The sequence below is a fragment of the Polypterus senegalus genome, chromosome 7 (genome assembly GCF_016835505.1).
Source record: "Polypterus senegalus isolate Bchr_013 chromosome 7, ASM1683550v1, whole genome shotgun sequence".
NCBI lineage: Eukaryota > Metazoa > Chordata > Cladistia > Polypteriformes > Polypteridae > Polypterus > Polypterus senegalus.
This window is the reverse complement of record NC_053160.1, coordinates 71121168-71265346: the sequence shown is the minus strand read 5'-3', so window position 1 is coordinate 71265346 and position 144179 is coordinate 71121168. Positions and strand designations below refer to the sequence as shown.

At 37.0% G+C, this 144179-nt stretch overlaps 3 protein-coding genes across 12 annotated transcripts in view; 2 read left to right on the top strand and 1 right to left on the bottom strand.

Moving 5' to 3' along the window:
• Positions 1-12122, bottom strand: part of fbxl17 (F-box and leucine-rich repeat protein 17) — a 970397-nt gene extending 958275 nt beyond the window's left edge. The window contains exons 1-2 of one of the 2 annotated variants that reach the window (XM_039758877.1): positions 11907-12122; positions 5873-6533 (exon numbers count right to left, since the gene is read on the bottom strand). In XM_039758877.1, coding sequence (XP_039614811.1) covers positions 5873-6523 — 651 coding nt within the window. In that variant the 5' untranslated portion in view covers positions 6524-6533; positions 11907-12122. The remainder of the gene's footprint in view (positions 1-5872; positions 6534-11906) is intronic. The other variant, XM_039758878.1, reaches the window with a different exon arrangement.
• Positions 12123-29534: 17412 nt separating this feature from the next.
• Positions 29535-49244, top strand: prxl2c (peroxiredoxin like 2C). Of its 2 annotated transcripts, XM_039758874.1 has the most exons (6): positions 29535-29916; positions 33038-33106; positions 36760-36813; positions 42498-42603; positions 43896-44030; positions 48823-49244. In XM_039758874.1, exons 1-6 carry the CDS (start codon positions 29737-29739, stop codon positions 48945-48947), a joined length of 669 nt encoding a protein of 222 aa, XP_039614808.1. In that variant the 5' UTR covers positions 29535-29736; the 3' UTR covers positions 48948-49244. The 2 variants fall into 2 exon arrangements, with proteins under 2 accessions (XP_039614808.1, XP_039614810.1); XM_039758876.1 differs by lacking the exon at positions 33038-33106 and having other exon boundaries at positions 29538-29916.
• Positions 49245-54657: 5413 nt separating this feature from the next.
• On the top strand, positions 54658-138483 carry cdc14b (cell division cycle 14B). Of its 8 annotated transcripts, XM_039758869.1 has the most exons (18): positions 67418-67544; positions 67953-68016; positions 68576-68666; positions 73557-73632; positions 78992-79084; positions 80817-80893; positions 81994-82060; positions 84333-84395; positions 85114-85201; positions 88385-88615; positions 88722-88860; positions 92517-92682; positions 98556-98653; positions 112536-112583; positions 115003-115086; positions 119073-119298; positions 132717-132782; positions 137668-138483. In XM_039758869.1, the coding sequence occupies exons 2-18, from the start codon at positions 67971-67973 to the stop codon at positions 137680-137682; spliced, it is 1674 nt and encodes a 557-aa protein (XP_039614803.1). In that variant the 5' UTR covers positions 67418-67544; positions 67953-67970; the 3' UTR covers positions 137683-138483. The 8 variants fall into 8 exon arrangements, 7 of the variants coding, with proteins under 7 accessions (XP_039614807.1, XP_039614806.1, XP_039614805.1 ...); XM_039758867.1 differs by lacking the exons at positions 67418-67544; positions 67953-68016 and adding an exon at positions 54671-54950; XM_039758868.1 differs by lacking the exon at positions 67418-67544 and having other exon boundaries at positions 67558-68016.
• Positions 138484-144179: the final 5696 nt, after the last annotated feature.

Below are 144179 nucleotides of genomic sequence, written 5' to 3'. Positions count from 1 at the left end.
AATAGACTGACTTGAACAAGTACTCTCTAAAAATGGTCATATCAGATATCTTTTTTTTTCTATGACATGATAAAGAATCATGGCGGAAACATTTTAATTACACTGCCCATCTATTAAACTCATGACAAGTTTTTGGATCTTACATTTTTTCAAGAAAAAAAAAATTAGAAGCCAATGGCAAATTTAACTGAAATCAAAAAATGGGTCAATACCGATACAATGAAAATGAGTTTTGCACAGCTTCTAGAAAGTGTGCAGCTTGTTACTGAGCATGCTATCAAAGGAGTTCAACTAAGTATTGGTAAGCCGTTATTTCAACTACACATTTTACTACAAACAAGCAATTCTCAGTAACTAAAGAAAAAGACAAAAAGAGAGAGAGCAGTTGCTAACAAGTACAGCACACAAGATACATGTACAAAATTAAGAAGAGGTTTAATTCAAATAAAATAACACATTTTTGACCAATTTCTTCAGATCTTCTAAAGACAGAAACATTACATGCAGGACCTAATAAAATACACAAATTTCCAGATGAATGCCCAATAAAATTCTATTAAAAAGATATATCCAATCAATTAAGTCCATAAATACTAGCTATGTTCAGGAAAGCTAAAGCGTTCCACCTAAACATTAAGGCAGGTTTCAATCACAGTCTTTTCAAAGAAAAATGCAAAAAGCATTGGAATGCACATCCTGCAGACCAATTTCATTACTCAACTACAATGTTAACATTTTGGACATAGAAAAATTAATGGAAAATCTACTTCAATGTATAATTTCACAAAAATCAAATTGGATTTGTGAAAGAAGAAGCAAATATAATCAAATGTTTGATGAACGTTCAATGGGATATACTCTTCCACAGCCATTTAACTTCCTGAGGATGCACTCATTACCCATTTACACAGAAAAAGCATTTGATAGAGTTGTATATGAATATATGTTTACTGCGCTACAAAAAAGTGGCTTTGTGACATAACAATGTATATTTATACTCTAGAGCAGAAGCATGTTAGTCGTGCTGGGTATGTTACTTTAGAACACAGAAATGACTACTTCCTTTTGTCAACAAAAATATTTGCTATTGTTCCACTCATCACTTGTAATCATAAGCAAACAGATACATAAGGGATATTGAGCAGACAGTATTCTTTTGTGGAGATGACGTATTACATTTTTAATGGTAAAAATATATCTGTATTAGGTAAATTGAAGGAATTCCACAGAATGGGATTAAGATTAATTTGAATAAGGCAGTATTATTTCCCTCTGGTTTGCATTTGATACGTTTTCACTAATATATTTAAATCATAACTGAAAAAAATGAATATAAAATATAATTTCAGACATCCACTGTATTAGGCAGTCACTTTGTCACATTAATTAGCAAGGAGAAATATTGTTATAATGAACATCCTTCTAAACGTTTTTATAACTTTTCTTAATGTATTCTCATAGTACGGTACATTCATTTTGAACTCAAAGAAGTCACAGACATCAGACATATCTTGGACCATGCAAATAAAAAAGAGGTACATTTGTTTGATGTATTGTGTTTTTCATATCACTAAAACTAAAATAAAAGGGCTGACTTTGTTCCTGAACTTGTTATATCTGAAAAGCCCCATTTACAGTCACTGGTACTGTCAGGAAGAATATTAACTTTAAGTTAGAACGTAGCAAGTTCATGACACTTTGGAACTTTGTACTTTTGTAAAAAATTGTGCAATCCATCATTCTCAGTGATTTCTTGTCAGTTAACCAAATACTTGAAGGCAAAAAGATCCAGCATCCCCTCAGACTGAAAGTCATGTAATATGCTTCCACCTTACCACTTACTTTCAAAACGTTCCTCCTGAGATGTTTTAAGGCAGTGTTGGAAAAAGGATTTATAATCAGAATCTCGGGTAAAGAATGTAAATCAGCCATTGACAAGATTAAGTCCTCATTAATGTGTGCAAAGCATGGTGTGACTCAAGTACAAATTGTACATCCCAAGCACTTATCTTGACAACCACACTCAATTATTCAATTTCACAGCTCTCCTAATGGATTGGAAAAATGTGTGGAAAATAAATATGTTTAAAATAAGTTCTAAAGGATTTACATCACTTGCTTTCAAAACATTTTTTACAACGGGCTCAATTGCATTTTTTGCAGCTACAAGATTTTATTTAGGGGAACAATCAGCCATTGTTACCAGCACAACCCCTAAAGTAATCAGCCACAGTATCTTTCCTTCAAAAATTGAGTTGATCATTAGCTTAATGTAATTTTATTATAACAAATACTGTATTTCAATGGCTTCATTTATTAAAGTTTATTCCTTAAAAGCTTAACAGCTAAGTCCAGTTCTCAGAAATACAGTATATAAAACCTATTTTTTAGTGTGAATATGTGCTTAGATTATAAAGACTAAAGCAGTGGTCTTTACGTGCTTTTTCAGAAGTTCCAACTACATAAATAAATACATAAATATTTTCTTCACCTGCTATTTACCAGATAAAAGTTCAAGGGCAACAGTGCTTACAGTTCTTGTAATGCCACAACTAAACTGAACATTGCCCATCTTTGTATGCTCTTCAACAGTAACACACATAAAATACTGCAAACTGGGCATTAGGCAATGCACTGATCAGGAACATGATACATGGACAAAGATTGCTGACTGTGTACAAACAACTCCAGAGGAATGTTTGGTATTGTAAAAACAAGCAAAAGTTAGAAGATACATTTTAACATGTCCTACTTTGAAACTTTAATAAAAGTATTTTTCATCAACTTGAAGTTTTATAATTTCACTTAATTGAAAAGCATATATCAACATTGATTAAATTTAACTCACATGGTATACTGTGGTGCGAACACAAAAGAGCAAAAAGATATTCCACATTTAGCCCTATATTTTCTGAACTTCGGCCAGGAATTTTCATTTTGGTGCATCAAAAGTTAGCATCTGTGTTATCATAATGGAAAAAAAACACAGGATCTCCCAGGCTTGCAAGATGTACACAGATAAGATCCACCTTCACATTATAGTGGATCTAGCTCAGATGCTAACAAATCAAAAAAGATTATGCGTATAATATAGCCTTGCATGTATCCATGCTGATGCCTTTGCAAACACACTAATGCAGACATACCACACTCAAGTCTGTCCTTCAGAAGAACTTCAAAACAAAACATGAAATGGATATATTCTAAGTAAAAAAAACCTAAGCTGGCTTAGCTTGTTCATATTAATATCTGATTTTTGTCCCATATGTGCTATAAATTCCCACTGGAACAGGACATAATCCCAACCATTTTTTATGCATATAGTAATTCTGTAGGTTTCATCACAATGCAGAGCTAAAAGATGCATGTCACTTTCTTTTGAATAAATGTGCCATCGAGGCATAAAAAAAAGCATGATCTGTGACAAAGAGGTTTTAATTGATTTCAGATGTACATGACAGATAATTATTTTATTTCAGTAAATTTGGAGCATTTTATAATAAAAAAAATTATATTATACAGTCCCCTCACCATAATTCATGTTAACATTTATGTCTGCTATTGAAATGATTTTCAAAAAAGTAAAATGCTTGTCAAAATTACATTTTCGAAAATAAATGATGAAAAAATAACTTGTCATCTACTAGGTTAAAATGAAGAGAGAATGTTTTACAATACAGAAAAAAAAAAAAACATAATGCATTAAGGACAGTAATACTGAATGATATGCTGTTTAATGGCACATGACCTTACTCATTGCACTCTGAGTACTCTGAAATGCTTATTACCAATACAGTACTTGACATAATTAACATACAATACACTTGGTGCATTTACACATTCACTCATTATTGCCCAAAAATGCCAGCTACTGCTACATACATCCATCCCATCCATTATTCCAACCCGCTATATCCGAACTACAGGGTCACGGGGGTCTGCTAGAGCCAATCCCAGCCAACACAGGGCGCAAGGCAGGAAACAAACCCCGGACAGGGCGCCACCCCACCGCAGACTGCTACATACAGAATCTAATAATAGAGACAGTAAAAATAAAACTTGCAAAAGGCTACTTGTCTGCTTTGGCAGAATAGACATAATAAGTCTATAAATGACCAAAGGAAAAGTATTACATTTATCAGTGTAATAATATTTGAAAAGTGTTTTCATTTTTCGTATATATTTCCCATGACACTCACAAAACCCTTGAATACTTAACATTGTTTGCCTCAGTTCTACTGTAGGTCTATATAATTTAATACTGCAAGAGATTTACATAAAAGACATTGGGACAAGTGGAAGCATACAACTGCTGTATTTAAAAATAATTTGACTGAAGCATAGTGCTTAATTTACATGCCAAATAAGCATTTTCATATTAGCTAATGCCAGTTAGAGTGGAATTTGCAATACAGCTGAATGAACGTACACAAAGCTCCTATAAGTGCATGTAGAAAGAACACTTGTGTACACACAGTCTATGTCATTTTCCATGGATATTTGTGAGTGAATTGTCCATTTTTCTCACCATTTAAAGGGATAGATTTATTACGTGATTTATATAAAAAGCAAACCTAAATATATCTGCTGTAATATAATAAACAATAGGACATACTGTATTATGTCACAGATACTGCTCCTAAAAATCAGATTTCAAAATGAAACCTAATACAACCAGCAGTACTGCTAGGTCAGTATTAACAGTAAAAGGTACATTCAAAGCTTATCATACCTAATGCATGAATTAAAATGCATTCATCATCGTTACCTCTGTTTGTGTCAACTTTACCGGTGTTAAACCGTTTTTTCAGAAGCCAAAAACAGGTTGTTTGGCTCCGTCATGTCAGCAGACAGAATTCAGGGCCAAACAATCATTGTTTGGTAGATATACAGCAGAGCCTCCACAGTATATTTTCTATCTGAATGTACTGTCAACAAAACTTCCTGTGAGTACAGATATAGTACAAGATGGTACATCTCGTATATAGGCCATTTCTCGACTCTGCATATTAAATTACAATAGGAAAGAGTCATCCATAAATACTTGTACAAGAAAAAGGAAAAATACAAAGGTTCTGTATAAGTAACTGACAACATACATGTATAATTTATCATATAACTGACAAGGTACAGTACAGGCCAAAAGTTTGGACACATCTCATTCAATGTGTTTTCTTTATTTACATGACCATTTACATTGGTAGATTTCCACTGAAGGCATCAAAACTATGAATGAACACATGTGGAGTTATGTACTTAACAAAAAAAGGTGAAATAACTGAAAACATGTTTTATATTCTAGTTTCTTCAAAATAGCCACCCTTTGCTCTGATTACTGCTTTGCACACTCTTGGCATTCTCTCGATGAGCTTCAACAGGTAGTCACCTGAAATGGTTTTCACTTCACAGGTGTGCCTTATCAGGGTTATTTAGTGGAATTTCTTGCTTTATCAATGGGGTTGGGACCAGCAGTTGTGTTGTGCAGAAGTCAGGTTAGTTGGACAATCATTTATTTTTCAACAGGACAATGACCCCAAACACACCTCCAGGCTGTGTAAGGGCTATTTGACCAAGTAGTTTTGATGCCTTCAGTGAGAATCTACCAATGTAAATGGTCATGAAAATAAAGAAAACACATTGAATGAGGAGGTGTGTCCAAACTTTTGGCCTGTACTGTATATACTGTAGAAGCAACAGGGTAGACTAATGTTGGTCAGACATGCAAGCAAGAATTTTCCTGTACTCTGTACAATGCTACTTTTATTCTCCTGTTTAGTTTTATTTTTTAAATTTAGGTTTATATTGTTTGCTAAGTAACATTAGTGAATACATACATTTAAGACAAAAATGTAAAAATTCAAGTCTTACTAACCTTTAGCAGAATGGAAGAAGGAAGCTGATTTATATTTGGAGGGTCAGTTTCACATACTTTAAGCTCTCGTCTGTTCTCCTGAGAGACAATTTCACTAATCAAAGAAGAGCTCTGACACTGGGCAGATTCAGGGCCCTCCCCCAAGTCTACCTGCAGCCCAATACTGGAACATTCAGAGGATGAAGAAGGTAAAGGACAAAGATGAATGCGGCACTGTGGCTCCGGATCACCAGAAATGTTGCCCTCTGTCACCTCCTGGAAAGTGCAACGTGGCTGTTTACAAGGAGTGCATTTCTGCACACCTGTGCACTTGCGTTTGCAGACCATCTCGGAGTATTCACTCGAGACAGTCCGGAAAAGCTGTGGTCCAATTAACTTGGCAGGAACACTTGAGAGCAAGCTTTTGCCTTGTTCCTCCCAGATGGCTAGCTCCTTCGGAGACAAGAGAAACTTTGCACAATCTTCCGGAGAGCTGAGGGTAGCGTAACGCTCTGCAAGTTTTGAAGCACTCTCAAGACAGTCCTCGTCTATGCTGCTGGTGTTGTGGACAATAAAACATAACATGCAGGGCCCGTGTAAGAAGCAGTTCTTCCTCAGTTTTCGTTTTCTCTTCTTCACACGATTACCATTTTTCGAAAGAAGATGGCCCATATAGATGCCTCTATACAAAATAAAGACACTAGAGTTAGCTATGAAAAATAAAAATGTACAGAAAGAACATTATGAAACATATTCAAAAACCAAATAAAATAGTAATAAATGTAATAAATTTGAAGAAGCTCAAAAAATTAATGATTTTCCACATTCCAACAATAAGTCAAGCAATCAACTTACTAGAAGCAACTTTTTAACCTGTTAAAGAAAAATAACAGATAAAATACCTTGTTTGACAGAACAACATAAAGACAGATGACAGACTCTCTTGCAATCTTTTTTCTTTATATACATGCTACTGCCCTTCAGATGATTAAAGGTTGTGCAAGAAATATATATTTTTCTAAGAGGAAAAAAGTACAAACATTTTTCTGACTTCCCAGCAGGGTAAATGAGAAAGAATCATTAAATGTCTCTGCTTGGAGAGGCACTAATTAATAGCATTACTGTATATCACAGGAGTGAACATTAGTCTTTCACATCAGCCAATTTCTTAGTCAAAAACCAATTCAGGCGGTTACCCAATTCCAAGGTTAACTAGTGCTCTAATTCTGAATCATCAGAATTAGCAATATTTCTGATTTTTCACTTTCAAAAAAATGTACAGTAATCCCTCGCTACTTCGCGGTTCACTTTTCGCGGATTCACGACTTCGCGGGTTTTTAAATATAGTAGTAGTATTTCCTAGTCTAAGAACAACAAAAGAAGTTCGGTGACTAAGTACGTTGTAACATGGGCTGTGTTTGGTAAATGGGAGGGAGACGACAAATCACAGCTTCCCGCTGTCTAATCGAGCCCGTGATTGGTGCTTTGACTGATGCCCAGATCCCACAGCATTTCCCCTTGTCTCTCTGTCACGGCCATTTCGCTTCAAGCTTTCTCGCCGAAGCGTTTACTTTACACTGTACTGTGTGTGATTTTTCTGTGGTTTCTTTGTGTTGAACGTCGCTTCAATTTTCACCCCCTGCAATGGCTCCCAAACGTGCTCTTTTTCCAAGGCTGGTGCTGAGCCTAAACACCAACGAAGAATGATGACAATCGCTGAGAAGGTGAAACTTCTGGATATGTTGAAGGAAGGGAGATCGTTCGCGGCTGTGGCGATCGGTCCAATTTTGCAACAAGGTCGACAACGTCATGACCGCCTACAGGCTGCTCTTCGACCGGAAAAAGAAGCAGCGGCAGCAACTGCCGATCACAATGTTTTTGCAGCCTTGCAAAAAAGAGCCAGTTCCTACTACTACTACGGATACACCTTCGGAAACCATGGAAGAGGTGCCCCAGGAAATGTTAGGTAGGTCACTGTTATTAATAGAGTAAAGGGTGGGTTGTAAACAGTACAGGGAGGGTTTAAAAATGTCCAAATACACATTGAATACTTAAATAAATATGGTGTCCCTACTTCACGGAAATTCAGTTATTGCGGCCAGCCTTGGAACCTATCTCCTGTGATAAACGAGGGATTACTGTATCACAATGTTTTATGAACTAGAGCAGTTCTTCACTTTTAGTATTGTGTTTCTTTCTAAATATGTTATTGAAGCAGGTACTTTGTGCTGACAACACACATGTATGAATTGGACCAAGTTGCTGTGGTTCACCTTGCTAACTGTACTGGTTAAGAAAACAGGGGTAACTGATGTCTCTCAATAGAGCTGATAATAAAAGAATCAAAATGAACTGAAACTTAATAATCTAATGAACTAATGTTTACCTAAAAATATATGTATACACTACTAATTACTAATTGGGCTGGAATGAAGGTGCATAAATTCCAAGGAGCTTGATACCCCTGCTGAATGCAATATTCTTAAAATATTATATTTAACAGCAAAATACAAAATGATCAATTATCTGTTATTAATAATGGAAAAGAGAGGAGTCAAATTGGTCACAAAAACATTAGCAATTTAACGAAACTTTTACAGGTGAAACTCCAAGGCCAGTGTGGAGAAGTAGCTTCTGTTATGTACTAAATTGCACAATTAAAACGATGGCCATAACTTAAACTTGACCAAAATAAACAGGCAGAAAATCTGTAACCGCCACTTCCCTATTTAGTCTCATACTTTATTATCAAGGCATACTGGGTGTTGTCCAGCTTTATACTTGGATCACAAAATTGATTACTCCTATCAAATCAGCTGTTAATTTATAAATTTCAAAATATACACATTTTAAAAATGTATAAAACTTGACAATACGTAGAATCTTTTATTGAACACATAACCTGAAAAACATAAAACATAACCTACATTATAAAATACATAAAAAACAATTCAAAAGGTAGACCAGAGTAACGGATGAACTGGTTTGAAAAATTATTTTTTTCCATGGACTTAGAAAATATGTTGTCGTGTTCTGGTCTGGGAATGAAAAATAAAAGTCATCAATGCATCAGGTATTAGTGCAGATAACAGCAAGTGAAAAATACAAGGCTGTGTATTGCTTTTCAAAATGTTTTACAAAACTATAACATAATTCACAAATTTCTATTTTACCTCAAAACACAACTGAAATATCCACCTCCTTTCACAACCTACTATTAATTCATAGCAAGGTTACAATCAGCTGAGGCAATTCCACACAGCAGGAAGGCCTGAAACATCATCTACCACCTGCCAATACAAGTGTTTTGTACTTTTCTGTCTTTTCTTTTTAACAGATATTAAGGATTAATGATATAGTAAACTACAGCACTTCTAAACAAAAAATATGGTTAGTTCATACACAGTACAAGAGACTGTAACTTTATAATTTAGAACTTTATTACATCGCAAAATGTATTATTGTAAGTTAAGAGAAGCATAAAGTAGTTTGATTAAACACCAATGTAATAGGCAAAGGATAAGATTTTTGCACCTAAAACAAAAAGCTTCATTTGTTTTGATAGAACCACCACCCAAGTAAAACAGCAATAGTCATAAAAATGAAGGACGGAATAAACATAATAAATCTGTTCAGCTGTGTAAGAGATGCAGGTGTGAAAGGATTGACTTGCATATTCTGGTCACTATGGCAAATGTTTCTTATGTTTTACTGCATTTTAAGAACAAGTGTCCACATTAAAAATGACATTCTCTAGTGAAGAGAAGTAAAACATGAAATGTGCATATGCCAGAAATGCATGGATTAGATCATTAAAAAAAGACATTTTCCATTTTTTAATAAAACAGATTATATAACTGACAGTGTCATACACATTTTATTTTTCTGTCAAATTACATTAAAAGAAAAAATAGGCTGATCACTAAGGCTACTCAGCAGTTGTTTATAACTTACTCACACAGTATATATATATATATATATATATATATATATATATATATATAGAGAGAGAGAGAGAGAGAGAGAGAGAGAGAGAGAGAGAGAGAGAGAGAGAGAGAGAGAGATAGATAGTATTTTCTATCTATCTATTACTAGATACCTGTATTTCAAATAAATACAAATTGAGTTCTACTATCTTCATCCAGTAGCACTGTACAACTCAAGGTTCACAATATCAGCCACAGTTTGAAAAAAGACTGAATGACCAAAAAAATGCTGCTGTTACGTTACACACAATAATTACAACAGTAGTAAAACTCCCGTTACCTGCATATAGTTTAATCATTGACCTGATCATTTAATCTAATTATTAAAAGGCAAACACAGCTAGAAGTCAGTTGAACTAAAAAAAAAGACTTCAACTTGACTTGCCCTAATGACTGTATGCCTGAGAGGCGCATACCACCTGCACTTCAGAATAGGTAATCCATCTGAAGTTAAGCATGTTTGTACCTGGCCAGTACTTGGGTTGCTGCTAAAAGAGGTGTTGGTGAGGCCATCACTGGATGTTTATCCTCTGTGGTCTGTATATGAATCCCAGTTCCCCAGTGCAGTGACTGGGGCTCTATCCCTAAAAATGGCACCATCTTTGAGATGAGACGTAAAACCAAGGTCCTGGCTCCCTATGCTCAGAAAAATCCCATGACATCTTTTGAAAAGATTAGGGTGTTTCCCTGTTGTGCTGGGTAATTTTCCCACCTTAGCCTTGTCTATTCTGGCCCCCTAATTATCCTCTGTCCTATACTAGCTAACTATCTCCCTTACCCTTTTACCACCTAGTAGCTAATGTGTGGTGAGCACACTTGCTCAAGAACAGCTGGCATTGCATCAACCAGGCGGATGCTACACATTGGTGATGGTAGTGGTGGTGGTGGTTAATGTGTATCCCCACAGTCTATGTAGAGCACTTTGAGCAGGTTAGAAAGGGCTACATTATTATAACTAGCTTTTGTGTTATACTTTCATAGGGGGATTATTACTTACTCAGTTTTAGTATTACTTGCTTTTTTTTTTTTAGTTTAATCCCACATTCTAAAGACATTCAATGTTAAAATAATTGATAGTAAACGATGAAAATAATGTTAATAAAATCTCTTAGCAGGTATGGTGTGAGTGAGTGTACTATATGACAGACTTGCATCTCTTCCAGAGTTGCTTCCTACAACTCTCAGCTGTAGCGGCCATAATCAGAGAATTAAAGACTGAATGAATAATTTTTAAAAAAGACTCCACCTAAATCTGTATTTGCAATACTATACAACTAGGGAGAAACGTAATTCTTCAGCTGCTAAATAAATATTAGCCACAGCCAACCCAATTGCTTGGTTCTCTCTCTCTCTGATTAAAAATGAATCATTATCATCAACTGTCCAAGCCTAAATGGTTAAGGAAATACATGTGTGGTATTCTACAGCTGAAATCGTAACGCTAGTGCGAATATCTTGATAGATCGAATTCCAAATAGCCCGAGGAGGAAATCAGGGGAAAAAGGTACCTGACTGTAACAAACTGTAGGACAACAGAGAAGAGACACCGCTTCTGTGGTTATCAGAGGAGGGCGCCAATAGAAAGTTAGCCAAATTCTAAGGCTCTTTTCAGTAGCTCTACAGCGGTGAAATCCCTGGGATACAGTTGGGTACTTGGAACTGCAGCAGGTAGGTTAAAGACAGGCTGGAGTTGCCAAGAAGCGCAGCTCCTAATCCAGCGGACATTTGTGTCTTTAAACAGCCATATAAGGATCGCGAGGCTATTCTTGAATGGACAAAAAGACGGAGCAAGACCTACAGGAGCATGCAATATAGTCCATTAGGTTTGCACGTATTAAAGATGTTTTTGGATCGGGCCTCAAGTCTGTAATACTCAGAAGTTAGGCATTACCTCCCTGAACCACACTCGTTAAAGGGATGCTGCAACCCTATTGACCATTAGTCTTGCAGAATGGGATCAACTCATTTAAAGCAGACCTACATTAAAAAGACGTGAAGTGCTAAGCAACAAGAGCTCAACTTTCCCGCAGCCCTGTTAGCTTGCTACAAAGTGTTCAGGCTTCACTTACAGGCGGGGTTTGCTCACCAGTTCACGCCAGTCCTGAACTCCACCCGGCAGCGGCCCGCTCTCATAATCCACGTCTAAAAAAAGGTCAACACGTCTGCAAGTTTCAAAATGTATTCTATAAGCACCATTGAGAACTGTACTCTTTTAAGTCATAATATCCACATTATGTTGTTCAAGGTGCGCAGCTAGTGTTCCGGAATAAGAAATGGACCGGAAGTCCCGCCCATTGTATTACCAGTGATTGTCTACATCTTGAGCCCATCGAACGAAGAGTCCGTCTATTCTGCTTTTTCATTGCTTAATTCGTGTGTCCGTCAACGTGATGATTCCGCAAGCTGAAAATGGGCATTCGGCATTTAACCTGTCTCTGTCATAGCAACAAGGTTCGGCATCGCAGTAGGCAAGGACTTCAGGAATTCTGGGCTAAGGCATGTTATAGAGAAACTATGCAGTTTATAAATGTTTACTTATACTGTATTATTATTTAGTTGTGCTTCCTAAAATTGTATATGTGTACTCGCGTCTGTACAAAAGTTAACAGAAGCAACATATGTGTTCGCAAGTAACTCAATGTGACATAATGAGTTAAAAATATTCCCTAACAGGAAGAAAGTGAGATAGTATTTTACAAAACGTAGCAAAATTATTGATTAGTTATTTTGTTTAATGTTTTGGTAGTAAAATAATCCAAACCCCTCTCTATCCATTTCGAATGTTCGCAAGTAAGCCGTCCTGGAAAAAAAAAACGTCGCTGTCCAGTGTACATAGTCATTGCGCACCCTCGTACAAAACCAAGTTAGAATGGCTAATTAACCCAACCACGGAGTCTTAGGAGATGTTGAGGGAAAGAACACTGTGGAGAATAAAGAGCATGCAACATCTGCACAGTCTGTGTTCCTCACATTTTTCCATCCATCAAATAATCCTAATAATAATTACATTTTATATAGAGTTAGTAGGTTTAAATCTTGCTACTGATACTGTGTGAATATGAGCAAGTCACATGACTTATTTGTGCTACACTTGGAAAAAAAAATGACTGCAACCAACTGCATCATTCATGTTGTAAATAGCCTTGCATTAAGGATCAATGATCTATTATTGTCATTCCAACATCCATATGCAGAAATGAAATTCAGTACTCTGGTCCCGGTAATTAAATAGTGAACACGATAACCCCATAAAAACTTTATAATAAAGTACTCTTGATAAAACTTCTTGATAAAGGTATCACAGATAACACAGAACAAAATAAAATTAATACATAAAGTAAGACAACTATAGCTAAAAAACATTTTTTGCAGTATGCCCCATTAGCAAGTAAAAAACGTTAGCAGCAGATAGTTTACTTCATGAGAAGTTTAGTTCAAGTGTACTATAAGTCACACAGAATGTACAGTCAGATTTAGTGATGTTTTATTCATTAGTCTAATAGCATCCAAGAAGAAACTGTTCCTTAACCTGGAAGTGCTAGCCCATATGCTGCACAATCTCCTGCCTGACTGGAGGAGGGCAAACAGTCCATGTCTAGGATGAGTGACACCTTCCATAATGGAAGAGGCTTTACACATGCTGGTGTAAATGTCCTCAGTGGAGGGTAGGCCACAGCTGATGATCTGCTGAGCAGACTTAACCACCCCCTACAGTGCTCATCTGTGGTTGAGCAACTGCTCTACCACACTGTAACATGGGAGGCAAGGATGCTGTCTACCACACACCTGTAAACGGAGGTCAGAACAGAGGGACGTAGATCAGCCTGTTTCAGCCTCTTCAAGAAGTAGATGCATTGGCCATCAGTTAAATAAAAACTAATAATAAACAAATTCTAGAAAATAATAATAACACTTTTCTAGCTTTCTCAGAGCACTTTACATTGATAGAGTGGGGAACCACTTCAATCACCATCGATGTGGTTAAATAATCCTAGATGTGCTGTGCAATAAATAACAGAACATAAGGTCTGGAATCAGAGCCCTGGTGCTGGATTCATGGTTATCCCAGAGTTTAGTATTAAACATAACACAAAATTCTAGTGCATTAATAATCTCTCTATTATAAAAAAAAATCTTAGAAGGACACGAAACGTGATTTTCTCGAAGAAACACTTACACGTCCCGCGAGACAAGTCCTTGTGCCAAGAGATTTAACTATGTTCAGGGCTGGAAATAAAAGACAAAGTAGATGACAAAGTAGAACGTCGTAAAGAATCCAAAAACTTTGGCGCGGTACATATGCAGAGCAGGTTAGAGATAATAGAAGTATGAAAATTTGAATGTCTCAAGAAATGGATAGTAAAGATCGCATTAGTGCAAACAAATGGAAATTATTAATCTGTGAAATAACGAAACAGCGAAAAGAGATCGAGTATATTGTTTGGATTTAAACTTTAAGTCAGAAACTTGTACATCGTCTAATTCATGTTGTCATCAGGGAAAAAATGTTGTGTTTCTTCCCAATGAAGAGGCGTATCCGTGAGAATTAAAAGATTTGTTGTTTGGTGAAAGTGAAATCCCACGAGAGAAAATTTCTAACCCCGCGAGACAAGAGCTTATGCAAAGAGATTTGAAGAAGTCCTGCCCACATAACCAAGCACACGGTTCAATCATTATTTGTGTGAATGATATTGTCAGACACATTTCCTGTAAAGAGAAAGAAATGATATTCACTCACGGGTAGTTATACGTTGCCTTGTCACGATGTGATTACAAACACGGAATCAAAATTCAATGCAATATTGATGAAAACGTATAAACGAAAAGAGATTGAATATATGGACATAGGTGATATGACAGAAGTATGTAGATATTGTTTGGCTTTAAACTTTAAGTCGGAGATTTGTAGATCATCAAATTCATGTTGCCATCAGGGAAAAATACTGTTTCTTCCCAATGAAGAGGCCTATCCGCGAGAATTAAAAGTTTTGTTGTTTGGTTAAAGTGAAGTCCACATACACAAGCGACAGAGACACAAATTTTCTGGCACAAAGTGCAGGATTAGGGGGGTTTGTTGGTGTTTTGATGAGCAAAGTGAGCAGGGTGCAAAGCCTCCTAGTCTATTATATAATAAATGGCGGAGTAGTGGCTCTGAGGCTAGGGATCTGTGCCAGCAATCAGAAGGTTGCTGATTCATATCCCATAGATGCCAGAACGGACTCTACTCCATTGGGACCTTGAGCAAGGCCCTTAATCTGCAATTGCTTCGTACTGGGTAAGACGCAAATATTCATCCTGCCCTTCAAGCAGGTCCTCCAACTTGCAAGGAAAATTGTTCCAGTGTGGTGCTGAGGTGTTATCTGCTGCATTCAGTTCCCAATCCAAGTGGTTTGTTGTATGGTGGGTGCGGCAACATGCTATCAGCACATGTTCCCAACCCCTCTCTATATATAATAAAAAGCTAAGGTCTGTATGTATCAGGTACTCATAGCAATCTGATTGGTCAGTTCTGTCCATGTCTGTGTGAGTTTTCTCCCATGATTGGTTCTGCCCTTGTCTGTGTGGGTTTTCTCCCAGGTACTCTAGTTTCATTCCACAGTCAGAAGATATGTTAGGTGCATTGGCAATACAAAATTGGTCATAGTGTGTGGTTGTGGTGGGTGTGTGTTTGTATGTGTGTTCACACTGGTGCCCTGTCTGGGGTTTGTTTCTGCATTGTGCCGTGTGCTAGCTGGGATGGACTCCAGCAAATCCTTTCAAACTTTTTTAGGACAAAACAGGTTAGACAATGACTGACTCACTGACTGATTGTTCAGTTTGACTATGGTACCATGATCAAAAGAGGAAGTGTGAGTGTGAGCACATGAGAAGGAGTAAAGGAATAGAAGGTCAAGTATATATGTATGCAGCTCACAGCCTCCACTCTGGAGCACCAAGTTGGTGGAGTTGGCTCCCATGGGCATCAATGGATTCTCCGTGAGATCTCCAGAATTCGGACAGGTTACACTGCGGTTAAGATTAGGATTGTGGGAGGCTGATTTGACTCAAATAATAGCAAGTACTATTAAGTAGGTCAAACCACCTACTTGGAGTGCCAGGATGCAGGCTTCAGACTGCAAACATACTAGCCTCTAGGAGGCACACTGAGAGTCATATTCAAACACAGGAAGTATAATACTGGACTGAAAGCATGCAAAGTGGTGCAAGATGACAAGAGTCTGAGAAGCAATCTTAATGGAAATGTGCTGGTCAAAAAGAGGTTTAGACACACAAGGATACAGAGGAAATGTACTGATGGTACACATAGGGTAAGAGATATAAAAAATATTTTAAAATTTATTCTGTTACCTGTCTTTGAACAGGTTGTTTGATATATGTCTGTAAAACCAATATACTGATATCATATCCTAGCAGGAATGCTTGAGCTTGCAATATTAGGGACAGGAGCAGACAGAGTCAAATTAAGGTTGGAAAATTTGTGGAAGGATGTGTGACTTGTAGAATACAGAGGAATTTCTGAGGACATTCTTGTGCAATACAATATACAATACAATTTATTTTTGTATAGCCCAAAATCACACAAGAAGTGCCGCAATTGGCTTTAACAGGCCCTGCCTCTTGACAGCCCCCCAGCCTCAACTCTGTAAGAAGACAAGGAAAAACCCCCAAAAAAAAAAAAACCCTAGTAGTGAAAAAAAATGGAAGAAACATTGGGAAAGGCAGTTCAAAGGGAGACCCTTTTCCAGGCAGATTGGGTGTGCAGTGGATGTCAAAGAGAAGGGGCTCAATACATAGAGTAATCCTCAATACAGTATAACAGTAAAATAGAAATATTCTTGTAGGTATACATGGAAAGTTAATTTGGCACACACAACAGACAGAGAAGATGCACTAGGCATAATTTAATTGGGGTGGCAAAATGCTGTTCATCACTATACCTACTACAGTATTTCTATGTTCTTATTTAGTGTTGCGGTCACTATCATCCAGTTGTAGAGCCACAGCACCAGCCACAGCCACAGGTCTAGGCCAGCAACTTTAGTACGGAAATTAAGGTTAGAGGTTAGTGTGATTAAAATTTGCTATACATAATTTGAGGTTAGGGGTTATTGTGGTTAGCTTTTATTGAGCTTGCCTGTAAACTTTTGTCCTGAAGCTGTTTGCCTACAACTACTGGTCTAGGCCTGTGGTGACATGTGCTGCTGTGGCTCTTCAAATAGATGCATCTTGTCATGGTGAGCCTGTGCTTGGAGCAAAATTCAATATTGTATGATTATTATAACATGAAAATGTGTATGTTAATAAATAATTCATACTTTCTACACTTTTAAACTTTTGTGTAAAATAGAATGCACGTTCACCCACCTCCTTTTTGCTGAAGACATTTAACTCATCAGGTCTCATTGCATTTTTACATCTCAGCTAGGCAACCTTCTCCAGTTCTCAAGTTTATTTCTGCATGCTTTTTAATAAGTTTCATATAGGTAGGTTAATGCATGGTTTCCTCCAGACACGTCACTTACCTTGGCTGCATCAGACAAGAGAATCTTGTTTCTTTATGCCTTTTTGCAAACACCAAGGGGGCAGCCATATGTTCTTTACTCAGGAGATTCTTCTATCAAGCCAATCTGTCATAAACCTCAGACGGTGGAGTGTTTTGGTGATGATTGTCCATCAGGAAGTTTCTCCCATCTCCACATAGGTTCTCTGAGGCTCCACCAGAGTGAGTATCAAGTAACCTGCTCCTTCTCGCCCTATTGCTCAGTTTGGCCAGGTGGCCAACTCTAGGAAGGCCCAGAACTGTTCCCCACTTATTCCATTTAAGAATTATAAAGGCAACTGTGCTCTTTAGAACCTCCAAAGCTGCAGGAATTTGTTTTAGCATTCCCCAGGTCTGTGATCGACACAATCCTGTCTCTAACCTCTGCAGGCAATTCCTTTGACAACATGAGTTGGTTTTTGTTCCAATACACATTGTCATCTGTGGGATCATATATAGACAGGTGTGTGATTTCCTAATAATGTTTAGTAAACTGAGTTGAATCCAGATAAGGTGTAGAAAGATCACAGTGATTTCCCTTGGGATTAATAATGTTTTTCTGATTCTGATGATGATCTAATGAAATGGGATGCAAAGGAGCCACATTTTAAGCATCATACCAAAGGGTCTGAATATTTGTATCAATGTGGTATTTCAGTTTATTTTATTTTTAAGTTTGCAAAAAATTTTAAAATCCCATTTTCACAGTCATTCTGGGGTACTAAGACACGTCCCCAAATCTGATGTAATTTTCGCTGTGTGGCCTTCACACTCCACATAGAGGTGTCAGGTATACTGTAGGCTTGGGGCCGGATTAAGACCTTTAGAGGCCCTAAACAATTAAAAGATTTTGATGACCCTGATCCTCTGTTATTACTATTTATTATTATTTTTATTATTGTGTATATATGTATGTCATTTTTTCATTTAATGTGGGAGCCCATTTTTGGGGAACCTGGTTCAGCTGCATCATTTTCAATGGTAAATCCAGCAATGGAAAATTTCTGTGGTGCCCCCCTTCCCTTGATGCCCTGAGCATGTGCTTATTTTGCTTTTGGTTAATCCAGCCCTGACTAGATGTAAGTTTAGTCCTCTGCATCTTGCCTGCTCCTGTAGCCTTCTGCTTCGATATATATATTTTTGATACTTAAGTGCAAAAGTTGTGAAGTCAGTACCCATCTATGATTTATTTAAGTCAAGGTACCAAGATTCGATTTGTGTTTCACAAAAAGAGATACTGAATGGACTAAATGTTTTATTTTAATGATCTTTATGTGTAACCTGCTCATTATATTTTTTATTTGACAATTTCATTAACAGCAAAACTGTGCTATTAAGCAAAACAAAAAACAACAAAAGGAACTTAGGTTATAGTTAAAAAAACAACGTATGGAAAATAGATCAAGTGTGATAAATTTGTAGAGCCAGCACCAGTTCAATGGTTAAAGGATAACATGAAAAATTAAACTGAAAGAGATTGTTCCCCTCTTTATAGCTGCAGCAAAAATACAACACCTGTAACTTTAATACTTATTTTTCATTTCGTCTTTGTTTTAGGAAATTTGTGTCAAGCCGGCAACCTCTAAAAGACGTATGTTGGTTGAAGTAGCTTTTCTAACACTAAAATGTTTATTAAAGTGTCACTTTTAAAGCTGTTATAATAATAAATGGAAAATCAGAATTACAGCAGTTATTTCCCATTATGTTCAATGAGAATAGAAAGCCAGATTTTGTTTTTACAATGAATGCTTAACGGTTTAATATAAAGCAAAAGAAAATCATAGATCTCAGCTTCCAGAGTAACGTGGAAGTGGATCATGGGCAAAATGTATTTACTTGTGGAGACCTGTTTAAAATCTGTTGTTAGTACACCTGTTAACCAAAAAGCAGTGCAGTAGAAAAATCTGTCCGTTTTACAAATTTCAATGCAAACTAACAATTAAGAATGCTAAAAATGTTGAACGTGGAAGAGGGAAATACAAAACTATTGCAGCATAGCATCTTTGGAGTATATGATTTCAAGATTAGTGTGAGGTAAAATAAAAAAATGTTATTTTACTAGAGAATGTCAGCACTTGCCTTCAAATAAGATTTTTCATATAATGACAGCCTATTAGTTATTGGAAATCTGTCTAGGAAAAGCTACAGAGAATAAACAAAGATTGCTAATCATAACAAATGCTGATCTTGATTTAATCTGATCCCTTGCTTAACAGGCTTTACGTAGTAGGAGCTCGGGAGCACAGAGGGCACAGAAAGAAACATAAAGGACTTGTGCTATGCTATTATGATTTTGTTTGTTGTAGTTATGAGTGCATATATATACACTGTGTGCACAATTATTAGGCAAGTTGTATTTTTGAGGATTAATTTTAATATGGAACAAACACAGTGCTATCAGTCAATCCAAAATGTTAATAAACCTGAAACCTGAATGTTTCACAACGGAAATGTAAGTGTGAACATCATCAGGGGAATACATATGTGCGCACAATTATTAGGCAACTATTAGTGTGCAGATTTATTATGCAACTAAAGGAAAAATGAAAATTTTCCCATCTCACTTGTTTATTTTCATCTGTTATAGTGAGAATAATAAACAAACACCTCAAAATTTACAAATAAACATCTCTGACATTTCAAAAAAAATAAATCAATCAATCAATGACCAATATAGCCACCCTTCTTTCCAATAACAGTCATAAGCCTTTCCATTCATGGAGTCTGTCAGTTTCTTGATCTGTTGACGATCAGCTTTTTGTGGAGCAGTGACTACAGCCTCCCAGACACTCTTCAGAGAGGTGTATTGTTTTTCTCCCCCGTAAATCTAGCGTTTAAGAAGTGCCCACAAGTTCTCGATAGGGTTTAGGTCAGATGAGGAAGGGGGGCCATGTCATTATTCCTTCATCTTTAAGGCCTTTACTGGCTGGCCACGCAGTGGAGAACTTCGATGCAAGTGATGGAGCATTGGCCTGCATAAAATCATGGTCTTCTTCCTGTATCACTGTTTGAAGAAAGTGTCTTCGAAAACTGGCAGTAGGTTTGGGAGTTGATTTTGAGTTCATCTTCAATGCAAAAGGTCCAACTAGCTCATCTTTAAAAATACCAGCTCATACCAGTACCCCACCTCCACGTTGGAGTGGAGCTCTGTGCCCATTACTGATCCACAGGTCCATCCATCTGGTCCATCAAGAGTCACTCTCATCTCATCGGTCCATAAAACCTTTGAAAAAATCTGTCTTCAGATATTTCTTGGCCCAGTTTTGACGCTTCAACTTATGTTTCTTGTTCAGTGGTGGTTGGGGTTTCAGCCCTCCTTACCTTGGCCATGTCTTTGAGCACTGAACACCTTGTACTTCTGGGCACTCCAGGTAGGTTGCAGCTCTGGAATATGAAAGTACTGGAGGATAATGGGTTCCTGGTAGCTTCACGCTTGATTCTTCTCAAATCTTTGGCAGCTAATTTGCGTCTTTTGTTCTCAACACGTTTCTTGCACCCTGTTGACTATTTGCAACAAAATGTTTGATGGTTCTGTGATCACACACCAATATCTTAGCAATTCCAAAAGTGCTGCATCCCTTTGAAAGACTTTTACAATTTTTGACTTTTCAGAGTCAGTTAAATCTCTTTTTTGGCCCATTTTGCCAGAGGAAAACTAGCTGCCTAATAATTCTGCACACCTTGATATAGGGTGTTGATCTCCTTAGGCCACACCCTCCCTCATTACACAAATACACATCACCTGACGTGCTTAAATCCAATAAGCATTCAAGTTAATACAGCTTGGAGTTGGAATATACGCATAAAATGATGATATGGTCAAAATACTCACTTGCCTAATAATTGTGCACACAGTGTATGTATATATATATATATATATATATATATATATATATACTGTATATATATATATATATATACATATACAGTGGTACCTTGGTATACGTCCGCTTTGGAATAAATCCAACTTGGTATACATCCTGTTTGGACGTGAAAAATTTTGCGTGGTATACAACCTTTGTTTGGAATACGACTCGCACGCTAGAACACCACGCGCTACCTTTGTTTACCTCTCGAGACAAAGCCACGCCTGCCCACGAATGTCAGTACGCCAGTTGGTAGCATTCAGTGAACAACCCGCACACTACCCTTATTTAACTCTCTCGAGACAAAGCCACGACTGCCCACGAGCGTCAATATGCCAGTTGCTAGCATCCAGTGAACAACCCACGCTATAACTCTCTGTGAATTTTCAAGTGATTTTGTGTTTTTTCGTGTAAATTTGAATTGATTGTTGAAAAGTATGAAGGTGGCATGCGTATCCGGGACATGGCTGCTACATATATATGCCGAGAACAACGGTATTGTGAAAAATAAAGACGTTATTAAAAAGTAAAGTGAGGTTACATTTTCATTTATTTCATCTAATTGCTGTTTTATTTATGTATTTTAGTATTAAGCAGTGTTTAAATTACTTTATACAATCCCATCAATGTATAATATGCCAATAACAATAGGATTTTTTTCATTGGAACGGATTAATCATTTTCCCTTTATTTCTTATGGGAAAAATTCATTTGGTATACGTCCTGTTTGGTATAAGTCAAAGGATCTGGAATGGATTATGGATGTATACCGAGGTACCACTGTATATATATATATATATATATATATATATATATATATATCTATACTAATAAAAGGCAAAGCCCTCACACTGACTCACTCACTCACTCACTCACTCACTCACTCACTGACTCATCACTAATTCTCCAACTTCCCGTGTAGGTAGAAGGCTGAAATTTGGCAGGCTCATTCCTTACAGCTTACTTACAAAAGTTGGGCAGGTTGCATTTCGAAATTCTACGCGTAATGGTCATAACTGGAAACTATTTTTTCGTCCATATACTATAATAGACTTGTGCTCAATGCCCGTGGGAGGCGTAATTTAGTGTCTGCCCATATAAGGCCGTCCGTCAGCGGCAATCCAATAGAAACACTGCCGCTAAATATTCATGGGTGAAGGACTGTGCTTATGCAGAGGAAGATGAGATGGTCAGGGTGGTATTTGGCACAAACTCGGCAAAACTGCCAGAGAAACAGTGCCGGGTATTAGCTAACATTAAATACAGCCACGGACATAGCACCAGATGGCACCAGCATAGCTGGGAACCTTCGATGCATGTACACCGAGCGGCTCACATGAAATGACGTGGTGCTTAGACATAAAGCAACAGTTTCAAAGAGTGCTGAACAAAAACTGAATTACACAATTGAGAAGGCAGCAAAAAAATATGAAGTGTGCGATACATACAAGCATATTCATAAGTGCAGCTACTGTGGAAACAAAGCACACGGTGGAAAAAGTCAATGTCCCACTAAAGGAAGACAGTGTAAAAAAAACCCCGTGCATGCAGTGTGTCACGTCTCAGATAATTGATGTATTGTGATGATTATTCTTCTTCAAAAGAATGTTACACAACACAAAACAAAGTTTTGGGGACCGTCCCCATATATTGTCGTCCAGACAATTAAAGAAAAAAATGATTCAAAGTCTCAAAACAAAACAATGAACAGTTTTCTTGAGTCAAAATGGCGACTTTATACAGGAAAGGATTGTGGGACAGGAAATGGTTGGCAAGAAGTGACGTTGAAAACAGGAACCGGAAACAACGTCATCATGATGGGACGGAAGTGAGGCGGATTGATGGAGCCGGAAGTGACGACATCATGGTGGGCCGGAAGTGACGTTGTCGCGGCCATTTTGGAATCCGGAAGTGGAGGAATTATTTTTCTTCAAGTTTTCTGTTGAGCAAAAGAGATTCAGATAAGTACCACGTGACAACCCTCTATCTCGCGATGTTTCACTCACCTTTAGGCTCTTTGACGGCCTTCTAATCGCACATGTGTGACAGTATATATATACTCCGATCTACATACTCTCAAATAGACAAACCACACGCCGTGGCGCAATGGTAGAGGCTTCGCCTCTATCGCCGAGGTTCGATTCCCGAGAGGGGGTGCACTGAGTATGTACACGCGCTTCCCGATTCATTTTACCCTCGCATCCCCTTAGTTTGAGACGTATGAAAACATATGCGGTTAACGCAGAAAGACAGATCACCAATTGAAGCTTTATGAATAATAGATACTTTAATCGCCATCAATGATTGTTTTGGTAAAGCCATACTCAGTGTATTCATTAGATGAACGGTAAAAAATTAAGAGCGAGGGGAGGGTGACTTATTGAGGCACGCAGGCGAAACCACAATAGCATGCGGGCTTGATGCGTCGGTGCGCGTCAACTCGATCTGAATTGCGAGATCACATTAGAAAAAATATATCTTTTCAAGTTCTATTTAGTGGACACAAATATCTTTGGTTGGAATGTAAGGCGAATTTACTGTTAACATTTGTATGGTCAAGAAAAATTTATGCAATGATGCCTACATTTAACTTACATTCCTACCAAAGATATTTCTGTCGACTAAATAAAAATTCCTTCTATTTAAAATTTAAATAGAACTTGAACAGATACGATAGTTCATAATATCCATGCAGACTTGCACATAAGAGCGGGAGTCATCCGTTTTAACAAACAGCATATTGCACTGATACGAAATAGCCTGCCCATTTAATTATTTAGGAATGGATAAATAAATTAAGATTTTGTACAAATAATGTTTTTCATTTTTCTTCCTTGATGGATTCTGGCACCCCCAGCAACAGTTGCTCGCACCCCAAAGAGTCTATATATATATATATATATATATGTATATATGTAGATATGTATGTACATGTATATATATGTTTATATATGTGTGTGTATGTATATATGTATTTGTGTGTATATATGTGTGTGTATGTATGTGTGTATGTATATGTATGTGTGTATATGTAGATATGTATATATATGTATATATGTGGATGTATGTGTATATATGTTGTGGACTCTGGCCCGGACACAGACAGACGGACATCATTGGCTCCACCACACACTGTTTATTTACAACTATTATTTACAAACCAGTCACGTGCACAAACCCCAGTGCCTCCAGCACCGATTCCCCCAATGTCCAGGCCACACAGTCCTGTGCCTCTTTTCCTCCTGGCCGCCTCCAGTCCTCACTCCAGCCCTGTCCTCTTCCATCCGACTTCCACTAATGACTGGAGGGAGGTGGCCCCTTTTATAGGAACCCAGATGGGCTCCAGCTGCTTCCTGGCAATCAGTCCTAGCCACATCCCAGTCTGGCGGAAGTGCCGGCTGCGCACCCGGAAGCTGTCCGGGTGTCCCCTGTCGTCTTCCCCACCGGCCCCTACAGGGTTGTTCTTCCAAGCCCTCTACCCGTGGCCCCCAGCATAACCAGGACGGACGCCCCCTCACGGTCTGGAGGAGGCACAAGCCCTCCTCTGGTCCTCCTGTATATACAGTATATATGTATATATGTGTGTGTGCATATATATATGTGTATATGTATATATGTATGGATATGTATATATATATATGTTTATATGTGTGTGTATATATATATCGTATATACTGTATATATATATATATATATATGACAGCAACACTCATCACTCACAACAGTGACAAAACAATTACATTGACAATCATGTTACGTTATTTTCAAAATGTTTCCTTTTCTTTTTCATTACTTCTTTATCACACTACTTCTCCGCTGTGAAGCGCGGGTATTTTGCTAGTATATATATATATATATATATATATATGTATACTGGGAGGGTTCCCCCTTGCTCGCTTTGCCTGCCAACTCCCCTGCCTGCGCTTCGCACCAGCAAAATCGCCTCTCTGTCGCTTGTGTATGTGGATTTTACTTTCACCAAACAACAAAACTTTTAGTTCTCACAGACAGGCCTCTTCATTGGGAAGAAACACTACCTTTCCCTGATGACAAGACAAATTTCACCTGTGTCCATATATTCAATCTCTTTTCGCTTTTATCTTTTCATCAATATCGCATTAAATTTTGATTTCATGTTTGGAATTACATAGCGACAACGCAACGTATATCAGCCAATGAGTGAATATTGTTTCTTTCTCTCTCTTCAAGAAATTTGCCTCACAATAGCATTCACACAAATAATGATTGAACCGTGTGCTTGGTTATATGGGCAGGACTTCTTCAAATCTCTTTGCAAAAGTTCTTATCTCACGGGGCTTGAAATTTTGTCTTGTGTGATTTCACTTTCACCAAACAGCAAATCTTTTCATTCTCACTGAAGAAACACTACATTTTTTCCCAGAAGGCAACACGACTAAGGCGATCTACAAGTTCCCGACTTAAAGTTTAGATCCAAACAATATATTCAATCTCTTCTCGCTGTTCCATTATTTCACCGAATAATAATTTCCGTTTCTTTTTGTTAATGCGATCTTACTATCCATTTTTGAGACATTCGAATTTTCGTACTTACATTATCTCTAACCTGCTCTGCATGTGTAGGCCTACCGCGCCAACGTTTTTGTAATCTTTTAATTCTCGCAGATACGCCTTTTCATTGTGAAGAAACAGTACTTTTTTTCCCCCTGATGGCAACACGAATTAGACAATCTACAAGTCTCCAACTTAAAGTTTAAATCCGAACAATATATTCGATCCCTTTTTGCTATTCCGTTATTTCTCCAATTAATAATTTCCGTTTGTTTGTGCTAATGCAATCTTTACTATCCTTTATTGAGACTTTCAAATTTTCGTATTTCCATTATCTCTAACCTACTCTGCATGTGTACAGCTCCAACATTTTTTAATTCTTTACGACGTTCTACTTTGTCATCTACTTTGTCTTTTATTTCCGGCCCCGGGCATGGTTAAATCTCTTGGCACAAAGACTTGTCTCACGGGACGACTAAGTGTCTCTCCGAGAAAATCACATCTTATCTCCTTCCAAGTTTTTTTTTATAATAGATAGATAGATAGATAGATAGATAGATAGATAGATAGATAGATAGATAGATAGATAGATAGATAGATAGATAGATAGATAGATAGATAGATGTGCTCTATGAAACATTTAACTCTGATGTCAGTTATTATTTATGTGGTTCAGAAAATGGATTTTAGTTATCTGATAAAGGACTTTGTTGCAAAAAATGTGGAAAAGTACTGTACAGTTCTGAAAAGCACATATTTGTCGGTTTTAATATACAAAACAGTCCATACAATATTTGATATTCCTGGTTTTGTTGACATCTGCAGTAGTTGACATTGCAAACTTTGGTTTGTGATGGTTACTTGGATACTTGTCACCCATACAAGCAATGATTAATTAAACATTTAAGCTTTGTTACAGCATACTTTATCTCTCACAATTTCAGAGAGTAAACCCATATTTTTTTACATTTTCAGATTTTTGCCATTCATTTTCAAGTTATTACTTTGTAGTAGTCATTTACTTTGCTGTGTGTGTCTCTGAGACATTAAGTTGATATAAAATCATGGTATTTTGTGTAGGTAGGACCCCAAAAATGTCTCTAGCAATAGGGTCTCCCCATTCCTTAATTTGGCCCTGCATTTCTAGTAAAGAAGGGTTCTACAGAGGTGTCACCTGTCATGGGAGCTAAATCAGTCCTCATTTAGAGGAGTCTTAAATAATATTAATTTCTTCCATCCATCCATTTTCTAACCCGCTGAATCCGAATACAGGGTCACGGGGGTCTGCTGGAGCCAATCCCAGCCAACACAGGGCACAAGGCAGGAACCAATCCTGGGCAGGGTGCCAACCCACCGCAGGACACACACAAACACCAAGCACACACTAGGACCAATTTAGAATCGCCAATCCACCTAACCTGCATGTTTTTGGATTGTGGGAGGAAACCCACGCAGACACGGGGAGAACATGCAAACTCCACACAGGGAGGACCCGGGAAGCGAACCTGGGTCTCCTAACTGCGAGATAGCAGCGCTACCACTGCGCCACTGTGCCGCCCCTAATTTCTTTTAAATATTAATTTATTAATGTGTGTAATTATTTTATTCTGAGGTCTCAGCATTCAGTTATTTAACCTCTGTTATGCTTATTTTTCATAATTTTTTTTCTTTCTTTCTCACTTTATGTCATGTCTCATGCCAGTTATTACCCTTTTTCTTTCTGTACTTATAACACACCAGGTAGCTGTGACACGAAATATTAACGTGTGTGGCTGAAGTTAGCTACTTATTCACAACTACTTATTTGAATGGGTACATATTCACTCCCTGCTACTTATTTGAAAAAAATCAGTGTTCTAGATTTTAAGCCTGCAGAGGTACAAATGAGTTACATGATGTTGGGTCACCTTCATTTTCACAGTTTTTATGACAAGATATGTGCCTTTGTTAAGATGCAGTTGGGTTTTTACCTGTCTAATGCAGGTACCTGACTCAAGAAGAATGGCAAAGTTGGCATACTCCAATATCTAATGAATGGGATTTATTCTGAAGTTTAATGGGTAATTTTAAGAATAAATGGCATTAGGCCACCCAAATTATTAGTTTTCAGAAAATATATATGTCTTTGTTAAATTGCAGTAGAGGTTTGCCTGGCCCAATATGGATATCTGGGACAAACTGACTGTTAAAGTTGGCACATTCACATATCTAATTAATGGGTTTTACTGTGATATTTAATGGACAATGTATAGGTTCAAATGGTGTTATGCCACCCTCATTTTCACATTTTTGTAACAAGACAGACACCTTTGTTAAGATGCAGTTGAGTTTTGTCTGGCCCGTCATGGGTGTGTGGGTCAGATTGATGGAAAAGTCAGTATACTCCTATATCTAATGAATGGAATTTACTGTAAAGATAATTTTTCAATTTACGGGTTTAAATGGCATTGGGTCATTCTACTTTTCAGTATTGAAAAAATACACATACCTCTGTTAAATTGCAGTTGAGGTATGACAGGCCCAATGTGGACACCTGGGTGAAATTGACTGGTAAAGTTGGCCAGCAGAGTGTAATTGCAGACCGCAGTGCCAATGAGCTTAGTCCAGTAATGCCCTAACATCATGAAACGCCCATTGCATTACACTATGGTTAAGATTAGGGTTGTAGGAGGGTTATCTGACTCAAAGGGCATTTCATGACTGCCGTTGTGAACATTACCAGACCTGCCTCATAATTTCAATTTGGCACACTCCTTATTTAATAAATAGTATTAACTATGGTTTTTAAAGTGCACTATACAGGGTCAAATAGCGTTAGTCCACCCTAATTTTCAATTTTGAGAAAATACAAATGCCTATGTTAAATTCAGTTGAGTTTTGCCAGGCACAAAACATGTACCTAGCTGAACTAGACTGGAAAAGTTGGCATCCTCCCATGTTTAATGAACCATTTTTCTTAAATGTGTTACTTTCACCATTTTTCTTGTACCTCTCTCATTTGACCGTCTCATATGCTTTGTGAGAATTTCTTTCACTGGAGTGCAAATTTGACTTTTGTTGCTCCCTACGTGTTTTGTATGTGTTTTGTTTTGCCTAATATACAGTGTATCAGTCTTCGTATCCTCTCATGTTTATTGCAAGACGTAGTAAACTTAGAATTTAGGGTGAAAACATTTGCTTTGCAGTATTTGATGAGATGATGACACTATATGTCCATGAAAATGAACATATAGTAATTTATTTAATTTAATACGCGTCTTGCTCTAGTCTTGTAGTCCCCAACCTATTTGTGACTGGACCACCTTCTCACAGTCCTGCGCACCTTGGTATTAAGTGCCGACCCAATCACGCTGTACACTTTGTTCAGATACTCTGCACGAGCACCGGATTGTTTCGGGTGGCCGCCTCAATTAAGTCAAGTATTAGGTTTATCGACCGATCTGAATTTTAATGCGCGGAAATCTGTGATGGTGTGTTCTGGGAATACCTTGCCTTGTCCATAATGCGGAAGAAAAATAGACCAGCTCCTGTGACCCAGCAATAGAAAATAGATGGATGGACCTGTCACTCTTTAAATGACTTCCCGCATCTTATACCATAAGATTAATGCATACAATGTTTTTTTATCTGTCGGGTCTACATAATTGCGCCAAAGTTATGAATCCGTTTTTGTTAATTAGGTTAATGTTTATTAAACTATATAAATAAAACGTCGGTGAATTCTCTGCGGCAGGATCTTTGGTATGGTTTTTTTTAGTAAGCGCTCCTGTGGGTAACGCAGCATTTCAATGGATATGAGCTGCTTATCCCACGTTATCGCTGATTTCGTCTGACCAGTTTGAGACTAGAATGCAGTCGTTGATGTAGGTGTGGTTCATACTCGTTACACTCCGTCACCTCCCCCAAACTCCTAAAAGCCGCCTGCTTAGGACAACGACGTTTCTCCAGCTCCGATAGAGAGCTATGGCTGTGAGCCCTCCTGTCACGCAGCAGATAACCAGAACCTCCCATGAGAGGCCGAACAAGTCGGCCGAAGTGGACATTTTAGCGCTGCGTGACTGCATAGTGTTCGATCGACACGGCGAGAAGATCCACTTCAGGAGCTTGTATGAGAACAAGAAGGCGATCTTTATTTTTGTCAGGGTGAGTGTTAACAACCAACCAAAACTACTATGTTTAGTGAAAATCATATCAGGCTGTCCTACGGCCGCAGATACCAGGAAAGCGCTTCTTGTCTCGCTGCGGCGTCTTAATCGGTGGGTCAGACCCGAAAGTCAGAGATTTGGCAGTTAAACGGTGTGTCGCCGTGTCACATGCGCAGTTCATAGACAGAAAATCAAGCACAGCAGTCCGCGATTCCTCTTGCTTACAGTGTGATGTATTTAGTAAAATTCCCATGTGCTTTTTAAAACGCCTGAGAGTTAGTGTGTCCATTTAGGATGTCGGATTAAACACGAAATGACTAATTGACTAATTTAAATTTTTAATGTTTCATGGGATGCACATTTTACCATTCAGGCATTCGCTGGGGGGACAAAGTTAATATTAATATAGTGCCTTCATAACTAACAAACATTCCTGTAAACGGTAACACGTACAATGAAATGGTTTGGTTTTCAATGCAAAACTAATATAAAGTTGCCAGATTCGATTGTGAAGCTATCTTGTTTCCACAGCAACTAAAGCAAACTGTTTACTTAATAGCCGTTGTCTAATGACCAAAGCAACCCCTGTAGTGGAGACACCTGATCATCAAAAAGTGCGCAAACTATATAAAAAAGTGATATTTTAATTGAACCAAAAACACAAAGTGTCACATATGGAAAACAAACAGCAAATCTGATCTGTCCCATTGAACCTCAATTTCAAAGCACAATATGTTTTAATTTTGATAGGTTTTACCATCTGTACTAATCCCGATTCAATTGTATTATCCTCTTAAAGTACATCGCTAAACTTCTTACTTCTATTATTATTTCATTTTTCACCATGTACACTTTTTTCAATTTGATTCCCAGTGACATCACATTTTTGTGTCTCTTTTTTGTTTACATTATAAAGTACATTGTAATGGTGTACACTACCATCTACCTTCCACCTCTAGTTCCGCTTCTAATACCTTCCACCTTCCTACCAGCAAGTGTTTGCCACTCTGATTCTAGTAAGTGATGGCAGGGATGGGGTATTTGGTTGCCACCGTCGGCTATGCAAGTCTTGTTATTGTGGTAGTACATGTGACGACTCTTGATCTTTTTTGCCCTTGACAAATTCACTTCCAGAGTACCCTCTGTATTACTCACTGACACTCTTTTTATCCACAATAATTTTACATGTCAGATGACTTATAACATGCCTTCTATCTTTTTATTTCAATCTATGTTCCATTCTGGTCCTGTCAATTCCTTTGCAGACAGGTAACATATTACACTCACTTTATATCTTTGAAAAAAATTGACATGTTTGATCTTTATAAATAACTCATATAGTATTGAAAGTTTTATTTTGGTTTAAAAAGGAAGACACACATTTTGACTTGTAAACATACTTTTTAATCCATCTATTTATTCATCCAATCTTCTAAAACCACTAAATCAAATTGGATAATAATGATACTAATTTATAGCATTTACACTTTAATGTTAAATGTTCAGATTTAAGCAGTACAGTGCCATGTTGGTCTCAACAGTGTCCCATGCCTATGGGGGCATTTTTTTGATTTCTGTCTTGGTCACTATCTGTTTGGAGTTGGCATATGAGTTTGTTTTGGCCGGACACTGTGATTTTCCTCCAGCATTCCAGAGAGATGTATATTAAGTTAAATATTAACTTAAAAACTCAGTATTGTCCCAGTGTATGTACCCTGAGATGAATTAGTAACCCATTGAAGAGTGCTCATTGGTTTCAATCCATGGTGGTTTCTGGTTCCCCACAAACATGCAGTGGAGTTGACAATATTTTATTAATTGGCAACTGTATTGGAAGTTGGCCTGATGTGAGTGTGACCTATTAGGACTAGTAAACCATCCAGAACTGATTAGTGCCTTGCACTTGATTCATTATGATGCTAGTAATTGTGTCACATTGGCACCCACTAAAATATTAGCCATCCATCCTCTTCTGCTTCTAAAATAATAGCTTTATACATATATATTTTTCTGTGCCATACGTGGCTCTAAGGCATAGTTTTAAAAGATTTTTGCTTTGAATCAAAATGCACATTGTTGCTTGTCTTGTCACAGATATTTTAATTTGCAAATGAGTTTATTCTATTATTAATTTAGTAATTTTAACAGGTCACATATTTCAGTGAGTCACAGGTTGGCCAGAGGCAATCATGTTAATGTTGGGCACAATTCAAGAACCAACCCTGGATGAGATGACAGTTTACTTGGTTATTTTTGGTATCAATCCAAACTACACATCTTTTGCGATATAGATGTAAATCCAAGTATACCCTGTATGTAGAAAAATCTTTATGGTAATTACTGCAAACTCCATGCAGACAGAGATGCTCATGATTTGATCACTGGACATCAAATATAGTATTAGAGCTGTACAGCAGCAGAGCAACCCATTGCAAGACTGCATTTGTTCATCAAAATGATTATTTGAATTCTGCTCAGAATGCCAATGTTGTTGCAGTCATTAGTATATTTTACCATCCATCCATTATCCAACCCGTTATATCCCAACCACAGGGTCACAGGGGTCTGCTGGAGCCAATCCCAGTCAACACAGGGCTCAAGGCAGGAAACATACCCCAGGCAGGGCCAGCCAGTGGCGTAGTGTAGCCCCGGGCGGCACTTTTAGGGGGCGGCAAAGAATTACTGTATATTTTAGTCTTTTAAATTGAAATACCTGAATAAGGGGGTGGCGAAATTTTTCTCCACCCCGGGCGGCTGACACCCACGCTATGCCACTGGCGCCAGCCCACCACAGCTCTGCTCTTTTTGCTTTAAAGAAATTTTTTTATACCTAACAAAAATAAGATGTAATGAAATTCAAAGACCCACAATTAACATTATTTTTAATGGCCTCAGAGACACATTAAAAAAGTTACTTTTTTAAAAACCTCACGTTTTTATTTGTTGCCATAGCAATGTCCTTTTTTGTCTGTCACACTGTTGCCTGACTGGAGTAAGCAGGTTTCATGATGGATAGATAGATGGACATTCTTGCAGCTGTCTCTTCTGTTTTGCCCTTAGCTTGTTGGTTACCAAATGCCTCAGTATTAGCTGTAACTGACAGTTTGCTTATGTTTCAGCATTTCTTGTGCTACACCTGCAAAGAGTATGTTGAGGATCTGGCTAAAATACCAAAGTGCTTTCTTTCGGTAAGTAAAAGAGGACATAATTATCATCTTTGTAAAAAACTGGGAATGGATTCTACACTAGTCTCCCAGATTTCTGAAACAGCAGCACTAACCACTATGCAAACCCAACACACTTTCTTGTTATAGCAAATACACTTTTCATCCAATGCTCTTGTCCAAAGCCGTGGTTCATGTGCTTAGCCTGTTCAGGACTGCATCCAGTCTTGCACACTTTGTTACTAGGGTAAGCTCTGCCTCCCTGCAACCCTAAAAGAGACTTGATTATACGATTCAATAAATGCGTGGATGATTGCAAGTACACTTTTCACAGTTCTATAGTTGACACTCTGGAAGGTTAAGTAATTGAATCTGGATCACACCAGCAGTTGTGATTGAAACTGCCACCTTTGTGTTTTATAGATTTTAGGCCGAAGGCATTATGCCTCATGAATTTTACTAAAACATTGTAATGTTGATCTTTTTCAGATATTATTGTATAATTTTAGAGTAGGTTTAATGTGAATTTGTGCTGTCCAGTAGGATAAATATCTTAAAAGGTTTATCCTAATTCACAGGTCCATTTGGATATCTCAGAGTAAGCCTTTCATCTTTAATGAATTTGTCTTTATTTCATTCAGTGGCATTCATGTACCTTGTTTTCACTAAAACCAGGCAGCATATGCACCTTTCACCAGATTGCTTTTCCATTACAAGAAGGCACACTAAAGGAGGTATTAATTATAAATAAATGACTCCAAACATAAGAGACCATACACAATCTATGTGGTGATAATTGTTTCTTTTTTGTTGTTTTTTTAAATGCTTTTGAATTTCTTTTCAATGCTTTTGAATTTCTTTTTTCAACATTGTTTTGATATAATGCATATTTCTACTTCTTCTGTCTTCTTTGGTTGCATTAAACACTGTTATAAGTACTTGTAACTCATATGTGGTCATGAGCGCTTATGACTCCTTTTTTCATAAAGTTTTTTAAAAGATGGAATATGGTAAAGAACATTTCAAGTACAGTCTTGAGCAGCCTTGTAGGAGGCATTCAAACTGACATAAATTCCACATAAAAAGCAGGAAAAAATCTTGCATTACTTATGTCAAATAACCCACATGTCACATCATCTGATTGGACACCCACAGCATGCAAAATTCTTGTACGGTATTTTTGGCTAAAATACTGTTTAATAAATAACTCTGGAAATGAAAGTAGACCACAAACAGAAAGCCTGTTCACATGGGCACAAGCTTTTGCATTGAAGACCTGCCTCTCCACCTCATTCACTGGTCAAAAGTCCTGTCTTCAATTCAAAAACATGTGTCTATGTAAAGGGGTTTCCAGTTTATTGACTACAGTATTTTCAGTTTCTGAAGTAATTTATTTTACAATATTTTAGCAAAAAATACATGGGTTTTTAGTGGAAAGATAAAAAGAGAACTATTAGGAGCAAAACTTACACTTTTCTTTTCACAAATGTGAAATAGGTTTGATCTCTTTACAGAAATGTGAAATGCAAAAGAAAAAGAAGAAAGCACGCCAATACAACTGAATTAAAATGTTTTTCCTCTACTGTCACACCACAAATGCATATTTGTCTGAGAGAGTCAGTAGATTCAGAAGAGATTATTCCATTCAAAGCATCTTTTGGCAATTTGCAAAAGTCTGGCATGGTAAAGGATTTCAAGTCAACATGTACTGGTATTCATGTTTGTTTATTGGGTTGCATCTGTCTGATTTATTCATTTTTATTAATTTTCCAGATTCAGGATAGAGATCAATACACATTCTTATTAAATATGAATCACTTGCAAAGCAGAATTTAAGCAGTTTTAGATGTAGTATTCTATAGAGTCAAATGCAGCTGGTATGGATTGTTTGAGTCATTTTAACCATTACCTCTTTTAAGGTTTTTACTTACCTTTTTTGTATTGTTATTTCATAATTTAAAAAAAAAAGTTACATGAAATTCCGTCTGAGATGATTACCTTGTCGACTTGTGTCAAGCACAGGCCCAGGTTGCAACTAATTGGCTATACATCCATGTTCATCTGTTAAAGTTAAGCTGTTTGTTAATGTCATACAGTATTTTGGTCAATTTTCCAACTCCACAATTACTTTTTAGCTTGGTCCTGTACTGCTTATATTCAGATACACCAGTTGACTTACATTTAATGCTTTTCTACAAGGCAGTGCATAAATAAAAACTGATGCTTTGACCTGAACACCTGTTTTTATGGTGTTAATTTTTTTACCTTTAGTTTTTGTTTTTGTAATAATTTGACCTCATTTCTCCTATTTATTGTTCCCATCCCTTCCCGTCTATGTGAGAGCTGTGGAAAGATTCAATGCTTAATAATTGAATGCTGACATTCATTTTTTCTTGTTACATGCTTACTTTAAACCTGTGCCCTCGTCTTAGGAAGAAATTTGCATATGAGTTCACAAATTTCAGCAGGCATAGTGGCATGGAGAGCATCAGGTCTTTTAAAACGACAGACTAAGCCTCTCTTTTTGGGTAGCATGCCTTTGGTGAATATTCGAGTAAGGTGGAATCTTAATGACTCCTGCATAACATCATACAGGAAGGCAGACAGCTGTGTTCTTTGTAAGATGTGGCCAACCTCACCTACTGAGTTCCTAAATTAAGGAGTTTAGAGACAGTAACCAAAATAATGCTGAACCCTCTAGTTATTAATACTCCCTGATGGTGTACCATTGTACATGTGCATTTCCAAAGGCTACAAATAAAGATCCAGCTCTTCTGGTAATGAAAGGGAGATCTTCCCACGAGCTGACTTTTGGTGGCTAAGTTGTACATATAGAGTGTGTGGTGTATGGCCGGCCGTTTATCCCGGCCAATACCCCCAAGCCGCCAGGTGGAGCCCTCCCTGCAGTATGGAGGTCCCCCGAAGACCAGCAGAGCATCATGGACATTGCAATTTTTATACACAGCCCTGCTGGATGCCATGGGGGCCACTAGGAGACGCTGCAGTGGGGAACAACGGTTATTTACCCTATGCCCCGGAAGTACGTCCGAGTCACATGGACAAGGGGAATGACGTGCTTCCGGGGTGAAAAAAAGGACTTTTTACCTGACCTGAAAGTGATACAAGATCACATGGACTGGGGATTGGGAACACTTCCAGGTCAGGGAATATAAAAGGATTGTGGGAGCTCCCAGATGGCAAGCTGAGCTGGGTGGAAGGGTGGCAATGCGTCTGGGAGTTGAAGGATTGGATTATTGTGTTTATTATTGTTTTTGTATGAGTATATTGAAGGAGAGGGTGCTTTGTGCACTGTGGAGATTTAATAAAGTCGATTATTGGACTTTTACCTGGTATCTGGAGTCGTGGACAGGGGTTCAAGGGAGCGATAGCGCCCTCGATCTGTCACAAGTGGATAAGAGATGTGCCTTCAATTTACACACCTTTCATTTGACCTGATGTCAAGTACTGCAATTATGTAACTGGTGATCTTTTCCAAAGGTTCCAGGCTTTAGTATGTACTGTGCCACCAGCAAGGAGGGTGAACACATGGTAGTAGAAAAATGGGCAAAAAAAATGACTGAAAAGTATGTCATTTGTCAAGATATTAGTGATTTTGCTACCTCTGTATATTTGTCTACCTGTTTTTAAAACATAATACTGTTTTCTTTGACAAATAGGATGCTGATGTCAGACTTATAGTAATTGGACAATCATCATACAAGCACATTGAGGTAAGTATGACCATAATGCCATTATGATAAAATCAAATACATAAAAGTGGAATTTAGCGTATCTCTCATCAGGGTTGTAATCCACATTCTTCTGACCAAATATTTACTGATGTTTAGGCAGAAAAGATATAAGATTTGCAGAGATTAATGTTCAGTAATAAAGCCCTAACTGTCAACAACAGAAAGGTAAAAGGAAACAAGGAAAAGTAATTTATGCATATTGTAGAAGTCCTTTTCTAGATTATGGATTGACCCAAATAGGTGACATGCAATATCAACAGAATAAATTCTGGTCAGTTACTTTGTTTTGTTTTTTTGTGTATTCTATGTATCATTTATGAATCAGTGTTGTTTTTCATTTTGTATGATTTTTCATACATTTTTGTGAATATTTTTGTGTTTTTGGATGTGAAGATTTTGTTTTCGGATGCAAGATTAACATTTTGGAAATTATTTTGTGGCATGTCTGATGCCATTTTGTTTTGATTATGGAAGCCACCATTTTGTGTTCCCATGATTAGAGCCTGGTTGCTAGGGGGTCACAGGGGTTATAACCTCAGTGTCAATTACGGGAAAGTGTTTAAAGGTGACCACCGGCAGCATTTTCTATCCAAATTTGCAAATAATGCTCCAAAAGATTTTCTCACAGTTTGGTTATTTCATAAAACTTTTTGAGTGACGACTTTTTAGCTTAGGCATTTTGACTTGATCTTTACGCATCTTAAAGCTATGTCACATTAGATGTTTTTTCTAGCTATTTCACTTGTAGGCTTCAATTATGTAATCTCAGTGAGTTAAAGGCATACGACAGTATTCTCTGGGGAAGGCTGTGAGGAATGGTTCGTGGTGAAGTGCTGATTTTTAATGAAAAAGTGCGCTCCGCAAAGTGCTGGTGTTAATTGGGCACTGGTGAGTGTATGAACGCACTTTGCTCCAGAAACAGTAGTGAGGGGGTAGAAAAAATTCAACAGAGGAAGAAAATAGACAGGGAGAGAGAGTAGCATCAGGTAGAGAGAAGAGACAAACCAGGTAGCTATTGGGGAAAAGGCAGTGTTATCTTGGGCCTCAAAAAAGGAGCGATGGAGTGGCGTTCCAGGGGCTGGTTCACACCACTGAATAACTGTGTGGAGTGAATGTAAGCATGGAGGAGTCCTCCCCAGGGATACAACTGCGGGAGCATGAAGGATGACGGGAGGAGGTCTGACCTCAGACAGTTTGGCCGGAGCCATGTGGGCAGCTAAGACAGGGGTCGTGTGATGAAGACCGCAGCTGTTAATGTCTCTGCTGGCTAAGCAAGCAATGGGTGAGCAGGGGAGACGAAGATGGAGTTGTGCTCGGCTCATCTGATTGTGCAGTAAGAGCATGATTGCTTTGTTGTTTTACATCCCTCGTTTTGAAGGTGGATTTTAACTCATGGATTTCCCCCTTTTTTGTATTTATTTATTGAAGACATTTGGGAACTGCACTTGGGGACTCTGCTTTGATTTTTTTTTTTTGTAATAAAAGCACTGTTGCGGTTTTATACCTACCTCTTCCAATGTGTGTCCTCATTTGTCTGGCTCATCCTGGGTGTGATGATTGTGGGATCCAGAGATTGCTGCATGCAGCAGGGAGTGTGGAGTCAACCCACACTGTCACAAAGGCCAATCGCGTAATGTGATACACAACATTCCCAGCAACTCATTCCAGCTAGTTCACAATTTTTCTGACAAAATCAAATGGTGTTTAGTCGTAGAGTCAGGCTTTTGTGCATGAGCACTGACAACCAATGAGTGCTCATCTGGAAGTACAATACATATAATGCAATAATGAAGAATAAGAAACATGGGTGTTTTGGACCTCACAAAGAGAAGCCCATCTGTCTGATATCTTGTTTTAATGTGCCATGACAGAATGAAGAAAGAAGAAATAATTCAGAAATGAGCTTCACTAGGCTTTGTGCCCTAGGAACCAAGTTACCAAAAACTATTCTATAACATTTCAATAATTATTTACCAGTCTGATGCGATCTTTTTGATCATTAAATAGATCATTACAATAGCAATTGATGAGAAGAATTCTTAAGTAATTGCTGGATTGCAGTATCTGAGTGTTCCTCTAGAGTGCCTCTTTCTCTTTCATGATTTGGTTTAAAAACTAATCAGCACATCGTCATCTCATAACAGGCTTAAGTTTCAGGTTTGGTATTTTTCTATCCAGCTGTTTTAGCTGTAGACTGGCCTCAAACTGTGACACACAGACACACACTCCCATCTTCAAGATATCAATGTTTTCGGTTTCAGGGGATCCCAAAACTCGAGATCCGTCAAAAACCTTTCACTCCTCATTCATAGACAATGGGGGGCAAAGCAAAAAGGAGCAAGGTTGTGGCCGAACTCCCCATACCTGTTACCCCTTCGTACAGCATGTTCTATCAGGGAGCTCGTTATTGGCTGTCTAAAAAAAAATGCAAACACAACTGTACAGGAAGATTTGCATGCAGTCACAAAATTGTATATGCCCAGTGATTTTCAGTTGTGTAAATTGACATGGTCTGGCGACAAGATCAACTGCAGTTGGAAAGTCTGATACTCCACAATTTGAAATCGTGGAATGTGACATCCACTTTAGTTTACATCTTGTTTCCTAGTCCATCTTACAAAAAACTATTTCCTCCTTTTGAGCACAGTATCTAACTAACTGTTTGAAATCAGCCTTTTCTCCGGTTTGTTTCATGATTGTTTCATAGTTTGTTTCAAACTATACTTTGTTTTTCTAAACATGGTCATGTAGTATCATTCATTTGTTATAAAGTAAGTGTGGCAGAATAAAATGCAACTGACAAAATAAGAGAATACTAGCCAACCCGCGGTGTAGCATACACCGCATAATCAGGCAGCTTTTTAAATGATTTTTAAGCACAGAGGAAAAAAATAAAGATTTGAAAAATCCGTAATTTAATAAACCACCAAGAAAAGTAACATTGCAACAATGCACGCTACGAACCAACATACAGTTGTCCGTGACTGAAAACCGGAGGAGCGCCGTCGCGCTTTCTCCTTCCAAAGCGAAGGACGGGGTTGAACGGCGCTTATTCAGTACGCACTGCCCGCTTATGTGCCTGCCCCCAACTCCCTACCTGAGTCGCTTTCGTCTGTGTACAGTCCACACGCACCTGTGAGTCACATTGACTGTTAATTTTCCAAATACTGCCTCAGTCGGTTTCCACATTGATTTTTCATTGTTCTTTGCGGTTCCGGCTGCTTTTTTTTATATATAATCCACCTAGTCACCCGACCATGGGGAGCTTTACAAAGGGCAGAGACGTAATCAGTGCGAACGTATGACCCGCACGTACTGGGAATTTCTCGTTCGTGGGGAACAATTGGAAGCCACGGTCTCCATCACGAATGGGGTTCAACGGCTTACCCACGCCGTGTAGACACACGTTGATCCATTCAGTGTAGCGCGCGTGCAGTACCGGACATACAAGTGCATCACAGACCTGTTAATGCTCAATCTCACGTGGCTGAAAGCCACTTGTCCCTCTAAGAATTTGGACGCCGCCGCTGTTGGGTCGTGTAACTATTTAGCAGGTGGGAGTCTCGTTCGTTTTCGGAAATAACCAGCCAAATCGCTCCACCAACTAAGAACTGCCATGCACCACTACCCACAGAATCGAGAAAGAGCTATCACTCTGTCAGTCCTGTCCGTGTCCGGGTGAGGTTTCCTGTGTTGAGTCAAATGAAGCGAAAGGCTCCACACCTGGTGGTGCCCTTCCGTCAATTCCTTTAAGTTTCAGCTTTGTAACCATACTCCCCCCTGAACCCAAAGACTTTGGTTACCTGGTTGGATCGCCTGTTGCGGGGCCTGCATTGGTGAAGCAGGTGAGACGGTAATGAAACAGAGGCACAGGGCTTATTGGTTTTTAAAGACTGCTTCCTTCATTGGGTTTTAACCAATGCACGGAACGAACCAACACACAATCGTCCGTGCGGCGCTCAGGGTGGAACGGGAGGAGAGGAGAAGGACATCCACTCCGCTCCCTCCGTCATGCTAGTCTGCTGATTTCTCGTTCAGTATACACTGCCTGCTCATGTGTCGTCTTTGTACAGTCCAGATGCACCTGTGACTCACGTAGACTTTTCATTGCTCTTTGCGGTTTTGGCTGCCTTTCTATATATAATCCATCAAGACACCCGACCACGGTGGGAGGGGGGTGTGTACAAAGTGCAGGAGTATCTAAGAAGACGCATGTTTGTCGCGGTTGCGAATTGCTGTATGTAGCGTGTAAAACAGTTTGCTATAGTGCACGCGGTCGTGCGTCGTAACCGAAAACTAGTTTTTTAAAGACTGCTCACTTCATTGTGTTTTAACCTCAGTTGTAAAGGAACGTTTTAAGGATCCCATGGGATACCCCTCGCAAACAGTTTTACGCCGCATATGGCGATTCACCTCCGAGAAACATGCCTCTATTAACAGTCAACGTGGGTCGGAGCTGCATGTGACCTCTACGACAGACGAATATAAATGACGCCGGTTTTTTTGTGCCGTTGCGTCCGAGTTGGTGGGCGTGGCTCTGTGAGTTGTCGTCGTACCCAATGGTCTTGGAGTTGGTGGGCGTGGCTCCTTCCTGCGTGCGCCATAGGTGTCTCACTTGTCGGCGGCTTAGTGAATCCACGCTCCTTCCGGCGTGCTTTCCATGGTTGTCTTGCCTTAATAAATTATATATATAGATTCTGTCAGTTTACCAGTTCTAAAGTGTCTGATCAGGGAATTCCATGTAAAGTAATTTTATGTTTTGGAAATTCAGAAGATGTATTACTACACTGAACCAAACACCTGATGTTCTATATGTTGTATTTTGGGTTATACCTAATGGCACATAAAATTTGTTCATGCTATAGGATGTACAATTTTCAGACTGGCACCATCTAGAGTGACATCCTGCCATGTGTCCACTGACTCTGCCACTCCCTAACAAAGCTTAAAAATGCAGACACATAAGTAATGTTTCATTCTTTCAGTAAAACTTCAATTGCCTTTGCTAAAAGTTAGGAAAACACAATACAGGGAGTCTTCGGGTTACAACGTCTCAACATACAACGTTTCGAGTTTACAACGCTCAAAAAATTGAGACATGAGTGTTTCGGCGTTAGCATTTTACTTATAGAGTACATGGGTAAACTAGTTTGGTTGTGCGGCAGCGGAAGAATATGCAGTAGCGCAGCGTATGAGTGAGGGAGTTGGCGAAGTGTTCCGTTTGTGTGGCTTTGTTTGGCAACTTTGTGGCCCTTATCATGGCTCCTAAACGAAAGTCAGAGTCTTCAGATGGTAGTGCTTCAAAGAAGAGAAAGCCATCATGATGGAAGTGAAATTAGACACTGTAAAGAGATCAGAAGGAATAAAGGTAAGGAATTCTTTTTACACTCATTTTTTGTAATTTATTCTGTTACTACAGTACAGTGTACAGTACAGTATATTTATGTCCTTTTCCTTTTTCTGTGGGTTACTTGTGTTTTTATGTTCTAGATTATGATTTTGCAAATGTGTTAGGATAGGTAAGTGACTTAGTCTAGGGTGTGTTTCAACTTCCACCAAAATTCGGGTTACATCACTGTTGTAGGAACGGAATTGTGTCGTACCCTGAGGACCCCCTGTACAGTGGCCCAGTTGTTAATTATTGTGTCTGTAATTTTTTTAAGGCATTTTGCTCCATAACTGGATATCAGCACTACATTTATGTTGATCCAGACAAGGAGATCTATAAAAGACTTGGGATGAAAAAGGAGGAAACTTTTACCCGGGAAGGTAACTGTACCATCAGAATACTCTTACTTTTAAAGTATACAAAGCCAATTTATTGGAGTTGCTAAACATTTTTTCCGTGTTCTATCAAGCTTAATCATTTTGGTTCATAAAGTATATGAAAGATTTTGTAAGATTTTCATATTAAAAATGTTTAAAAGTGTTTATTTAACACAATCAAAATTATATCAAACTATAAAGTGATCCCTCGCTATATCGCGCTTCGACTTTCGTGGCTTCACTCCATCACGGATTTTAAATGTAAGCATATCTAAATATATATCACGGATTTTTCGCTGGTTCGCAGATTTCTGCGGACAATGGGTCTTTTAATTTATGCTACATGCTTCCTCAGTTTGTTTGCCCAGTTGATTTCATACAAGGGACGCCATTGGCGGATGGCTTAAAAGCTACCCAATCAGAGCACGTATTACGTATTAACTAAAACTCCTCAATGATATACGATATGCTTCCCGCTCGGTGCTTGATTGTTTGCTTGTCTCTGTCTCTTTCACTCTCTCTGATTTTCCCTGCGCCTGACGGAGGGGATGTGAGCAGAGGGGCTGTTTGCCTAAAGGATACTGAAGCTCCTCTAAAAAATGCAGCTTTATCACGGTGCTTCGGCATAGTTAAAAGCCCAAAAGCACGTATTGATTTTTTGATTGTTTGCTTTTCTCTCGCCTCTCTCTCTCTCTCTGACATTCTCTGCTCCTGACACGCATTCCTTTGAAGAGAAGATGTGTTTGCATTCTTTTAATTGTGAGAAAGAACTGTCATCTCTGTCTTGTCATGGAGCACAGTTTATACCTTTGACTAAAGTGTGTTATTTCATGTCTAGAGGTCTCTAATAATTTTAACAGTGTGGGAGAGTTTATGAGGGCTTAAAATATATAAAAATAACCATACAAACATATGGTTTCTACTTCGCGGATTTTCATCTATCGCGGGGGGTTCTGGAACGCAACCCCCGCGATCAAGGAGGGATTACTGTATATGCAAAGGTTTTTTCCTGTTTATGAATGAAAAAATGGGGAGGGTTAGGTCAGGAAAGGCATCTGGTGTAAAATTTTGCCAAATCAATATGCAGACAAAAAAGATGATCCACTGTGGCAACTCCTAATGGGAGCAGCCGAAAGAAGAAGAAGATTGTTGTAGGTATTTTCATTTTTCAAGTTCAATCTAAATTTGAGCAGTTAATTTTATCTGCAATTACACTCAGTGGGGCTTGTGCTGCTGTTGCTGTGTATGTTTAAATGTTAATGAAAATATAATGTGTCCTATGTTCACTCTCTTAGGATCTCAAAGCCCTCATGTAAAGTCAAATAGATTTTCTGGAAGCATTAAAAGTATATGGCGTGCAATGAGTAGCCCAGCCTTTGATTTTCAAGGAGATCCAAAACAACAAGGAGGTGCTTTGATACTTGGACCAGGTACACCAAAACAGATTATCTGAATTTTTATCTTAAATTTTTTTTCAATGATTTCACAAAATATGTCCGATATGTTAGTAGCTTGTTAAATGTTCACATGCTGTAACATGGGAATAGAGTAAATGCTTAGCAAAAAGGGGCAGCACGGTGGCGCAGTTGTAGCACTGCTGCCTCGCAGTAAGGAGACCTGGGTTCGCTTCCCAGGTCCTCCCTGTGTGGAGTTTGCATCTTCTCCCCGTGTCTGCGTGGGTTTCCTCTGGTTGCTCTGGTTTCTTCCGACAGTCCAAAGACATGCAGGTTAAGTGTGTGCTTGGTGTGTGGGTGTGTGTCCTGCGGTGGGCTGGCGCCCTGCCCTGGATTTGTTCTTGCCTTGCGCCCTGTGTTGGCTGGGATTGGCTTCTGCAGACCCCATGACCCTGTGTTAGGATATAGCGGGTTGGTGAATGACTGACTGACTGACTTAGCAAAAAGAAAGCACAACTAAATTTTACTTGGATACACTGTATATTAATCAGTCTTCATTAAGAAGAAGGTTAGCCAATGCAGTTTGATCCCTAGAATGAATTAAAAACAAGTGGTGTTTTAATGACAGTGGATTGCAGTGCTAAGAATAAAAATTGTAGCAAATGTTGTGACGAAAATGGGCTCCTCATTTCCTACTATCCTCATCATTCCAAAATGTATTCAAGGTGCTATTTTCAACTCTACTTGCTTTGAATCAGAGTAGGTTTAATTTTTCTTGGCAGAATGTTATGAATTCTCTTAATTTTTTACCCTTTTTGGATTTTGGTACATAAGAATAAAATTATTTAGTTGTTTTATGGGAATAGGGACATTTTAAAGGTCTTAAAAATATTTCATGTGCTGCTGCATAGCCATTTTGTTCTTAAAATGGAAAAGGCGAAAATAATGTTGATAACTTTGTTGCTACTATAGTGCAACTGGAAGTCGTTGGGCATGACATGTTGCCACAGTATAAAGGTCAGCATTACTTGCTTTCTGGTTGTCCAAGATTCTGGATAACAAAATTTCACTCTGTTTTGAGGTGTGGCTTAATGTTTTAGGATTAAATATTATAGCATTCTGTTTGTGGCTATCATTTATAATTACATTCTGGGTTTTGGTTACTAATTTTGTTGTTGTGTTGTTTCTAGTTTTGACCTGTTTTGACCAGTTTGACCTGGTCTATTTCTTGGCTTTGATTTTTGTTTATTTCAAATCCTTGTCATGTGAACATTTTCTTTACCTGCCAAATTGTAGATAGGCAGAACAAAATCTTGGACTGATTCATTTAGAAACCAATATGGAGATTTGAATTCAAGGAAATTGAATGTTTACATGGTGAACAGTGCAATATTAAGAAAAGGTTAGAATAACTAAATTCAGCCATATTATTTAATATAAAAAAATGCTATGTTAGCAAAAGTAGAAGAAGATATCTGTGGCTGGTCCCTCAGAGTAAAAAAAGTTAAACTCTGCTGAACGTAATAGACATGTAAAAGAGAGGTGTTGTTTTTATTGTGGTGATTCAGGTCACGTTTGCATTTTCTCTACAAAACTGGCAATAGAGACATTCCCAATCAATTACCACCAAGCAAGTTTTATGTTCTGGAACAGCTTAGAAGGGAAATCCTCGTATGGGCACACAAAATGTTTGGACATTCTGGCATAACACAAATAAATAAATTTAGATGTTAGGAATTTTTTATTAACATTTGAGGAATGTAGAGCAAAGTCAACTCAGGGCTTTTCAACTGGTATACCGGAGTCGATTTCTGCTAGTAGCAGACCATGGCTAGCAATTGCTGTGGATTTCTAGTAATAGACCAAAGAAGAAATTCTTTTGGATTTCATCACTGACCTATATCATTCTAGAAGATACACTACTATTCTGTTACAGACTCAAACAGAGATCCTCAGTTTCTGTCTCATTTTTGGATATTTTTATGTTCAAAGTTATAGTCGGGTGAATTTAACCTCCAGAAATAAACCCAAATATATACTGCTCAAAAGAATTAAAGGAACACTTTTTAATCAGAGAATAGCATAAAGTCAATGAAACTTATGGGATATTAATCTGGTCAGTTAAGTAGCAGAGGGGGTTGTTAATCAGTTTCAGCTGCTGTGGTGTTAATGAAATTAACAACAGATGCACTAGAGGGGCAACAATGAGATGACCCCCAAAACAGGAATGGTTTAACAGGTGGAGGCCACTGACATTTTTCCCTCCTCATCTTTTCTGACTGTTTCTTCACTAGTTTTGCATTTGGCTACAGTCAGTGTCACTACTGGTAGCATGAGGCGATACCTGGACCCTACAGAGGTTGCACAGGTAGTCCAACTTCTCCAGGATGGCACATCAATACGTGTCATTGCCAGAAGGTTTGCTGTGTCTCCCTGCACAGTCTCAAGGGCATGGAGGAGATTCTAGGAGACAAGCAGTTACTCTAGGAGAGCTGGAGAGGGCCATAGAAGGTCCATAACCCATCAGCAGGACCAGTATTTGCTCCTTTGGTCAAGGAGGAACAGGATGAGCACTGCCAGAGCCCTACAAAATGACCTCCAGCAGGCCACTGGTGTGAATGTCTGACCAAACAACCAGAAAGACTTCATGAGGGTGACCCAAGGGCCCAATGTCCTCTAATGGGCCCTGAGCTCACTGCCCAGCAGCATGCAGCTCGATTGGCATTCGCCATAGAATACCAGAATTGGCAGATGTACCACTGGTGCCCTGTGCTTTTTACAGATGAGAGCAGGTTCACCCTGAGCACGTGACAGAAGTGAAAGGGTCTGGAGAAGCCATGGAGAACATTACGCTGCCTGTAACATCATTCAGCATGAGCAGTTTGGTGGTGGGTTAATGATTGTCTGGGGAGGCATATCCATGGAGGGTCACACAGACCGCTACAGGCTTGACAAAGGCACCTTGGCTGCCATTAGGTATCAGGATGAAATCCTTGGTCCCATTGTCAGACCCTATGCTGGTACAGTGGCTCCTGGTGCACGACAATTCCTGGCCTCATGTGGTGAGAGTAAGCAGGCAGTTCCTGGAGGATGAAGGAATTGATACCATTGACTGGCCACCACACTTTCCTGACCTAAATTCAATAGAACACCTCTGGGACATTATGTTTTGGTCCATCCAATGCCACCAGGTTGCACCTCAGACTGTCCAGGAGCTCAGTGATGCCCTGGTCCAGATCTGGGAGGAGATCCCCCACAACACCATCTGTCATCTCATTAGAAGCATGCACCAATGTTGTCAGGCATGTATACAAGAACACAGGGGCCATACAAAGTGCTGCGTACAATTTGGAGTTGCTGCAATTAAATTTTGGCAAAATGGACTAGCCTGCCACATAATTTTTTCACTCTGATGTTTGGGGCGTCTTTGAATTCAGGGCTCTGTAGGTTGATCATTTTCATTTCCATCAAACGATGTGGCATCCTTTCGTTCCTAACACATTACCCAGTCTATATCAGTATAGATATCCAGGAGGATTTCTTTTTCCCATTGAGATCTGATGTGTTTTCAAAGTGTTCCTTTAATTGTTTTGAGCAGTTTATTAGATCAACAGACCATATGAACCAGGACTTAGGGAAGTTTTTAAGATGTACTATGAATGAATTTCCATCAAGCTGGAAATCGTTTTTACCACTAGTAGATTTCACCTGGTACATGTTTTATCATTCTGCTTTCCAAATTTCATCATATGAATGTCTTTATGGTTATAAACCTTCACTAATGGACCATGCTTCTGTAAATTCAGCATCCCACAGTTTGGCTGAGTACCTAACTAGATTACAATTAATGTGGGTCAGAGAGAATCGAAAGACTGCAGAATCCACTACTAAATCATTAATGAAATGTTGTAAGGCCCTGGTGTTTAGGCACTAGTAGAAGGCCTGCCTTACTGCACAAGACAACTGCATCAGGTTTCTTCCTCAAAACTGGCTACTTGTTATATCAGTCCATGTACTGTACAATCATTAAACGTTTTGGTCTAAGTCTTTTTAAGATCTTACTTTCCAAATTTCCACATTGGAGCCAGTTTACACTAGTCTGTAACTCAATGGCCAGTATCATCCCCTCCTATTCAGGTTTGGTGGGGATATTAAATATAAGGTCCAGAATATTTTGGATTTGCAGCATCCTTGCTTTCATATTTACAATTACAATTTTATTTCAGTCAGCTGAGACATTATCCAGTAGGAAACTTAACTGAAACTTCAGGTGGTCTTTATCAAAGGGCTTTGGCACAGGCAGATAGAAACTAACTGATTTATTGACTACCTTTGTCCAATTTTTCGTCATTGTCTCACTGCCCTTTCTTGTTTTTTTAATAGAAGAGCTGAAAAGTGATTTCTACCTTTAATTTTATGTTACTTGGTGGTTTTGGATTTAATTCATAATATATAAGAATTATGAACAGTTTCCTTGTATTAAATGGGTACTCTGAAGATGTACTTGTTAGTTTAATTAGGGATTGGAAATTGGTCCTATGTGAGTGAGTGTGGACATGTATGGATATTCATCGCTTACACAGCTGGATTCTGCCTTGCTCCAAAATGCTTTCAGTAAAAGTTCCATCACACAGTCCTTAAGAGAATGCTTGAATAGATGGTGAAGATGGTTAGGAAGGTAGGTACTTGAAATAAGCATTGTTGAAGTTTTATTTATTTGGTTTGGCCAGTGCAATGAGGACCATTGTTGCAAGTTATTTTGTATTCATTTTGGAATATAAACTTATAAAGAAATTTAAAAAATATTACTGCTTATATTTTCTTACAGGTGATAACATCCACTTTGCACATTATGATATGAACAGCCTGGACCACATGCCAATAAACTGGTTGCTACAACTAGCAGGTGTACAGACTGTGGATTTCAAAAACAATCAAATTATTACTGTCTAAATCACAAGTTCACTTGGACAACGCTGTGAAAAAAAACAAAGGAGTAAAAAGGTCACAACAATGGGGATGTCAATATGTACAGTATGTATATAGAGGAGGAAATAAGTGTTGTTGTAATATATCACATGTTGTTTGGATTAATTTTTTCCACTGTGTGTACCAAAAAAGAGACATTCATGAAGATGGTGAAACTGGGGCAGTTCTTCATAGAGTACCTAGAAACAGAAGGAACATTACAAGCAAAATACAGTGTTTTGAATAAACTAATAAATTATTCTTTATGGTATTTTACAAGAACACACTAGTTTATTTGTTATCCTTGTATATACAACTGTGACAAAATTAGAATAAGTAAGTTAATTTCATTCAGTGTATCAGAGATGCAATATTTTTATTAAACTATTTCTTACCAAACTCTGTCAAAAAAAAAATTGTATAACTGTCTTCCCTACTTTATCCTAGAACAGCAAAGTGGCACATAGCAAATGCGCCTCAAAGCCTTTGTAAGAGTGGTGTGTCTTCTGTGTGAAATGTATGTGGTGTAGTCGCTACCTCAGGTGTTTCACACCTCCACAGGACTGAGTTTGAATCTTTGCATTGTGTGTTTTCTCCAAATAATGTGGCAAACTTAGTTGTGCTTTATAGGTTAAAGATCCACTCTACACTTTCTCATTACAGTGAGAGTACCATTCATTGGACTTATGTTCCATCCAGGGTTAGTTCTTGCCTTGTGCTTAATGGTGCTAGACAGGTTCCATCTTAATGCAAATGGGAATTCAATAATGTGGGTTCAATAAATGTACAGATGGACATAACCTTTAACTAAAAAAAACATAAACACACAACCTTCAGTTCAAATTGTAGTACCTTTAATGCATTGCCTTCATCCAAGATGACATACTGTATAAATGCATGGTTATTTTACAACTGTTTAAAGATTTTTTTAACAGTTACACAGGTAGGTTTAGTGACTTCCAAAGTCACCCAGTGAGGCAGAAGCAAGAACTGCATTGGCAGCTTTGTGGTTTAAATGTTAGTTTCTTAGGCACTACACCATACTGCATGGCATATATAAGGTCTGTCACACAATAAAAAAGAAACTGAAACTAATGAAAGGGACTGAAAACTTCCAACACAGCAATAATGAATGAATGAATGGATCTTTAAAGGGTGGAAGGACCAAAAAGATGTATAAATATTTACAGTGTAATGTTCTTTTGACATAAGCTATTTTAATGACAGACTGTATTATTCATTGTTCATATTTGTAAACATTATCTATCTATCTATTTATATATATATATATATATATATATATATATATATATATATATATATATATATAGTGGCGAGTTGCTGAGGCTGCTGCCCAGTCGGGACGCCCAGGAGGACCGGAGGAGGGCTTGCACCTCCTCCAGACCACGAGGGGGAGACCACCCTAGTTGCTTTGGGGACCCTGTAGGGGTCCCTGCCACACCCAGAGGTGCTGGGGGGAAGAGGACCGGGGACACCCAGAGTGCTTCCGGGTGTGCAGCCGGCACTTCTGCCACACAGGGGAGTGTCAGTGAAGGAGTGCTGGGAAGCACCTGGAGCCCATCCAGGCATGTATATAAGGGGCCACCTCCCTCCATTCAAGGCTGGAGTCGGGAGAGGAGAAAGACAGAGCTCGGAGGAGAGGAGTGGAGGTGGTCAGAAGAGAAAAAGGCATTGTGAAAAGGCCAGGACTTAAAGGGGTGATTGGTGCTGTGGTACTGGTTTGTGCATTTAGTAGTCTGTAAATAAACGTGTGGTGGTGATTTACAACATGTCTGCCTGTCTGTGTCCAGGGCTTAGTCCACTATATATATATATATATATATATATATATATATATATATATATGCATAGTATATAGATAAGACTATGAATGTATGCACATTACTGGTCAAAAGTTTCAGTTTTGCCAGTCTTTCTTCAAATGTAATCAGATAAAATGCAATGAATAACCTAAAATGGTGAATAGGTAAGCAGTAAACTGCCAGAGGTTTAAATTTAAAGTTTGGTTAGCAAAAGATGAAAAAAAGGAAATTCCAGAATATTACAAATGGGCCTTCTTCAGGGTACAACTAATAGGTTACAATCTATAGATGTTCTGCAACAATTAAAGTAAATTAAGTCTTGCAAGTTGAAGCAAACAATTTGCTCAGTTGTCCCAACTTCTGTTGATTACTTAGTACAATTAGAAAAGACTATGTTAGTACACCCTCTGAAATACTACTTGGACAATATTCCAGTAATAATGGCAAGAAAACAGTAATTAACAAATGAAATGAGACAGAACAGTATTACCCTTAGAAGTGTAGAAAAATTCATTTAGATAAATTGCAAAAAAAAAAATCTAAGTGTCAGTAAGTATGGTGTCCTGCACAATCCAAACACAATTGTAAACTGGAAGAAACTCTGATAGGAAGAGGTCTGGCAGACCCAAAGTCACAACCCAATCAGAAGACAGGTTTCTGAGGCTCACCATTTTGCATGATAGGCGCCTATAGGCAAAACAGCTTCAAGCACAGTTTAACAGTGGTCACAAAAAAAAAAACAAGTCTCACTTTCTACTACGAAGAGAAGACTTTGTGCTGTAGATTTGACGGGGCAAGTAGCAATAAGAAAGCCAATCCTCAACCCTTAACTATTTGCACAATTTCTCATCTCATAAGTACCTGTGCAGTGTACTATATGCATCATTGTCTAAATGGCTATTTATACGCACACTATGAGGTTGTAATATAAAATATTGCAAACATTTTAAATTGTACATATTTTAGTGTAAGTTAATACCATATTACTGAATAGTATGACACAGTTTGGATTATATGAAAATAAACCTGAACCACTTCTCCAGTGTCCACTGCAGGATTTGCACATGTACCGCATTTCACTTCAGTTGTTGAATGTTCTTTGCAGACAAAGTCATTGGAAGAAGAACATCTCATCATTATCATACATACGTATATAAGTACCCGTGCGGTTTACCAAATGCACCACATGGGACTTGCAATTGTGCATAAAACCAGCTGGGGGCACACTGGAGGGAAACCATTGTGACACTGTACTTGTAGTGAATCAAGCTGAGGATAGATGGCAGGTTCAAGTAAAAGGATGTTGGACAAAGATAACAGATTGGTATACAAAATAAAACAGCATGAGTCGTTAAGGGTTAAAGGACAAAAAGAGCCCTGAAATACTGGCTGTGGAATACTGCAGACTGGAAAAAAAGTCTTATGGACCAATTAATTAAAATTTGAAATCTTTAGTTCATCACACAGGGTTTTTGTACGATGTTGAATTAGTGAAAGGATGGGTCCTCAGTGTGTAACACCAACTGTCAAACATGCAGGAGGAAGTGTTATGGTCTTAGGGTTCCTTTACAAAGGCAGAGTTAATGACTTGGACAATGTTCCTGGCATCGTGAATGCAAAGGGTTACCATAGTTTGGATGTTGTATTAGTAAAAGGTAGCTACTTTGATGAATCAAAAATTTGAATAAAATTTGGTACACTTAATGATTCCTTGACATATTTTTTTGTCATTGTTTATTTGTTCTATGCCTTGATTTCATGAAACATTAACACATTAAACTGAAGAAGGGGCTTGAGTTGCCTCGAAAGCTTGCATATTGTCATTTTTTTAGTTAGCCAATAAAAGGTGTCATTTTGGTTGACATCTCACTACATAAAAACTTAAAAAACTGAAATTTGAGGTGTTCTAAAACTTTTGGCTGGTAGTGTGTATATATTTATGGTTTTCTAAATTATACTAGGGCGGCACTGTGGCACTTCCCGGGTTCTCCCTGAGTGGAGTTTGCATGTCCTCCAAATGTCTGCGTAGGTTTCCTCCATGTGCTCCGGTTTCCTCCTACAGTCCAAAGACATGCAGGTTAGGTGCATTGGCGATCCTAAATTGTCCCTAGTGTGTACTTGATGTATGTGTGTGCCCTGCGAGAGCTGGCACCCTGCCCGGGGTTTGTTCCTGCCTTGCGGCCTGTGTTGGCTGGAATTGGTGTCAGCAGGCCCCGATGACCCTGTGTTAGGATATAGTGGGTTGGACAATGACTGACTGACTGACTAAATTAAACTTGGTGATGGCTTATGTATAAGAGCAGTCTACTGTATATATTTTACAAAATAATCATTCAAAAAGTAATTAATGTTATTAATACAATTATTACTTTAGCTAATTTTATGCCATTGAAAACTGAGAAAATGTGAATTGTTTACACCCTTAATGAACTGAAGACATTTCAATATCAAAAATAAAGTATAAGCTTTAAAAATAAAGTATAAACACAAAATTGGATTTGAATATTTTGTTGGATTTCATACAAATAATTTGTTTCACACTTTTCAATGGGCGGCACGGTGGCACAGTGGTAGTGCTGCTGCCTCGCAGTTAGGAGACCCAGGTTCACTTCCCAGGCCCTCCCTGCATGGAGTTTGCATGTTCTCCCCGTGTCTGTGTGGGTTTCCTCCCACAGTCCAAAGACATGCAGGTTAGGTGGATTGGAGATTCTGAATTGGCCCTAGTGTGTGTGTGTCCTGTGGTGGGTTGGCACCCTGCCTGGGATTGGTTCCTGACTTGTTGGCTGGGATTGGCTCCAGCAGACCCCTGTGACCCTGTGTTCGGATTCAGTGGGTTGGAAAATAGATGGATGGACAATTTTCAACGTAATAATGCTTGATGGCCATAAACTAGCAGCAAGTAGTACTGCATTTCTATTGCACTTTTCCTTCATTAGAACTAAGAGACTCCTAGGTTGCTGGTTCCTTCTGGTAATAAAACTTGATTCCGTTACTGTGCTTGCTGTTGTTGGGGCATTTTAGGTTATATTATTGTAATGTTTACAGAATGCAGTGAAATTCTTACTTGCATGGGCTGATCAACATACAACACGTCGTACTGGCCATTCTCCTGTGTCGGAGTTGCTTAAGTTAATACAACTTTGCGGTTAAGATGTACGGTGTACTTCAATATACTGTACTGCACTTTTCACGAGCTTCTTTATCTCGTTGGTAAAGTAGTCAGTTGGAGCAGAAGGGGGCGTATACCTGCGTGGATGCTGCTCTGTGCTTCACTGCCTTTTCGCCTTTGTTTAGAACCTGTGTCCTTTTAACTGAATTAATGAGTTTGAAAATGTTGTGTTATGTTATTATGTCTATTATTACATTGTGGATGAGTTTTCAAATAAAATTTACATTAATTTGCACTGGCTAAATCTAGCACGCCAGTGTAGGGGCGATATTGATCGATCAACTTCCTTGCGATTAACTATTGTTCTGATAGCCTCCGGCACCCCAGTGATTTTTACATTAGGGTAATGCTGGTTTCATAAGGAATGGATGGGGAACGTCTTACCGGGGTGCTGGTTAAATTGAGATATGTCACATGCTTAATGGAGAGTTACTTAGAAATTTGGTCAGAATGCACCAAATCCATCCGTTTTTTATGAACAGATACTGTAGTGGAATATAAAGTACTTACTGAAATACTTAATTACGTTTCACGGTGTTAAATAAAGCTAGCATTCATTAAACACTCATAAGCTTTAACTGTTAATCGATGAATACATTGTACAGATCGTCTCATTATTCCCACTGCGGTGTGAAATTTGTGGCTGCCAGGAGTTGAGTACACGGGCCAGCTGTACCCCTACCTCTGCAGTGTGACGCACCTCCAGCAGGAGAAGCTCCAGCGAGTCTTGTAGCCAGTAGTCCGGCCCCGACGGGCGACGTCAGAGAAGGCTAGCTAGCAAAAAAGGCCAGAGCGCCGAGACCGGTCACAGAAGAGCAACGACGAATTTCGGGTGGTAACTCTGTGCATGTAACATGCTGCATACTGCAAAGTAGCGGCTGGAAATGAAGCGGAAAAGCGAAAGAAGGAAGCGATGGGAGTCAAAGAAAAAACGTTCGAATGGAAAACAGATAGAGGAAGAGCAAATGACAGTTGATGTTTGTATTTGCATAACAGGTAAGGCGAGTGGGGGGGTTTGCTCAGCGAAGCTCACCTGTCGTTTCCCTGTTGTTGAAACTGGACACCGCAGTGCTTGGCATTGAAGGGTAGACTGGGGCGTGTCTTTTGACTTTTAAATACCGTGCAGACAAAATGGCGACATCACATAGTTTTGGATTCTTCTCACTCGGTTTTTATTTTTGTCGCCGTTGTACAGAAACACAAGGCACAAGCCACAGCGCCCGTCTTTGTGTTTTGCCTCTTCAGTCGGTCCAGCTCCGTTATGCACGCAGGCTGCACGGGATAGATTCCAGGCAGTGCTTAATCTCGTGTCAGAGCACGAACATGATCAACAAAGACAAGTTCTTATTGCTGAGAAGGTCCGCATGGCTAAACTTCTGAGCCTTATCCAATCTTGAGCCAATTTTCAAGTAGGACTGTCACAGAACCGACCTTCCTCATAAATAATTCTTTTAAAGCAAAAACTGCTACATCTTTTTTTTTTTTTTTGGTGCGTAACGAATAGAATTTATGAGTGGCGCCTTGATAAATTGATTAACTCCCTGTTGGAACAGTAAACTTTGTACGTTTTACAATTTCAGCCAAGGACAGCAGATGGTGGTGTACACGTAATTAGAAAAATGTTCTTTTGTGGGTGCTGGAATGTGAATGGTTGGGTCGTAGAAGTTGTCTTATTAATGACACAGAACTAGACCCAGCAGGGACCAACAGATTAGTTGATCTCTGTGGATGTTCTCATGGACATTTTAAAAAGTTGTGTGTGTGTGTGTGTGTGTGTGTGTATATATATATATATATATATATATATATATATATATATATATATATATATATATATATATATATATATATATATATATATATATACTGTATATATATATATATATATATATATACTGTATATGAGACAGTGATAATATGCACACACTGCCAATCAAACCGATAAATAAGAAGAAAAGTTTAAAATGGGCAGAAGAACACAGTCATTGGACAGAAGATGACTGGAATCATCTTGCTGTGTATTTAAGGAAAAATCCAACTGAGAACCTGTTAGGCTTTAGTTTCCCATACTACACACTGTAATGTACTGTACTTTATCTTCTAATGTAGTTGTATGTCTGGGCTGTCCCCTTCTCTCCTGGTTAGATCCAGTTTGCCCTTTTCTCTTAATACAGTAAATGACTTTCGTATGAAATCCTCAATGTCTTGTAAATAATACATTAAAATAAGTAATTTCAAGCAGTAATAGCCAATAGAAACACTAATATCTTCAAGTGTATTTTTAAATCAGCTCAACAGTATCTTGATAAAATGGTATCAATTTCTATCAAAAACATAAAAATATTTGGGTGATTCTATACCTTTGACTGGTTTTGTGTGTGTGTATGTATAAATAATCAACATGTCTTTGTGGAATGATGGAGATTTCACATGCCTTCTTACTTATTTGCAGTAACTACACTCTTAAAGATAATGATTCGTGATTGATATTTTATGGTTCTTTTCTGGATTGTATGGTTCTTCATTGAACTATTGCTTGACAAAGCACCATTTCATTCTGAGACGAGTTCTTTGTGCTTTGAAAACTCCCCAATATGTAGGAAAAAAAAAACCTGAAATCTCTAATATATGGTAGGCTACATAGCAGGACTCTTAACGGATAAAGAAAACCTAAACTTAGCATGTGTTATTGTATGCAGTAAGAGTCCTTTTAAAATCATGAGCCATTTGTATTTTACAAATCTGTCACCTTCTATTTATAGTTATTTACTGTCTGAAGCCTGTTTACAGATCTGCATAAATGAAGGTTCTTTCAGGAGCCTTCATGTGGATGGGTCTTTTGGGAACCAAAAATGGTTTCCTTATGGCATCGCTCAGAAGAACCATAATGGCACCTTTATTTTTAAGAGTGCACCCACATTCCAAAGACATATATGAAATGTTAGGTTAACTATTAACTGTATGTTGGTCAGTTTTGAGTCAATGTAGATCTGAGCATGAGTGGCCCTTACATTGGGCTTGCACCCCATCTATAGTTGGTGCTACCAATGCACTCAGTGATACTTAGATTGACACCAGTACCTTATGACTCAGAATTGAATAAGATAGTTAGAAAATAGATGGATTAATGTGCATACTTTGTGGTGTTTGCCACTTTTTGTGTCACATTCTCTTTGTTTTTTGTCTATTTAGTATTCAATTTTACCATAAAGCAGGTGAGCGACATAACATTACAAAAACGCTTAAAAATACAATAAAAAAATATCAATGACCTAATAGGGACTTAACTAAGTAGCATCAGTTTCCCTTGGAATGCTCTAGAAGTCTGTCTGTAGTGGTATATTATGTCATACTTCAAGATGAAAAACTTCTCTTTCTTTGTGGGATGAAGTTGGTGGAAATCAACTTCACATTCCAAAACTTCATATTAAAAGTTCAATGATGTTTTGATCTGGTGGTTGATGGAAAAGGATAAGTCTGTTTAGCAGTACGGGCACTATCATCTTGCAATAAAGAACATGAGGGAACAATGTTTGTGCTATAGGACTCATGTAGTCTTGTAAAGCGGCCTAATATTCCTTGACTATGCATAGCAACAACTGGACCTAAAGTGTCCCGTGGGAGGGCTTTCCATACCATTATGGATTGTCCACCACACCTAATGCACTAGCAGCAGACATGTTAATGAAGTCGTCCCTTTTGCTTGTTTTAAAATTTAAACCATCTGAATATAAGAAATGGAATGAAAGTTATCTGACCATTTTCAACTGTATAGTTTTTTTTTTTTTTTCAAAACATCAGATTCTGCATCTTTAAGTATGGTTTCATGCTTCTGCTGAACAGTCCTGCCATAATATGCAATTTTGTGAAGCTGAGGAAGAACAGTTTTTGTTGAGGCTGGGTAACATAAGTGTAGATCCAATTCTCTGCCAGTTTTTGAAGGTGTACTTTTGTTGCTAATATGAGCTGTCCTGTGAAGTGTGACCATGTTTCTCTTTGCTGATGTGGTTCAGCCTTGCTCACCGTATACAGCATAGTCATTACTTTGTAAACTGTTTCACTTGACATGAAATAATTTTGCTGTTTTTTAAAATTATTTAGCCTCATTTTGCTATGAGTACTTCAATACTAAAGTTATAATTGCCAGACTGGTTTCTTGCTGACACATACTGGTACTTGGCAGTCAGCCCAATGTGATCCACCTTTACAACTACATTTTCAATTTTTATTAAACTACTTAAAAGTTAGTCTCTTTTTTCATGTGGCACAGTATTTTTATTTCTCTGCACCTATAGAAGAATTACACTCTAAATACTGACACATACACTCACTTGATATGGCCACTTAGTACTGTATTAATTCATGTGGATCATAAGCACATAAGACTTTTGACAAAGAGAGGGGGACTGTTTAGTTTATCAAGGTCATATGGTTAGCTAATATCTAGGTTGGCACATTCATATCCACATATGTTTTTATAGTTATCGAGGTAGTTTTTTTTTTCCTAGATTCCAAACACTCTTTCTGCAAAGTTTTTCCTGGCTTTGGTATTAATTACAGTTTTCACTGGTGTTCTTGAGTGTGTGATTCCTTATTTTAACTGAAAGAATTCTATGGAATTAACTGTATCAATGCCTTTGGTAATTTGAAAGTCTAGATTAGGTCCTGATGCAGCTTTCTGTCCTGAAGACTAAAGATGTTTAATTTCCTGCGCCTATTAGAACAGGTCATACCCTTTCCCCCTTTTAATCCAGGTGTGCACTTGATTACTCACCTCTGCACAGGTTTTAGACCTCTTATGACTTTTCCTTCAGCCAGTAAACTGCACATAGTACTTCAAATGCAGTCTCAATAGAACATTCTAGAGTCTAAATATAACATCTCTTGAATTTATATTCAATAGTTTTTACAAAATAACTTATTTTATTTGGTTGTGCACATTGCCTAGACAATAAGAATGCTGCTTTGACCTCTTCCAGAGTAAACTGCATTTTCCATGAGTTTCAAGATTGTCCAGGTCTTTTTTCCAGGTCTCAGTATCTGCTATACCTCCAATTCCTCAAATTTAGTGTCTGTGAATTTGATACATTTTAAAACTGTACCAAAAATGTTCATTTATATAAAAAGATCATTTTAATATAACAGTAGGTGAGGTACAAGATCAGTCACACCTGAACTTTGTGCCAGGTTGTTTTAACATAACATTCTCCAACTTGGGGTCACAGAGGTCTGAAGCCTATCCTGGCATGATTGACACAAGGTGTGATCCAACCCTGGGCAGGATTCCAGTCCATTGTGCAACCAAACTAATACTCACACACAGCTAATTTAGAATCACTCTAATGGTTTAACTTTCACATGTGGAAAGATACTCCCTTGTAGAATCTTAATGAGGAAAATAATTTATTTTTAAGTTTTAAAACTAAAGTGTGTCTTTTTAGTGTTTAATGTGTTTGTCCTTTTGTTATTTTTTTCAATAGGTATTTCAGGACAGATGTGATGCAAATTATCAGTTGGGATTAGTTTTAATATTATATAATTTCTTCTAAAATATTATGTGGTTACAGTCATGATATGTTTCAAAATATACATTTATAAAATGTTCTCATTTGACAACAATATTCTTTAGTAGTTTATGAAATATATAAATTTAGTTGTTTTGGAAGAAATAGTTATAATAAACTCAAAACACAGTGTTCTAATTAGAATATTGTTCAGGCTTATGGCTAAGAGTTTGTCTTGTAAATCTAACAATATATATGACAGATGATTTACTTAAACTATTAATTCTGTATGTTCATTGTTTGTCTTAATCCTGTGTAAGAGATGCACTAGAGAAGAAATATTGTATTGATCATAGTAACTAATATATCATAATAGTATTCACCAGAATTTTATTATAGACTCACTAACTTTCATGAACAACTGAAATGATGTCTTTACAATATGGAATATTTTAGATAAGTGTAAATTGACTATTATAATTTCAGTTTAATAATCTTAATTATTTAGCCTCATACTAACAGTCTGAAAAAAAACTGTAATAAACAGAGTGTCATGGTGGGTAAATTATTGCTATATGAACATTATTTAAGAAAACAAAAAAGTACTAGTACTTAGTTAACGCACAGAGCTCTGATTACTTAAGAACTGCTGGCTTAAATGCAAACTTATGCTGACACTTTGTGATACTATCCTCTATTTGTCACCCCTCATGCCGTAATATCTTTCCATAATGTTTTGCAATCAGGACTGCAACAAGTTCCTATTAGTTCTGCATATTTAACAGCTACAGCTGTGGAAATACTGAAACAGTTGTAGAACACAGTATATTTAACAAAGCACTGGAGTGGCATTCCAAATGAAAAGTCCTTGTATAAAACTGTTTGCTAGCACATTCCCCTGAATGTTTGTGCTAAAGCCTGACACAACCTCTTCACCTCTGTCCTTGATTGCTCTTGCATATGTATGTGAAATTTGCTCTAAGCCACAAGTCTTCAACCTACAGTAATACAATGTATATTTTCTTTAAATAAACCCTTTTGGCTTTTTTCACTTGCTTTTTAAATTTTTTAAAATGTTGCCTTTTTTCCTTCTCTTTTGGGAAATTATTTTTGAGAAAAGCTGATTACCTTGTTAAGCAAATAATTGTTAGCTTTAATATTAAATTCTCCTACTTTACTATTTATTAAAACTTTCATAAAGGGTTCCACAATACCCCTTCTTTTATATTTACTTTTCTCCATCAATAAAAGTCTGGGCTGTCATTATTCTATATTGCTTTCTTTATATGTTAACTAGCTGTTTGCTGCTAAAGTGACCTTAATACAGATAAAGTACTTAATTATACCATAGTGGTATAGTGCAGATTTTGACATTCTGACTGGTATCATCCTCTCTGATATATAATCCAGTGAAAAACTCTGTAGACTGTCTGTTTTCTACCTGGACCTTCTTGTCTCTGACCCAAAATAAGTATACGGAATGCTGTGGATGATCTGCATTCTTCAGTTTGCCTAGTCTGCTGGGCTTTTTCATTTGTGCTCAGTAGCTTCTTATGAGAGTACAGACTCCTCTTGTGTTAGCCAGCTAATATATAACATAGCTGTCTTCTATGTTGTGGAGGCCTGTTGTTAAGATACATTTCTCAAACAAACCTCACTGTACCCTTTGGAGTTTGTATTGCTGCACATTGGACTTGCAAATGTGACATTTCGGTCACTGTCTTCGCTGGTCAGTTGTAGTACAGGTAATTATCAACCAACAACCACTCTTTTTCACTGATAATCTGTTCAAAATGCAATAAAGATATATACTGTGCAACCTTATATTTATAAATGTTGCTTTTATCAGATGTGCAGGGTAACTTAGTTTTTAGATGGAAATCTACATATAACTTCTACTGCCTGTATTAAGGGCCTCTGGTATAAATCCTCACAAAAGAACCTTGTCTTTATCTTGTTAGTGAATTAAGCTTGGCTGTGTGGTTTGTGTGTCAACAAGTAGTAGTAGTGTGAAACAAAACTGTTATCTTTGCAGACTTTGATCTTGGGCCAACATTTTTAGAGAACAGTCACAAGAAGCTTCACCTGAGAGTATCTATACAAGTAGGTGAAGTTCAAGTATATAATACTGTGTACACAGTAAAGTGGAATCCTTACTTGAATATTTTCTTAGAATAGTAACAATAATAAAATGCTAACAAAGCACACACAAAAAAGCATAAAGTTCAACATATACGTACATAATGTATATGTGCTTTATACAATACTTATTTGTGAGTGTTCTATGTCTGTGTTGTAGGACAAAATGGCCATTGCCCATTCTTCTGGGTTTTGGTGGCACACAAGGATTATTTAAAACAGAAAATTTAACAAGGATACAGAAATACAGCTGTGCCTTCACTCAATCTGCTTTCCAGAGTAAATGTCTAAACTGCTGCTCTTCCTAAAACTTCAGAATGCAGCTTCAGACCAAGACACACTGCTAGACTTCTCTTAGGGTTACCAGCTGGCCTTCTGTGTTTGAATAAAGATAACTAGCCAACCCGTGGCGTAGCATATGCCGCATAATTATGTATTGATGGGCGAACACTTCCTGAAAGACACAGTTGTCCAAATGGAGTTGGTTTTGAGGATATGACTGTAGGTGAATGAAAATATGTAACTCTGGAGAGGGCAACATACAATACAGCGTTTTACACGTTGCATACAGCAATTCACATTCGCGACAAACTGTTTTACACGTTGCATACAGCGATTCACGTCCGTGACAAATATGATTCTTCTTAGATGGTGCTGTCGCATTCACCCACGCTCTCGAAGCATACACACTGCCTGGTCATGTGCCCGCTCGCAAGAGCAACCAACAGAGACCCGTCTACCAACTGTAAGACCATGGGAAACCCCTCGGAAACTGTTTTACACGCTACATACAGCGATTCACATCCACGACAAACATGCCTGTTCTTAGTCCTGCCGCGTCCACCCTCGTTCTCAAAGCATACACACCGCCTGGTCATGTGCCCGTCCGCAAGAGGAACTCACGGAGACCCGCCCACCAGCTGCCTGTGTGTGTGCCTCTGTCTGTCTCTGGCGCTGCCTGTGTGTGTGTGCGGCTTTCTCTTGCACTGCCTCTGTGTGAACCGGACAGGCACAGAGAAGGTCAGCTGCTGAGAGAGCGTCTCGACTGTTACAGGGCCTGCATTGTTGAAGCAGGTGAGACGGTAATGAAACAGAGGCACAGGGCTTATTGGTTTTTAAAGACTGTTTCCTTCATTGTGTTCTAACCCCAGTTTTAAAGGATTGTTTTAAGGATCCCATGGGATACCCCTCGCAAACTGTTTTACACGCTGCATATAGCGATTCACTTCCGCGAGAAACATGCCTCTATGAACAGTCTACGTGGCTCAGAGGTGCATGTGGACTCTACGACAGACGAACATAAATGACGCCGTTTTTCCTGTGTCATCGTGTCTGAGTTGGTGGGCGTGTTTCTGCGAGTTGTCATCGTATCCAATGGTCTTAGAGTTGGTGGCCGTGGCTACTTCCTGCGTGCGCCATGGGCGTCTTACTTGTCGGTGGCTTAGTGAATCCACGCCCCTTCCAGCATGCTTTCCATGGGTGTCTTGCCTTAGTGAATTATATATATAGATTTTTATGTCTGAAAGAATAATGCTTTTCTATATGAAGATGCGGAAGATACAGCAAAGAGACTAACTGAGGAAAGAACAGCACACCATGAACAAAGGAGTGCATCCCAATGCAAGATTGTCCTCCACTTGAACCTGGAGCAAGCACAACAAGCAACAACTCCACATAATCTCGGATATCATCCTTAAAGACTTGGTATTGTAAAGCGGTTTCTGTGCCAAGATAAATTAGAACTGTAAACGGCAAATAATCAGCCAGCCTCTTTTGTGTTTTATGTTTGTCTGTATGGTGTCTTATCAACTATGTCCATATATATGTAGCTATATTTCTATAATCCTTATGTTTTGTGTAAATTGTATTATTCTCTTTCTTAAAATGTGTGCTTCAGTTACCTTGATATAATTTAAATAGCCGGAGGCCTTGAAGAAAACTAAGCAGGAGCCTTACCAAATTATTTAATTAATTACTGGCATTGCCAAAGGCAAAATTGATAATTAACCGAGTTAAAATTATCTCCTCTTCCTACTGTGTGTGTTGTAAGAACAAGATAGGAACTGTTAGTGTTGAGGCGCCCTTCGACAAACTGCATAATAAAATGCAAAGAAAACTCATGTACAATGCAAAAAGTCTTTTCAGACTTGAGTCTCATGTAGTGGACTGCCCAAGATACTGGTTCTTATGGTTATGTGGCAAACAGGCAGGAAGAGGCAAGTGCATTTGGTTAAACACCGGAAGTGACGTCAGAGAATGAGAGCTGTCAATCTTCCAGTCTGCAGAAGGAGGAAAAGAGAGGACATTATCACACAGCGCCAATCCATCCCCAAAGCCCATAAGTTATCTCAAATGCACACATGCGTGACTGTGTGTATAAACTAACAATAAAGGTAGAGGTTTATTACGTAGACTTACAAATATGGGTGCCACTGCCTTAAAGTTTGGAGATAATAAGTAGAGAAAACTATAAAAGAGGTGGGACCTTGTTTGGATGGACCTCAGTAATTGGAACATTCCGAGTCTGGAGTCATATTAAGTGTCGCCAAGTGTCTTGATGTCTCAACCAGGTCATGGCTTCAAAGAGATGAGTTGCCTCCAACACATAGAAGCTGGTGGTATGGTTGTGCTAAACCAGTAGTTTTCTCAACTTTCTGCCAAATCTGGGGAGCATATAATACTAAGAGACTTAAAGTATGGGAAACAGAACTTTGATTCAGTCAAAGTAAAGACATTTTTGAGAGATACTCAAAACAACAAACAACGATGATCAACTAGGGAAAGAATTACTGGTTGTGATTCATGCTTTGTTTTATGGTTGCGATTCTGGTGTTGTTCAAGTAAGGTTTGAAATATTAGTAGTGATGTCTGTGTACCAACCCTGTTTAATATCTGTAATGGTAGCTTTCTTAATAGAAAAATCTCTGTGTGATTTATGGTTGAGTGTAGTTGACCTATCAGTGCATTAAGTTGCATTTTCTTTTATTTTTATAAATAAACCAGTGATGAATTCCTACTTAATGATGAAATGATTGATATGTTTAGCTTTTGTAAAACATGCTTAAAGCTAGTTGTTTGAGTATATTACATACTATAGATATAACTTTATTTGTTCCAGTAAATAAGTAAAGAAATAAGCACAAATGTTACAAAACAAATACACACAAGAATTAACTAAAAATAATAGAAACAACTAAAAAGAGAACTGGTTCACTGGACTAAAGATTCTGCAGTCACAGCGAGGCATTATAACAGCATATTGCAATAGTTACCATTACTTGACATACTTCTGTGTAATAATTTGTTAGTTGAAACTATTAAGAGTTTGTTTGTCATAAAGATGATGTGCAACATTGTTTGTAATGGTAGTAAGTTTTATTTTCATTCTGTTCTTTGTTACTACTTCCAGGGGGTCAAGAGTGTATCCCATAACTGAGCTTGTCCTTTTAATTAGCTTGTTAATTCAGTGGGCCCCTCTTAAATTGATGTTACCGGCCCAGCATACTACAGTGTAGAAAATCACGCTGACCGTGACAGAATTATAGGTAGGGGTACACATAACATTTTTAGTCAGGCTGTCAATGGGGCACTAGAATATGTTGTTTGGTACTTATTCTTTATATAGAATTATCTGCCTATACATTATTTTCCTCTTCACTGTTCTCTGCCACCTCCTCCTCTTCTCTTACGTCTCCACTGGCCTGTGTTAGCAAAAATGTACTTGCTCCCTGGTTGCGATGAGCTGTTCAATAGCAGGATTTGGATCCTGGAGCCATTTTTTGGGAGTAAACTCATTTCATGTGCTCGGCTGCTGTTTTAGTCTGGTGTCTCTTTCAAAGTGGTGACAAACCAAAGTAATTATTTAAAGCCTGTTGCTTTTTTAACCTTGTGTCCAACAAATTATTATTATAATTAAAGTAAAGGCAACCTGTTTTGCTATCTACCATACCAACCTAATGTGTGCATAGTGGAGCACATATGAGATTTTGACAATATGCTCATTTTCTATTGGCCATGCGTGCACATTGGCACACCAGTTGTATGTACTCTTGAGACACTTATAGGAAGGAAAACCGTCTTCTACCTCTGCTCTGATCTTTCTTATGTATTTCTTTTGTGTTATGAGGTCAGTCCAGCCTGTCATTGATAAAGACCCCCAAGTCCCAGAACAGTGGCTGTGCATAGAGGCCCTATGCTGTGGCTAGGTTTGCTGATGATGATAAGCTATCTACCTCACTCCTACACTGTGTCTCCAACTGCCTTACCAGTACACCCTACTAGTGCAAAGTCATTTGAGAATTCCTACAAGTGACATGACTTTATGGAGCAGATAGATAATTGCATCTTCCACTGAATACTTGTCTAATAGGAAAACTGCATTTAAAGTGGTGTTTCACAAGAAGACTCTTGTAGTTCAGGACCAGCCCCTCAAAGGTCTTTGTGATGTGGAATGTAAGGATCACTGGTCTGATGTCAGTGCCTGAGTATACTGATTTTATTAAAGATGAATGTACTGTCACAAATCCTTAATATACAGAACCACACTCTTCCAGAATCATTTAAATTAAAAAAAAAAAAATGTAATCTAGGCCTTGTATTCCACCCAGTAATTTTGAAATGTATTCTTGTTTTTTAGTAAAGAGTTTTGCAGTGATGTACTTTAAGCAGGTTGCTGTACAAAATAAAGATTGACTTAAAACCATCAAGTTATCATGTGGGCTTGGAGTCTTCTGATGTTACATTGCATTACAAATTATATTGATTTATTGATGTTTTTTTCTTGCCACGTTTCAACAAGCAATAAGGGATACAAACACTTTTATACTCTAGTATATCTAGGAAAGTAATAACATTCTTTGATGTAACTGTCCAATTTTCTTTATAGTATTTTTTTTCTAGTATTTTATTTTTTTCCCCTGGATTTTTTTCTAACATAAAATGTTATGTTATTTTTATTTTAAAGCACTGAAACTCAAAATGTTCTTATCACTGTATGCTTTATTATCTGTTGAAATTAGAGAACTGATCAAGGAACTGAATACTTTTACAAAGTACTTTATAGTTAAAAATAATCTTAAAGCACATCTGGATTTTGTTGTAATACTTGAAAGTAAACCAGGCAAGTTACAGAATTAGGTAAAATGATAACATTACTAAGTATTGCGGCCAAACTTATATGACTATATGTGGTGCAAATCTTGCAAATCTTGCAATACTTGCGTCCCAAGATGCACTATATCCATGACATATGGTGGCAGCAGAATCGAGTTGTAAATATTTTTTGTCAATAGTACACATACTTTTTTACAGTTCAAAGAAAAGGGTTGAATGGAATGATTAGAAAATGTAGTAGTGGATCTTTTTTTCAGTCTGCCAGTCTCCAGTTTTTAAGAGAGGACCGACACCTGTGAGAGTGCTTTCTGCACAATTTTACACATTTTTAAATATAACTTTATATACCTACATTTCAAAAAAGAAGTTTCATTTTTGATCAGTTGTTCCAACTTAAGAAACTGAACCATTAGTCTGTTTCAAACAAAAATGTTTATAGTATTTAATAGATGCTTTTCATTGATAATTTAGTGACGGTGTACTTTAAGAAGAAAAGAATTAAAATGCATTATCAGTAAACCTACCATAAAATATAGAAACTCCAATAGTTAATATATACAATGTATAATATAAAATCTCCGCTGAAGCAGAGACTTAATGAACATGGTTGGGGGCGGGGGGTCTGTTATTGAAGCTTTTTGATTGGTTCTCAAGTGCTTTTCTCCTAGCAACGGCATGGGCAGCGTTCCAATTAAATTCCGATGTGGTGCTCTTCCGCAGAACTTGAATTGCAACGTGTGGTTGAGTGATTGACAGTCTCTCCATGCAATCGCTTTCTTCTCATTTCATATGGGGCCAATCGACGCAAATCTTAGCAACCAAGCTCGCAGAATAGGTGAAATTTACTAAGTGTTTCAGATTTTGATGCAGGGCTTTTGATGCAGTTTTTTTTTTTACCTTTTTCAAATGTAGTTTAGGAGTAGTGAGGCAATTCGCTAGTTATTTATGTATGTATGTATGTTGTTTTTAAGAACTTTTTTTGTTTAAGTAGTTTTCCTTTTGAAGATTACATTTTAAATTACTGCCAAATGACAGATACAATCTTTTCGGCCCGTGCATTAGGTTGTGTTATTATATTTATTGTGAGGAGGTATACATGAAATGACGATTGGAACACGAAAGTGTCTTACTTTGGAAACAGTTTAATCCCTCCTCAAATTTTGTAAGATATTTTTTAATTGAAGACCAATAGTTGATGACGGATTTTTTTGAAGCTGAAATTCTATTTATGCGATTTACATAGGCGGGGAATTTAAACTCAATGGCTGACGGAAGCAATTTCGTTGACGGAGTGGAATTTATACAAGGTAGGAGCTTTGACAGTTAATGTTAGAAAGATAATATTTAGGTTCGTTGCTTGTCTTAGAAATAATGTGTGGTATGGAGATGAAAATGATGATGATACACAGATTTACATAAAGCAGTTAATCGACTTTGTTTTTAATAATTACGTGCTAAAATGAGTTGGTGCCTCGTATCCCAGTCATTCATGATAAACGACATGCACAATCCCATTGTTTTTAAATAATGAGCAGATTAACATGGTTTAGAATCAAAAAAGCAGAATGGATATTATTGAGGAGAGGGTGTTTGTAATTATTAAGAAATTGTTCATACTACAAATGTTGTATTCATGATAAGTAACTTAACTAAATATTTTAGAACTGAAATGATACTAGTTAATAATTTGGAGAGCAGCACTGTAAAATGTCTGAGAACAGGCGAGAGTTAAATTGATTATGGACGAAAACAAGACGCGAAACGTAGTATTTTGACTGAGCTATTATCAGGTTTAAAGGTTCCTTATTTTCAGGGTTGTTTTAATTAATTTTACTTTTTTCGAATTTTGCCTTTTTACCCTTCCAGATCGTTTGTATTTTTCCATTTTGCAACATAAACCTAAAAGTAACGCAGAGAGGCACTATTTCTCCATAGACGAGGAGCTCACATACGAAAAGTAAGTATTGATTTTATCAGTTAGATTTACAGCGAATATTATAATGAGCATAAGGTATACATGTTTAAAAATTCAACCACTCCCAGTTATATTGCTTACATTTTTTTATATTGTTAACCTAAATTATGCAAAGTTGCCATGGGAACATTTCATTTTTTTCTGAGATTAACTTGAGGAATGTTTTTTACAGGAACATTTTAATGTGTATTGTATTCAAGATGTTCTTTTTGTGTTATTCTTCATAAAGTTTTTTTGCGTGGCATTACTGAGGCTTGAGTATTTTATATTGTGTAGTGCTCCAGTGCTCTGAGGTCAAATAATGGGCAAAATTATTTATTTGATAAGTATTTTGTTATTGAAATAGCTTTTATGGTAGAGAGTATTTTCTCTGGATACTCTTGTTTCCACCAGCATTTCATTTTGACTCTTAGGTTACTTTCTGAATATAGATTAGACCAGTATGAGAGGGTGTGGTTATGTGTGTGAATGTGCCCAGTATTGGACTAGCACCATACTCCGAATCAAGTCGTGTAGCTGATGCTGTCTGGTCCCTTAAGTGTAATGAATAAAACCGGTTAAGAAGGCTGAAAATACAGGTGTATTTTGGAAAAAGTAAAATTCATACTCTGCTGTGTTTAAGGAAATGTGCCTTGTAAAGCAAATGTGTTTTAAATGTTTTATACTGTTCTAAAAATGGAAGCAAGTTAGCAAAACTTGACTTTTATCCTTGAGAATTATCTTGAACATTTTCATTATGTTGTATAAAGGGGTTATGTCCATTTTAAAGTAAACCTCAAACTTTGAAATACAGTATATTTATTTTTATGTCAGTTGGTTTATGCGGTTGAATCTAACAGAATTGGTAATTACCCCATCCTCCTATTTGCATTAATGTAATTGAAAACTAACTTGCTAGTCTGTTTTGCAAAGATTTTGTAATGAGTATTTGATCACATTTAGTTAAGTCTTGCTTTCTTGATTTATATGTGCATAAACTGAACTTTTCGAGCAGATTTCTATAGCAATGTTTACATTAACGCATGGCAAGCTATATAGACTGCAATTTGATACTGTGTTTACCGTTGACAGTTTAGATTAATTGTTAAATGTTAATGAGGGAATGTACATGTATGTTGGTGTGAGTAAGGGGTTGTGTACACTTACACATTTACCTATTTCTATAGATGCATAACACAGATAATCAGTTGAACATCAGTAACGCCAATTATTTATGACCTACATATTTGTCACTGCGGAGTAGAATAGTACATTTTTGCAATAAAATGCACAACACAGGAAAACCGTTCCTTGCTGTTCCTTAGCAGTCATAAATGGCAAAGCGGGCATTGTACTACCAGAACATAACTGCTGGAAGTGACACCGTGATTTCCCCCCTAGAGAGCCTTGTTTTAACCCAAAATGACAGGTAAATGCAGAATTAGCGCATGAAAACTGTATGAACCTAGGTGCAGTAACACAAAATAAAATGCAAAATGAACACAAGGAAACTTGCATCTTTGTTAACACGTGTCTTGCCACATGTGTAAAAGAGTCTTCAGTATAAATGTGCTTTTCAGTAGTCTAGGTTCCTGTCCACTGCTAATTCTAGCCTTGTGTATGATGCAGTTAGATGTCTAGTAAGGTTTTAGTTTAGGACAACTTTCACAGTTGGTAAGGAAGTAAGTGGAATTTGGAGAAGTGTATACAGTGTATGACTAAATTGTTAGTCAACAATGTCTCTTACAAATGTGTTGTATCAATTGTTTATGGTTAATAGGTTAGTTTACTCTGCAGTGACTACTCTGTCATAGTGTTAATGTGAGAATAAGCGAGTGTAACATTTAAAATATTACCAGCATTATTTCATCAGATCTAAAGGTAAGCTGTTTTTCAGGTTTAATGGGATCTAAAGAGAATTCTCTTTTGTTTATAGCATTGTTTACTAATGGTGACTCATAGTAGTTAAAGGTGTTAGCTTAAGAAATTAGGCAATTTCACAATTGATTGAAATCACTCACTTCTGGATAATGAACACTGTCTTTGTGACAAGTTGTATTTGTCTTAAAGTTGTTTGAATGATGTGAATTTGTATGAAATGATATGTACAGTAGCGTGGGGTATTCCACAAAGTGTGCTTAAATGAAACGTTGGGCTTATCTGAGCTGGTTTTGCTTCCATCAAAAAGGATTAGAACAAGTCACGCTTCGTAACCAAGGCAACCATGAATCATGTCTTAGCATGGTCCATGACAGACTAAAGACAATGGATAAAAGAGTGTTGTGGATTAAAAGTTCTTGAAATTTCTGTTTGATGAGAAATAACCGTGATGATTCCACATTTTTTGTAACGTATCAGATGTAGCTAAATTCTCATTTAAATTAATCTTGCATGTCCTTTACAAAATGGTAAAGCATTATAACCTTTGATTATAACTATTGATTGAAAATTAACAGCGTTTAAATTGTCATTTATTACCATTTTTTTCGTCAGTGACAGGATTTTTTCCTATATCTAATACTGCTACATTCTTAGTTACTGTATTGTTTAAATCATTCAGACATTTGATACAAAGTAGTAAACCATTAAAAGCTAAATTATGAAATTATTATGCTATTCTTCCACATTGCATATTTTGTCAATTAGAGACAAAAGGAAAAGATCTCTCTCTATTTAAAAAAAAAAAAAAAAATCTTGGAAGGAGATGAGACGTGATTTTCTCGGAGACAATTCAACGTCCCGTGAGACAAAAGGACAGCTGCTGTACATGCTTTTAAATATTCGGTGCTGTGCGACATGCAGATCACTCAGCACGGCAGCAGCAAGCCAGCAGCTGAGCAAAGAGGAGGTAAAATAAAATGTATTTGTTTCCCATTGTATCACAGATTAAGAGGGGATTTCGGAGGAGCAACTTCATTTCCTTAGTGTGCGTTCAGACCCGCCATTTCAAAATGCGAGCAGCAGAGACGCGAAATGGCAGGCACATGGCATGCCCCGGGGGTAGGGGGTGGGCGAGTGAAGCAAGCAGGGGCAGAACCCTCTAGTTGTAATAAAAAAATGAAAAGGTATGTTCCTTAATGTTAAAAACATATAAATAAAAAGGTATTAATCAACAGTCAGCAAACCTTTAAAGTAATGTTGAGATGTGTAATGTACAAGGAAAAATGCAGCACTTAAGGACCTCCTAGGATCAACCCTGGAATGCTCCTCTCGTCACATATTAAGAGATTTTAAACCACTGGCATAAATAATGATTAGAAGGAAAGCCTATTGTCCTTTTTGATACAAGTCATGGTATTATTTGTATGTACATTGTAAAATAAGAGTACCATATTGATTGATTTAATTTCATACATCAAAATTAAATGCATATGACAATTTCTTTTTAGTATAGTCCAAACTGTGTCTCTTTTTTTTCCCCCACTAGTTAAAAAAAAAAAAAAAGCATATTACAAATACAAATTTTTCTGTAATTAAGGCTATGCCAGTAAAATGAAAAACTCCAGAAAATCTCTTAATAGAAAATCCAATCCGTGTTGCAACTGAGATTGTCTGTAACAAATAGTTAAATACATTCACTTAAAGTATTCTCAGTGTCAAGCTAATAGGAAAGTAAATATGTACAATATTAATCATTCAGAAGCATCAATGCACAGGTCAGTCCTTTTAAATGACATTGACGTATATGACATTCTGATGAGGGCACACGCCTGCAGGTATTGGGGCATTACACCAGTGGCCAAAGCTGCAGCTTTTTCCTTTTGGATGCTAAATGTGCTATATTTGTTTGTTTATAAATGGTATGGTGTATTCTAGTAATTAGAAGTATGTTGACTTATTGCCAAATGTGCTTCATATTTCTACTGAATACTTGTTTTAAGTTTTTTCCAGTATGATGTTCACAGAGTAAAGTGTTCACATTTTTTAATGTGGATAATGCCATTGATATTTAATTGTGCAGTGCACAAATTCAGAAGCATGATATACTTAGGCAGTGGTCTGCTATAGATTACCTTGTAGCCTCACTACTTTTCTTAATAGCTGGTGCATTTCCTTTTTGTGTTATTACAGGTCAGCAATTACAGTATTTCTTTATCAACTGCTGAAAAGACTTCCACTGTCTTACATCTTCTTCTATTTTATTAATTATTAAAATTTTAACTTTTCAGAGGTGACCCACAATATATTATCAGTTTCATGCTTCAAGTCATAAGTACTCATTCTGTAGACATTGCAATGTCCCTTTGTGCTTGTTTTGTGCCCTGATTGTTTTTATTAATGATTGATTCTGGGAGCTGCTTAAATCTCATGAGAGTGTGCATAATCTGGAATTGTTAAATCCTATCTAGAGTAAACGTGAAACACCTTGTGTTGGCGGAAATGAAGGGAGTCTGGATTGGAAAAAACAAGGCTTACTCAAGAAAGGTGTACTCCACTAAATCTTGATTATATAAGCATGCATTGTGGAATACCCCCTAGTTAATCTGTTCTTTTATAGTGTTTTTTTTTATCTATATATAATATATCATTTTTTTTTTTTTACTCAGGGTCTTAAAATACCTATCATAGTTAAGGATTTGACAAGAACTACAAACTGTAATGATAGTACCCTTGACAGTCTGACAATCCCTGTGTTATAGATTTAATGTCTTTATTTTAATGTCTGAGTCTTTTTTCATAACTGTAAATTCAGTTAATATTTTAAGTGAGGGTTCTTATTAATGTGTGTGGGTTCATTCAAATTTATTTTTAATGTCACATATTAAAGTATTTAAATTTTGTTTTATTTTTTGTCATTTTTGCATCTTTTTTTCTTCCCCCCACTACATGCTCTGTACATGTACATGGTATATGATTCTTCCATAATAACACGTTTAATTAATTTCATTGCAGCTTTTATGCCGACTTTGGACCCCTTAATTTAGCTATGTTTTACCGTTATTGTTGCAAATTAAACAAAAAGCTTAAGGTAGGTGTTATTTAAAAATGTAAAATTTGTTTCATATGGTTGTTATGGAATTTTATTCTGGGAATGTAATTTAAGATGCAGTTCATGATGTCGACTTTTTGCTTTCTACTGTTTAGCTAATCAGGAAGATTTTTATAGTCAAGACAGGTTCAGTTTTGTATAGGGATGCACCGAAATGAAAATTCTGGGCCGAAAACGAAACCGAAATTTTTGGATGCACTTGGCCGAAAACCGATACCGAAAATGGCTTCATTAAAAAACATGTTTAAAATATTTTCTTTTTGTTTGTATTAAAAAAACTACAAATTAATTAAGCAATCAAAATTTTATTGATAATAAATAACAGTAATAAGGCTGTTTAACAATAACAAAACTAAATAAAATTTCTTTCTGTAACAAAATTGTGCAAAAAAAATGCTAGCTGCTTTTTTACTTCAATTTTAAATTACTGTACCAAACAACAGTGCACAAACAGAAGAAAAATAAATAAATCCAACCTCTTACTGTAAACAACATAACTATACACACTAAATTGGTCTGCTTTTAATTTAAGCAAAAGAAGCAGGTTTATCTTTATGAACAAAAGTTTTTCAGTTTTCTGGCTGAAGACACAGTTCCTCTTCTCATGAAGAACATACTGCACTGAATAAAATCACTCAGTCTGTGCTAGCTTTTAGTGCCTTTACGAATTGTGCAAAATATTACCTGCATTAAACGTTTTACTTCAATTTTAAATTACTGTGCAAAACAACATTGCAATAACAGAATAAATAAATCAAACCTTTAACTGTAAACAACATCAAATTAGGCTGCTTTTATTTTAGCAAAAGTGGCAGATTTCTCTTTATGAACAAAAGTTGTTCAGCTTTCTGGCTGGAGAGACGATTTCTGTTCTCATCAAGAACATGAGATGCTGCACTGAAAATCTCTCACTGTCTGTGCTGGTGCTTGGGGCAGATAAGTACTTGCGCACAGTCCATGCAAGCAAAGGAAAGCGATCTTTGTTCGCGCCAGTAGTCAAGTGGATTGTCACTTCTGCCAATGGGTAGTTCAGCTAGATAGGTTGCTACTTCTTGTGAGGCTGCGCTTGCTCTTACACCGCTGTGGGTTGGGACGCTTTCCTGTAAAATTTCGTCAAACATATCAGAAAGCGAAGGAATGTGCGCCTCATCACTTGTATGCGTGACCGTTTCTTAGGCACAGTTTGCTCTGTTCTCCCCGTCGCGGCTTGTGCTTCACCAGAGGTTTCAAGAGCCGTAAGCTCTGTTTGCACCATTTCGTACATCCTGCCTTTTCTCATCGTCAAAGTAATGGTCTTTAAAGCGTGGATCTAATATTGTTGCAATGCCGTAAAGAGGGTTGGACTCAATGTCTTGGAAGTTTTGTTAACAGCCTCCAGTAGAGTTTTTTTAGCTGTTTTTACGCCATGATCTGTTTCCGCCTCTTTTCCAAGCAGGCGCTTCAGTGCTGCGATCAGTGGAATAACTTCAGCAACAGACGCTTGAGCTGAGCTTATTTCCTTGGTTAACTGTTCGAACGGGCGAGAAGAGAGACAATGTTTTCCACCAACATCCACTGATGTGCACTCAAAGTTGCTGGCAGGTCGTGATCTGTCATGTATGCAGCTAAAACCCGCTTCTGTTCAAGTAATCCTTGCAACATATAGTATGTACTGTTCCAGCGAGTGGCCACATCTTGCTGTAGTCGTTTGTTGGCATCCCAAACTGTTTTTGCAAATCTTGTAGTCTGGAATAAGCAAGCGGAGAATGCTTAAAATGTCCCACAATTTTTCTCCCAGTTGCTGTGATTTCTGATATGCTCCGCTGACTAAGCACTCCCTCATTCACAGCCAACTGCAGCGTGTGTGCCATGCAAGGTATGCTCTTTAATCCACTGTCATCCATAGCCTTTATCATGTTCCGTGCATTATCTCTCACAATCACATGCACTTTAGACTTGTCTATGTTCCAAGTTTCAAACATGTTAGCCAAAGCATCGGATATTGCTGCTGCAGTGTGTGAGCCGACAAACTCCTGTGCATGAAGCAGAATGTTTTGCAATTTAAACTCCGCGTTTATCCACTGCGCTGTCAAACTGAGCATGCTAGTTGGACTAACGTCAGAGCTCCATATGTCTGTGGTAAAACTTAGAGCAGAGATATCTGTGGTCATGAGCTCATGAACATGTTTTGCAACACGGTCATACATTTCAGGTAGAGAGGTCTCTGCAAAATACCTTCTGCTTGGCAGTGTGTAACGCGGCTCAATGTGGTGTATTAGCCTACGAAATCCGATGTCCTCCACGACTGAAAACGGCTCGTCATCTAAAGCAATGAATTCCATTACTTTCTCTGTTATGTCACGTGCTTTAGCACTGTCATTTGCAAATTTCTTAATTGTTTCGAAAAATGTGGCAACCGAGGGTGTTGATGTGCTAGTTGGCTTAGTTTTAACCAACGTTGTTTGACGGTATTCCTCAAATTCAATTGCGTGTCTTGACTTAAGGTGGTGTATTAAACCTGTAGTCGAAAATGTCTTTGCTGTTGAACCCCCTCTTGAAACTTTTGCAGAGCAAATGTTGCATATTGCAACTTTGCTGTCCTCATTTGAAACTTTGAAGTGCTTCCAAACCGCCGACATACTCCGTGTTTGATGCGTAATGACAGCGCGAACGAGACGGGAGGATGGGAGAGGCGTGGCGACAATTTCGGCTTTTATTTTTGGCGCATTCTTACATTTCGGCCGAAACCGATAATGCTATTTCGGCCGAAAATTTTCGGCGGCCGAAATTTCGGTGCATCCCTAGTTTTGTATGCTAAACTCAAAAGCTGAATTTATGCACAAGTGTAGCTGTAACCACTTTGAGGCTTTATTTACTAATGCTTTAAACACCAGGAAGGAACCAACAGTGCAGTATTGAAGGAGAAAAAAAGTTCACAACCTGCTTAATGTTGCTGGCATGTGAGGATTGCACTTTAACTAGGAGTTCCATGTTCTTGTATCTCTCATTAGGCCTGTACTGCAGTGTAAATACTGCTTGTGATTTGAGTATCATATAGTCATCGTGAGTTTAGGTGGTGCTTGATTATTGCAGCACTGATAGTTTGATTGCCTCAAATCAAAATATTGTGATATGACTAATTTTATATTACAAAATCATATATGTCATTAATCCTATATCTAATTTGAAATTTGGGTTAGTGTCAGTGCTGTGTGGCAACAGTGCCACCATGTGTAAATATAACAACATAGAAATGCAAACAGTCTAAATAAAACCTGAAGCATTTAATATTTATTAGCTTTGAGATATACTAAAAGAATGTTTAATTTCAAAAACTCATATTTTCTCTTTTTGAGTCAGTTGGTAAACAAAGTATATAGTAGTAGTAAAGGGCACAATGTAATCTACTTAATGAGGCTGCCATGTTGAAGTCATTATCTGAGTGATGTCCCTTATACTATAAAATCTCTAAAACCTTTAATGCATGAAATCTGCACTTAGGATATACAGGTGCCGGTCATAAAATTAGAATATCATGACAAAGTTGATTTATTTCAGTAATTCCATTCAAAAAGTGAAACTTGTATATTAGATTCATTCATTACACACAGACTGATGTATTTCAAATGTTTATTTCTTTTAATTTTGATGATTAGTCCCAAATTCAGTATCTCGGAAAATTAGAATATCAATTAAGACCAATGCAAAAAAAGGATTTTTAGAAATGCTGGCCAACTGAAAGGTATGAACATGAAAAGTATGAGCATGTACAGCACTCAATATTTAGTTGGGGCTCCTTTGGCCTGGATTACTGCAGCAATGCGGCGTGGCATGGAGTCGATCAGCCTGTGGCACTGCTCAGGTGTTGAGAGAGCCCATGTTGCTCTGATAGTGGCCTTCAGCTCTTCTGAATTGTTGGGTCTGGCGAATTGCATCTTCCTCTTCACAATGTCCCATAGATTTTCTATCGGGTTAAGGTCAGGTGAGTTTGCTGGCCAATCAAGACCAGGGATACCATGGCCCTTAAACCAGGTACTGGTAGTTTTGGCACTTTGTGCAGGTGCCAGGTCCTGTTGGAAAATGAAATCTGCATCTCCATAAAGTTTGTCGGCCGCAGGAAGCATGAAGTGCTCTAAAAGTTCCTGGTAGACGGCTGCGTTGACCTTGGACCTCAGAAAATACAATGGACCAACACCAGCAGATGACATGGCACCCCAAACCATCACTGACTGTGGAAACTTTACACTGGACCTCAAGCAATGTGGATTCTGTGCCTCTCCTCTCTTCCTCCAGACTCTGGGACCTTGATTTCCAAAGGAAATGCAAAATTTACTTTCATCAGAGAACATAACTTTGGACCACTCAGCAGCAGTTTTGTCTTTAGCCCAGGCGAGACGCTTCGGACGCTGTCTCTTGTTCAAGAGTGGCTTGACACAAGGAATGCGACAGCTGAAACCCATGTCTTGCATATGTCTGTGCGTGGTGGTTCTTGAAACACTGACTCTAGCTGCAGTCCACTCTTTGTGAATCTCCCCCACAGTTTTGATTGGGTTTTGTTTCACAATCCTCTCCAGGGCACGGTTATCCCTATTGCTTGTACACTTTTTTTCTACCACATCTTGTCCTTCCCTTCGCCGCTCTATTAATGTGCTTGAACACAGAGCTCTGTGAACAGCCAGCCTCTTTAGCAATGACCTTTTGTGTCTTGCCCTCCGTGTACAAGGTGTCAATGGTCGTCTTTTGGACAACTGTCAAGTCAGCAGTCTTCCCCATGATTGTGTAGCCTACAGAACTAGACTGAGAGACGATTTAAAGGCTTTTGCAGGTGTTTTGAGTGAATTAGCTGATTAGAGTGTGGCACCAGGTGTCTTCAATATTAACGTTTTCACAATATTCTAATTTTCCGAGATACTGAATTTGGGACTTTCATTAGTTGTCAGTTATAATCATCAAAATTAAAAGAAATAAACATTTAAAATACATCAGTCTGTGTGTAATGAATGAATCTAATATACAAGTTTCAGTTTTTGAGTGGAATTACTGAAATAAATCAACTTTGTCATGATATTCTAATTTTATGACCGGCACCTGTACTGTATGAGTATATACACTTTAAGATGATCCCAGATAATTCTAGTGCAAAACTTTGTGAAAGTATTACTTTGAAGCAGCTTGAAATTTTTTCACAATGTTAAAATGTAAGAATATTGTTTTTATTACTTTTGTTTCCCTATTTGCATACAATTATATATTCCCTAATAGTCTCTCAACTTATTTAAAATGTGCATATCTTTGTATTTTATATTGTGTTTGAGTTTATATTGCTTTTGTTGTGACACATTTCTTATTTATTTTCTAGTCCTTCACACTCTCAAAAAAGAAAATTATTCACTTTACCTGTGGAGACCAAAAGAAGCAAGCAAATGCTGCTTATCTTATTGCTTCTTATGCTGTAAGTGTTTTCCTTGTCACCTTGCTGGCAAAGTAAATCAAAGTTAACCTTGATTTAATTTATACGTGCTAATATTTTATTCTGGGGATTGCACAGGACTTGCAGGTCAGATAACAATAAGCTTGTAAAAAAATGTTTTGTTTTTTTTTTAATTTTATTTAAAGATTGACTTAATCATGACACATATGAAATGTGCAGGTTTCCCAAAGTAAGTCACAGACCGTTTTGCCAGTAATTTTTCAAATCCTTTAAATAAAATATGTATGTATGTATGTATGTATGTATGTATGTATGTATGTCTGTCTATACTAATAAAACCCTCACTGACTCATCACTAATTCTCCAACTTCCCGTGTAGGTAGAAGGCTGAAATTTGGCAGGCTCATTCCTTACAGCTTACTTACAAAAGTTAAGCAGGTTTCATTTTGAAATTCTACGCGGAATGGTCATAACTGAATCCTACTTACGTACAAATATACGGCCATAGCCTGCAGCTTGTTTGCCGTGTGAGGCGGAGTTGCGTCACCCATCACCATGCCTCCCACGTAGTTGGCTGCCTGCCTATATTGCGTTCCCCTTACCCACGCCTCCCACGTAATTGAGTGCCTGCCCATATAAGGCCGTCCGTCACCAGCAATCCAACAGGCACACTGCCGCTACGAGGTGTTTGTCATGCCTAAGAAGAATACGATTTTCGCAAGATACAAGTTTATTGAGAAGACGCAAGGTATAACGAGACATTTGATCACTTTGTAACGGAGTGATCAGTCCTGGGGAAGGACTGTGCTTATGCAAATGAAGATGAGATGGTCAGGGATAGAATAGTGTTTGGCACAAACTCAGCAAAAGTGCGAGAGAAACTTTTAAGTGCTGGGTCTGAGCTATGTGTGTGTGTGTATATATATATATGTATGTGTGTGTGTGTGTGTGTGTATATATATATATATATATATATATATATATATATATATATATATATATATATATATATATATATATATATATATATATATATATATATATATATATATATATATATATATGATGGTGATTTTTCAAATATATAATAAATTAGGGGACTGCTGTGTACCTATCTGGAGTGAATGCCAGTCTATAAGAATGTGTATTAATCAAAATATGGGAGAGTTCATAGAGGGATAAAAAAATAAAAAAAATGGCACAAAGTTATAAACCTCTGTTTACACTCCCTTACCATGTTTGATAGATACTAGTACCAGTTTTTCCACTTGAACATTCTCAAATTCCACCCCATGTCTTTTGGCTCTTATTTTTATGGTGCCTTTTGTCTCACCAAGGTATTCTTACCCCACTCCAGGTTCAGTGAGCTGACTGGCAAGTCTCTTCTACTAAAGCCCCAAATTAACTTTTGCTGTCCATTACAGCCTTTTGACTGCAGGACAAGTGTGCTTTATTTTTGTTTAATGGTTTCATATTCTACTAAACCTGCCTAATTCCGTTCTGGAACATGTAACGTGTTCAGGATGCAGAGCACCTACATTCTCATACTAGAACTTTCCTGCTATCACTGTGACTCCTTGTCACTCCATCTCTCTCCTGGAATATCTTTGTGCCATTACAATAATTCCTTGCTCTGGCAGTATCTTCAGGTACACCTTCAGAGTTTATATATGCATATGTGTATAGGCTTTTGTCAAGCATATCTTAATAGATAAGGGACATACTGATGCACTCTTTACTTTTTTTGAGCTAGGTTGTGTACCTAAAGAAAACTCCTGAAGAAGCTTATACGCTGCTAACCTCTGAAAAGACATCCTTCCTTGTATTTAGGTATTTGGTAGTTGTATTCTGCATGTTTTTCTTTTGGAGGGGGAATGGGGTACCAAATATTGAAAAGGGATCTTTATTTGAAAAATAGGTATAATATAATGCCTTGGATAAATATATCAATATTTATCATTAATATATTTTCACTGAAAATGAAGGTTATTTGCTGATTATCAAGTTGTTATTATCCATCTATTTAAATACTGTACACGTCAGTTGACTCACTATATCTGACTATAAGTACATCATGTAAATACCTTGTGAAATTCTTTTCTTTTCTTGTATGTATTGAGAGAGGTAGGCCGAGTTGGTTGCTGCCTGTTTTTCTTCTCTCTCTGAACATATAACTGTAAATCAGTTCTCCCCACCAAAAATAGTTGCCCCACATTATCTGTAGTCAGTTACTCTTAACCATACAAATATATAACATGTGACAAATGTAAAGAAAGGAGTTTTATTTATAAGCATTTGTCTACCTTCAAAAACCAAACTGATGGTAACTTTGTGCAATTTGCATATTCGTATTTAGTAGTGAAGTATGCTATTTTACCCACTAACTGCGATTATGGGTTCCTGTGTACACAGGATGTCATGTTGTATTAATATGGAGAAGTGCTTTCTTCTTCGAAGCATTGAAACACTAAATACATTTTATTTTGGTATTGATATGTTGAACAGCTTCTTTCATTGCCAGTGTATACAAGACAAATAGCCACTTCATCTAAAACTTGCATTTCATCCCACATTACACAGTCCTATGTGTGTGCGGTTTTTTCATTATTCTCAACTGTATATGCCAGTTAGAAAATAAATTAATGCTTGGATGGACATTTATTGATATTCTAAGTACAATTACAGAATGAATACAAAGCTTCCTTTTATAAATTCCACAAAACTGTTGATATGGTGCTGTTTCATCACCACTGTAGTTTTTCTTAATAATATTATTGTTCTTTATTTGTCTTTTTTCAGTCAAATATGGGTACTGTACCAACTTTCACTTAGTACTACCGATATTGTAAAAAGCTAGTAATATTACGTTTTCAGATTTTTGGTATTAACATGTTACCAAAGTATGTGTTTGTTTTGTTTATTTATTTTAGAGATGCTTCTTTTGGCACTTGCTCCTACAATCTAAGCATCCTTGACTGTCTACATGGTATTAATAAGGTAAGTATTTAAATGAATGTTTTCTTTATTACTACCTCAAATGCTAGTAGCATGAAATATGACTTGATGAAGCTCATGCAAAAAAAAAAAATCACTGAATAAGTGTTTCCACTAGAAACATTAGTTGCTTCCTTTTAGAGAGTTGACACTAATAGGTAGGTAAATTATTGCAAAATATGTATTTTTAAACAACATCAAATATATGTTTAATTTAAAATATAAATTTATCCAACTATAATAAAAGCATAATAAAATTAAAATTGAATCGCATTTTTAAATTTTGTATACATTTTTCAGTATAAGTAACCTTTTTTTAAAGTGTCAGAATTACATTATAAAAAACTTGGCAACAAGATTACACAGAAGGTATGTCAAATTTAAGGACTTTTTTGTGTTTTTTTGCTAAAATCCTGCTCCTACTTGGTGGCTAGAGCTGTGTCTTTCACTGAATTGCAGTGTATAATTAGGAGTGTTAGAACTGTTTCAGAGTTTTCACACTTCCAAGTCCTTTATTGCACCACACGCACAGTGCAGGGTGTGGCTCTATTTGATGTTAAGAAAAGCAGAATAAGAATAAGAACACTACCAAAGTAAACCAATAAACATTCTAGACAACTCGGTTACAGATTGCCCCTTCAAATATTCAATTTGATCTACTAAATTAATTCAGTTTACTTCTGGATTGGATGCTGTAAATCCTTTACTCTTTGACCTCCTATCCCCCTCCCTTGCATCTCTTGCAAATTTGATCATTCTTATAAATCTATACTAGCTAAGTTAGGGAATTATTGTTATTTTGTTAGATTATATGAAGTACTCTACAAAGAAAGATGGCTAGATTAGAGGACTGCTGATTTGAGGAAATGCACATTTTGCAAACGTCAGTAGTTCCTTTTTTTTTTTTAAACACATCTCAGAATGTTAAACAATTTCAAAAAATGATTAAAATTGATATAAAAAATTTACATGCTCCTTAATTAACTGTCTAGTTTTTTTGCAATATTTTTACTGGATAGATGACTCTGTACCTCCAGCGCTTTGTTTTAGTTGTGTGCTACACACACCAGTTGTGGTCTCTAGTGGGTGCTATTGAACCAAACTAAAATTTTGCCTGTGTGGCAAAGTAGGTAAAGTCAAGTCCATTTCTTTTTTTTAAGAGTTTTACTGGTTCACTAAGTTTTTGTGTCTGGTACCTTCATATTAATCAGATATTGCATACACTTTATGTGCTAGCTTACTACTGCTTGGTGTATAATATATATACTAAATCTTGCATCATGCCTCAATGTATGTATTCATGTACAGGTAGAGTGAGCTCTGGCAAATGCATTATGTGTATTAACTAAATTGAACATCTGCATAGAAAAATTTATTTGCATTAATCAACTTGGCTGCTGCTTTCAGTGAGCTCAGCTCACAACTGATAGTCAGTTGTGAATAATAATCACACCACAATAAAAAATTGTAGAAGTTATTATTAGAAGCCAGCTATTTTAGGTCCACACGCCTTCTTTGGAATTGGCTAGTGCCTCTGCATCAGAATCTTTAGAATCTACATACTTCAGTGGTAGATTAGTCAAACTGCAGGGTGTATCAACCATCCTGCAGTCAATTTTGTGAATTATCATTGTTAAAACACAAAAGCTGAATATGATTTGTTCAGTATGTAGTGTTTTTAATGCTATATTGAAATACACAAAGAGTACGTTATTTTCTAAAATTGGTTGATGACGAATATGAATGATTGAATGTGTAAACTAAAGTTTGTTATGAAAGATCCCCAGCTATTGTCATCATTGAATCTTTAACTGTTTTCAGATATTATAGTATAAATGAGATCTTATTTTATTTTTGTTTTGCTTAGACTCAAAAGATTGGATTATTTTCCCTGTCATACCTTTCAATGTTGTTTGCTGGAAATTTCATAGTACTATTACATCCTGTTTGTATTGTCGCTTCCTGAGATCAAAATGTTATTTTGTATGTTGTTTTATTAGTGTATCATATATCTTAGGTATTTATTACTCCTGACGGTTTAGTTTATAATGTTTCATCCTCTTTAAGGAAGGGCTGAAGATAAAGCTGTAGTAAATGGTTTCAAAAAAATGAGTCCATTAGGTCTGAAGTGTTCTTCATGTGATATAATTTCAAGCACCAATCTGTTGTACTGTAGTTTGTCCTATTTTTACTTCCTAGTTATAAATCTCCCTCTATTGGTAACTGCTGTCCACTTCTAGTATCTTTCTTACATTCAGATATTGTTTTCTTACAGGCTTTTCACTATGGCTGGTTAGACTTTAATAACTTCGATGTTGAAGAGTATGAGCATTACGAGGTATGACCATTTTTGTTTTTTACTTTTAGGATTTCTTGCTTGCTGTTAACACTGTTGAGTTTATAATGTATATGTACAAGAAATCTATTTATAATTAGTACTCCAACTTATCAATATTACATTGGTCTTCATACTTGGATGAATGGTTTTCTCTATTTGTAAAAACCTTCAAGTTTTTAATATGATCAGTTTGAATTTCATTTCAATTATTGCTTTCATTTCTATTATTCTTCTGGTGCTATCATTTTCAGCAGAATATTTTTGATTTTATGTGACATATATAGTAGTTCTTATTTGGGAACTGGGTTTTTGTCTTCTGTGTACAAGGCACATGTATGTTAGGTTATTTGGAAATACCAGATTGCCTGTATTGTATTGCATGAGTGTGGGGATTTTATGAGTCACTTTGTGCCAAGTGCTGCATGGAGATATTTAGCCATACTATGGCCGAAAATGTGACTTAGCAGGTTATGAAAACGGTTGGATTAATAATGTGTATTTTGGCTATAGTACCTGTTTTTTTACATTTATTTTGGTGTCTGTACAGTGCAGGTGTGTTTATGCAAATCACATTTAAATTGTTTGAAAATAACTTTTTTTATTTTAATGTTGAATTTTGAGTGAGAATATTATAAGCTGATGCATTATAAATGAAATGTGACAATAATTAGGCACTGCCATTTTTACTTAAAGAGCACAATTGTTTTCCCCCTTACAGAGAGCAGAAAATGGAGATTTTAACTGGATAATTCCTGGAAAATTTTTAGCTTTCAGTGGACCCCACTCTAAAAGCAAAATTGAAAATGGTTTGTAAAAATAGTATACTTTTTTCTTTCCCCAAAACAAAATATTTAACTATTCAAACTTGAGTACAAACATGCATGATTTTCTCACATTATGGTTTATGAAGAGGATTTGTACAGAACATTTTAACCTTGGACCACTAACTTATGCATGTAAATCGTAGGCTATAATTGGTATGTTGACATGCTCCAGGGTAGGGGTTGGCAATTATTTTTTTATGGGGGCCACATGAGAAAACCAGCTTGTTGAGGAGGGCCGAACACATTCTGTCAACTGCTAGATTACGGTAAAAGTGTTATTTCTTTTTTCACCATAATAAAGTTAATGTAGACCACATATTTACAGACTTTATTTGAGTTATTGAACCATGGAACATATGCACAATATGGCACGCTGTTTAACACAATCTACAAGAAATACATTTTACTGCATTAATCACTGATAGTGTTTTAACGTCACTGTACCTTTGACAACTTAGCAGGTAGAATCAAGTCTTTGATGAGCTTCAACTAGTATACTGAAGTCAGGTGTAATTCCAGATGTTGCTATTTACAGTACAGCAGACAGATGGTCATCACTGAGAGTTCTGTACTTGAATATGTTGAATTTCATTACTGAAACTGTCTCTTCACGTATGTATGTTGATCCAAGGGGGACAAGCATTCTCTGAACTAGTCTTGTCAAGTGGAAAATTCTCCTTTTTGAGAGAAGTGTAGAATGTCAGTAATGGCACTGACATGCAGTCTGATACATTGCTGGCAGAACACTTCAAGTCTATAAGTTGTGCCTCACTGGGGTCACTGTCCACATTACATGTAAAAGGAGAGGAGATGATGAACATTTCAGTTTCCACTGCTATGGAGTCTTTAAATCGCTTGGAAAACTCCCCATGTAGTTCCTGGAACATGGCTGTTAAGCTGATTGATTGACACACCTTCCCAAATTGAAAGGGAGTAATATGTTCCTCTCAGCTTGTTTAAAGAGAAGCAGCAGCTTCATCATAACAGCTTTGACTACGCTGTTTATATGTGATGTGCAAAAAGATCTTTGCCTTGTAATTTTGTATTCAGTTCATTCATAAGTGCGGTCACATCAAGAGCAAATGCTACAACTGATAGCCAATTAGTGCTGCTTAGTTCAGGGATGGGTTTTCCTTTCATTTTGACAAAACTCCTGAATCTCTGATTTCAGATTATAGACCTGTTTGAGCACTTTGCCCAAGCTTAGGCATCTGATAGTTGTTTCGTAGCCCAGATCAGTGTCATCAGTCTCATATTCCTCCAACAGTGTAACAAACTGTCTGTGATTTAATGCCCTAGCCCTGTTGAAATTGACAGTTTTTATTACAAAATCAACCACGTGATTAATTTTCAACACTGATTTACAGTTCTTGGTGAATAATGCAATGTAAAAATATCAGTTTTTGGGCTGGGTTAATTTCAGCCACTTTTTCCTGCATGCTTTTTAAAAGTCTAACATTTTACCTGTCAAATTAGAACCATCAGTGGTCACAATGGTTAACATTTCCCACTGTAGTCCTAACTTTTGCATGCACATACTGACTTTAGTAAATAGATCCTTACTGGTTGCTGTTCCTTTCACTGATTGCATAGAAGCAGATTTCTCAGTCATTTCAAAGTCTCATTATTCTTTTCACAAAAAAGTCATCAGCTGCACTGTGCCACAAACATAACAGCTTTCATCCAAGGCCAAGGAGAAGTCGAACTTTTCCACTGTGCGTGTCAGCTGTAGTACCAGAATCTCCAGAATTTCCTCAATCCATCTTGTAACCATTTGCCATGAGAGGGACAGATGTTCAAATGCAGCCTTTTTCTCTGGGCAGAGGAGCCACCAGCTCCAATAAGTAGTATTTAACAAATTCTCCATCAGAAATTGGTTTCCTTCTTTTGGCAATTTACTGAGCTAATGCATAGATGGATTTTACTTTTTCTTTGTTTGCTGTATGAAGCTTTGTAAAAAGACTTTGCTGTTTTTTTTCGGCTTAGCTAACAATTCCTCTTAAGTCCTCACCTTTTTCCTCTTCAGATAAATTTCTGTATTTTTTGGCGTGCTTCGTCTCAAAGTGATGGATAAAATTGTAGTCTTTAAATTCAGTGAGGTGCTGTTTGCATACCATAAAGATTACTTTACTGCTAACCTCTGTGGAAAAAATACTTGGGAATTCAAGATTTGTTGAGTGATTTGTTTTCAACATTTCATTTTTTGCCACTTTTTTTTGTGTCTTTCACAAAATACAGACCGGACACAGATTAACAGTAGGTGTCATCTACCTTTATTCAATATTATGTGTACAATCCCTGTTTCACCCCTTTCTCTGATGTAATCTCCTGCAGGTTCTCTCTTTTATATCCCGTCTTTTCTAATGCAGTCTTTCTCAATTTCCCATACATATCAGTTTTGATCTACTTCTGCACAGTCACATCTAGGTGTAATGCAGACTGACATGCCCAAGCAAGTATTTGTCATTCTCACCTTCCACGCACCAGACAGATCCAGACCAGAGGCTGCATTCTGCCCATGGGCCGCACAATTCCCAGGTCTGCTCCAGGGTATAGATAGTATGAAAACAATGTCCAAAATAATACAATATGAACAAGAAGAAAAATAATTTTGCCTGGTCTTATTCCTTCTGTAACCTCAAATCGTAAGCCCAAAGACACTCCATGTCTAATTCACATTTTCTGCTTTCCAATTACCAATTCACAGTTAAGTCAGTAGGTGTATGTGAGGTTTTTTTTTCTATTTCACTTTTAAATAAGTGAAAATAATTGTGAGAATCTCTCAGTACATTAAACATTTTCATAGTTGTATAAAGATTAGATTTGACATTGAAAACAATTGACTTGTTAAAGTTCATTGAATACAGGTGGCTGGCCTTTTACCATTTAATATTTTCCTAAATACTATCTGTGACCCCACACAATAAGACATTTTGATTAGCATATCAGTCTCTGCTAGAACCATTGTTTTGCTCTTTTGAAGAAGTATTTTTTAAAATGCTAAATCTGCCTGTATTTAACATGTCAACCAAAGTGCCGCAAGCTCCTCCTGCTTAATGCCCTTGTCTATGAACTTAGTCTGGCTTTTTGATGGCACTTATTGACCTTAAACAAATTGTCAAATCATGTAAAATAATCATGCTAATTTTATTTTGTATTTTATAGGTTATCCTTTGCATGCTCCAGAAGCTTACTTTCCTTACTTCAGGAAACACAACATAACTACAGTAATTCGATTAAATAAGAAAATGTATGATGCTAAACGATTTACTGATCTTGGGTTTGAGCACCATGATCTTTTCTTTGTTGATGGAAGCACACCAAATGATGCCATTGTTAGGAAGTTTCTGAATATTTGTGAAAATGCTGAAGGTGCTATTGCAGTACATTGCAAAGGTAAATGGATTATTTAAGTGCTGTAATTGGAATGTGGAATATTGTTTTTTAATTATGTACTCTCAACTTAAGAAGTAGTCTTATTAATTTTTACCTTTATTTTCAGCTGGGCTTGGGCGGACAGGAACTCTTATAGGATGTTACATGATGAAACATTATAGGATGACCACTGCTGAAACCATTGCCTGGATCAGAATATGTAGGCCAGGGTCTATCATTGGGCCTCAGCAAAACTTCTTGCAAGAGTAAGTGATTGTTTAATTTCAAAAGATGTTCTCATTATGAAAAGCAACCTATAACAATATCTTTACCTAATGCAATGGATCTTTGATGTTTATAAGCCTAAACAGCAAATTCTATCCATCTGTTCATTTACTAAACTTTCTTAATGCCATTTTATAGTAGAGAGGACCCATATATATTGTTTTGGCAACGTACAGGGCGATGCTGTAACCAACCCGGGAGGGATATAGCAGTTCATTAAAGGACACTTTTCACGCTCTCACTTTGACTGTTTAACTAGTATCACCAGTCAACCTACCAAACACACGATAGGAGAAAAACTATAATGCCTGGAGAATACCTCCTCAATGATGAAGACCATGTTTTCAGTCTTCTATTTTTACCGGGTGTCTCCCTCCATGTTCTGCTGTGTTGATAATTTAAATTGATTATTTACTTTCTTTCTAATAGTGTGAGAGCATAAGTAAAATATGCAGTATAACATTGTTACCAAGTGGATTTCAAGCAATTGGTAACATGAGATGAATAGTAAATAATTCCTAGTAAACAATAGTAGTAGTTTTCTAGAATCTGCCCTTTTGTTTACCAGGTGAATTGCATTTACTCATAAAAGTCTCATCCTAATTATAGAGTATTGCGATTCTATCAAGTACAAATAAGGACTGTTTCCCTAATTCTTTCCAGGCAAATTTAGATGTCCTCACTAAAATGAGGCTTGTTGTCTAAATTAATAAAACTTTTATTTCTGCTTTGAATACAACCCTTCTGTTCTGTTAATCTTTGGTAAAATATGTCTACCCATCTATGAAATACACATCCCTGTTTTTGTTATTAAGCCAAGTCTCTGTTGTTGCTATAATATTATGCTCGGCTACATACATCTCTGACTGACTAGTTTTATATTTGATATGTCTAGTATTAAGGCAAGCTATTTTAATGAGTTAATTATTTTACTTTTGTTACTTGGCATATTTGTTTTTACAGCATTGCTCATTTTCTCATGTACAGTTCTAAACCAGACCTTTCCTAAACTCCCTGCCCCCATCCATTTCCTAGTTTAAACATTTAAACATTCCTCAACTAAAGCACTTGTACGCTTTTCCAACAAATTGGTGCTCCTCCAGTTGAAATGAAACCTGTTGCTGCAGAACAGATCCCATTTGTTCCGAAAGGATTCCCAATGCACTATAAACCCTGTTCCCTTCTATCCTACATCAAGATTTGAGTCGCGCGTTAAGCCTTCTTATATCTTCAATATTACCTGGACTGGCATGTGGTGGTGGTAGCACTTCAGAGAAGACTGCCTTGGCAGATCTGCTCCTCAGCCTGGTGCCTATCTCTTTAAAGACTACTCTTATGTATGTCATTTGTTTCAATATAGACAATGACAAATGGATCCAGCCCCGCTCTGGCCAAAAACCTATCGACCCTTCCTTGGAGGCCTCCCACCTGTGCACCTGGAAGGCAACGCATTGCAAGACTCTTGATCTCTGGAGCAAACCTGTACTTCAGTACCTCTAATGACTGAGTCTCTCTATCACAACCTCTCTCTTTTTGTGGACTGGTTTTAAGGTGGCTCATTGGGACTACTTATGTCTGTCTACCTCTTCAGAGACACCATCCAGTACTGGGTTGATGCTCCAGACAGTTTGCACCCTTTGCCTTGTGACTGTAACTATCTGTCTCTACTTTCATGGTCTGGAGGCTCCTCCTGCACCACCTTAACGGTGCATACTATCTCTCTAAGTAATAGGTAACTTTTCCAAATGCTTCTCCGGTCAGATACTTTTAATCCTATATCGGTAATACAATATCAAAAAATAACTCCTAAAGGGAAAAGCTTTAAAAATTCCTGCATGGCTCCTTGACGTCGACCAAAAAATTAAGTTTTTTATGTTTAAAAAAACAAAAAAAAACACACGGTCACCGATTACAACCGAAAGATGTTATGGGAATGAATATGAATAATATGAATAATGTTGTATTCGGGCCACGATGTTTTCCAAAATGTACTATACAGGTTATAAAATGAATAATTCCAAATATCATATATACTGTACCTATGTCTCTGTTTTTTTGACATCATAGACCATAAGGTGCATACTAATTCAGCGTGAGCAGGAACACTAAATAAAAGTGAATTAAAAAAAAAAAAAAAAAAATCCAGTGACGGTGAGATACGAAGAAGACAGATTCACCAGCGTTTATGTGTCAGCTTTTATCCCTGGATTATCAGAGAATGTCAAGTTCCATTGCCTCAAAACACCACTCACATCTGCAGTTATTCCCAGTTTCAAGTTAAAACTAACAGCGTCAGATCCATGGGTGAGGGGCCGGTAGTATGTATCGTGACTGAGAGAATAAAAGTGGAAAAAAAACTTTTACACGTCCTATAAATGTACACTGTCTGTTACAGACGCAAACCAAATGTATGTATGTACTGTATAATATTAACAAGAAGAGTAGTTCACAACTGAAAACGGCAAATATAAGAGGCAGTCGGGATTGAACCAGGGACTCTTGATTACAAGTCAGCAAATCTTACCACTACGCCACAGACGCTGTTGTATCGTCCTTGAACCTTTTGGGAAAGTGTTTATTTGATCTTTGGACTTCAGGCTTCACACATTATATAGTTTATGCCAACACTTTGTCATTTACTACTAAAATATGAAAAATGTTTCTGTTTTAACAATGTGTTTACACAGATTATTGTAGAAACGGAACACACGTGAAATGCATGTGTTCAAAATAATGATCTATTATTTCTACTCTAAAACTCCAGCACTTCCTCCCAGATATGAGCTGGGAGAACATTGTGCACATTCTGCGGCAGTGGGGGGATGGGATACCAGGCTGCTTGCTGCTTGTCTTTATCTGCACATTTACACTAGAAAAGATGCTGACGGAGAGATCCGAACGGGTTTAAGGCGGGCTGGATCCACAAGTTTTTTCGTACGCTCTGGTAATTCTAGTATTAAGAGAGATATTTGTATTTTAATTAACTCTCATACAGCAATTCCACAACACACTTTGCAGTTCTTACAATTCTATTCATAAAGAAGACATCAGTACATATCAATCTCCAACAAGTTTTTCTTTTTGGTCAGTACCAATGTGAAAACCAAAAGAAACCGAATTGGTCAAAATAAAAGTTAATGGTACATTTTGTTTTGGAATCTCAGTAGCTACACTAATGGTGCTGGCTGCCCTTTGTTTTTCACTGATGAGGCAAAATTATTCAAATGTTCTTTCCATTCTTGCATTGGAGAAGAGAGTCAGTGAGACATGTAAAGAACATTAGAAAAATGCGTTTTATTATGCATGTTCCAAAATGCACTAAAACGTACATTATGTAACACAGTTAATATTATTCGGATGCCATTCCTACAACAACCAAATGTTGAATTAATGAGATGGCAGTTCTAACCCCTGTAGTACAATGGCAGATTCCAATAGCACACTTTTTCAGGGAAGCTGCTCTTCTAGTTCTTGTTGAAGGATTTATTATTTCAAGCTTATTTTTAGGATATGTACAAATAACTCTGTGTTGATTACATTTTGGTTTGTGTGTGAAGGTGCCTTACAATAGACAAGTGCCTTTTATTGGATTGGTTCCTGCTTTGATCTGTAATTGTATGATCTGATTTTTGGACAGGAAAGAATCAAGCCTTTGGTCAGACGGGGATGTCTTTCGTGCAAAAATGAAGCAGCAACAGAAGGGAACCAGCCGAGTTGCTGTAACTCGAATATTATCTGGAGTTGATGATATTTCAATTAATGATAATACAAACAGAACTAGTGGCAAACTGGAGATTGAATGGGTAAGGCGACATGTTTTTAAAATGTTCTTACTGCATGATTAAACAGACTTTTGTGAGTAGTAGATGTGCATTATAATTGTGAAATAAATGTTATGTATGGTTTAAACTATATTAAGTAAGAAATTGTTATGGCAAGTATATTTACTTTTACAAATACTTTTAAACTGACAGTAATGGTAAATGCTTTTACTAAGCTATCTTTTAAATACATATGATTGGCTCCATGTTGATGTTGTTATTCTTAAACAAGTCTTTATTTTTAGTTAGGCTTCAGGGATTCTAGTTTTAAGAAAAAACTTGTAATCCAACCCACCTTAAATCCCCTCGCAACTCCCCATCAATGTCTTTTGTTTTGTAAATGTGTTGATCAGCACAAGCAGCCTGCTGTCCCAGCCTGCTAGAGCTCAACTCAGGCAAAAAGTTCTCCCAGCTCAAGCCAAGGCTCCTTATCTGCGTATGAGGTTCCTGGAGTTGTATAGGGTAAATAATACAGTATATCATTATTTGGAATACATGCATTTCATGTTTGTTCCGTGTCTACAAAGATCTGGGTAAGTGTAGGATAAAAGGAAATGCTGAACACATACTTTTTCCATGTTAACTAATAATGACATGAAATATACAGTGGTGTGAAACACTATTTGCCCCCTTCCTGATTTCTTATTCTTTTGCATGTTTGTCACACAAAATGTTTCTGATCATCAAACACATTTAACCATTAGTCAAATATAACACAAGTAAGCACAAAATGCAGTTTTTAAATGATGGTTTCTATTATTTAGGGAGAAGAAAATCCAAACCTACATGGCCCTGTGTGAAAAGGTAATTGCCCCCTTGTTAAAAAATAACCTAACTGTGGTGTATCACACCTGAGTTCAACTTCCGTAGCCACCCCCAGGCCTGATTTACTGCCATACCTGTTTCAATCAAGAAATCACTTAAATAGGAGCTGCCTGACACAGAGAAGTAGACCAAAAGCACCTCAAAAGCTAGACATCATGCCAAGATCCAAAGAAATTCAGGAACAAATGAGAACAGAAGTAATTGAGATCTATCAGTCTGGTAAAGGTTATAAAGCCATTTCTAAAGCTTTGGGACTCCAGCAAACCACAGTGAGAGCCATTATCCACAAATGGCAAAAACATGGAACAGTGGTGAACCTTCCCAAGAGTGGCCAGCCAACTAAAATTACCCCAAGAGCGCAGAGACGACTCATCCGAGAGGTCACAAAAGACCCCAGGACAACGTCTAAAGAACTGCAGGCCTCACTTGCCTCAATTAAGGTCAGTGTTCACGACTCCACCATAAGAAAGAAACTGGGCAAAAACGGCCTGCATGGCAGATTTCCAAGACGCAAACCACTGTTAAGCAAAAGAACATTAGGGCTCGTCTCAATTTTGCTAAGAAACATCTCAATGATTGCCAAGACTTTTGGGAAAATACCTTGTGGACTGATGAGACAAAAGTTGAACTTTTTGGAAGGCAAATGTCCCGTGCTATCTGGCGTAAAAGGAACACAGCATTTCAGAAAAAGAACATCATACCAACAGTAAAATATGGTGGTGGTAGTGTGATGGTCTGGGGTTGTTTTGCTGCTTCAGGACCTGGAAGGCTTGCTGTGATAGATGGAACCATGAATTCTACTGTCTACCAAAAAATCCTGAAGGAGAATGTCCGGCCATCTGTCCGTCAACTCAAGCTGAAGCGATCTTGGGTGCTGCAACAGGACAATGACCCAAAACTCACCAGCAAATCCACCTCTGAATGGCTGAAGAAAAACAAAATGAAGACTTTGGAGTGGCCTAGTCAAAGTCCTGACCTGAATCCAATTGAGATGCTATGGCATGACCTTAGAAAGGCGGTTCATGCTAGAAAACCCTCAAATAAAGCTGAATTACAACAATTCTGCAAAGATGAGTGGGCCAAAATTCCTCCAGAGCGCTGTAAAAGACTCATTGCAAGTTATCGCAAACGCTTGATTGCAGTTATTGCTGCTAAGGGTGGCCCAACCAGTTATTAGGTTCAGGGGGCAATTACTTTTTCACACAGGGCCATGTAGGTTTGGATTTTTTTTTTCTCCCTAAATAATAAAAACCATCATTTTAAAAACTGCATTTTGTGTATACTTGTGTTATATTTGACTGATGGTTAAATGTGTTTGATGATCAGAAACATTTTGTGTGACAAACATGCAAAAGAATAAGAAATCAGGAAGGGGGCAAATAGTTTTTCACACCACTGTATAAAGTCAAAACCTGAATATATAAAGTCAGCGTCGGAATTTATAAAGTCATTCCTGATTATATAAAGTCAACATCGGAGTATATAAACTCATTCCTGAATATATAAAGTGAAAGTCAAAATCTATTAATTTGAAACGACTCTGAACTGAACTAAGTTAACAAAAACGTATTCAGAAAAATAAATTAAAAAAACACTGTTCGGTTAATGTTTTGAAAATGATGAATGTGCCCTGCCTAGGATTGGTTCCTGCCTTGTGCCCAGTGTTGGCTGGGATTGGCTCCAGTAGACCCCCGTGACCCTGTGGTGGGATTCAACGGGTTGGGAAATGGATGGATATTCCAGCGCTGACTTTATTTATTCCGACAGTGACTTTATATAATCAAGTTTTGACTTGTGTATATATAAAGTCATTCCCGAATATATAAAGTTTTGACTTTATATAGTTAAATTTAGTGTTCATTTTATAACTTTTTCTTTACCATAGAAATTTAAAGACTAAATTCAACTTCCATTCCTACCAAAGATATTTCTGGCGACTAAATAGAACCTACTTATATCCAAATTCGAGCTATTGAGCTGTCGCCTGCTTGAATAACTCGCCCTCGCTTCGCTCTTATTTTTTTTTACTGTTCATTTAATCATGGCTAGTGGCGGAAAAATTTTAAAATGGAAGGAGGATTACACCGAGTATGGCTTTACCAAAACAATTATTGATTGCGAATCGATTATTCATAAAGCTTCAATTGGTGATCTGTTTTTCTGTGTTAACCTTATATTTTTTCATACTTCTTCTCAAACCAAGGGGGTGCGAGGGTAAAATGATTCGGGAAGCGCTGATCAATGTAATCGGTGTACCAGGAAATCATGCATTGACAGAAGTTCCCCTTTGTTTGGAATGCAAAGTGTGATTAAATGCATTATTTTTAACGTTATGGAGCACATGCATCGAAGCTTCTCTGCTGTGCTTGTGCTAAGAAAAGGAAACATTTTAAAAATAACGTAACATGATTGTCAGTGTAACCTTTTGTAAGTAGTGCCAGGAGGATTCAGTGTGGAGAAACTCTAGAGACGGCGTGTGTAATAACTTGTGGATTTTTCTGTGAGTATTTGGTGGCAGTGTCACAAAGTTGGTTCCTCAAGACGGCGTGAGCTCAGCTCACAGCGAAGTGAGGTGAATGGGAGGGGAGATGATGACGTGACTCCCCCACCCGCCTTAACTGTCAATCCCCCACAAACACAGTCTCTCGGATTTGCATAAGCACAGCCCTTCACCTACAATTTTAACTTAGTTACAAAGTGATCAAAAATCTCGTTTATATCCTGCGTCCTCTCATTAAACTTGTATCCCGCATTACCCGTGGGTATGACAAACGCCAGCGGCAGCCTGTCTATGAACTTAATTTAAACTTTAGGTTTACACCGTGCTTTGTTTCCGAAGTAGCAGCACTCATGAATATGGTTTTATATGTCACTCGCTCGGTTCTTATTGTTTCGCTGCCTTCTCAATTATATAATGCATGTTTTCTTCAGCGCTTTTTGGAGCTCTTCCTGGTTTTCTACTTACTGCGTTGATAGTCAGTTCACGTGATTACGTGGGAGGCGTGATGATGTCACACGAAACTTCGCCCCCTACGGCTTTCGAGCTCAACTCCATTACAGTATATGGAGAAAAATAGCTTCCAGTTATGACCATTACGCGTAGAATTTCGAAATGAAACCTGCCCAACTTTTGCAAAGAAGCTGTAAGGAATGAGCCTGCCAGATTTCAGCCTTCTACCTACACGGGAAGTTGGAGAATTAGTGATGAGTCAGTGAGGGCTTTGCCTTTTATTAGTATAGATAAAAGCACACTTGTTTCGTTATACCTTTGCTAAAGTGTTTTTTATATTCCAGTAACCAGTTGAATGAAATCGAATCCGTCTCTGCCTTTCTCTCACACACTCATGCACACATTCATACATGAAAACGTCACTATTTGAAAACGCTATGTCATGAGGTACAGGAAAGATTGAAAACAAACACGTTCAAATGACGACAACTCTGTGTGTGTATGTTAGTAACAGAGGCAGAGAAATAGGTTTTTAAATCATTGTGAGCAACATGTAAATTAAATGCTTTTTTCCCTTTGGTTCTTGAATAAAAGTTCCTGTGTTTTTATTTGACATTTGTACTAAAGTCTTTACACATTGTATACTTCATGTCATTATTAGTATAACATGGAAACAGTTTCTGCTTTAGGTATGTAAATCAAATGCTTTTTTTTTTTTTTCTTTGGTTATATTCTTGAATAAAAGCGCACGTGTTTATTTGATATTTGGTCTAAAGTCTTCACACATTATACAGTTCACATCATTATTAGTATAACATTTACAAAACAAAAGATCCTGATGGAGAAGTGGAAGGGATTTAAGGTGGGCCTGGATTCCGAGTTTTTTTTTTTTTGTAGGCTTCAGGGATTCTAGTGTTAAAATGTTCAGCTAGCTTAACATTATCTTGCCTGTCCAGCTAGCTTAATTTGGCATCTGTACTTTGATCAGGACATATAATAAAATAAGAAATGATGCACTTAAACCTTTCTCAAAACAGGGTCAATGGAGCTGGGAAATAGAAGATAGGGGGAAAAGAAGCTGTAATTTAATTCTGACTTTGTTATAGCACAGCTTGAAAGTGTGAATTTGGATATACTGCACCCACACTTCCACAGAAAATGGACTATAACTCATGTCACATACAACTGCTAGCAATATTTGTGTGCTTTATCTTCATGTTAATTTTTCTGGTATTTACCCCAAGGAGTCCAACAGATTCAGTGTAGAGTGACAGTCACTTCTTGGATGTATGCAACCTCTGTTCTGAGTGTTGCAGAAGTAAAGCATAAGTTACATAAGCTCATTGGATGTTTTAGACAGATCATTTAGAGTATCTAAACAAAAAAAAAAAGTGAAATATGTTTCAGCATTTGAGTCTTAAAATATTTTATAGGACAAGGAATAAAATCGTTATTGTAATGAATAATCCTTATTTTATAATCTATTAGTTATCTAACTGCTCCTTAATTTGTCTTCGTTGGTATTGTGACTATGTTCATCAAAACAATAATTTATTCCTTACAGGAAGTAACTATCCATACAACACACAATTTTAAATCTAAAGTTGTCTATTCTTATCTAAACTCACTTTTTGATATTATTAAGCTGTCTATCACTGTATAATTTGAAGGGTGTCTTAACAAAATCTAAAAATCCTTAGATATGTCGCATCTCCCAGTTTTAAGCATCGTCTAGTTTATATTCTTGCTAATATTTATGGCCACCTCTCTGACATTTTCAGTCTGTGTGGGTTTTTGTTTTTTTTTTTTTTGTTTGTTTCCTCTACTCTTCTCCAGCTTCTGGATACAGTCATCTTTCTTATATTACTATAGCTTTAAGTATATCAAAACAAGAGTGTTTTACAACTGAGGACAATAGCAGAGCTAAATTAGTATTAACATATTGAAGCCATGCTTCTATTTCAGTTTAAGCTGGAAACCCTGGAATACTGTGTTATAATTTAAAAACGGATGTAATGTTAATAGCGTGCAAATATAGGTTTTTATTTATTAATTTATTTATTTTTTTCTCTCCACCAAGTATGATATTGAGGATGAAAGGAGTAGCATTACTCAAGGGGATAAACTACGTGCCTTGAAAAGCAAAAGACAAGCTAGAATTTCAGCAGGGTCATTAACGTAAGTATTTTCCGCCTTTCAGTAGTAGTTTGACATTTAGAGTACTTTTTTTTTTATAAAAGAGTTCTTTTAGATTGTCTTATGCAGTCTTCCACTGGATGATAAATACATGTATGATGGCAAACCTTTTTAAAAACTTTTCACTAAGAATTTTGATTTGACTTTGTCATTGGCTGTCAAGCTATCCCAGTCTCTTATTGTCTCTCTTTATTTGAAAAGTGACTAGGGTTGAAATAAATGCAGTTACTGTTGTGTAAAAGTAAAGCTGGCATACAATGCAATCTTAAGTATTTTGGTGTGCATAAAATGTATATATTTTTAAAAAATATACATTTTCTTATGAACAGTTTGATAAATTTCATAGATGCCAGTTTAAGGTTTTTTTATCACTTACATTTAATAACTCAACACATTCAGATGGTGTGTTACTATACAGTATATGTGACAGTCAAGTTGGTAAAGATGAACCTAGTGATTGAGGTTCCAAACCCCCCGATTTCATTTAGTGGATAGTCTTTGCTTGTGTTTGCATATAGTTTTATTGATTCTATCTTTGCTTGGTATAATAGCAAGACTCATGTAAATATTCTACCTCATGTATTGCATCAGTTGAGATTTTCAGTTTTTTGCCTGTGGTAAGAGATTCAGTAACTTGAATTTCTGTCTTTGAAATGTGTGCTTCAGTGTAGCGTACAGTTTCACTTGTAGTTTACTGTCTTGATAATAATGTGAATTATTTCTTAACTGCTATATCACTGGTATCTTTTTGTTATTGTTGCCAAGTTATCCTGTTTTTGTTACAGCTAAATTTTTATTAACTGTAGCATTTCAAATTTTTTATTTAGTATAGAGTTGCATCTGTCATGTTGGATGTGGCATTAAATGATTATTTTTTTAGTATGAACTTGTACATATACTTTTTAAGCTCCTTACAGACTATTATTGATAGAAATTTGACTTTTACCAAGGAGAATACTTTAAGAAATTTCAAAATTCCTTTTCATCATGATCTTTCCTTGATGTGCAGTAAGATGTAGAAATAAGCATGGCAAGTACTGACGCACATTGTTTCTGAATGAGTTAGCTTGATTTCCAAAATTCCTAGTACAAAGTTATTAGCATAATTTTACTGAAAATAGAAAACTAAGTTGTTTATTAGTTTTCCCACTTGAAATGGTATTAGGGTTAGGAAATGTACAATTTAGTAAAAATGTATGAGCTGTTCAATGACCCATGCAATTCGAGGATTGTCTGATTGTTAGCAATTGTCAGATAATGGTATTAATAAGAAAAATGGCCGAGGTCAATGCTTATGTAGCATTAGGAAAAGATGTGTGTTGTGGGTTTTTTTTTTTTTAGGTTGGCAAAGTAAAGTTACATATTGTTATAAACACAAATGGATTTTTTTTTGTACATCACTGCTGAAAATTGTACCAATCAAACATTAGTATTTTATTATTCAGTTTGGGAAATAAGAAACAGAAGTTAATGTTTGGATTAAGTTATACATTATATTGTTTAATACTGCATGTGCAGATTAAGATCAATCACCTTTCCACAAATGCTTCTTTTGTTAAAATACTGTCATGACTTTCAGACTACTTGTAGTTTACTGTTTTTTTATATATTTCTTAAAATCTCCTTGAGGCTTATTTATGTATTCATTTATTTATGAAAATTTAGTGCAGAATTTTTCAGCAGCAACAATTTTTTTTATTCAGTTAAGTTTACTTAGAAAAGTACAGGTATAAATAATTACATTTAAATCAAGAAGTTTCAGGTTGAAGAGTAAAGACTAGATTTTGCTGTTCAACCAGAAAGTTTTTTTTCACTGTTCATTATATACCTTATTATTCAAATTTAATATTGAAGGCTCTTATATTTCACTATTGAAGCTTCTTACCTATATAGCATATATTTGCAAATATTTAATCATCTTTGATTATTACGTTTTTTATGTCTGTATTTCATTTTGTGTGTTTTTGATAATCTAATTTTAGAGCTAAGTAGTCAGTTAAGTTTTTATCTTTTAAAATGAAGGGGGCTGGGAAGTAAAATGATGCTTTTACACATCTGCAAAATATGTTTGCTTACTCATACCATGGCAACACCTGTGACAGAAATGTGATGAAGACATTGAAAGTAATTTTATTACACAACAGGCAAGCAGCAATAAAATGTTGCAGTCTCTTCTGTGCTGTCTGGGCTTACTGTTGTCAGAAATTGAAAAGATAACTCAACTTTCTTCAGTGATGCCTGTGAGGAAAGTATATGTGTAAAATATAAATAATATTGTAAGGTAAGTGAATATGGCTTACTCTGTGTAAAAATGGGAGTTATCTTTATGATGCTAAAAATGCTCAGTGTTGGATAATGTTTTTTGTGTCCTATTCTAGCATATGAGCTTTCTTGTGTGTGAAGTGTGACTGAAAGTTGAAGTACTTGCTGATACTTGTAGATTTAACATATACAATAACGTTTTATTAAAGGAAGGGATCTAAGACAACTTGGATCCTTAATGCAAAAATAATTTCAGTAGAGCATCTGAAAAAAAAACAAGATTACAAAACATTTGTCTACTGCATTTTTGGTTTTCTTGGTGTTTTTAATACCTAGAACAAAAAACTATATTGTAAATTCATTCTTTTTTCTGCATGTTTTTGCTTAGTTTTTTGAAGAAAAAAATTAAATGACCTTTGAAATCAATAGAAACATAAGGAAATGCATAAAAACTAATCTATTGGGGGGTAAGAAAGAAAAAATGTATTATTTAAAAAATAAATCTCTGCTCTGATTTCAGATTTAGAATGCATTATGGGTTAGATTTTCCTGTAATAATTTTATCATATCTTGCCAGCTTTGGACTAAATCCCTCATCAGTTGCTTTTCTTGGAAAATAAGCAAGGGTTCATAGTTCCCGCTTACCTAGGCCTACCCTGCACATAAAAATAACATTGGTTTCCATATTCTTTCACCTGCCATAGGAGAGTAATTTACTCGTATTGCAAAACTCAACAGAATTTGAGTCTGTGAATGTTTTTCATATATACCTGTGTTGTTGCTGGTCAGTCTGTCATTGTCAGTAGGTCCAGATTAAAAAAAAACTGCAACTAAGCAGCTCTGCTCAACCAAACAATGGGGTGATTGGGCATGTTGGGATCCATGTAATTTGTTGTTTAAAGATAAATGTCTTTACAGTAAATTTTGTGAATTTAGTGCCTCCCGCTGTAGAAGCAAACAAGGCATGATTGTAAGTAAGGAACCACTTAAGAGTCCTCCTTTAAATATTTATGAACTTTTAAACCAGTAAACATCTGAGTAGTACCAACTGATGCTAGTCTGCTAGTCTGCTGCCAGTAATCATGAGGTGCCAATATTGTATTGTGGAAGATAGTTCAAAATATCTTCTTTGACAGGATAAGCATTATGCAGCAACTTTCAAGTATCTCATTCAGTGTACCTACAATAATTCTCAATCCTGTGAGTCTATTTTAATGGCATGGAGGCTGAAGCCTACTCTAACACTGCTGGGTGTGAGGTAGAAAGGAACTCTGGAAAGGAAGCTCACTCAGAAGCACACCCACACTAGCACTAACACTGGTCCAACTCAGAATCTTCAGTCAATCTAACCATCATCTATTTGAATGCAAAAACTGGACCTATTGCAGACAATGCATGTAGGCTAGAAAATGTCAAGAAAACTAAAGCAGTCTAGTAAGACCCGTGTATGCTCGACACACCTGCATCGCCAGCATAGTCCATTGTGGTGCATGTGACAAATTTCTCCTCTAGTCCTGGCACATGCACATTGCCTTGACCATTGCTTACCTCCAGAATTTTATAAGTGTGCCGCCTTGTGTGTGCACGCATTAACTGGACAAGAAAACGTGCGCTTATTGGTGAAACAGTTCTGTAAATTGTTTCTACCTACATTTACACAATCCAACATTAAAAATGATAGGTAACTGTCCATAAAATCAGAGAGAGAAATAACCCAGACCCTTGGCAAAGATGAAAGATTGTGTAGGCAGAAATTGGAATATCTGTGAGATTGATATTTAACTGCTTCTGTAAAGTGTTACACAATGCTTGAACTAAAAACAAACCAGAGGGTGCTTCCATTGTGCGCGGATGCATCTATAGTTGTCTGTGCTAGAACATAAGCTGGGTAAGTCTTCAAAGCATAAAATATGTCATATTACTTGTTTTTAATCGTTTACTACCATCTTTGTCTCAGCAGCCAGCCGCATGTACGTGATTTACTTGTGCAGTGATCATGTTATGTGTGTGTTTTTTCTCGCAACTTTTCTGCATCTTATTTAGTGCAATAAACTTGCCAAAAATGTATTTGTGGATTTTCACTTTTGTGGGCATCTTGTGCCTCTAACTTGGCAATATTTCCATTTACCTATTATTCTGAGAATGGAAGTGATTCCTCAGGTTTGCAGTCCAGATGAAGCAGTCTCAAGTTAGTCATGCCAGTTCAAGTTGGAATATCAATATAAGTCTATACGCACAAATAGGCTCATCCACAACTAAACTCCCAGCTTGCAGAAAGATAAGTACAAACATAAAGCTGTTAGCAAAATCATTCAATGTAAATAAAAGCAGGGACAAATTTCCTTTGTTCTACCTTAACAGTGTGTATGTGTGTGTGTGTGTGTGTGTACTTATTATTATTATTTATATATATATATATATATATATATATATATATATATATATATATATATATATATATATTGATAAGATTGTCCATTACTGTTGTGATACTCAAAATTTGCAGTTAGTGACCGCACAGATACTGATTAATTGCTATTTATAAAATGCCATTGATTTAACATAGGTTTATACCAATATGTTTATCCCTATAATGTACAGTTTAATTAAAGTACATCTAGCAACAACATTCACTCTGGATCACTTGACTGAAACTGCATTCTCAATGAGCAAAAAGGAAAAAAAAATCAATTACAAACCACCATATGGATTCTGAATATTCACAATTATAAAATGGCAAGACTGTATATTTCACACAATTCTTACTAAAACCTGTAAGGCTGGGTTTATACTTCACACAACGTGACATGTGCGCCTGCTAAATCTGGATGATTCCACTAGGTGGCACAGATATCATCACGGTGAAAAAACAACATTTGGATTCGCTGTGTTGTGAATTGCCGGAAACATCAATTAAATTTTTAGGACATCTTGCCATAATGTCTCTGAAAAGGATGGATGTTTAATGATTATATCCATCAATCCAGGGACCCGCCCATTCCAGCCAGCATCGGATGTGTGGCAGAAACAATCACAATTGTGATAAGCTGGTGGGGCATCAGCTTATCGCAAGGTGAATGCAAATGAACATACTAGCATTATTTTAGCATAATGAAATCCTCAAACATGCATGTCCTTGGAAGGAAACTGGAGCACACTATGGAAATCCTCCTGGAAAACCTGCAAACTCAAGGCAGGGAACACCAGGGACATGATTCCCTACTGTGAGGCAGCAGTGCCACTGCCCCCACATGGGAAATTATTGACAGCATTAATTGTTCAACCTCCTTAGCATTCTTTTTTTTGTGAAAAACATGGTAAAAAGTTTCATTTTTTGCCTTAAAAAATGAGATATTAAATCTCATGTTTCTACTGTAAAATATGCAAAACACAAAGTTCAAAGTCAGAAGTATAGAAAGTATAATGATACAAATTATAATAATGAACACAAGACACACCTATGTCGTTTCCCAAGCTATGCTCCGCACTAATGCTGTTGCCACTTTTACAGACTGAGTAATCCTAGGGTCTAACGCTTATGCAAGATGCGTCTATACAGTTGCCCGGGTGATGCTTGGGACTAATGTTTTTTGCACTGTTTTTACAGCCCAAGTGACGCTTGGGTCTCATGCTAAGAAGGTCAAATGAAGTTAATGATTCATCTGTAAAATGTAACATGATTTAATACACATTTAATCAGGAAAGCCCTATCAAGTATAAAGCTAAGGATTCTATATGGGCAGAGAACTGGAATATCATAAAGTGTTCTATGTGGCAATCACTGCCTATTGCTGCTGTCAGTGATGGAGGAAGCCCCAGAAGCACATAGCGATTTAACAGCAGGCTTGGTTTTAAGATGATATTTAAGACATTCTACTTTAATGACAAAATAAACTATGAGATTAATTTGAAATTTGCACTTTAATCATAAAACTGACCTTTCCCCCATCACTGAGTTCTTAACTTTTTTTTTTTTTTCACTTTGTGGCTCAAATACACATCCCTACATTCTGATGCTGTTGAGAAATTGCAAAAAAAAAAAAGGCTGTACTAAAGATGGTATGTGAGACCTGTATGCATCGTTATGATGGGGAATATGCGACACTTGTATTGTGAGAAATAGATTTAGAAAAGCACCACAAATACATTTCTGTGTCAGCATTTAAGTTTGATTTTGTTTCACCACATCAAACGATGCATCGAAGCACACACATTGATCTGGTAGGATCTGCAAAATGGCATGCTGTTACATGTTGATAGTAAACAAAGACTCTGACATCACACTCCAACATGAATACACTGTGCCCCCCAATTTTTTGCTGGTTCTGCAAATCGCACATGCGTCCAGTAAATGCATGGAACGCATGGCAGCGATGATGCATGTGCATACGTGTTATGACCGTGAAGAATAAACCAGCCCTTAAACTTGACAGGCTTTCATCTCATTTAATCCTCCATAATTTTTTTTTTTTTAATAAACCTAAGCCTTATAAAGAGGGAGGCACTGCTAGGTCTTTCAGGGGCACAGGCATACTTTATTTTCCCTACCAAATAGTTATGCCCAGCCCATCAGGACATCTGTTAGTTTCCTTGGTTCCTTTTGCTTCTGCTGCAACATACAAAAGTATGGTAGAAAAATGAAGACTAAAATAGGTAAGGGGAAAGCAACCTACTGAGTCAGTTTTCTGGAACTGCATATAAGACCATTCCACATAAAATGATTAGTGGTTAAAATCATAGTGTGTAGTGTTTTTGCCAGCTATCTCGGAGCCAAGAATTGCAACTGATGTAAGGTTCATCAAAGTTCAATTATTAAACTTTACAGGTGAGTTGGTGATGGAAAATAATATACCATACATTGTGAACTGTATTGCTTCTACAACACAGGTTTAGTTTTGTGCCTTATAGTCTTTACACCAGTCTGTATTTCTTGTATTAAATGTACATTTATAAAAATCATATGCAGCAAAGCAGTTAGCTTAGGTCTGCTTTTCCCACTTTTCGTTTGCTTTATTCCCTCTTCATCTTTCTTTCCTCCCACTTTCTAGATGGCTGATTGCAGTGTTGGTCTCTACAGTGTGTAGCATTGTCATCTGGTGGATTGTTTGTGGCTTCCTTTCTCCCATCCTGCTTATCTGTATAGATAGGTTAGGAACATAGTAAGCAGCAGAGGATTCCAAAAGTAGCAGTGTAAGTGTGCTGTTTACTTTCCTTTTAAAGTAATTGTTGAAGCAAATCAAATTTTTTGTTTGGTTAGTCCCTGTGCTTGATGATAACTGTTAGACTAAGTTCATTACATAAACACAGAGCATCCACTTTAGTTTTTGATTATAGATTTAACGTTTCTTTACAATCGTTCTTTTCTTATTTTGTTGCAAGAGCTGGGAATGAAAGAAACTTGTGTTTTACTGTTGTAAAATTCACCCTATGAGGACTTGTATTACTTTTAATTTTTTATAAAGAATTTGCATGATTTACCAAATCTCTTTTGCTTAAATTTAATTAGACACACATCACATATTTGTCTTCACCTAGCAATTTAGCTCCACACAGATTTTCTTTACCAATGTTTATTGTCTTAGGTGTCCATTATAGATAAAATGCACCCTTGCCATATCATCTACCAACACATACATCTGCATCTTATTTTGGCCAGTCAGTTGGCCTCATACCTTTCACACCAGCATGTTTTTCCTCACTGTGTAATTTACCTCTTTTAATAACAACTGTTGCTTTTTTTTAATCTTGATTAATGTTTCCACCTTTTTTTTTTTCTCCTTGTAACTCATTAACTTCATCCCAATCACAGGTGTTATACTTACACAGCTTGTGTAAACATTTCCTTTTAAGTGCTAAGGCTATGGCAAGTGTGGAAGTTGTTTCAGGAGCTGTCTCCCACTCTGCTACCTGTAACCATTATTCAGCATGCATCAGAAAAAACAAAAGCTCCATACTTTTGGATTGCCTATCTAGGACTTTGCTTGCTATATCAGCATTTGACTTCACTTTAGCTCACATTTGACAAGAAGATGCACTTGACACCTGCAACCCATCCATCAGGCTGCACCTTTATAAGAACATTTTCAACATCCTTATATTTCACTGTATTCTCTTTTGAAACTGCTTTGCTGTCAGCCATTCAAATTCAGGACCTTTAATTGTCTTGGCATTTTAGATGTCACTCTGGTTGCCCCTCTGGCTTTATTTGCCATCATCATCTTCAGTGTGTTTCTGCAAACTTCTTTCAAATGCTTGTCTTTGTTGCTCTGTTTAGCGACCTTTCAATGTATATCCAAATGTTCTCTGTTCCATTATTACCTAGGACAATCTTAATTTCTAAATTTTTGACAGCTGTTCATGCCCGTGTTTTTTTTTTTTTTTAAAATGCATCTCCTCTTAAACAGATTCATCCTCTCTCTTAATATTTTTCCACAGTAGTGTTTGTTGTGCCAACAGTCCACTACCACTTTTTGGCTGCCAGCTGAACCATGTTTTTGTAATTTTGTCTTTCATACTTGAGCATCTGCTTTCTCCTAATCTTCATCTTCCATGATCATCTGCTGATAATCCCTTTTTATAGGGTTTGCCTTCACATGGTGTCATGGTATATTTTGTCCTTTATAATTTGTCTGCTTATAGTGTTTCTAAACTGTCACATTCAAATCCTGTTGACTGCCTTCCTCTTAAACAGGGGGTTGCACATTATTATTGCTTAAATACATTCTCTGTTAACCTTTCATTTACAGACGTTGAAGTCATTTTGAACTGTTTTTACACATTAACATTTGTTCCCAAATCACCATTAACATTACCACCCAGTACAAGGTTTTACCCTGATGCAGCACACATTGTCAGTAATGTGAGATATATGCTTATCATGGACTTCCCTATAACTTTTTTTTTTTTTCTTTTCAAAACTACAAAATGCTCTCTCATTGTCTTCACATTAACCCACTCTGTCAACTTGTTTCCCTACTTGGGTTAAGTCATAAGGTTATAAATCAATAGGTAAATGTAAATTAATTTCTTAAATGTTTCTCTGGGCAAGTGTTTTAGCTAGTAATCTTACTCCTAAATAAAGAAGGTAGAGAAGTTGGTATCTGATAAAGCATCCAGAACCTAGCATTGAAGAAATGTTAGCTTGGCTCTAGAGGTTTTTTATTATTTATTTTTTGGGGTCGATAATGATCACTGATATCATATTACTGGATCAGCTATAAAAAAAAATTGGACTTGTTTTCCCATAATCCTGAAAACATCAGACTTGTGTCACATAAAGGCACAAAATCTGCCTGGTAATTTTGAATGTAGTCTTAGTTCCTGCATAACCAGATGCAGAGAAGTCAAATGTTCTATATTAAAGACTAAACTTAGACATTTTTATAAGTAAAGTTGGGGACCACTGGTTTCTTGTGTTCATTTCTTATAAGCAAATCGAAATTTTGTTCATTGACCATGGAAACACAAAAGTGAATAAAAATTCACTTGAAAGACATCCATTTTTAAGTTAATAAAATATGTAGGGAAAATATTTATCTGTAAAGTATATGGCAGTAATGAAAATAAAATACTTCTCATAATTACAAGCTATCATATTGTTTAATTTTCTCTGTTATGTTCTTACCTAAAACAAAGCTTAATTTAAAACAAAAAAAAGTAGTTTGCACCATTTGCCAAAAAAGAAAATACATATATTCTCACACATTGATTCAGTTGGTAGATATTGGCAGTTAAACACTGCTTAAATGTATGCTCTTATAGATTGTAACCATTTTAAATTATTAACTGCACATTTACTATATTTATACATGCTTTTTGCCCCCCCCCCATGTACTTTCTAGATATTCCTAATTCTTCAAGCGTAATTATAAATATGGATTATTATTTTAATTATGCAGTACTTGTTTCTTTCCAAAATGTATACTGTATGACACAGAAACCAACAATAACCAAAGTGTAAACCTTTAAAAAAGCTGTAAATCTGTAAAATGTTCATAATATTTCTCAAGAAGATAAAAGGTTAACATACTTGTCTTTTGTAGTAAAAATCAGACAATTTACATTGGCACCCGATACATGTATTGAAAGGGATTAGACAGTTTGCTGCAATTAAAACTTTAAGCATATTCTAACAAAAGAAAATATGAAACCCTTTATTGTTTCAGTTAGGCCCCCACCCCCAAAACACCAAAAAGGGAATAGATTTACTGGTGATGCTAACATTCTTTCTGAGTGGATATTCTGTATTTATTCCAGCGAAGTGGTGGTGGTGTTGTTTTTGTTAATCTGCAGCATAGTCTTGTTACTGCTTTAATTGCTGTGTACATTAATTCATATATTGGTAATGCTTTATACTGTGCAACCCACCTTAACAAAACAGCAAGAGTTCCTTTAAATATTTCGTTTATTACTTATAGATCTTTCTGCTGCACCCAATATAAAGTTGAAACTATTGATTTGTTTTACAGATTTGTAAAGGTTCTTTAATGAAAGTAACTAAAATTATTAAGTGTTAGAGCAGATATGAACAGTGAATGGACAACCAGTTTGCTCCCTCAGGTTTAATGAATGCTTTTTTAGCTCAGCATTCTAATAATGTGGTAAGTTTTGAAATTTCCAGAGTTGTTGCAATTTAACGAATTTGAATCTTCTGAATGTGTAATAAGGATCTTCAGTGATATTTAGTTTTTTCCTATTCTTCAAAATTAGCTGTATTTAAAGGTAATTTTTTTTATAGTACTCGGTCAAATCTTTTTTCCACAGTAAGGCAATGAATGTATGTAGGTATCTATTTTTTTAGGGTTGTGTGTGTGTGTGTGTGTGTGTGTGTGTGTGTGTGTGTGTGTATGTCAGTGGTGGTCTGTTTGCAGATGATTAACAAAAAACTAATATCATGGCAGATTTTTGCTATAAATACTGTATGCAGTAGTCTACATGCTATCATATTATTAACTGATATAGTGCATAAGAAGAATAATTTTGTATATAAAATAATTTAATAAAATCTTTTTATGTAATGAATGAAATAATACAAAAACATTCAATTAATAAAATCCTTGTTTATATTTGATACCCCTAAATCATTTTGTTGAAAAAAGCTTCCTTGCTGGCAAGTGCAAAACCAGGGTGGTAAGTGGTGGGGTAAGTTTAACAATTAACTTCCCCAGAATAGAATGAGCCTTACCAAACTGGCAGCATATGTTACTGTGTAATCATAAATAGTTATGTTGGTTACTTTTAATAACTGTGATGCAGTCTAACAAAGAAGCTATGATTTCTCTAAGTTGTGTGCATGCTGCAACCCAATTGCTTTCTGAATATGTGCATTACTTCATCCATTTCTTATCTGCACCCAAGCCAAAAATGTAAATGTAATTCTCATGAGCCAAAAAAAACGTTTTGTTACACTTGCTTTCCCATGATTTAACTTGGTACAAAATATTGCAGTTTGGCTGTATGTCACACATATTATAATGTGATTTACTAATATATGACTTTTTTGACAATTTTGCTAAGAATAATTATCTATTATGTATTTGTAGTTAATAACATGTCTTGGAGTGTGTAATTTTAAGCATAACATAATTACAAAAACACTTGATCCTGGTTTCCAAATACTTTGAACCAAATTCTAGCAAGAATAAAGCTGCTTTTGTTAAACACAAGCAGTGAAATTCAATTTAATGCACCTGCAATCATCTGCAATGATACACAGATTTACAAGACGATTTATAAGGGTAAATTGTGTAGAAATCTGCATTATCCAGGTTTTTAAAATAAGTTTTTTTTTTGCTATATGCATTTTCGTATTTTTTGGCATATGTGTATTTTCTTAAATCTAAGCAATGTTTTTGTAAACCTGAACCCCTGGTGTGGAATTTTTTACTTGTGGCGTCTTATGCTTTATACGTGTGCTGCTCTCCCCCAGCACACCCTATTGAAACTGTTATGCAGCCTCTGTCTCTCTTTGATGTGCTTCACAGCCATCCCAATTGGTAGTTGACCAAGTAATGGTGCTTCGTGGAGCTTGCTGCTTCAAGAAAGACCCCAACCTCAGTCATCAATTATGTATCTAGCTTTGTGAGGCTTCACAGGGACAACCGACCGCAGCAAACTAAACACCACCAAAACCCCCACACGTTGTGTGTCGCAACGTTGTGGTTCTTGGTGCTTCATGAGGGACCAGACTCCATTTCAGAATTAATAAGTCCATTTGAAATCTGCGCTTTGGTTGTTCACATCCTCTTGGCAGGAAAAAAATGAATTGGAGGCAAAATAGATGGTGTCTTATTGGGGCACCAAAACTTTAGGATTTTGGAGCATTTTCAATTTTGAAATTATTGATTTGAGATACTTAACCTGAATTGATTAATCTTTGACTCCGTTCATGGGAAATTGGTACAGTAAATCGATGAATAGAATATACTTTTTTTTCTCATTGCAACAGTATGTTCAAGATTTTGGGAGACTATATTTTGTCAGTGTCTTATAATAATGAAATGAGGTTTGATAAGTAGGGCTTGGCAATATGGACTTAAATGGATATTGTGATTATTTTAAACCAAAATGTGATATTTTGTATTTCGATGTGTTCTCAGAACACCTTGAATGTTAAAGATCAGCACCACAGACATGTATATTCAAATAAAAAAAAAAAAACCTGGTATATTTTCTCACAATGATATGAAATATTATCAAAGAAATCTCTCTCTCTCTCTCTCTGTATATATATATATATATATATATATATATATATATATATATATATATATATATATATATATATATATATATATATATATATATATATATATATATATATGTTCCAGCATCACTTTTGAATGTTTGGAGCGATTTTTCATGTTACTTGGTACACGTTTCTCATTGATCGACTAAAAATATTGTAGGGTGGAATCAACCCTAACCCACCCCCTTCTGGGTATGGTGGGGGTGATCTTGTATGCATGTTCTCATCCAGTTGACACTCGGAACGACTACCAGAGTGCGAACTGGAGGTGACTGCCAGCATTCTTTGTTTGAACACCACCTCACCACTGTTGCTTTTGAAATTAAATATAGTTGGCTGGTACTGAGCGTCAACTGGATGATAACATACATGTAAGACAAACACATTAGTGAGTCTTCATTGTTTGTTAATTTATTTTAATTTTTAAAGTTGTTTTTTCTCAAACAATTTAAAAAAAAAAAAAACACTTTCCTCCTGGGTAATGCTGGGTGTTTCATTGTTTTTATTGACTTTTACTTTTTTTTTTTTTTTTTTATTACTAAATGTCATATCGAAACTTCAATACATTGCCCAGCTCTAGGATAAACTACAAGCACTGATTACTTTTAAAAGACAATAACTACATTGGCTAAGTGTAACAAAAGTTGTTTTTTTTTTTTTTTAATATTTGTATAAATCGGTATTTAGAGTTATACTTCCAGCGCTGTCAAATGATTTACTGATAATTCAAACCCGTCTCTGTTACTGATATTATACTCACTAAATAAACCTCTGTCAGGCATATTGGCACATTAAAATTATTATGCAATGTACAAATTGCATTTTGACCTTCATATTGTTCATTCTGCTTGATAGATCAGAAGAAAATAAAATCCATACAAGATCTTCTTCACAGTCATTTAGGTATGTAATTTAAATTATTCATAATTATTTCATACTTGATTCCAAAATGTTACTTGCTTGTCTTTTAATGTTCACAGAGAGGTTTAGTTTGACATGCTCTGTATTGCTTTAGGTTAACCTGCTTGTATTGATTTTTAACAAATACTGCCTACGAACTTTATTTTTCGCTGACCTCTTTGCCTTTTCTTGACAAGTTTGATCCTCCTGTAACGTGCAGTCATGTAGTCTTTTTCTGCATTACCTACCCTTTTCAAGCTGCTCATTTGTCATGTTCTCTCATCACTTGACTTGAACCTTGATCCAGCAATTATGTTTGTATCATAAATTCTTGGCTATGGTAATTATGGCATTCATTACTGATAGCAGTCATCCTAATTAGCAGAGTAGCATCTTGTAGGAAAATTTCCTGAAGTATAGCTATTCAGTTTTACATTCTTCATATCTTTAAATTATTTGATTCTCTTCAATAATACAGCTTGTCTCATATTAAGCATTTGTACTAGGCAAATCAAAGTAGTTTTCCTATATTGTTTGCATTTTTCTTTTCTTTTTTTTTTTTTTTTTTTTTTTTACATGGTCCTCTGGCCGCAGAATGATTTTGTTATTGATACTGCCAAATAATTTTGAGACCAATTGAATTGCTGTGACCACACACCATTAAGCTTCTTATTTTGAATATTTGTGCTGTCTTGAGCGGTGAACCTATGGTCTCTTGCTAAGAGGGAAACGCTTTGCGACATGAGTTAAATGGAGCTCTACATCAATCAGCCATGCAGAGACTGTCTTATGACCACTGTGAGTGGCGCACTTCCCTGGTGAACTCTTGATCTTGATCTCTCTCTCCCCCTCTGTGTCAGCTCCCACCACAGAGTTTTTAGTTGAGATAGCAACAGTCCACATTGCCTTAGATAATCAGGGTTCAACTGTAGTTTTTCTAGTACTTCTTTACAATAGAGTATCGTATGAGTACAAAATCATACAACTGTTTTGGCAGTATTAAACAACCCTCCTAAATTACGATACTCTTATTTTAAAGTAGTAGAAGAAAAAATACAGTTGAACCCTGATTGTCTAAGGCATTGTGGACTGTTGCTATCTCAGCTGAAAACTCTGTTTGGATGGCCCCTTTAATAGCGATGCTTCACAGAGGTGGTGGGAGCTGACATAGAGGGAGAGAGAGATCAAGATCAGTTGATTTCACCAGGGAAATGCACCACTTACAGTGGTCATAAGACAGTCTCTGCATGGCTGACTGATGTAGACCTCCATTTAACTTGTGTTGCAAAGCACTTTCCTCTTAGCAAGAGACCACAGGTTCACGGCTCAAAACAGCACAAATATTCAAAATGAGAAGCTTTATGGTGCATGTGTACAGAAATTCAATTGGCGATAAGGGTGGGATTTGCACTGTGGACAGGTGGAGCGAAGTGGGGTTGCTTCAAAGAGAATGTGGGGGCTGACAGAGAGAGATCTGCTGATATCACCAGGGAAGCGTACCACTTACAGTAGTAAGAGACAGACTCTTTGCAACTGACATATAGAGCTCTCTGTTTAGCTCATACAGCAAAGCGTTTGCCTCTGAGTCAGACAATGCAAGTTTGTGCCTCCCAATGGCAGTTCACCACACCATTTTGAAATGTGTAAACATAAAAATGTTAAGTGAACGAAACGGTACAGCATGTGTAAATGGTCAACACTGGCGACACACCCCTCCCTTGACTATAGCTAAGATGCCACAGTCTCAAGTTCCCACAGTCCCTAGCTCCTCGACCGCTCACTCTGTCTGTACAGTCAACTGTAAAAGTACAGGTTGTACTCAAATAATGAGGAAACTCAGGAAATCTGGGCACAGCTAATTGATGTTAAAATGTATAAAACTGACACAATACTGAAATCTGGCCATCATCGTAAACCTTGTTGCTCAACAAGGACTATGCTTTTAGTCCTTTCATCAAGATGTTCATTGATTTATCAGTTTGTAAAGCATTCCACAGAAGGGCCTTTAAAGAGGAATGGTAAACAAAACATTCTGTTTTGAGAGTCCCGATAATTGTCTCCAAAGTATTTGCAAAATTTCACAGACAGAATTCTGCAGATGCAGTGAGTTTGAGACTAAATTGGAACTTTTGGCCTGGATTGTTAAGTGGTATAGCACACACTGATCAAACCTAACGGATCAGCCGTGTCATACTGTCCACTTCAAAAAGTATAATGGTAGTAACAACGTGTTATTGGGATACTTTTCAGCAACAGGATATGACTATGTTGTCATGTTTATGGGAAATGTGAATGAATTCAATTTTTTTGGTTTGCAGAAAAATAGTGTGATACTTTGTAATGTTTTGTGTGTGCAGGTGTTATATATATATTTAATTTGTACTATCGCTAAGCTAATTTTATTAATATTTTAAATCAACAGAATTATTTTGCAAAGCAGTAAATCTACATTTTCCACTGGTATGGGTAAAAGAACAAGGTTCAGCAATGGCCTCAGCAACGACAGGTGAGTTGACATCTGCTACATTCCCAAGATCACAAAACAGAAGCACAGTGAAATGCATATTCATTTTTATATTTAAAATTTTGCCAAGGATCCCTTCTATTTTGGAATCAGTTGCCTTATTTATCAAAATATCAGAGCTGACTAATCATTGCATCACCTGAACTTCATGGTTATCAGGCAGCAGATAGGAAATTGGAACATACATTACACTGCTAGTCAAAAAGTAATGGTATTTTGATTAAATATGCATCAATTTCTATCAAAAACATGAAAATTTTCAGGTGATGTCACACTTTTCACCAGTAATGTAAGTACACTATGTATCTAAGTACATGTTGTATTTTACATATTCCCATGTCCTTTTTTGTTATTCTTATTTCACTTTTTTATATGTTTCTCTTAATTTTGCTAGTGCTGATTTTGAAAGATGTCTTCCAACTGGTCAGAGGATAATTTAAGCCTTCATTTAACAGATTTGTTGTTCACTGGATCAGCCCTAAATGACTATAGTCCACTGGTATATATCCTATTTTCACATTTGCTGGTGCCAGGCATTTTGACACTGGTAAAAGTCCCCTCTCTTTCACAGAAAGCCTTAATTTCACAAAATGAAAACTTGTTTTGGTCAATACATGAATATGAGATAAGCTGTTGTATACTTTCTGTGTGTGACTCCTGCTTCTTGGAGACAGACCTGTTTACATAGTCTGATGAAAGATCCGGTTAACTGTAAAATCTTTCTTTGTCCCTGTTTGTAAAAAAATCATGATCACAATCTTCTATTCCAGAATAGGCAAGACAAAATGGGAAAAGCATATTTTCCATGGAAGAAGCAATTAGGAATATACCAAAAGAGAAAAGGCTACAGATATAAACTTATGTTTTGTATCTCCTGTCAGCTGTTAGGAGCACAGAAAGTATAACTTTTTTTGAGGTTCTGCCAACCTACTCTGACCGACAAATACATATTTATTTTCTATTTAGCTATAAGGTATAATCCCTGCATACCTTCATACAAGCCAAGATTTCAACAAAAGTTTCTTGCTAATTTTCAATCACATTTTAAATAGACTTTCTGGTGTTTATTTTGTATATTTATGAATTAACATTTACGTGCAAGTAATATTCTGATGTTTTACAGTAATTGAATTGGAGGTGATGCTCCTTTAACAGCACATTAAGAACATTCCCAGCTGAAAACTTTTTTTTCTTCTTACGGGAATTTTAAAATATACTTTTATTTACTCCAAAAATGCATACACATTGTTGATTTTAATAACATTTAATTATGGTGATATTTGTTCAATGTAGTTTTTCATCCTTTAGAATGTAGTATGCAATATTCTGTATTACATTTCTAAGTGAAATCCACTCGTGTTTTGTTTTGCAATGGCACTGAATTAGTAGTTTCTCCCTTACCTTAAACTTGTAGTGTTATTCCGCTAAAGGCAACGTATGAAACATATGGAAGACTAACTGACAAATGTATATAAAAATATCAAAATCTTTCACATATACATATTTTTTTTAATATTTGACCCACTTATTTTACTATGCTCCAAGAAAATGAATATATAGTTGAACTTGGATTGATCTAATGTTTGTGACTATTACCTTTATAATAATCAGTACGTGAGAAGATGCATTTTTAAGATATAAAACCATGTGTTCAATACCTTTTATACAGAAAAACACATCTCCACATTAAATTCTTATTAAAAGTATATGAAAGGTGTGATCTCTCCTTATCTGCGAGTTCACTACACAAGCAGACACTTATAAATGTGACTAAAGCTGATCTTTTTTTTTTAGAGAACATACCCATTCATAGTTACATTTGGTGAAAAATGGTTCTCATATATGGAAATTTAAAAGTAAAGTGCTGTTTCAAAATTTATGAGCCCCTATTGTGTGTTTTGTGTAGTTGTCTGTGTGTTTTTGCATGTTTTATTCTCTCTCTAATCCTTAGCTGGGTATAGCACAGGGTTTCCTCAGGAGCTCATACACTGCTGTAGGTGCCACTGGATTTCGGAATATACGTATAACGCCTTCCCATGCTATTCGGCCCATGGCTATGGCTTTGGCATCATTGAGGCCGAGTCGCTGTTTTCTCAGATCCTCTTCAATTTGTGTGGACCACATCTTTTTAGGTGCCACGCTTTGAACCTTCCAGTCCTCAGGGTGTTTCTGTCAGAGTAGCTTGTGTAGTATCCAGCAGGTGTTAATTCTGCATATAAGGCCGAACCATCTAAACCTTTTCAATTGTATTGCCTCTTCAACTGTTGGTTGGTGGTTGCAGCTTGTCCGTATGATTTCACTTCGAAGACGGTCATGGAAGGAGACACCTAGGATCTGCCACAGACATCGTGTTTGGAAGACCTCAAGCTTGTTCATGTCTTGTTTGAGCAGTGTCCACATTTTGGATCCTTAGAGGAGAATTGGCAGGATTAGTGTTTGGAAGAGGTGGATCTTAGTCTTGAGGGAGATGTTGGGCTTCCTCCGTAGACACAACTTGAGTGAGGCGAACGTCGTTGCCTGGCTGATCCGGCTATGGATTTCAGTGATGGATGCCACTTTCTTCCCTTGGATCAGTGTCCCCCAAATACTTGAATTTTTGTACTTGTTCAATTTGGACCCCATCGAGGTGAATGTTGGCCTGCAGTTCATCCATTGTCAGAGCTTTGGTCTTATATGCATTGATCTTTAGGCCGTACGACTGGGTGGTATGGGTGATATCGTGGAGGATATCAGTGGCCTCCTCATTGGTAACTGTGAATATGGCGCTGTAATCTGAGAACATCAAATCAGTCACAAAGTTGTACTTATTGTACTGCACCCTACACCTGCATTTAAATGCTTTTCTTATAATGGTGTTGATCACAGTGTTGAAGAGCGAGGAAAACTCGACATCCCCTTGGTGGACTCCAGTTTGGTTGGAGAATTCCTCCGATAGCTCATTTAGAACCCACACAGAGCTGGTTGAGCCATATTATAAAGTTTGGAGGAGTCTGATGATCTTATGAGGGATACACTTGGCCTTCAATGGCCTCCTGTTTTATTAGATATTTGCTGTGATTTTGCATATTTTGTAGAGCATTTGATGTATGTAATCAACAAAGAAATTAACAAGAATTAGTTAGTGAGGTAAGTATAAAAAGATGTCACAACAATTAGACACTCAATTAATCTGTGAAAGAGCCAGGTACTAGAAGGTGCTCTACTCAGTTAAGGTAAAAGGCGGAGTTAGTTTGATTTTGCACACACAAACAAATTAGCTACACCATGCTGCAATTTTAAAACAGACCTCTGCTTTGTCAACCTTAACAGTTCCAAATTCTCATCAGTCTGGAAATTAGTATAAAAATATAGTAAAACATTGTGGAATTCATTAATCTACTGCAACATAAACTAGAATATTTTAAGACTATTTTGACAGTATGCTAGTGAAGGTCATCTTAAAAACTATAATGTCCAAAAGAACCCTAACATCATATCCAGGTATATTCAGAGTTACTTTCACTAATGTGTTGTTGAGGCAACGTAAATATTAATATCATTCAGCCAAGAATCTTTTGCTCTTATTAAATATTGCAAAGGAATATTTTGGATTACCTTGTGGATATTTGGAAGAATGTTCTGAGGAAGGTTCAAGTTCAAAAGTTATTTTGTTGTAGCCAAAAAGTCGAAAGCCAATATTGTTAATTAGACTGTTGGTTGAAAGATTATATTTATTTAACAATTATTTGTTTGTCATATTTCATGTCTATCTCTAACAATCTTTATGAAGACAGTCCTGTTTAAAGATATACCTGTGATCGTTGATAATACAGTTAAGGGCTTCCATAGGAACCAGCAGCACCACAAAATTAAACAAGTAAAAGTATGCTTTGTTTAACTTTTCTTACAGATGTTTTCAGATGGCTAAACATTTATTAGGAGTATCTTGAATAATATTTTAATTAACTATTGTTTTCCTTGTACAACAGCCAGTTGTTAAACCACAGACTAGCAAAGTCTCTAGGCAACTTGCATGCATTGGCTAAAGACCAGGAATCAACCAAGAATGAGGCAAAATATGGCAGTAAACATTTATCCAATTCAGCCAACCAGAGGAGCATCCTAAACAAAGTAAACTACACCTCACTGAGATCTGCCACAGAGAACCTTCCAAACATCTCTCGGCCTTTTCAGTTTTTAAGCCGCTCTTTCCCTGTAAGTATTTTATCATTTACAGTAAAGGGTTTCACTGTCATTTTTTTTTTATTATACCAAATACTTAGTTTTTTCTTGTATAATTTCGTATTTTTTCCAGGTGTGGTCTGTGAAACTTTTAGATTTTGATCTGACAAATATCTAACAGCACAGTAACACAACTTAAATTTAAAAACTACTAATGAACTAGTGAACCTGCTAATTCTACATGATGCTCATCATTAATTTGAGTTAGAAAAATCCCCAAAGTAACCATTACTCTGAATAAATTTCACATAAATTTTAAAGTTGATACATCTGCTATAAAGATTTATAAAGTTTTACATTTTCACTTAGTTTAGGTTTCACTTCTGTTTCTATTTATATTCTATATAATATTTGTCATGTATTAGGAACTATCTTGGGTTGGGTGGAAGATTTATAGTAAGGGATGTAAACATGTTTAAAGTATGCATTAGCGATGATACAAGATTAGATGCACTTACTGTAGCTGTTGAAGTTTGAACATCACAAAAAGGCTAAGGGCATTTCAATAATACGTAATAATATAGGACTCATTACATTAATTGTGCTCTGGGTATGAGTAAACAAAAATCTTAAAGTATTATCAAAAAATGTGATCTGCGATTTAGAAGAATTCCTCATTTCTTCACTTTTATACAGAACTGCATCTGTTTTGCCGTTTAGCCTTGTTCAAACTAAGCTGCTTACACATAAGTGAGAACACAGTAGCTGTAGGCCATCTGTGTCCATACTCCATGTGCATTGTTGAACATTTGCATTACTTGCATCAATTTACAGAAGATTTTAACAAGGAATGTCTACTGAATTTTAACTTCCAGAATATTACTAAAATAAGTAAGTAAAATTTTAAAACACAAGCTAATACAAGAGTGATTTCCTAAGCAAGAAATACATGGTTAAATCAGAAAAAATAACTTTTTTTGTTTGCCAAACTTCATGTTTTAGCCTATAGAAATCTTCAACAAGCTACTGCTTAAAAAGGATGCATGAAACAGCTGGTGACTCTTAACTTTTCTCTGTCTAAATGCTGGTTTAAAAGTGCAATTTCAGTGGATAATGCCTATTAATTCCCCCTCAGGGAATGTGGACATAGTCTTCTCAAAGTTTTTACCAGTGGTTAGGGGTACCCTACGAATAGTATGTGGTACATACTGTTTACAAGTGGTTTGGCCATATTTCTTGTATGAACTCTTCGTGTATTTACAATACACCAACTTGCACATTTTTCCACATCCAATATCAGTACTGCTTGCTTTGAAATTCAAATGTGAACAGTGTCTTTATCACACTCTGATGCCCTTACTTTGCTTAATGTTACTGACTATAGATTCAAACATACATTTTATTTGCTGCCTTTTATTGAAGATAGTTTAATGTAAACTCAGTATATACATTTTTGTTTAGACCTTTTGATATTAATTTGTCTGTATGGGCCATGACCGTCACCAGGAAAAGTGGTTTAGAAGATAACATTAGATATTTCTGTATGGTGCCATCAAGAAAAACAATGCAGCATCACAACGATGGACGAGGCTGCATTCATTTTAGCTGTATCGCCTCAGGCCAAAAAGCTCCAGTGTAAATACACAAAAAAGTGTAATTTGAACTGTTCTCTCTGAAAGGTTTCACATCCTGTAATGTGAAAATTAAAGGATTATTTCAGAATTCTTACGCTCGGATAATGACAGCAGTGTTCCAACCAAGAAGTGAAACATGAAAAATACTGTCGGGCTGGACAAATTTTAAATGCATGTGGTAGTCTTCTGGGCTACCAGCTTTGTAAACCTGGTAGTCCAGGTACACGTTCTGGTAGTCCATCATAATATATTGGGTGGAGGTTTACCTCCAACTTTTTATAGCAATGTTTATTTGTAAAGTTTTGTTGTACACAGCTCTCTTCTACCACAATATAAAGACAACCTGCATTTTGGAAGATAATATTTTACTAAATAGGTGATTTTTTAAAGGATTATGACACGTTTATTTGTGGTCTTTTTTTCGAATGTGCACAAATATTTCATCAAAAATAAATTGAATTACTGCATTAATATTATCATATTTTGTTTTTAGACCCCACCAATTAGTTTCTTTGTTATTAACATCATCAGTTTGACCTTCAGGATTATTCTGAGGTGCAATATGTCCTTTACAGTGTAGTACACCATTAGTTGACCACAGTCGGGCATCTGTGTATACAACTGCATTAATATTTGTGATCCTTGGGTCATTAAGTGGTTCCTCATGTTATTGAAGATGAGGATTAGGCCTGAAAAAGCATGTTGACACTGTGCAGTGTTTGGGCTAATAGTAATGAGCCTTTTCACAATATCAAATATACGAGGTGTGGCAGAAAAGTAATGAGACTGATTTTTTATTTACCAAAGTTTTTTTTATTTTTTTTGTTTTTCAAACATCAATGTTATCCCCAAGTTCCCTTGGGCAGCTACACACCGATGGAGACGTTGTTCCCACTGTTGGTAGCAGCGCTGGAAGTCTTCAACCGGTATGGTCTTCAGCATGTCCGTTACACTCTTGGATGTTTTCTAAAGTCCCGAAATTACGTCCTTTGAGGACATTTTTCAGTTTAGGAAAAAGGAAAAAGTCACACGGACTGAGGTCAGGTGAATAAGGGGGCTGGGGAACCACAGGAATGCCTTTTGAGGTCAAAAATTTTTATGGAAAGGGCAGTTTTTCTGCACCATTTTGGCACTGACCTTTTGCAAGTGCAAATGTTCAGTCAAAATTTGATGAACGGTAAATCTGTTCAAATTTAATTGTAAACTCAACATTCTTAATGTTAAACGATGGTCTGATCTCACAAGAGTGTTCACACGTTCGATGTTTTCATTGGTTTTCGAAGTTGAAGTCCTCCCTGAACGGTGTTCATCTTCAACGTGTTTTCTGCCTTCCAAAAATTATTTGTGCCAGCGAAAAACTTGAGCTCTGGATAAAGAATGTTCCCCATAGGCCTGCTTTAACTTTTCAAACGTCACACTTGCCATTTAATGGCACAAGGTTGCTCCAAATTCCGCTGTTCCATTTTGCGTGACGCACACCCAAAAATACAACTTCGCTAATAGCAGTCACAAAAATCACGTAGTTAACATGTAGCGGGGCCACATAGTGTTCAAATGTCAGTTCTGAGTGTGTCTCGTTTCATTGTCCCATTGGCTGTGTGTATGTGTATCAGTTAATGCCATCCCCGTAAAGGAGGACGGATGATGGGAGGAGACCACAGCCGCAAATCTGGAAAACACCTGTGCTAAATCAACCAATTACTGCCGTCACCGACCATTTAAGAGGAAGGAGAGAGAAGAAAAAAAAGACCGTGTTTTGTGTCAATCACTTCAACTTGCTTGCTGTCTCATCACATTGCGCTTTGTTCCAGTTTGTTTTTCATTAATCCGGACTGTCTTCCAACCTGCATCTGCTGAGACCCCGGGGTCGATTCATCATCCACCATACGCCGAGGAATCACGGTGAGGTTGCTCCAAAACGCCGGGAAAATCAAACACCACAATTGCCGCTAGTTCAGTCATCCGTATTCAGGACATTTTACTTTCGGACTCAAGTTCACAACCATTCTGTTTATTAGTCATTTTGTTGCTTGTGTGGTGTGTGTTATATGTTACAGGGACAAGGGAGGGGTTTTGTATGTATATTTTGGTGCTGTCTTGAGGTTGCTGGGGTGGAGGAATATTTATATGTGCATTTGTTTTGTGGCATGTCTTGTTTCATTGAATACATTTACTCCGTTTAATTTTACATTCTGTTTTTGTGGACTTGCATTTATACCGTCGATTGTGGGGAAAAGTTTACTTGTGTAGAAGTACGGCTTGATAGTTAGATTTCTCAGCAAATTATCCAGGCCACAGGTCTTGGAGGTGTAGCTGCCGGCTGGGTAAAGGGGTCGGCCGTTACAAACAGAAGGAGTTGAAACTCGCACTGAGCTATGGGAGGGTACTGATACACGTGCTCTATCAAGGACAACAGCGCAGCGTTGCCAGATCGCTTGCAGTGTTGACAGTCTCATTACTTTTCTGCCAGACCTCGTATACCTGTTAGGAGCTTAGCGTACGTATTAGTTAATGGTTGTTAATAAGATTCCTCTCGTGCCTTTTTTGTGATCTGTTTGTAATGGAGTATCTCCCTCTGATTTTGACAATGTCAGTTTCCTAAGCCAACACTTGAAAATTTGTAGCAGGAGCACTCTTGGAACATTTAAGCAATCACATGTGATCAACAAGCTGCTGAATATTTTAAGACATTTTTTCAGCTGACAGGGCTTGCTACTGCTGAGTGTTACTTGCTACATCAATGTATGTATTTGGTTCCAAGTTTTACATTTCATGAAATGACTTGCAGTTAAATGCATCAGCATTTATTAGATCTTGTAAACCGACTAGTATAGTAAACAGCTTAATATTTACTGTGTTTTCTCACCTCTTCAATCCTGAAATTAGATTTGAATGCAAACAAAGGACTGTTTTTATATGTTTTCTGGATGCTCTCTGCATACAGCATGGTACATTATCTGACTTGATTGTGATGCTGTCCAGTATTTGAAAAGTTATGTTCCATTTATTTCTGTCATAAGGCTGCTTGTAATTATGTATTAGTCTTTTTGCTTCTTTGGTGTTGAAGCAGTAGTGCAATGGTTCACCTTATCCTTTCCTCTTTTTTTTTTTTTTTAATAATCCATAATAAAAAATACTTTATTACCTTATTTATATCGAGGGAAATGACAGTAGGATACAATTAATTTTTTTCCACTGCCTTGGCTACTTTACAGTGAACAATGCTGTTTCACATGCTGTACAATTTCACCGTATTGCTGACTAGGGTTGTGTGTGTGTTTGCGCGTGTTAGACTTGCTATAAGCAGTTGCCTTTAAAATACATGGAGAATTCATTCTTTTGTTTTCATCAAATTGTTTTTGATTGGGAAAACATCCCAGGCCTTCAGGTTGCCAGTTTGTTCCCTCCTGTACTCCTGTTTTATCCCCATGGCAATTTACAGTAAACTAATTTGCAAAGAGCAGATGTATTACAGTAAAGTTTGTATAACCATTAGTAGAAGTAATAATGTAAAAAGCATAATTCTTTTAATGCCATTTTGCATGAAATTGATCTGTTTCAAATCACAACGAAAGAGGACCCTTTGTTGTGTGCAAGACATGGAGCCATCTAGATGGTGTGTTAGTCCATCACAGGACACAGTCATATATGCACTAACACTCTTATCTAATGTGCCTTTTAAGTATATGCTGTGTATAATACAGTGAAACGTAAGGATCAATTGATCAACTTGGTCATTCCTGGGGCAGTTTAAGGCCCTCTGTTTATTTAAAATGCATTTTTGTTGTGTTGGTACAATTTGGTGTATTTGAAGAAAATCCATGTGGAAATGAGGAGACCGTGCAGACAGATGGTGAGGGTACAGAAATGTAACTTGGGCTTTTGAACCATGAAACCAGCAGTACGACTCTGATTTCAAATGCTGAAAGAATGAGGGAGCTCTGCCAGTCACAGTGAGTCAGACAGACATTGAAAAAGTTACTGTAGCAAGAGTACAAAAAAGCTGACTTTTGCGAACATCATAATCAACACCATATTTATTTCTCATTTTCATATGACATTTTCATACACAGGATGGAGCTGAAAGTGCTTTACAAGATGTCAAAGAAAAATAGTTACAAGAAAAAAAATGAAATAAGAATGAATAAATAACACATATATACTCAGCAAAAAAAAAAACTCCTCTGACTTTCAACTGTTTTTACTTTCAGTAAACTTAATGTGTAAATATTTGTATGAACACTAAAAGAGTCAACACCATACAACATAAACTAAAAATGTTTCACAATGTGTCCCTGAATGAAGGGAGGCTCAAAATCAAAAGTACCAGTCAGTATCTGGTGTGGCCACCAGCTGCTTGAAGTACTGCAGTGCATCTCCTCCTCATGGACTGGACCAGATTTGTCAGTTCTTGCTGTGAGATGTTACCCCACTCTTCCACCAAGGCACCTGCAAGTTCCTGGACATTTCTGGGGGGAATGGCCCTAGCCCTCACCCTGCAATCCAACAGGTCCCAGACGTGCTCAATTCCTTCGATGATAAACACGAATCCGTCCATCGCCCCTGGTGAGACAAAACCGTGACTCATCAGTGAAGAGCACTTTTTGCCACTCCTGTCTGGTCCAGCGAAGGTGGGTTTGTGCCCATAGGCGGCATTGTTGCTGGTGATGTCTGGTAAGGACCTGCCTTACAACAGGCCTACAAGCCCTCAGTCCAGCCTCTCTCAGCCTATTGCGGACAGTCTGAGCACTGATGGAGGGATTGTGTGTTCCTGGTGTGACTCGGGCAGTTGTTGTGGCCATCCTGTACCTGTCACGCAGGTGTGATATTCGGATGTACCGATCCTGTGCAGGTGTTGTTACACGTGGTCTTCCACTGCGAGGATGATCAGCTGTCCTTCCTGTCTCCCTGTAGTGCTGTCTTAGGCGTCTCACAGTGCGGACATGGCAATTTATTGCCCTAGCCACATCAGCAGTCCTCATGCCTCCCTGCAGCATGCCTAATGCACGCTCACGCAGATGAGCTGGGACCCTGGGCATCTTTCTTTGGGTGTTTTTCACAGTCGGTAGACAAGTCTCTTTAGTGTCCTGCGTTTTTAGAACTGTGACCTTAAATGCCTACTTTCTGTAAGCTGTTAAGGTCTTAAAGACCATTCCACAGGTGCATGCTAATTAATTGATTATGGTTAATTGAACATGCATGGAAAACATTGTTTAAACCCTTTACAATGAAGATCTGTAAAGCTATTTGGATTTTTAAAACATTATTGTTGAAATACAGTCCTGAAAAAGGGACGTTTCTTTTTTTGCTGAGTGTGTGTATGTGTGTGTATGTATATATATATATATATATATATATATATATATATATATATATATATATATAAACAGACTTTTTAAATAAGGACTTTTTTTTATATATATTTTTATAATAAATTCCATATCTTTGGCTCAGTCTGGTGAGGTTAAATGACCAGGGGGGTAAAAACCCACATTATGCCTGACACTCTTAAGAAGCTACTACAGCACATAATAATAATAATCATCATAATAAATATTTCTTTACATTTTATATAGTGCTTTTCATAGTATGTGGGGGAGCCAACCACTTCAACCACCACTGCTATGTAGCATTGCAACAGCAGCTATTTTTGTGCCAGTATGCTCACCACACATGAGCTATTAAGTGGAGAGAGAGAGAGAGACACACACAGACAGACAGACAGACAGAGACAGGGGATGATTAGGAGGCCAGAAAGACTTGGCTATGGAGGGCAGTTTAGTTTGAACATCAGGATGCACCCTGGTCTTTACAAAGGATTTCCAGAGATCTTTTATTACCACAGAATCAGGACCTTGCACAGTATCCCCATCACTGCACTGGGGTGTTCAGATACACATTCAGACCACTGGGTAAGTGCCTCCCCATCCCCTCTTCCAGCAGCAACCTAAGCTTTTCCTAGATGGTCTCCCATTCAAGCATTTTGACAACTTAAGCTTTGTTGGTTAAAAAAACTTAAATGTATTTATTTTGTCTGTAGTTTTTAATGGGTATTTGCTAGTAAATGATTTCAAGTGTCTGTTAAAGTGTAATATCAGTGTAATAAATTTCAAGTTGCCACCTCCCTGTTGCTGAATGGTGTAGTTTTACTATAAAACTTTAATCAAACTGTAATCTTTTTATATGCTGAAGCAAATACCAGCACCCTGTGTACTTTCTAGAAAAAAACTTAAATATACAGTATTTTAAATGTACTTATCAAACTTTATCATAATGTTGCTCCCAGTAATGCATGCAGTATCCACTTATATTGAGCAGTCTGTTGTAATCTCTGGAAGCATGTTAAAGTTCTGTTTTTTTGTACATTTTTGTATTTTGCATTTCATTAAGAAGGAGTCATGTGGATTATTGATTGTGGAGTGTGTGAGAAAATGACAAATTTGTTATCTAAATAAATTTAAAGCAAAGAAATTATGAAGTATTTATGCATTTTTAAGGCATTCCCTATACAGTGTGTGTATATACAGTACATTTTTTAAAGCTATTTTTGTACAGAACCACAGAATTTCACATAGATAAGCTTCAAGGGAAAGTGGAATATCAGAGGTTATAAGAGAAGGGTTTAACTCCTTTGTTTCTATCTCTTCTTGCACCTCCAGTTTTGAACTTTAATGCATTATATGCAGCAAATCTACTAAATGTGATTTGAATTACATAGTTCCCAGCATATGTATGACAGTACACTGACATTTATTTCCCCCAAGATTTGGTGAATACTGCCATCTTTGACCTAGATTTTATTAATATTTATAAACACATGACTAAGTAGACGCTCTCATTGATTGAGGTTTAAATTACATTTTAATAATGACTTCTGTTTTCTCCAGATCTGTCTATGTTCTGATTTAGCAGCAGAAGTACAAACTGCCAAGAGCTAAATAGCCTACTAGTAACACACAAGTTCTGTAAAGGGCACTGTACCAAATAACAAAGAGATGAGTTGACAATTTGGGGGGAAAAAACAATATAAATCGGATAATATTCCTAGTAATTTATCTTTGTCTTTGTGCTCATCAGTTGAAGTATTATAATGTACAGAAATAATAGAACTTGGAACAAATTAGAAGGCATATACACACACACACACACACACACACACACACACATATATATATATATATATATATATATATATATATATATATATATATATATACAGTGCTCACAAAAATTAAAGGAACACTTTAAAGAAACACATTAGATACATCAGATCTCAATATGAAGTTGGATATCTATACAAATAACGACAGGGCAATGTCTTAGGAACAAAAGGATGCCAAGTCTTTTAATGGAAATAAAAGTTTTCTGCCTACAGAGGGCTCAATTGTGTAGACACCCTAAAATCAGAGTGAAATGAAGATGTGGCAGGCTAGTGCCATTTTTCTAAAAACTTAATTTCTGCTACTCAAAATGCTTTTCAGTATCTTGTGTGGCCCCACGAGCTTGTATGCATGCTTGACAACGCCTGGGCATGCTCCTAATGAGACGACGGATGGTGTCTTGTGGCATTTCCTCCCAGATCTGTATGAGGGCATCCCTGAGCTGTTGTACAGTCTGAGGAGCAACCTGGAGGCGCCTAATGGACCGAAACATAATGTCCCACAGATGTTCTATTGGGTTTAAGTCAGGGGATTGTGAAGGCCATTCAGTTGTTTCAATCCCTTCATCCTCCAGGTACTGCCTGCATACTATTGCCACATGAGGCCGGGCATTGTCGTGCATTAGGAGGAAACCAGGACCTACTACACCAGCGTAGGGTCTGACAATGGGTTCAAGGATTTCATCTCGATACCTTATGGCAGTCAGAGCACCATTTCCTACGCAGTAGATGTCTGTGCGTCCCTCCATGGATATGCCTCCCCAGACCATCACTGACCCACCACCAAACCTGTCATGTTGAACGACGCGTTGCAGGCAGCATATCGTTCTCCTTGTCTTCTCCAGACTCTTTCACATCTATCACAGCTGCTCAGGGTGAACCTGCTCGCCTGTAAAAGTACAGGGCACCAGTGGCGGACTTGCCAATTCTGGTGTTCTTGAGCAAATGCCAGTCGAGCTCCACGGTGCTGGGCAGTGAGCACAGGGCCCACTACAGGACGTCGGGCCCTCAGGCCATCTTCATGAAGTCTGTTCCTGATTGTTTGGGTAGAGACATTCACACCAGTGGCCCTCTGGAGGTCATTCTGTAGGACACGAGCAGTGCTCAGCCTGTCCTGCCTTGCACAAAGGAGCAGGTATCGGTCCTGCTGATGGGTTGAGGACCTTCTACGGCCCTGTCCAGCTCTCCGAGAATAACAGCCAGTCTCCTGAAATCTCCTCCATGTTCTGGAGATTGTGCTGGGAGACACATTAAACCTTCTTGCTGCAGCACATGTGGATGTGCCATCCTGGAGAAGTTGGACAACCTGTGCAACTTCTGTAGGGTTAAGGAATCGCCTCATACTGCCAGTAGAGATGATTACTCAAGCCAAAACTAGCACAAGTGGAAAACCAGCCAAAAAAGATCAAGAGGGAGAAACTTGAAATGACCTGCACATGTAAAACCAGTCCTGTTTTGAGGGTTTTCTAATTCTTGCCACATTAGTGCACCTGTCGTTAAGTCCATGAACACCAATACAGCTGAAAGTGATTAAAAATGACCTCAGCTTCTTACCCAACCAGAAAATTATCAGACAGGTTTAATTGATTTCATGCCAGGCCCAATAAAAAAAAGTGTTCCTTTAATTTTTGTGAGCAGTGTATATAGATAGATATAGATATGAGAACAACACTCATATCAATGACAAAACAATTACAGTAATCCCTCGCTATATCGCGCTTCGACTTTCGCGGCTTCACTCTATCGCGGATTTTAAATGTAAGCACATCTAAATATATATCACGGATTTTTCGCTGGTTCGCCGCTCTCTGTGGACAATGTGTCTTTTAATTTATGCTACATGCTTCCTCAGTTTGTTAGCCCAGTTGATTTCATACAAGAGACGCTATTGGAGGATGGCTTAGAAGCTACCCAATCAGAGCATGTATTACATTTTAACTAAAACTCCTCAATGCTAAAAGATATGCTTCCCGCGTGGCGCTTGTTTTGTTTGCTTCTCTCTGTCTCTCTCACTCTCTCTGCCTGACGGAGGGGGTGTGAGCAGAGGGGGCTGTTTACACAGAGGACACGGACGCTTCTCTACAAAATGCGGCTTTATCGCGGTGCTTCTGTATACTTAAAAGTACGTATTGATTTTTTGATTGTGCTCCTTTGAAGATAAGATATGTTTGCATTCTTTTAATTGTGAGAAAGAACTGCCATCTCTGTCTTCAAATGAAGCACAGTTTAAACGTTTGAGTAAAGGGTGTTATTTCATGTCTAGAGGGCTCTAATAATGTTAACAGTGTGGGAGAGTTTATAAGGGCTTAAAATATATAAAAATAACCATACAAACATATGGTTTCAACTTCGCGGAAATTCATTTATCGCGGCAGAGTCTGGAACGGATTAACCGCGATAAACGAGGGTTGACTGTACATTAACAATCATGTTACGTTATTTTTTAAATTTTTCCTTTTCTTTTTCATACCTTTTTTAACACACTACTTCTCTGCTGCGAAGCGCGGGTATTCTGCTAGTATGTATATATATATATATGTATATATATGTGTGTATATATATGTATATATATATATATGTGTGTGTGTGTGTGTATATATATATATATATATATATATATATATATATATATATATATATATATAGTGTGTGTGTATGTATACTGGTTCGCGGATTTCTGGACAATGGGTCTTTTAATTTATGGTACATGCTTCCTCAGTTTGTTTGCCCAGTTGATTTCATACAAGGGATGCTATTGGTGGATGGCTTAGAAGTTACCCAATCAGAGCATGTATTACATATTAAATAAAACTCCTCAATGATATACGATATGCTTCCCGCACGGTGCTTAATTGTTTGCGTTTCTCTGTCTCTCTCACACTCTCTGCCTGACGGAGGCGGTGTGAGCAGAGGGGCTGTTTGTACAGAGGCTGTTTTCCTAGAAGATACGGACACTACTCTAAAAAATGCTGAAAGACTACCTTCACATTGCTCCCTTCTTTGCGGCTGCTTTATCGCGGTGCGCATACTTAAAAGCCCAACAGCACATATTGATTTTTTTGATTGTTTGCTTTTCTCTCACTCTCTCTCTCTGACATTCCCTGCTCCTGACACACATTCTTTGAAGAGGAAGATATGTTTGCATTCTTTAATTTGTGAGAAAGAACTGTCATCTCTGTCTTGTCATGCAGCACAGTGTTATTTCATGTCTAGAGGGCTCTAATAATGTTAACAGTGTGGGAGAGTTTATAAGGGCTTAAAATATATAAAAAATAACCATACAAACATATGGTTTCTACTTCGCGGATTTTCACCTATCACGGGGGGTTCTGGAACGCAACCCCTGCGATCGAGGAGGGATTACTGTATACTGCTTCCTGTGTCTGCACACTTAATGTTCCCCATTGCTAGGAAAGGACCGGGTGTTTGTCATTCTCATCTGGCTTCTTAAACAGTGGCAACATCTGGAGTTTTGTCTTTTATTAATAATTATGCAATTATCTGAGACAACAACTGAGTTGGTAGTGTGCCTAGACCACTGAACTAAGGATTACATGGCACAAATATTTTGCAGGCAGAAATGTAGTCGTCTTTGTAGTATTGTCTCTGCTTGTGTAAGGGTATAGAAGTTGAGTGATTAAGTTTCTATTCCCAAAATGCTGTTGTGCCATGCTAAGAAAAAGGGAGCAATGTCCCCCTTTAAAATCCCCAAAAGGATTAACTCCCAGTTGTAGTCAGTGTTCAGTCTTTGAAGATCATCCTGAAAAAGACTGCATTCTGTGTAGGTATAAGGCAAGAACCAACTGTGCAAGTGGGGCACCTGCTCATTAGAATGCACTCTTGGACACACACCACCACTTACATGGAAACTATCCAGAGTCATCTATTACCCCAATGTTCCTGTTTTTCAGGTAACCTTGACCCTCCCACTGCTAAAAACATATTATTAAAAGCAGATGTTCACTCCAAATAAGATTCCAAACTCTCTTTTGTGTATTAGACGGAAATTTAGAATTTTAATCTATTGCTTTCTTATTTTGGAGAATTCATATGATGGGAAAGAATACTCGTTTTTTTCTAACCTAGGCGGTAGAAATCTAATTGTTTTGGATCCCTCCCAGATTTGATTTAGGATCGAGCGAGCTCCAGTTACCTTTTTTGTAATCCTCTCAAAGATGGACAATAGGTTCGCAGAGCTGTTCTATTTTGTCCTTTATCTTAACAGTAATCAGTACATTTAATATCATTTTGATTGTAGACATAATAGGTTTCACACTTCTCATTTTATTATTTTATTATACTGTTTAAAAGTTGCAACATTAATAATGGTTTCCAACTTTACATATACTTGAATATGGATTCAGAGTAATCCAATTACTATACCCTTGAAACGAAACCTGTAATGTGGCATATTTAATTATTACAAATGATTTTTCACAAAATTTTACAGCACATTAGCAACTGGGATGCACTTTAAATCAGTTATAAAGGAAGTATGATTCATCTTTACTTGTGCTCATTTCTTTTATCTAATTGAAGACAAAAATCACTAAAGAAACTGCTTGTTCTGCCATTGCTATACTAAACACTTTTATTGCATCTATTAAAACACTTTTCCCTGTCTGACCAAGCATTTTCTCTTTCTGCCCTCTTAACAGCCTGCTTCTTCGGAGAGGGAGAAAGACCCGGCGTACTTTGCATCATATGCGCTTAATCAGATTATGGTACTTAATATTTCTGCTGATTAATTATTGCTAATGTTTTGTGTTACCTTTTTGTGTGCTATTCTCCTTTGTTTTGCATGAAATTCTGATCACTGCCAACCCATCTTTTTTACTTTGTGATCTTTAAGCTGTACAAAGATCATATTCCTTTCGGGGGGGGAGGTTGGGGGGAATAGGAGCATCACATTTGCCTGGCAGTCTTAACCAAATTATGTTGATGGTGATAGATCATTGTATTTGGCATGCACAATGAATAACTTTGTAAATGTACAATATAAGTGGACTGGTAAGTATATAGTGAACAAATTTCTTCATAGCAGTGGTTCCCAAATTTGGTCCTGTTGTAACCAGTGGCTGGCTAGATTTATTACAACTAGCTTTTGCAAATCACTCTTTCATTAAATTGACTTAATTATATGCGCTTTTTCTTATTTTTTGCACTTTTACATTTAAAAAAACAAGTAAAAGTTAATAGTTTTACCATACAGTATATGCCAAACTTTATTTTGCCATTTTCTTTTAAACTCGCCTTTTTCTGTGGTGTTAATGGTATCCAAATGACACTGACTGCTACAGCTGTTTGTGTCCTGTTCATTTACTGTATACGCTAATTGATAAGAAAAAGTCGAAACTGGTTTGCTCTTCAGTCCTGTGGGTCACAGTGGCTGCAAGTTTTCATCCCAGCCAACCTCTTCTTTTAACTGGTCTTCCTAGTTTAATTAAACAAGTTATTTCTCAGCATCTACCTTTTTATGTTGTGATGGTGGTGTGCAAACCATCACATGCTCACTTTTTGATCGCTTATTGCTGCCCCCCTTTAGGATTCATTGTCATTTACACCTGTGTCTGCACTAGAGCTGTAGTCAAGTCTGCCTTTGTCAAGTCCGAAAACTGCAAACGAGTCTAAAATGGTGGGTTTGAGATGAAGTCCAGAACTAAGCATTAATTAGAATTTAACTAGTTCTGGTCCAAATATGCTCATTCCCTGATGGAGAAATCGAAACTCGGCTCTACCAAATCCCAGCAGACAACTATAGTTAATCAAAATGTAGCAAACATATACAACCAGAAAAAAAACACATTAAATGTTTTAAAAACCGAAGGGTGTGCTGTAGACATAATAAAAATGCATAATTTTCATTAATTAAATGTTATATATAATAGTGTCACTCACAACACTACAATAGAGTATCATCAAGAAGCAAAACACATATGTCAAGCGTAAGCAGTATAAAGACCAATGCGGGTTTGGGATGAAAATACACATAGCAAAGCTGAGAGACAATGACAACTCGCCGCATGGTGCTTCGTCCATGTGTGTTCTGTAGAAGTTGTCTATGCCCAAATCGTCCATGGTGTATAAACTTGGTACTCATTATTTAGCTTGGCACCTCCCTTGCTGCTAATACTAACACAAGGCCAACCACTTGTTAACTGGATTTTGTTTCCAATCACCATTAAGGTGTGGAACTTATAATAATAGATTGGGGGCAGAGGCTATTCCAATCTTGTATTTAATAAAAGTTGTGGGATTCATCTGATGCAGCTTTTAATATTCATATTGTAATTTTTGAAAAATGAGGTTCCCCGCTCTTTGTAATTATCAATAATTCTAAATTGCCACTAGTGTGTGTGCTTGTGTTTGACCTGTCCTTGGATTTGATGAAGTTTTATTAAAACCAGTATCTCAAAGCAAAGCACATTTCATATGGTATCATTGAAAGCTAAACAGGTCTTTTAAATATGGCTAACGATTTATTTTTTCCAAGAAATTGGAAATTCCATCTTCACCGTTTCTTTAAAGAATGCAGGGATGAGGTAGAATCACTTGTGAATCCTCCTATCTTAATTGTGATCACACAAAGAAAAACAAAACTTTAGGTGTTACATTATAATCACTAAAATAACTGCAGTAGCAATCTGCACAAGCTGGATGACTCGGTAATTATACACTATTCTGTGGGGAGCACAGTAATGAGACAAGCATATTTTAGGTGACTAGTAAAAAAAGCATTGTTTGTATTTTATAATTAAGTAAAGCAGAAATGTTCCTTAAATCATCCTCAAGTAAAGTACTAAAGCAGGTAAAAAAAAAAAACACTGTGCCTAGCTAATGGCTTCCATGAAATTATTGCAAAGAGAATGGCAAACAAATAGAATTATCAGGATATTCCCAAATGTGATTCTAACCAATTAACAACAAAAGTAACTACAGTGAAAGTGCACACCGAAATAAAGCACAGTAAGTGTCCTGTACTAATGGAAACATGACACAGATGTGACTTGTGTGCAGAAGCATAAAAAAAATGGCTAGTGTGCTGTCCTCGACTTTCTTGTATACGAAGAAAAACAAAAACGTCATCAGAACCACTTCCAGTTGTGCAATATTTCTCAAATATCTTTGTTTCTCATCATATTTAATTGATAATATCAATACACAATTATTGATAATTGATATAATCAAACTTTATATTAAAATGATATTTTTGCACTTAGTGAGGTTGAAAACGGTGGTGGAATTTTGTCATGATTACATATGCATTACCTAGATTACGTGCGAAGTAAAAAGTTATATTCACCTAAAAACCTAGAAAAAGTGTTTGCAATTTACTATTATATACTATTTGTTGCAATAAATTGCTATAGGTAAAACTGCATTTAGCTAAATTTAATTATGATAATGATGGCAGAAAAATATATAAAAACAAATCATAAAATTAAATGTATTACCAGGAACACGACAGAGACGTAGCAGCTTATTGTTCCCATTACATCTTTATATTTACGTAGCATGTTCAGTGATTACACATTATTGTTAAACTGATGTATAAATTAAAATTTATAGTTATTGAATATGCATTGTATTGAATACAGTTTTTAATATCGTGTACACATTTATATTTTCATGATACCAAAAATTCTGATCGTTGTTAAAATACTACTTCCAGTTGAGTAACTTTTCTCAAATTTCATATCTGTTTGCTTTTTATCATTATATATATTATATATATATATATATAGAATTTAAGTCATCTATCTATAATTATAACCACAGTTAACTGAATACTTTTGCGAATTTTCAAGTAAAAGTTCCACTTCTGGTTGCCAGAAGTGGCCCAAAAGTTGATAGGATTACTTATTTTTGATATAAAGCAGGTGCACAAAATTTCATTGACCTAGGTCAAAACGTCTGAGTTATCGTGTTGACACACAGACAGACAATTTTAAAAATGATACTTTCGGACCGAGGAAGGTCTAAAATGTCAAAATTCATCAAAATCTCAAAGTCAAATTTTTTCGCAATTCCTATGCTTTTGTATATAAAAGAGTACAAAAAAGAAAAGGAGCAGCTGGACACGATCGAGACCAAAACAAAATTATAATTCAGGACATCAACTGCCAATTCAGAGTATGAATGCCCCCAAGTCCAAGGCAAAACCATAAAAAACAAAACAAAAAAAAGTCTCACGACTGGACTTGAGTACTATAGCCCTGGGCTGTGCTGCTTGATTACAAGCAAAACCGCAAACTCACAACAGAAAATGCAGATTTGAAAGAATGAATGAGAAAGTTTTTAAAGTTATAGGGGAAGGTACAAATTCCTGAAGTTCTTGTAAATGTAAACATAATACTAGTGTTTGTTTTTGAAGACAAAACGACCAGCTAATTAAGCTATTGATGCAATAATAAATAACTGATTCACTGATTTGTAAAAAAAGGTTGGAATAAGGATCTGCAGCCATATTGGGTGCAACAGGAGTGAAGTGCTTTATAGCCTTACGACACATGCAGTAGGTTGCAGAGAAGTACTGAATTACAAGTAATAGAGGGTTTAGTACAGATGTGTATACCATTTAAATACGTTTGTCTTACTTTTTCAATATAGTATATTCAGAATTATAAAAAAGCTGATATTAGCTCTAGAGCAGTGTTTCCCAAACTTGGTCCTGGGGACCCCTTGTGGCTGCAGGTTTTTGTTATAACCACATTCATAATCAGTGACAACACCTGATAGCACTGATCTCATTTAATTAGCTGGTATTATTTTTTCTCTTATTCTTCATTCAGAAAAGCACAGCAGCATGATTGTTATACCTGTATTTAGAAGACATTTAGAAATATTTCTCCTTTTGAAATAGATTTAAATGCTTAACTCTCTTTTGTTAATTTTCATTATACTGTATTTTGCCCTTTCTCTGTGCAGTCCCCCCCCGTTGTATCTTATTAATGACAATTAAAAATGAGCAGAGTAGGCATGCTGGCAAACACTGAATAATCAAAGGCTGCAACTACTTTAGTATCAGACCCACTAATTAGTAAATAATGGATTAATTAAACAATTAGAACACCTAGAAAAGTAGAATGAAAATCAAGATGAAAATATTGTTAAAAAGAAAAAAATACAAATATATATATATAATTTTTTTTTTTTTTTACCAAACTTGTTTTTCTAATTTCTATATTGTTCCCAAAACACAGAACTTGGGAGATAACACATCACTTAATTAGCCCAGGAGTCCAATTAAAAACACAAGCTGGTTGGAACAAAAACCTGCAGCCACAGTGTAGCCCCAGGACTGAGGTTGGGAAACACTGATCCAGAGAATGCCAGTGACTTATGAACTTGATAGTATTTTAAGCCACAATTATTCAAAATAAAACTGATTTATAATTGCAAATTATAAAAATAGAGGTATTTTTATTTTATTTTTAACCGTTTTGCATCTTCAGATTAATTTATCAAACAAATGCAACTTCATTAAAAAAAAAAAAATAAAATTCTAAATCGTGAGAATAATGCATTGTTTCATGTGATTTATTTTTTTCAGTTGTACATTACCAAGTAAATCTTTTTCTTCATCTTCCTTCCACTTTTTCATTGTAGTCCCTCCATACCTAAAGCCAGGGCTCCACTGCTCCGTTGAAGCTGGAAAGAAGACTTGGAGTCTATGATTACAATGCACTTTTTCAGCGACAAGTTGGCTGTATTGTTTGGAATAAGACAGAATTTCAGTGTCTGTTAATATGACACAAAACAAAGACTGGACTGGGTTTAATTCTTCTACCTATGATAACAACAGTATTAAGACTGCATGAGCCGCAGTAGGGGACCAAATGTGAAGGCAATCATTTACTGTATTTATATTTTTAATGGAGATTGCATCATTTCTGAAATGCCTGGACAATTATTGACCGAAGTGTACATAGGATAAGGGGATTTGCATATTGTTATGCAGCTAATAGCTTTAAATTACATTTTGCTTTACGTAGGAGGCTAAAATGTTAGAGAAAAAAAAAGTACCCTTGGATGTGACATCAGCTGTATGTACTGAAAACCTGGACAACTGTTACAGTGTACAATTGTTGCAGAGACTGATAAAGATACGAGTTAAACTGTTCGTTTACACTAATCCTGGATAATTATGTAATTCTTGTAATTTTATATATTTGGTACTTTTTCATATTTTTTTAAAGAGATGTAATTTTTTGGCATTGTGATTTTTACACTTGAAATACTAGACCATTGTATTATGTACATAAAATTATATATTCTCTGGAATATGTGTATGTATTATATATAAATATGCCAAAAATGGTTTTCATTTGTTTTCTAACCCATATAATGCCTTGTTTATACTTTATTTACACAGTTATGGAATTATTGGTATAGGCTGTAAATACCAATAAAATTCTAAACTCATGTTTTTTTGTGAAACCGCTCAAACGTTCTCTTTTAGATTAAAACTTGTTAAAGTGTACATTTTACCCATTTTTTAAAACATTTTTCTATCTAAAATAATTGCATTGGTTTCTGTGAAACTGTATGTGATGGCTTTAGGATTTTAAGTTAAGATAATGACACAACGTCTAATACTGATACTTCACCTATGTACTGTTAAAGGTAATAGCTAAGCATTTTAATTCAGTTCTTGTAACATGTTAAGTCTCCGTACATTGTTGTCTGGTCAGCATCTGAAGGTGTGGTTCTGGTGGTCTATGAAATATAACTAAGCATGAAGTGTTTTTTTTAAAACGGGAATGTTAATATTGGTAGCTTAAGCAACGTGGACAAATGTGAAAATGCGGACCAAGTTCTGTAGATTGGGGTCCTCAAGTTTTTTCAGTTTGTTGCAGGTTTTGTTCCAGCCCAGTTTCTTAATTAGATGCCAGTTATTGATGGTGAAGCAATTCCTGCTTGTTGTGCTTCATTTTAATTACAATGCTTCGTGAGATTATGGATTAATGTCAGAAAAAAGTAAGTTTTTGATTACAGGACCCCTTCAATTGCATAGTTGAGGCTAATATTATAATGAATATGCATGGCCAGGATTCTATAGGACAGGTGGATATTGGGGCCAGTGCCACTACTTAGTTCACAACGTTAATGCGTTTAGATCTCGTATCGCACAAGTACTTCAAAGTCTGTAAGAGACCACTCACCTTGGAATGTCCAAGGTATGGAAAATGGCCCAAAAGGCTGTTAAGTTTCTGAATCCGTACTTACCTTCTTTTTCATTCCTACTCACAGTTTTTAAGGTCTTGTTTCCACAATTGCCTGCCAATTAACAATGAGAGGCAAATGACAAAATAAACTAGCATGATCACCTCATAACTTGATCCTCTTCCCATCTGTGTGTGGACACATCATGACGTATCTGAATTAATAAAAAGTTGGAAAGAAATAGGAGAGAAAAAATATTCCAGTATCTAAGCCAAAAAAAAAACCACGCTGTGTGGGATAGAAAAGATAAGGCATACGCATTAAAATGAATTTCAGCATGTTATTTGCAAACTGTAACCATTTTGCTGAGACTTCACAAATCACAGATACCATTGTCTGAACTGTGCAGCAGGGGAAAGCAAACCTCGATAACCCAGAAATGTTTTATGACAAAATTATTTGGATTGTTGTGCCAAGCTTTGTGTTTGGGTGGCAGTCGGTGGCCTAGAAAATGTACAGCTTTCAGGAAACCGCAGTATGTTCTCCACACTGGCTGTGACTTAAGGAAGGGTGCCAGCTATTGAAAAGATCAAGAAATTCCCCATAATTGATTTCAGTGGTATAAACTGTATGAAGATGTTTGAGAAAACAAAAAATCTTGTGCAATACTGGGAGACATAAACCATTGGGCTCTTCTGTCTGTCAAAGGACAGGTGTGTTTTATTTTTTAATTTCTGAGTCTGTATGAAAATGTCTTTTTTTTTTTCTTTTTGCAATTTGTAAAAAAAAAAGAAAACATTGTATTGTGTTTGTTAGTCTTCTACCAGCCCTCCTCCGTAGGTTGGCAGTGTAGTGGATTCTAGTGAGTGGTGAAGGATATATATGCTTGGATATACAGTGCATCACTTTTTCCACATTTTGTTATGTTACAGCCTTATTCCAAAATGGATTAAATTCATTTTTTCCTCAGAATTCTACACACAACACCCCATAATGACAACGTGAAAAAAGTTTACTTGAGGTTTTTGAAAATTATATAAAAAATACGTACATGTGATTTCTCAGTAAGTATTCACTGCCTTTGCCATGAAGCTCAAAATTGAGCTCAGGTGCATCCTGTTTCCCTGATCATCCTTGAGATGTTTCTGCAGCTTAATTGAAGTCCAACTGTGGTAAATTCAGTTGATTGGACAGGATTTGGAAAGGCACACACCTGTCTATATAAGGTCCCACAGTTGACAGTTCATGTCAGAGCACAAACCAAGCTCGAAGTCAAAGGAATTGTCTGTAGACCTCCAAGACAGGATTGTCTCGAGGCACAAATCTGGGGAAGGTTATAGAAAAATTTCTGCTGCTTTGAAGGTCACAATGAGCACAGTGGCCTCCATCATCCGTAAGCATAAGAAGTTTGAAACCAACCAGGACTCTTCCTACAGCTGGCTGGCTGGCCGGCCGGCCATCTAAACTGAGCGATTGGGGGAGAAGGGCCTTAGTCAGGGAGGTGACCAAGAACCCGATGGTCACTCTGAAAGAGGTCCTCTGTGGAGAGAGGAGAACCTTCCAGAAGGACAACCATCTTTGCAGCAATCCACCAATCAGGCCTGTATGGTAGAGTGGCCAGACGGAAGCCACTCCTTAGTAAAAGGCACATGGCAGCCCGCCAGGAATTTGCCAAAAGGCACCTGAAGGACTCTCAGACCATGAGAAACATTCTCTGGTCACATGAGACAAAGATTGAACTCTTTGGTGTGAATGCCATGCGTCTTGTTTGGAGGAAACCAGGCACCACTCATCACCAGGCCAATACCATCCCTACAGTGAAGCATGGTGGTGGCAGCATCATGCTGTGGGGATGTTTTTCAGCGGCAGGAACTGGGAGACTAGTCAGGATAAAGGGAAAGATGACTGCAGCAATGTACAGAGACATCCTGGATGAAAACCTGCTCCAGAGCGCTCTTGACCTCAGACTGGGGCAACGGATCATCTTTCAGCAGGACAACGACCCTAAGCACACAGCCAAGATATCAAAGGAGTGGCTTCAGGACAACTCTGAATGTCCTTGAGTGACCCAGCCAGAGCCCAGACTTGAATCTGATTGAACATCTGTGGAGAGATCTTAAAATGGCTGTGCACCGACGCTTCCCATCCGACCTGATGGAGCTTGAGAGGTGCTACAAAGAGGAATGGGCGAAACTGGCCAAGGATAGGTGTGCCAAGCTTGTGGCATCATATTCAAAAAGACTTGAGGCTGTAATTGCTGCCAAAGGTTCATCGACAAAGTATTGAGCAAATGGTGTGAATACTTAAGTATATGTGATTTTGCAGTTTATTTTTAATTTGCAAAAATCTCAATCTTTTTTCATGTTGTCATTAATGGGGTGTTGTGTGTAGAATTCAGAAGGGAAAAAATGAATTTAATCCATTTTGGAATAAGGCTGTAACATAAAATGTGGAAAAAGTGATGCGCTGTGAATACTTTCCGGATGCACTGTATTTCTTGTTTTTACTCCATTAATCCAATCTCATCATGGAGATCTGCATACTGCCCTGCTATCCAAACGGCCTTTGTTGGTCAGGGTGGCTCTACCATAGCTTTTATTAGAATTCTCTTTGTGCTACAAAAACTACAAAGCTTGTAGATTATTTTATCATTAGAGTAGACCTTTGTAAACGTTATCTTAAAACCAACCAGGTTGTTAATCACTATGTGCTTCTGGGTCTTCTTCCTGTGCTGACAGCAGCAGCCACACAGGACACATTAAATGTATAATATTCTAGCTAGCTCTCTGCACATTTAGAATCCTTCCATTTGTACTTGATATCACTTTCATGATAAAATGCATTAAAGTATGTATATTACATTTTACATATAAATCTAACCATTTAAATAATGTTTTTAATTACACATGGGCAGCACAGTGGTGGAGCAGTAACATTTGTTGCCTCACAGGGAATTGCATTCCTGGTCATTTTCCAGGGTGCGCTGGTTTCCTTCCAAGGATGTGCAGGTGATGCTAGTGTATTTGTATGAACCTTGTGATGAGCCGATACCCCTTCCAGGGATTGTTTCTGCCTTGTGCTGGATACTGGCTGGAATGGGCACAGTTGATGGATGTAATCATTAAACATCCATCCTTTTCAGAAATATTGTGGCATGGTGTGCTGGGAATTTAATGGATGTTTCAGGCAATTTAAAACACACCAAAGCCAAACTTTTCTGACGCAGATGATATTTCACACTGCCTCCTGGTGGAATCTTCCAAATTTGCAAAACCTGAGCACACCGTCACATCAAAGTATAAACCCAACCTTGGACAAAGGTTGCAATCCTGCAAGACAAGGAAACTGGTCCAAATTAACCAAGAACAATATGTACATACCTTTGATTAAATTGAACTTTGGCTGCTATAGATGTTTGGGTGAGCTGAAGTAATGTTCAGTGTTACTGCACTACTGTTACTTCAAGGGAACTGTAGTTCCAATGTCAGGGCAGTTTTTTTTTTTTGGTTTGTCCCCCTCCTATTGTAACCACTCTTCCTTAATATGTACTCAAGTTGAACCAATAGCAACACACATTAATTAAAAAAAAAAAAAGTGGTTCATCTGTTTATACACAATTGGCACACAAATGGACAAACTGATTTATGGAGGGCACAATAATCAGAATATGATCTAGTAAAAGAACATACCTTTTCATCAAATCCCTGCACAATGAAATGACTGAATTTCCACAGGTCTTACTTAACTGAGGAGTCCCACCACAGCTTGATAGAACAGTTGGAGTCTCTGTGCACTAAAATCAACCCCAGAGTCCAGCTGCCAGCCAGAGGCCCGTAAGAGGCATCTGATTCCACCCACTTTCCAGGAGCCACTCCTGTTTTGGCAGTGTACCAACACCTTTAGTACACACCGGTCATGTCCACTTCAATTCCTTTTAATTCCTGCTCTGAAACCTGTGAACTCTCTAGATTAGAGAGGCCTGTGTATGCAGTATTTAATAAACTTCTGAACTGTCAGCCTCTCAGTTCTACATCTGAAGCAAAAACCACAGAATGGCTCGGTCTTATTGGTTTCATAGTTTTGAGAAGTCAACTTTGTGTGAAAAAAATAAAATGAATCAACTTTCTAGGTAAAGCAACACATTGCATTAAACTGCTGAATCCAGTTAAAATTTACTTGTACTGTTATACAAGAGATAAAAGATTACATTTCTCACATGAGTACAGAACTTCAGTGTATGACGTGCTTGGGTCTGTCGGAGGCCTAAAACTGTGGTGACTGCAGCTGGATATTTCTCCCCATCCCTGCACCTCTTGAAACAATCCGGTGTCCATGAGACCAAACTAATTCTCTGAATCAAAAGCAAGAGTGGGAATTCCCACACCACATTTAACAGCCAGGTGTCTGTGCACTGTAGTAATAAAAGTATTAGACAAATCGTTTAAGAGGTTCCTTTTATTAAGTTACCCTGGGGAATTCAGAAGGGCAAGTCAATTGGTCTTAGGTTACTCAATTTACAATTGTGCGTGGTGGTAGGGCACATTATGCTTGAAGGTTCTCCTTCCACTATTGAGTATAATGGTCATGAAGGGACATATCTGGTTAGCAATGATATTTAAGGAGGTGGCCCAGACCCAAGGCTGGAAGCAGAAGCCCTAAAAGCACCACATGTTCCTTTCACTGGTTTCTCTTCCCATTGTGCATCCTATCCTGGTGCCATCTCTTCCCTGGTCAAATGAAACCATGCATCCAGCTGTCCACATGCAACAGAAAATGGATCAATGGAATGTTGTCTGGTTCAATGAAACCCAAGGTCCAGTTCAGACATATCCATTGTAGACACTTCAGTGGTGGAATATGGACTGGCATTCCAGTATGCAGTCCCAGATGCACCAGGTTATCATACATTACTCCAGTAACCCTCATTAAATTTCTCACTACAGTGGCCTCTGTTG

Excerpts from the sequence above, each read along its gene's own strand:
- prxl2c (XM_039758874.1), top strand. The coding sequence starts at position 29,737 with ATGGCTGTGAGCCCTCCTGTCACGCAGCAGATAACCAGAACCTCCCAT. Across the intron at positions 29,917-33,037 it reads CGATCTTTATTTTTGTCAGG|CATTTCTTGTGCTACACCTG; the intron begins GTGAGTGTTAAC and ends CTTATGTTTCAG. Across the intron at positions 33,107-36,759 it reads TACCAAAGTGCTTTCTTTCG|GATGCTGATGTCAGACTTAT; the intron begins GTAAGTAAAAGA and ends TTTGACAAATAG.
- cdc14b (XM_039758867.1), top strand. The coding sequence starts at position 54,839 with ATGAAGCGGAAAAGCGAAAGAAGGAAGCGATGGGAGTCAAAGAAAAAA. Across the intron at positions 80,894-81,993 it reads ACATCCTTCCTTGTATTTAG|AGATGCTTCTTTTGGCACTT; the intron begins GTATTTGGTAGT and ends TATTTATTTTAG. Across the intron at positions 112,584-115,002 it reads TCTTCTTCACAGTCATTTAG|AATTATTTTGCAAAGCAGTA; the intron begins GTATGTAATTTA and ends TTAAATCAACAG.